This window comes from Gopherus flavomarginatus, chromosome 2, assembly GCF_025201925.1.
Source record: "Gopherus flavomarginatus isolate rGopFla2 chromosome 2, rGopFla2.mat.asm, whole genome shotgun sequence".
Lineage (NCBI taxonomy): Eukaryota > Metazoa > Chordata > Testudines > Testudinidae > Gopherus > Gopherus flavomarginatus.
Genome location: NC_066618.1, coordinates 16,363,128 through 16,507,306, shown reverse-complemented (window position 1 = coordinate 16,507,306; position 144,179 = coordinate 16,363,128). Strand labels below are relative to the sequence as shown.

General features: G+C 44.2%; 3 protein-coding genes across 5 annotated transcripts; 2 read left to right on the top strand and 1 right to left on the bottom strand.

Moving 5' to 3' along the window:
• Positions 1 to 13,500: 13,500 nt before the first annotated feature.
• Positions 13,501 to 30,003, top strand: CRYGN (crystallin gamma N). Its single transcript, XM_050942874.1, is given in 4 exon segments — positions 13,501 to 13,542; positions 14,002 to 14,250; positions 17,978 to 18,123; positions 29,436 to 30,003. Coding segments are annotated over 4 exon segments (552 nt in total). The 5' UTR covers positions 13,501 to 13,521; the 3' UTR covers positions 29,572 to 30,003.
• Positions 30,004 to 57,134: 27,131 nt separating this feature from the next.
• On the top strand, positions 57,135 to 98,653 carry WDR86 (WD repeat domain 86). 3 transcript variants are annotated; one of them, XM_050941551.1, is made up of 7 exons: positions 57,135 to 57,764; positions 59,526 to 59,763; positions 67,070 to 67,211; positions 69,958 to 70,381; positions 87,011 to 87,146; positions 97,176 to 97,279; positions 97,542 to 98,653. In XM_050941551.1, exons 2-7 carry the CDS (start codon positions 59,601 to 59,603, stop codon positions 97,758 to 97,760), a joined length of 1,188 nt encoding a protein of 395 aa, XP_050797508.1. In that variant the 5' UTR covers positions 57,135 to 57,764; positions 59,526 to 59,600; the 3' UTR covers positions 97,761 to 98,653. The 3 variants fall into 3 exon arrangements, with proteins under 3 accessions (XP_050797508.1, XP_050797507.1, XP_050797509.1); XM_050941550.1 differs by having other exon boundaries at positions 59,434 to 59,763; XM_050941552.1 differs by having other exon boundaries at positions 59,434 to 59,763; positions 97,567 to 97,687.
• Positions 98,654 to 105,823: 7,170 nt separating this feature from the next.
• On the bottom strand, positions 105,824 to 143,838 carry NUB1 (negative regulator of ubiquitin like proteins 1). Its single transcript, XM_050941528.1, has 15 exons — positions 143,615 to 143,838; positions 138,630 to 138,747; positions 138,350 to 138,517; positions 135,130 to 135,188; positions 130,037 to 130,107; positions 126,698 to 126,892; positions 123,315 to 123,403; positions 121,749 to 121,855; positions 120,541 to 120,727; positions 117,937 to 118,044; positions 117,576 to 117,728; positions 115,788 to 115,934; positions 113,231 to 113,323; positions 112,232 to 112,424; positions 105,824 to 106,558 (listed from the first exon to the last, which is right to left on the bottom strand). Exons 1-15 carry the CDS (start codon positions 143,620 to 143,622, stop codon positions 106,395 to 106,397), a joined length of 1,860 nt encoding a protein of 619 aa, XP_050797485.1. The 5' UTR covers positions 143,623 to 143,838; the 3' UTR covers positions 105,824 to 106,394.
• Between the last annotated feature and the right edge of the window lie 341 nt (positions 143,839 to 144,179).

The window sequence follows — 144,179 nt, the reverse complement described above, 5'->3', positions numbered from 1 at the left end:
GATCCCCATACTTGTCATATTTCACCACTAATTTCATTCAAAATTGCATGAATAAGGTCAATTGACAAGCTGCTAACATAAGTATTTTTCCATTGCCCTTGCTGTAATTTTGGTTTGATTTTCCCCCAGTTTGTGATGTGTACAATTTATCACTTTCATCATAAATACAAAAAAAACCCAAACCCTTTTTTCTTTCTTCATTATTATCAGTGTATCATCACCTTTTCCTTCTTCAATGTTTATCATATTCTTTACTGAATGAGGTTGTGTCTGCAGTTCCCCTTTTCCTGTGTTGACTGACTGTCTCTTCCTTCTCCACCTGATGCTTTGAAAGTCTCCTTACAGCTTCTGCATAAGGTATGTTTACAGTTTTTGCCTTTTGTATCTCTTTAGTTTGCCTTGCCACAATACACCCTCTATATGCTTGAATGTTATTACCACCGTGGTTACAACATTTGACCTCTGTCCCTTCTATACAATTTTCATAGGATTATTCTTCCTCATGTTTACCACATCTTGTTTTCCCTTTACAGACAGTTACTACATGCCCATACTGTTGACACTTATAACACCGTACGAAAGCGGAGATATATGACTTGGTTCAGAATATCTGAAACTTTCACCCACAAAAGCTTATGCTCCAATACGTTTGTTAGTCTATAAGGTGCACAGGACTTTTTGGTGCTTTTGAAACCCTACTGTTACTTTCTCAAGTAGCAATAACTCCTAAATGTAATCAGTGCAGCTGCTGATGGCTTACTTTCTTCGCCTTGTTTACTAATTAGTCACTTACTAACACTTTATCTTCTATGCTTTTGTTATCTCATAATTAAGGCTGCATGTTTGTCATGGAGGTCATGGAAGTCACGGATTCTGAGACTTTCCATGACTTGTGCTGTGGCCGGTGCTGGCTCAGGGTCTGCCCAAGCCAGGCAGCCCTTGAGCTAGTAGTAGCAGCAGCAGCAATTTGGGTGTGTGGGAGGGGGCTCAGGGCTGGGACAGGGGGTTGGGATGCAGGGCAGTGCTTACCTGGTGGGGAGGGAGCTCCCTGGCTCCCACCGGCAAGTCTCTGCAGCTCCTAGGCAGAGGGGCAAAGGGGCTCCACGAGATGCCCCCACCCACAAGTGCTGCCCCTGCAGCTACCATTGGCTTTGTTCCTGGCCAATGGGAGCTTCAGAGTTGGTACTTGTGGCAGGAGCAGCACATGGAACTCCCCAGCTGACCCTCCTAAGAGCTGCAGGGACATGCTGGTCAGAGCCAGATAGGGAGCCTGCCAGCCTGTCAAGGTTTTTTCCCCCACTCTGAACTTTAGCATCCAAAAAGTGTGGACCTGCATGATCACTTTTAAGCTTAATTACCAGCTTAAATTTGGTACGCTGCCACTAGCCAGAAGTCTGTGTCTGGCACACTTCTGTTCCGCCAAAACCTTCCCTGAGGAAGACAGATTCAAACCCCTTGGATCTTAAAACAAGGAGAAATTAACCATCCCTCCTCCTTTCCCCCCCAAGACTCTCCCCTCCCTGGGTTGCCCTGAGATGCTACACAGATCCAAACTCCTTGGATCTTAAAACAAAGAGGATTTAACCCTCCCCCTTCCTTTCCCCCCACCAATCCGTGGTGAGTTTAGACTCAAGAACTTGGATTCTAAAACAAGGAAAAAATCAATCAGATTCTTAAAAAGAAAGCTTTTAATTAAAGAAAGAAAAGGTAAAAATTATATCTGTAAAATCAGGATGGAAAATGCTTTACAGGGTACTCAGATTCATATAAACTAGAGGGACTTCCCCCCTCCCCCCAGCCTGAGATTCAAAGTTACAGCAAACAGAGGTAAAGATCCTTCCAGCAAAAGACACATTTACAAGTTAAGAAAACAAGCATAAGACTAATCTGCCTTGCCTGGCCATACTTACAATTTTGAAACATGAAAGACTGATTCAGAAAGATTGGGAACACCTGGGTGTATGTCTGGTCCTTCTTAGCCCCAAGAGTGAACAGCGAACAAAACAAAACGAAAAGACTTCCCTCCACCAAGATTTGAAAGTATCTTGTCCCCCCATGGTCCTCTGGTCAGGTGTCAGCCAGGTTCAGTGAGCTTCTTAACCCTCTACAGGTAAAAGAGACATTAACCCTTAACCATCTGTTTATGACACAGCCCTACCAACCCTCCCCTCCCAGCACCAGTGGGGGTCCCAGGCTACATGTTGCTGCCCGGCTTCCCCTTCCAGCACCAGCGCAGGTCCTTGGCCACTGCCCCCATCACCTGCAGCACCCTTGACTGCCCCCCTGTAGCATCTATGGCCTCCTGCCCAAGGTTTAGTTAGGGGTATATAGTACAAGTCATAGACAGGTGACAGGCCGTGAATTTTTGTTTACTGCTCATGACCTGTTCATGATTTTTACTAAAAATATCCGTAACTAAAATGTAGCTTTACTCATAATTGGTCTGCTCTCATGGCACCGCATATATTCTCCCCTTTATTTCAGTCAAATACTTTGGTAGGTAACAACTTTGTTTAACTTTCCCTGGCATTTCAGCATTTATCAGCTTGCTCTTTGTTTTTACATTCAACTAAAAGATCACCATCTCTCAGACTAGCTCTTACAGTATCCCCTACGCTTTTTTTAATCCAGTTAGCTACTTTCACAGGGTTAGCATCTCCTAATCTTATTTCTTTGGCTAGGGATCTTACAACTATCACATTTTGGTTTATTTCCTTCCTCGGCTTTGCTTTTTTGCTGATATCATCACCTGATTATGCTTCTACTCTTTCTTTGTTTTCCCACTTTGTATAGATGCTTCTTCAGTTTCCAGAGTGACTTCATGTGGGTTAGAGAATCCTCCATCACCCAGTCCAGCCTCCTTCCGCTCTCAGCTTCCTGGCTTTCTACTAACCAGCCTGCTCCTGCCCAGCTGGGCTTCGTGTTCTGTTAAGTCTGCCTCTCCCTTCAGGTGCAGCCAGATATCATAATTGGCCTCTCATGCCCAGGTGCACATCCCACCACAGACACCTTTGACAATGTTTCATTCCCTATTAGTGGCATAGCTGAGGCTGCGTGAGAGCTTCTGCTTTCATCACTCAAGACAACTAACTACTTGACCAATCTACTGCTGTGCCTAGTGCTACCCAGCTTCTCGTGTTTGTGCAGAATGTTTCTGTTGGTTCATTTGAAGACCTGTATTTGTAAAGCTGTGCTGGGCTGCACAGCAGGATAGCGTTCATCCTAGGCTTTCCCGAATGCAAACAGAGCCTCACCTTAGAATCAGACAAACGTAGGGCTGGAAGGGAAGGGAATGGGTCATCAAATCCGGCCCCCTGTGCTGAGGCAGAACCAAGTAACTATAGATCATCCCTGGCAGGTCTTTGTCTAACCAGTAATGGGGTTTCCACAGCCTCCACCTTCAGCGGGAATGGAGTGTTGCAGCCTGCACTGAGGTGCTAAGGCAATGAGTGTTGAGAACTGGCCATGCAGTCCAAAACATGGCACCCGAGGCCTTATGGCTTCAGTGTTTCATACGCCATCAAGCGCTTGCTGCTGTGGAAAGATTTGAAAATCTGCCCCAGCTCTTTCATGAAGCTGTTATAGTAAGCTTCACTAATGGCTTCTCAATGAATTCAGCTTTGGGCCTTGTTCTGTGTTGAGATGGGCTCCCTCCACCCATAGCTCCTCCAAGCCAGGTGGTCTCATTAGGTATAGTACTAACTCAACTCCTCAGAGATTCAGCTTTTCTGGAGTGATAAGCAATCTCCTCTCACCAAGGCCATCTGTGATTGATTGTGGGTGGTACACTTAGCCTTACCCTTGCAGATTTTTGAGCACCTGGACAAGATGAATTCTCTTCCTCCCCTGGGATGGGAGATGAAAGCTTTACCCTGGTGTGACAGAGTTGAAGCAATAATCAGGGAAACCTGTCAGTGGTTCTTCCCATGTCATTCTGCCTCTTATTCAGACTTTGAGTGAACAGAGAATCTGGTCTGGGACCACCAGTATCTCAGATCAACATCTGAGTGCACTTAATACCCAGGTGTGGGATTAGTCTTCAAGTAAATGACAGAGGGGAAAGATGTGGCTTGCTCTTCCCTTTATCCAGGATGCTGTTGGCTTGGCATCACTGAGTCTCATAGACTTTAAGGTTAGAAGGGACCATTATGAGTCTGGGTCCCTTCTGCAAAACAAATTATCAAGTCTCTCTTGTCACAGGACCATGTAACTAACTGACTCTCTAGCCAGGAACTCAGCAGTTTTTGGCTATCTCTGAAGGAGGAGTTCTCACCTTTAGGTATGAAAGCTGTGAGTTGGTTTTCTCTTTGGTGGTGGCCATGAGAACAAATTATTGTGATTAGCTGTCAATAGGAAATGGATTAAGATGCTATATTTCCCCAATAGATATTATGTGGATCATCTTCTATCAGCTAGACAGGTACATCCGCCAGACTGAACTGAGAGAAATGTTACATTCAATCTCCTCTATTGACTTCTTCTCTTATGTCTTTATTTTTTAAACACGTACTTATTTCTGTGTGACTATAGTTACAAAATTTCACCAGCTCATGGTTAGAGTTGGAGCTCTTGAGAGAGACAGGTCACAAAAAAACTTTAACGAGGTTTTGACAGCTGCAAAAGTTTGAGAAACCCTGGGACTGTATCTAAAAACATTTTTTCCATCTCCAACTTCTGTGATTCTGTCATTTGCTTCTAGTGAGTAATTGACTTCAATGTGTTAAAATGTGCGTGTTTTACTGCATTTGATTGACAGTTGTTAATAAGAACTGGGTTCAGCCTTATTTGGATGAGAGCCATGTTTGACATCAGACAATTGTGAGGGAAGCTATCTCACCTGCAAATTTCACCATTCCAAACTACAGTAACTGGGAGGAAATAGAATATCGAAGCTGAAGCATGGGAGAATAAACAGAGCCTTAGAGAGTCATATATATACTTGCCCCTGGAAATTTCCACTACATGCATCTGACGAAGTGGGTATTCACCCACGAAAGCTCATGCTCCAAAACGTCTGTTAGTCTATAAGGTGCCACAGGACTCTTCGCTGCTTTTACAGATCCAGACTAACACGGCTACCCCTCTGATACTTGACATCCCTGTCAGGAATCATGTGGACAGAACCTCTGTTGTGCAGAGAGTCTGTGCTTAAAAACTCACACAATGTATTCGTTATTTGTCATTTTTGTTTATGTTCTGGTATTTCAACACAGATGCAGCTATACACCAAGATATACATATATAATGTGGGATTAAAATGCTTCCCAGGGATTTTAAGTAAAGGCTCCCTAGGCATACAGCTTCACATTCTATAATCCACAAGTTTCTTAAAGGTGACCAGCAAAAAAACCCCAAACACATAGTAAGACCGTGTCTGCCCTAAAGCGTGTACAGTTTTAATAGAACATAACAAACAAAGAGTTGGAGGAGAAAGGGAGACAAACTGACTTGTTACTGGTCACACAGCAAGCCTGGGGCAGACTGGAATAGAACCCAAGTCCCCTGGCTCCCAGTCTGTGGCTCAAACCACTAGACAACTCTGCCTCACAATATAGACATTCTACCTATTTTTGCATCTTTCTTTATGATGTAAAGAGAGCCTGGAAAAAACTGAGTTTTTTAACTTTAGAAAAATAGAAGAAGCTGCCGTATGTAACTGTAACAAGACTGACAATTTCCTACAATATTCTGAGTGAACTTTATTGATTATAGGACTTGCGTACACTTAATATACTGCAGCAGCACCATTGCAACTGCACCGCTATGGCACTTCCGTTAAGATACTACCTACACCAATGGGAGGGAGTCTCCCATCAGCGTAGGTATCCCACCTTCCCAAGAGGCAGCTCTGTCTTTTTAACTGTGTTGCTAAAGGTTGTGGATTTTTCACACCTCTCAGCAAAGTAGTTATACCAACCTAATTTCCTAGTGTAGACTAGGCCTAAATTAAACCTTATTGAATTAGGTTGAATACCTTTGGAATCCTGTTGTATTAATTTAGATGGAATATATGGGCTAAAGGTCTTAACATAACCCAGTCACTGTCCAACATTAAACAGTGATACACGAGAACCAGGGCTTGGTCTACAGAGCAAATACACCATTAAAATCCTTTTAACTTTTTATTAAAGATACAGAAAAGGAAAAACAGTAAAGCATTTGAAATGTAAAATATTAAGGAAGGCTTCCTTTTAACAACTTCCCTTGTTCCTTTCCCTTTAGCTGTAGACAGTTTTTAGAAGGAATTCCCCCACCCCTACCCTGGTTGGCAGTCTTTTAGTTGGTATTAAAGATGCTAGTAACTGTCTTTTGGTGGGAAAAGAGAAGTTAGTTGAGATGGGCTGGGGGTGTCGTTGATGTTGTTATTAAAGGCCAGTGACAGATGGGAATGCACCCTTGTTTGATGGTATTGAAGATGGTAACTATCATTCCAGATGGTGTTTTGGATTCAGCTGGAGCCTATTGGGGTGGCAATGTCATCTGGGTCCTTTTCTTTCTGGTCTGTTCTGGTCAGGACATTTCTCCGGGTCAGGATGATAAAGACCCAGGGTCTCAGGAAACAGTGGGGTGGCAGCTGGGATGGTGAAGCTGGCTTCAGTAGCTTCTGTCCATTCTTTCCAGTTGTTTTTCTTTTAGTTCTTTCGTCCCTTCCTCACAAAAATCTCTTCCTTTTAAGGAATTAAAAAAAGGATGATGGGTGGAATAGCTCATCCCCTTATTATTTTGTCTACCAATTAGGCTAAAAGTCAATGAACCAATTTTGGCTCATTAACTTTGGCTTCACATCTCTTGTTTTTAACAAGCGTAATTGTCATAAACAGATAAAAAAAGTTAATAGCACAGAAGTACTTTATATCTCTTTGACTATAAAGGGTTAACAAGTTCAGTAAGTCTGGCTGTCACCTGACCAGAGGACCAATCAGGAGACAGGATACTTTCAAATCTTGAGGGAGGGAAGTTTGTGTGTGTGCTGTTAGTTTTGGTTGTTGTTCATTCTAGGGGCTCAGATGGATCAGACGTGCAACCAGGTTTCTCTCCAATACAGGCTCTTATAAGTTCAGGCTAGTGAGTACTAGGTAGATAAAGCGAGTTAGGCTTATGGTTGTTTTCTTTATTTGCAAATGTGTATTTGGTTGGAAGGAGTTCAAATGTGTATTTGGCTGAAAGGAGTTCAAATTGGTATTTTGCTGAAAATATTTTAATTTGTACTTGTATACTTAGGCTGGGAGGGTGTTCCCAGTGTCTATAGCTGAAAGACCCTGTAACATATTCCATTTTTTAAAAATTTACAAAGATAATTTTTACTGTTTTTTTTCTTTCTTTAATTAAAAGCTTTTCTTGTTTAAGAACCTAATTTTTTTTTATTCTGGTGAGATCCCAGGGGACGAGGTCTGGATTCACCAGGGAATTGATGGGGAGAAAGGAGGGAAGAGGGAGAGAGAGGCTAAATTCTCTCTGTGTTAGGATTACTGTCTCTCTCAGGGAGAATCTGGGAGGGGAAGAGAGGAGGGAGGAAGGTGCATTTTCCTCTCTGTTTCAAGATTCAAGGAGTTTGAATCACAGTGATCTTCCAGGCTAACCCAGGGAGGGGAAGCCTGGGAGAGGCAACAGTGAGGGAAAGGGTTTACTTTCCTTGTGTTAAGATCCAGAGGATCTGGGTCTTGGGGGTCCCCGGGCAAGGTTTTGTGGGGACCAGAGTGTACCAGGCACTGGAATTCCTGGTTGGGGGCAGCGCTACAGGTTCTAAGCTGGTAATTGAGCTTAGAGGAATTCATGCTGGTACCCCATCTTTTTGACGCTAAGGTTCAGAGTGGGGAATTGTACCATGACAGTAATATTAACACAGTCCTTGAATCATATCAGTTTGGCTTTTTTGTTTGGACTAAGTCAGTTACTTTGCCTACTTTTTCCCATCAATATTTGTTCTTATGGGCTATCATACCATTGTATGAACTTTTACATGCTTTTTATATCTGAGCTCACAATACAGGTACATTTGTAGTCTCAATATTTTGTATAGGTGAGCAGAGGTTTTTAAATAACTTCTCACTGTCCTGGACCTAGGTGCGGATTGGGAAACAGAGAACTGGAATGCAATAATGGAGGCTGTGTGATTTCTTATTTTGCTTCTTGGTAACCAGTGTGGGGGATCAGCAGCACAGTTTGTGACTGGTTCAGGAGTTTAACTTCAGTGTTATGCACCAGTCTGGGGAGTATCTGCTCTCCCTTTGGCAGCCTGCCATGACCCTGCATTTCCAGTGAGGCCTGCCCCCAGGCACCACGGGTTCCACTGGTGTAGTCATGGCAGGATCCACAGAACCAGATCATTTGAGTTTTGGATCAGAACCTCACGCTATTCCAAATTTAAAATTTAAAGCTGAGAGTGTTAAAGGTTGAAGTAAGAGTGAGTGATCCACGATCAAAACTGCAAGCCTTGAGAGATGGTCAGCATCTTCAGCATGAGAGAGAAATGGCAGAACTTCAGATGCAAGAGAAGCAAGCCTTGTCCCAGCTGGAAAAAGAAGTGGAGGAGAGAGACAGAGAATCTCACAGGGGGCGAATGAAGCTGCTGCAAGCTGAGACTGAGGTTGCCAGACTTAAACTCCAAATCAGAATAATGAAAGAACAGCAGGAACTGTGTTATCCTGGTAGTCCAGCTCCTCTCTACAACAGAACGTGTTCAGTATATAACAATGGTGGTAGGTTGTTTAATAATGATGTGGTAACTATGTTTAGTCAGGGGAGTGTCACAAACAATCCCAGAAAAACTATGAATGTGGATCCTCTGTATTATCTGTAACTGACAGGGAGATCTGTGAAGAGGGTGTTTGACTCGAGGCAGCTGTATGTTTTTAACCAGCTATGCTATAAGAAGGAGGAGAGTGTCTGTCTGTAGCCTTGGGATTATGGAAAATAGCTTTTTGTCCAGTCAGAAAAGAAGTTTCTATGATGAAGAAATTTCTGAATGTCTGTCTAATATCACAGAAGTGAATCTGGAATTAGATGAAGCGCAGAAAGAAGCTCAGGAGAACTTTTATTTGGAGCAAATTAATATTGATGGTCAGTTTGAAGCCCTAACTTGAGGAAAGTAAGGGTAGATTTCTCGTGATGATGGATTGCTGGCCAGTGAAGTTTGTGAAAGTGAGCCTGAACAAAGTAAAAATGATTTGCTTAAAGTATCTCTGTATGATGAGACACTGTTTGTTTGTGGAAAATTCGGCATGCAGATGTGATCGCTCCATTTCAGAAAAAAGATATATTGGAATTGTAAAAGGTTCAGAAAAGGGCAACAGAAATGATTAGGGGTATGGAACAGCTTCTGTATGAGGATAGTAATAAGACTGGGACTTTCCACCTTGGAAAAGAGACGATTAAGGGGAGATATGACAGAAGTATATAAAATCATGATTGGTGTGGAGAAAGTAAATAAGGAAGCGTTACTTACTCCTCCTCATAACACAAGAACTAGGGGTCACCAAATGAAATTAATAGGCAGCAGGTTTAAAACAAACAAAAGGAAGTATTTCTTCACACAACGCACAGTCAACCTGTGGAACTCTTTGCCAGAGGAAGTTGTGATTGCCAAGACTATAACAGGGTTCGAAAAAGAACTAGATAAATTCATGGAAGATAGGTCCATCAATAGCTATTACAAGATAATCTCACAAGATACTGCTCTGCCCTGAGCTCTGGTACCCTTCCTTTCCTGATACAAGCTGTAAATACAGTGGAATGAGTAGGATACATAGGCACTCTGCTTCAGCTTCACACTAGAAGTGGTGGGGAAAAAAGTAAACAAATATTTTTGAACATCAAAAGAGGCTTGGATTTGAAATGGATGTAAAAATGGCCCCAAGTGTACAGATGAGGGTTGTTGCCTATCAACCATCCCTAACTTACATGAGAGTTGGAATCCAACATTCAGCGTGGGCAAAATTTTCAACAGCTCCTATGTCACATGAGTGCCTAAATTCCACTGAAAAACCAGTGGACTAAGGTTTCTAAAGTCACTTAAGTGATTTTCAAAAAAAAAAAAAAGAGACTGCGGTTGCTTTTGAAATGTTTACCCTGTATCCTGTTCACTCCCTCTCTGATACCCTGGTTTGAACAGTCTATTCTTTTTTATATAGGTTCTTATACCACACTCATCAATGTAGTATCTAAGCACCCTCAGCTGTAGTCAAGTCTTATGGAATACGCTGCAGTACTGCGGGGCTAATCCCTCAGACTAGCCATAATGAGCAGATGTACAGTGAGGCTGGCTGCTCCCAGGTCATTTTTGCATTCACAACAACACTCAGCAGGGCACTTACACAGCATTTCAAAAATATAAACATTGACTGATTAATCCTCACAACTTTCCTGGGAAGTAGCCAAGTATCAATAGCCCCATTTCACAGATAGGGACATTGAGAAGCAGGGCAGTCAAGGTCACAAAATGAGTCAGAGGCAGAACTCAGGTGTGCCTGCCTGCCAGACCTATGCCCAAGCCACTATGTTGCTTCAGTTTGACCCCACTGCATGACATCAGCCTCTCATATAGAAAATAAACTGATTCTGTGTTTCCAACTGGATTTGTATTGCTCAGTTCTTGGCTGGCTCAGAGATGGAGGCATGGGGCAAATTCACAGTAGCTGTGCTCATACCATCGTGCTTCCTCAGTCTACTGTACATGTTCAAAGATCAATAGTTCTGCGGGTCTCTCTGGTTCTGCCTGCCCCATGCTGCTTATGCCACTCTGACCTGCCTCCCCTGTTATGAGTGATTTATTCATGCTTGAGCTGTTTTGCATATTAATATTTTCTTTTTCAGTCTCCATATCACCCTGGGATCTAGTCAGGCATGAAGGACACTGCTGTAGCCCTAGAGAGGTGGCAGCTATCCCTAGCCACGTTAGCAGCAATGAGGGAATGAAATGGCTGTTGTCTGCTTTTTCTCCCTCATCACTGTGCATTCCCACCCCACTCATTGAACACCAATGCATGTTGTTTTCATGATGAATGCTGGCATGTAATCCACTACAAGATCCCTGCAACCTGTGCTGTCATCCTTCACACCCCTCTTCAACAATCTGTTCACACGCCCTCTCCATTACCTTCTGTGCTGGCATCAAGTTTATTTGGAAGAGGACTCATGATTTCACCACTGCAGTCCTTCACACATGCTTGCTTGCTCTGTATCTCAAGTTAAATTGCCTTGATCTTTATTTCAAATCAGTGGCTTTATTCTTCACCTCCCAAATGTCATCTCAACAGTATGTTTTTGGTCAGGAAAATTACCTATCACCAACACTTTCTTTCTCAATAAAACTTGTGTTTGGGTGTGTCCTTGTTCCTGACACAGAAGGGATAGCATAGTGATTTGAGACCTACCTTTGAAATCTCTAGGGTAGTGGTTTCTCAAACTTTTTTTCATTTGCAGACCTGGGGTTGCCAATTTTTATTGGATATATTCCTGGAGATTTCATCACGTGACATATTCTTTAATTAAAGATTAATCTTTAATTCCTGGAGACTCCAGGCCAATCCTGGGGGGTTGAAAACCCTATTGCAGTCCCCTAAAAATGTTTGAATTGAGGTGCAGACTGCCTTGGAAATCTTAGACATAGTCTGAAGACCCCTGGTTGAAAACTACTGCTCTAGAGTACTGAACACCAGAGGTTCAACTCAGGCCACATCATGGCCAGCTGAACCCTTCTTAGAATTTGATGAGGAATATTCTTCAGAAAAGACCTAAAAAATAAGAATATAAAGCTCCTGTGGCACTTTTTATAGAAAGAGTTGGGGCTTGATGGAGTGTTCTTCAGCAAAATGCCTTTCAATCTATTGTGCTTTCTGATGGCATCCCCTCCTCCCCAGGAGGGGCTACACTTTAGAATCCTTATAGATGAAGGGTGCTATCAAAAGGATGTATGATTTTTACATGAGAGTGAGTTGGATTTTATTCTGTCTCCTGCATTGCCAACAAAATTGTCAGCTAAATTCCAACTACATCTCTTTATTAATAATACTCAGGATTCATACGGGTCTCCATTCAACAAAGCACTTAAAAACAGGCTTAACTTTAAGCACATGCTTAGTCCATCCCTATTCAGCAAAACACGAAGTTAAGCATGTGGTTAAGTCGTATTAACTTCAGGGGGATCTAAGTATGGGGTTAAGTACTTTGCTGAATCAGGGCCCAAGTGCTTTTCATCTTCAAAGGATGCAGTGAACATGAAATATCACATAGTGGTAGGCCCATGTGTAGGTATGAAAGGTGTTGAGGACACAATTAGCCTTGGACCTTTCCACACAGACAGAGTCAGCTCTGACTTTTTTGCTGGCCCAAGCAAAAAAAACCCAACAAAACTGCAGGGGGTGGAGCGGCGAAGCAAAAAAAAAACAAACCACCTGTGGGGCGGCCGGAGCAGAAAAGCACATACACAAACAAAGCAGGAAGAGCGGCAAAGCAGGAAGAAAAAAAGAAAAAAAACCCCACGGGGCGGCTGCCCCAAGCAGCAACAACAACAACAACAAAAACTGAAGGGTGACCACAGCCAGGGTTCAGGGGGACTCCCTGTGCTGCAGACGTACAGCAGAGTGCGCGCCCGGTCTAGCAGGGAGGAGGGGAAGGGAGCGAGGGGGAGAGAGAGAAGAGGGGCAGCCAAGGCTTCAGCGGGGTGCTTGCCATGCGGCCCTGACCGCCTGCTGGGAGAGCTCTGTGCCCCTCCGGTAGGCTGGGAGGGAAGGACGTGGGCTGACCTGCAGTTTGCTGCAGAGTGCTCCCCTCCTCCGCACTGCTGCCCCCTACAGGGCGGCTGGAGCAGCAAACCAAATAGAAAATAAAGGGCAGCTGGAATGCCGCCCCCTGGAATCTGCCCCCCCAAGCACGAGCTTGCTCAGCTGGTGCCTGGAGCCGGCCCTGCACACAGACGTTGGCTACAGTTGCAGCGCTTACTACTCATCATTGGCTCTTCTGCAGGCACTAGAGGGGACGAGGTGTTTGGCTTTCAGGAACGCTGTCTAAAAAGTTTTAAGGATGGATGAGAGGCAGTTCCTTTGATGGATGAAGTACAAATCGTTATTGTTAAGGAGTCTTCCAAGGATGCTCACGTTCGGGCTCTCCAGCCCCAGTAGGTAAGAGTGAGCTTAAAAAGAAGACGACGACAATGCCAATAAAAAAGCCCCTGCTTCCGAGCAGCCACCTTTTCATAATTTTCTTATTGCCCACTCTAAAAACAAAGTCCTCTAAAGGGAACTCTAAATGTGCAATACTAATCAGTCAAGTCCCTGCCAAACAAATCTTTTGTTAAATTATACGCACTAAATCAAAACTCTGGACTCAGCAGGGCCTGATAGTGGAAGTTCTGCCTACTAAGCATGATTTTTTAAAGCCTCCTATTCCTGATGTATTGTTAAGCAGGGTTCGCGATACCAGCCTCGTCTCTCCTCGCTGGTATATAGTGGAGTATCCAACATTTCTGTAGATCACACTTTTGGTTTGGCTTCTGCTTTGGCTTTGGTTTGCATCCAGCAGAAAATGTCTCAGTATTCGGGAAAAGTAAGTTAAAAAACAACTGCTTGGTCCTCAGCTCAGGCCAAAGAGACAGAGTTCTCTCTCGGCAGAGGTAGGAGGAATTTTCCTAGGTTAGGATAAGGCAGAGTGAGATCATGTGATGATCATGTTAGTAATGAATGTGGAGAAGTGGAAGCAAAGTTGTTAAGGAGGGGAAAGGAGCAGCTAGAATGGGGTGTACTTTGATAGCTGTGCTTGCTGTTCAAACGTTTATATTTACAAAAGAACAAGAGAGAGCTTATATAAAGCCACATGCAGTGTTGTAAACTTGAGCTGGGTTACAATTCTCATTGAAACAAATACTCCAGTGACAATTCAGTTCTCCGCTGGTTAGACCCAGAATTTAAGAACCACTATGTCTGCCAGAATAACAATGCATAGTACAGACAGACAGTCTGTGTTTGTATGTGCCACAATACAGCATCCTCTCCCTCCTCATTTCAGATCACTTTGTATGAGGGCAAATACTTCACAGGCAGGAAGCTGGAGGTCTGTGGGAACTGTGATAATTTCCAGGACAGAGGTTTCATGAACCGAGTGAACTCTATCTGTGTACAGAGTGGAGCTTGGATCTGTTTTGATCACCCAGACTTCTGAGGACAGCAATACGTTCTGGAGCATGGGGAATATCCTGACTTCTACCGTTGGAATGGCTATAATGATCACATGGGCTCCTGCAGGCCTGTCGGAATGGTTAGTGCCAACTTTCGGTTAGTTTCCAAGAGGTTTGTTTTTGCTGCTGAAATATCTGGTTGAGGGGTCCGCATTTGTGCCTTTAGCTTCCATGTTAGTTGAAGTCTAAATAAATATCAGAGAAAATGAGCTTTATAGAAATAATACACAGTTAGGAAGTAAACAGCATTCTGGGGAAAGTAGCCCCTCTATGAATAGTCTGCACAAGCCACAAAATAGCGTAACAATTTCCCATGTTTTCAGGGCAAGGGGAAAATCTGTATCCTGTCTTCCAAGTCAGCAGTTTTAATGGGTTACGATTTTGCTGTGGCTTTTATATGTGAGGGCAATGCCCCTTCAGCATCACATGTATTTACTTGTAATGTTATGAAATATTTACATGCAAATGAATAGCAAAGTTCTGTGCACAATTCAGGGCTCTACTCTGATAGTCTGCTCTCTCTGTGTGTGCAGAGCAACTGATGACGCCCACTAGCAAACTGTGTGTATCTAGGGAGGACAGGCCATGGAATCACAATCTGTTGTGCAAACCAGAGAAGAGAATGTTGCTGTGGGACAGCTCTCAGGCTCTTGGCAATGTCACTCACATTATTTCCTGTGTTTCAAACTCTGAGCACCCCGGAATGAATAGCAAATAGGGCCCAGATCACACAAAGAAAACAAACAAACAAAAACAGAGCAGGGAGCCTTTACCACTCTGTGGAGGAAATTTAACTGGGAGGATTTGCAGCTGGAGAAAAAAATTCAACCTGGTTTGAGCTTTCCATTTGATCCCAATGTCACCTGCTGCTGATGGGAGAATGATTAAAGAAAATAACTCACAGGTTATGGTCACTTACAGGTTGATACAGCCTCCAAGTCCCATTGGGTTGTAGCTTTCTTTGGTTTTGTGTAAAACTTAGCCTAAAAGAGTGTGTGTGTGTGTGTGTGTGTGTGTGTGTGTTGCACATGGACTAAAACTCCACAGGAGATGCACATAAGACCACACATACTACTCTACAGCATCCTCTCAAATGTAGGAATCTGCTCATTACTCCTAAACAAGCAGCTCATATTGGAAGTCCCAAAAGCTGGCTGACCAGTACCCAGCAAACTAAAATGAGGCTGTACATCAAAAGGCACCTCTTTAGACTAGGTCTACTGAGGGCCCTGTTCTCCATTAAATAAATCTGGTGTCTCACTAACCCCTAAGGATTTGTCAGCCAATGAGCCAAGCTGCTGAAGGGGACCTTGTCTTACATTTTAAACTGCCATGAGAAGGTATCAGTGGGATCTGTACAAGCCAACAGTGCTGTCTGTCCCATGCAGGTCTGGTTGGTGTATGTGGCTGGAGGATCCTGCACAGAGTTGCTCTTAGAACTCTGCCAAGGATGTGCTGACTGGGGCTGGGAGGCAATGGATACACCACATGAGAAGAATGAAGGGTGTACAGGGCTGGTGCAACCATTTAGGCAAATTAGGCAGCTGCCTAGGGCACCTAGTGGTTGGGGGTGCTTAAAAGTCCCCTCAGGCGAGGAGGTGGCGTGAAGGTGAGCTGAGTGGGGGGGGCGCACGGGAATGGCTGCCTGCAGTCACGGGGGAAGGGGTGCACAGGGGAACCGCTCCCCGCCCCAGCTCACCTCCACTCTGCCTCCTCTGCTGAGCACACAGCCCAGCTCTAAGTCTCCTCCAATCAGCGCCGCAAGCCTGGGTGGGGAGGAGAATTAGAGCAGAGCAGGCGTGCTCAGTGGAGGAGGCGGAGCCGAGGTGAGCTGGGGCGGGCTACCCAGACAGGGTTAGCTTCCGCGGGGGGAGGTCTCCCCAGGCAGGGTTAGCTTCCATGGTGGAGGGGGGACGTCTCCCCAGGCAGGGTTAGCTTCCATGGTGGAGGGGGGACGTCTCCCCAGGCAGGGTTAGCTTCCATGGTGGAGGGGGGACGTCTCCCCAGGCAGGGTTAGCTGCCGTGGTGTGGGGGGGTGGGGACGAATTCTCCCCAGGTAGGGTTAGCTGCTGTGGGGGGACAGGGGGAGTCTCCCTGGGTGGGGTTAGTTGCCGTGGGGGAACTGGGGGAGAAAGGTTAGCTGTCACAGTGGGGGGGGGTAGCTGCTGCGGGGGGGCTCCCCGGGTATGGGGCTGAGTTAGCTGCCATGGAGGGGGGGGGGCAGAGTTAGTTGGGTGGGGGGTGCAAGGTGGAAGTTTCGCCTAGGGCAGGAAACTTCCTTGCACCGGCCCTCAGGGTGTGTGGTGTCACCCCCATTCAAGCATGTGTGTTGTACAAGTCAAAAATTGGCTGTAGCCCTATGCTTGGCGCTCCACTGGTTGACCCCTGCCACCCCTCCTTAGTATTAATGGATTTTTTCTTCTTGGCTGGCACACCCTGGGGCCTGTTGCTGATATACTAACTTTGCTGGGTGAGTGACCTCACATCAGCCAGGATGAGATGCATCACTCCCTTAGCCTGGCGTGAGGGCAGGTAAAAGTAGATCTTTAGGGTAGTGGACTCTTTCTCTCTCTCTCTCTCTCTCTCTCTCTCTCTTTTGGCTGATGTTGGAACCAGGCCTTTTTATTTAGCAAGGGGAAAGGTTATCTTTATATTAGCATTTCAGCGAGACTCCCACAGCATGCCCAGTGCAGCTCCCCCCGATGGCAGAATTATAAGTCTATTGTGCAGGGGGTAGTTTCCAATGTTTAATACAGAATCCAGAGAGGGGAATATGAGCTTGTGTCAAGGGTACCACACAGAACCTTGTTTCCAGATCCATGGAGACCCATTGAACCTCTGTGGGCCAGTAGCCGTGAATGATTTCTTCCCCTCAGGCCTGTGCTCCATCGCTCTTATACAAGTGAGAGTTTTAAAATATTTCAACAATTCAGGCAACAGTTACACTGAAGAATGTTTGGTCAGGAATGGTATCTGAGATTCCACTGCTGGAGATTGCTATGGGATTTTTGGCACTACAATGTAGCTTTTTCATGCATAATGCAATTTATATGAAAAATTCTTTCGACTAACTCCATCACAAATGCCTATGGAGAAGACAGCAAAATTCCCCCAAAGATATTTACCTCAACTCACCCTGGAAGGCTTTCAGAGCTAGGACTCTGGGAAGACATTTTTCTTTTCTTTTAAAAGAAAGGCACAACATCTTGTGTAAATAACCACAGATATGATTGGAACTGAAGGAAAGTACAAACTGGGGAAATATTCTACCATCTCTGTGTATTTTGGATTTATTAAATTGTTTTGCACTATGTTCTTATACTTTTGTTCATGCAAATTTCCAATATTTTGTGTGTGTGTGTGATTTTTGGGTTTTTTTAAGTGTATATGTGGAGTGCGAAATGGTTATGTTTATAGTGTTGTTTGTGTGGTGTGATCAGTGTTTAAGTATTTGTTTGGTGGGGGAGGGGATTTAGAGGTGAAAGGTGTCGGGGTATGTGTGGTAAACATAACACGAGCAATAAGTTTGTGTGTGAACAGTGGTTATGCAGGTATGTGGATGTTTGCAGAGGTATATTTTGGAGAGGAGTTTCTGTGTGTGTTTTTGTGAGCGAGTTGTTTGTGAGAGACATTTGTATGTTTATGTGGGCATTTGGGTGGGTATTGTGAGGAGTGGGCAGTGTTGTTGTTGGGTTTTTGCAACATTTCCATGATAAGATATCCTTGCTTGCTGTTTTATCTTTTACAATCAGGGGAAACATTCTGATGCATTTTCTTTTGAGTTTACTGAAATCTCTTTGTCCCCAGCATGGTGAGCATTACAGAATGGAGATATTTGATGGGAGCCATATTAGTGGTCACTGCATGGAGTTCACTGAAGATTGCTCTTTCCTGCAAGGGCAGGGCTGGAACAAGAACTGTGTCAATGCCATCAAAGTGTATGGAGATGGAGCGTAAGTAAGAAAGGACATAAAAGGAATGCAACTGCTATGTCATTCTGTCTTGAAACACAATGAAGCTAGCTCTCCACACAAGCCCAATCCACTCTGTCACAGGCAGCGGCGGATCCTGGCACCAGCGCTCGAAGTATGTGCTTGGGGCGGCAAGCCGCAGGGGGGCGGCCTGCAGGTCCCTGCGAAGGCGGCAGTCAGGCAGCCTTCGGCGGCATGCCTGTGGGAGTCTGCCGGTCCCATGGATTCGGTGGCAATTCGGCAGCGGTTACGCCGAAGCCGCGGGAGTTCCCGCAGGCATACCGCCGAAGCCGCGCTGTCTCTGGTCACAGGGTAGCTGGTCTCTGTGGATAGACTGAGCCCAGCTCCCCGGACTGGAGCAGGTGAGCCTAATTCAGCTAATCAAAGAGGGCCGGGCTTCACCTGCGTTCATAAAAGAGGACTGTGGCAGGCTGAGCCCTGGGCAGCAAAGGCCACACTGGAGTGAAGCTAACTTCTGTGGTGAGTCCTGGAGCAAGAGGTGGGTTCAGGGAAGCAATCCTGCGGCTGCCGCTCCAAGGAGGGAGCGGAGCTGGTTGAGACTGGGAAGTTGCCAGGAGCTGGAATGTCAGAGACCCGTAGGCAGTGCTTAATCTGTGCCAGGGCTTGCCAGGGCTGAGCCCTGGTCCTCTAGGCTTGGCAGTTCGTAGCCCCAGTGCCTCTGGGCTTGCTGCATCAGTTATGACCAGGGCCAACTTTAGGCCTGTTCCACCAATTCCTCCAAATTGGGCTCCACGCCTAAGAGGGCTCTGCGCCAAGTGAGAATCCCTTCCCTGGCTAGAGGCAGCGTTTTAATTTTTACTCACCTGGCGGCGCTCCGAGTCTTCAGCGGCATTTGGGTGGCAGGTCCTTCGCTCGCTCCAGGTCTTTGGCGGCACTTTGGTGGCGGGTCCTTCAGTGCCGCTGAAGACCTGTCCGGTGAGTACAAGCCCCACATGGTTTTTTTACATTTTTTTTTAAATTATCCCTGCTGGGGCCCCTCCGAAACTGTTCGAATTGGGACCCGCACTTCCTAAAGCCGGCCCTGGTTATGACTATAAAAAAATTGCTTGAGCCCTGGCATCTCTTTCATTACAAATTAAGCCCTGCCCATAGCCAGGATGGCCCTGGAGCCTGGGGGCCAGATACTGACTTAAGACTTCACTCTGGTTATTTGTTTAACCTTTGTCACAAAAGAATAAACCTTCTTGACTGGAACTGGGGGTGGCAGTGCATGCTTGGGGCTGGAGTGCAGTGGTGGCCATCCCACTAAAATTGCTGCAAAGACTCCCATTGGCTACGAAAGGGCTTGCACTGGTGGAGCAAGTTTGGTTATCTTGAGCTATACATTTATTTGTGAGAGAGGGGGTTCAATGTAAGTTGAGTAATCTTGACATCTATTAGAGGTTGCTTATGCTTCAGATAAGAAGTGACGTTCTTCCTGGTAGAGTTTAGGCATCATCTGAGTGTTTACCTTGAAAATAATTTTTCTCTGACAGACAATGGTAACCACCAGTTAAAATGTAGTAGATTGGGTGCAGTAAATGGCTGTCTGGCTTGCTATTTCATTTGCTAGAGAGCTGACAGTATTGAATAAATGCACGGACTGGGAGGATTGGCTACTTTAGGGATTTGCTATTGGGACATGGAGCCTTTTGACCCCGAGTTTGCTGGTTTGACTCCAGCCCAGGTTAGCAGTGAGTGTCTACATGTGCTGGTTGTTTGGTGGAATATTTGAAATGAGCAGGTGGCCTCAGTCCATTACCTAGTTGTCAAGGTTTCTTTCCCCCGTTTGAACTTTGGAGTACAAAAAGTGGGGACCTGCATGAACACTTCCAAGCTTAATTACTAGCTTAGATCTAGTACACTGCCACCAGCCAGAATTTAGTGTCTGGCACACTTTCTGTTCCCCCAAAACCTTCCCTGGGGAAGACAGATTCAAACCCCTTGGATCTTAAAACAAGGAGAAATTGACCATCCCCCCTCCTTTCGCCCCAGACTTTCCCCTCCCTGGGTTGCCTTGAGAGGCTTCACACCGATCCAAACTCCTTTGATCTTAAAACAAGGAGGAATTAACCTTTCCCACTCCTTTCCCCCCACCAGTCCCTGGCGAGTTCAGACCCAATCCCCTTGGATCTTAAAACACGGAAAATCAATCAGATTCTTAAAAAGAAAGCTTTTAATTAAAGAAAGAAAAAAGTAAAAATTTATCTCTGTAAAATCAGGATGGAAAATGCTTTACAGGTACTCAGATTCATATAGACCAGAGGGACCCCCCCCCCCAGCCTTAGATTCAAAGTTACAGCAAACAGAGGTAAAAATCCTTCCAGCAAAAAGAAACATTTACAAGCTGAGAAAACAAAAATAAGACTAATCTGCCTTGCCTGGCTATTACTTACAATTTTGAAAAGTGAAAGACTGATTCAGAAAGATTTAGAGAGCCTGGGTGTATGTCTGGTCCCTCTTAGTCCCAAGAGCGAACAACGAACAAAACAAAAAGCACAAACAAAAACTTCCCTCCACCAAGATTTGAAAGTATCTTGTCCTCCTATTGGTCCTCTGGTCAGGTGTCAGCCAGGTTTACTGAGCTTCTTAACCCTTACAGGTAAAAGAGACATTAACCCTTAACCATTTGTTTATGACACTAGTAGTCAGGTGTCCGCATCACAAAGCCAACACCTTAGCTAGCACTAACTGGAGTCCTTTGGGCCAGCCTCAAGAGAAAGGCCAAGATGTGAGTTGGCAAGGAGACTGGACAATCCTCTTCCCCTTAGAGGTGGTCCTCCAAATCAGGGTAGAATCATGTCAGTGGGCTATTGTGGGGGAAGATTTGCTTTGCTCTGTACCTTTTTGTGGCTATGGAGAGGATGTCCATGTCCAGGGTGGGCTGGTCTGACACCTTTCAGAACACTACACTCATTACACAAGACCAAACTGAAATAAAACCAAAATATCATGGACTGGAATGAAACCAAATGAGTGAAGGAGGCAAAGGCCCTGCCTTCACCAAAGCTGTGTGGAAACAGCACTCACTGCCCAGAAAGGTGAGCACATTGCCAAGGGTCAGAGGAGCAAATAGAAACTTTCTTATCTTCTTCCCAAGAAGAGTCAGCCTAGGAACTGACTTTTTGCTCTGCTCCTGCTGCTAGAAGAATACAGGGTCCTGGAAGTGAATTGTTTCCCTCTCTCTGTGACTGGTGCCAAAAAGTGATGGGACCAATCAATGCACTGCAAAGCTTGAATGGGACATGTGGCTGTCTGTGCTTGTGGGTGAAGCCTACTGGACAGTGTGTCACTGTCTAATTACAGGTTGTCGGTGGAGGAGGTTCCTTATGAAGATGGTTCCTGCTTTCCCACTTTCCATTAGAAATCCTGTGGGATTCCCCAGCGTGGCTTCATGGTACTTAGAAATGGGCCAAGGCTACAGCATTAAATCTCAATTTAAATGTTGATGTCCCACACCTTGAAGGGGTGTGTGTCCATGTGTAATGCCAACAGACCCTGGTCGTTGCTGGGCAGGATTGAACCTGGGACCTCTGGAGCTTAGGGCATGAGCCTCTACTTCATGAGCTAAAAGCCAGCTGCCTGTTAGCAAACTCATTCAACTCTCTATATAAGTGGTATCAGTGCCACTAGATGGGACAGAACACCACACCCAGGAGGTGTGTGGGTTACTCATGTGCACACACAGATCCGGTGTGTCAGGTTGGGTCCATCTTGAGCTATGAGATACTAGAGTTTAGAAAAACATTTTCACTGGGGTGAAAATGGGGAGGTAAACTCAGTCTGATTCCAACCCCATAGCAGACAGACCAGAAAAGGGAGCAGCTCAAGGCTCTGTTTCCACACACCCCACCTGGGCAGTCTGGGGCCTTGTAAATCATAAAGAGCCACCCTGGCTCCAGTTCAAACCACCATTTAGACAAAAGCACACACTTGGAGCAGGCCTTTAAGACCAAGCAAAGCAGGCAGCCCCTAGGATCACTGTTTTTGGAGCTCTACAACCCATCTAAATTGATCATCTCATGGGCCTGCCCGTTTCCCTCTCTAGCACTGGGACTAGAAGGGGAGGAAGGAGCTCAATGCCAGAGTCCCACCCCTCTCTGGCAGCTAGACCAAAGGAGGAAGATGGGTCTGATCTTCCTTTCTGACATCTTAGGACCCTGCTTTTTGTTGAGGCTGCTGCCCATAGTGCCGTGTAGTTCCACTTACTCAACTTTGACTAGTCAAAGAGTCAAGACTCTCTTTTGGGGGAAAGTCAGTGCCTCCTGCACACCCCAACCATGTGTAGCTGGTATTGCTCCCCGGCTTAACCCCCCTTCTTCTGGATTTGTGACACAGGACTGAAATTATGAAACCTGGGTTCTGATCTTGGCTGCAGAGCCATTGTTTGATCTTGGACAAGTCACTCACGTGAACATTTTCAAACCCGAGTGCTGACAATTTGGTGCCTAACTAAGCCTGATTTTCAGAGGCACTGAACTGCCACAACTCCCATCGAATTCAACAGCACTCTGAAAAATCAGTACCCAGTTCATTGCCTAGTGAACGTAGATTTCTAACTTCTGTCACTCATATTTGACAATGTTCTCTCTGAACTTCATTCTCCTTGTGTTTAAAATTAGGATAATAATAATATTTCCCTGTATCACAGTACTCCTCTGAGGCTACATTCATTGTTGCCTTTTGATCCTTCACTGTAGCATGGGCCAACTATGATCAGCCCAGTTTCTGTCTCCCCTACATTTTCAGACATCCTTGAAACTTTTTGCAAAGTGAGGGTTGTGCAGAGTTTGCCTTTTGTCACAGTTTCAAGGGAATTAACATATTGGGGGGGAAATTGTCTCCTTTTTTCAGGGACACATTGTTTTTATGTCCTGTTATTGGTTATTTTTCTGTTTTCGTTGTACCACATTTCCTTTTACCAACAAACACATTTTATTGTAAGTGTGTGTGCTGGGGGCAGGGGAGTGTGGAGGGGAGGCAGAAAGCTGTAGAATTCTCTAAGAGGCGGGAAGTGTTTGGCTTGTGCAAGGCACAGCTGGGTCTGTGGTTACACATGATGCTTGCATGCCAAGAAAGCATCTTCACTGAGCGTGATCGGTGAAAAGAAGGGGAAGCTCTTACTAAAAGAAGTTGGACAAAGGAGCCCCATGACCATCATGTGATTTGGTGGCCCGTGTTGCAGGGGATTGGCTTGGGTTATTGCACAACCCACACCTACAAATGGTTTTGATGCTGGGCATCGGAGGCAGATTAAGATTTACTGGGGCCCTGGGCACAAAGAACATTTGGGCTCCCAACATGCCATCCCTGCCACAGGGCCCTTCCCCCTACTAATCCTCTTCCCCCCAAGACTCCGCCCCCTGACCTGGCCAGAAGCCAGGCTGTGGTAAGAGCTGCCTGGGGAGCCCTGGACCCTCCACATTTTGGGGGGGCAGGGACTGCTCTCAGGCACCCCAGCCCCTCATTCAAGGCAGGTGCAGGGTGCAAGGCCCCCCACAGCTGCCTGGGCTCCCTGGGTGGCTCTGACCACAGCCTAGGGCAGTGGTCCCCAAAGTGGGGGTGCAGTGGAGCCCAGCTTTGTACCCAGTCCCAGCTGTGGCTCTGCTCCCAGCTGTGGCCCCACTCCTGGCCCCTCAGGATGAAATGCAGAGACAAAATTTCTCGATACTTTAAATGACTGCTTCTTGGAAGAGCTGGTACAGGAACCCACAAGGGGAGAGGCAAGTCTCGATTTAGTCGTGAGTGGAGCGCAGGATCTGCTTCAAGGAGTAACTATAACAGGACTGCTTAGAAATAGTGACCATAATATAATTTAACATTCCTGTGGTGGGAAGAACATCTCAACAGCCCAACACTGTGGCATTTAATTTCAGAAAGGGGAAGTATACAAAAATGAGGAGGTTAGTTCAATAGAAATTAAAAGGTACAGTGATTAGAGTGAAATCCCTGAAAGCGGCATGGACACTTTTGAAAGACACAATAATAGAGGCCCAACTTAAATGTATTCCCCAAATTAAAAAACACAGTAAAAGAATTGAAAAAGAGCCACTGTGGCTTAACAACCATGTAAAAGAAGCAGTGAGAGGTTAAAAGGCCATCTTTTAAAAAGTGGAAGGCAAATCCTAGTGAGGTAAATAGAAAGGAGCATAAACACTGCCAAATTAAGTATAAAAATATAATAAGAAAAGCCAAAAAGGAGTTTGAAGAACAGCTTGTCAAAAACTCAATACAAAAGGAGCACTTAAAGACGATAAAGTAATTGCAGAGAAACTAAATGAATTCTTTGCTTCAGTCTTCACAGCTGAGGATGTTAGGGAGATTCCCAAACCTGGGCCGTCCTTTATAGGTGACAAATCTGAGGAATTGTTACAGATTGAAGTGTCACTAGAGGAGGTTTTGGAATTAATTGATAAATTTAACAGTGACAAGTCATTGGGATCAGATGGCATTCACCCAAGAGTTCTGAAAGAACTCAAATGTGAGATTGCGGAACTATTAACTATGGTTTGTAACCTGTCCTTTAAATTGGCTTCTGTACCCAATGATTGGAAGCTAGCTACTGTATCACCAATATTTAAAAAGGGCTCTAGAGGTGATCCCGGCAATTACAGACCGGTAAGTCTAATGTCAGTACCAGGTAAATTAGTTGAAACAGTAGTAAAGAATAAAATTGTCAGACACATAGAAGAACATAACTTGTTGGGCAAAAGTTAACACGGTTTCTGTAAAGCGAAATCCTGTCTTACTAATCTATTAGAGTTCTTTGAAGGGGTCAACAAACATGTGGACAAGGGGGATCCAGTGGACATTGTGTACTTAGATTTCCAGAAAGCCTTTGACAAGGCCCCTCACCAAAGGCTCTTATGTAAATTAAGTTGTCATGGAATAAGAGGGAAGATCCTTTCATGGATTGAGAACTGGTTAAAAGACAGGTAACAAAGGGTAGGAATAAATGGTAAATTTTCAGAATGGAGAGGGGTAACTAGTGGTGTTCCCCAAGGGTCAGTCCTAGGACCAATCCTATTCAACTTACTCATAAATGATCTGGAGAAAGGGGTAAACAGTGAGGTGGCAAAGTTTGCAGATGATACTAAACTGATCAAGATAGTTAAGACCAAAGCAGACTGTGAAGAACTTCAAAAAGATCTCACAAAACTAAATGATTGGGCAACAGAATGGCAAATGAAATTTAATGTGGATAAATGTAAAGTAATGCACATTGGAAAAAATAACCCCAACTATACACACAATATGATGGGGGCTAATTTAGCTATTAACTAATCAGGAAAGATATCTTGGAGTCATAGTGGATAGTTCTCTGAAGATGTCCACACAGTGTGCAGCGGCAGTCAAAAAAGCAAACAGGATGTTAGGAATCATTAAAAAAGGGATAGAGAATAAGATGGAGAATATCTTATTCCCCTTATATAAATCCGTGGCATTAGAAGATATACTAGCATTAGAAAAAAGTTCAGAAAAGGGCAACTAAAATGATTAGGGGTTTGGAATGGGTGCCATGTGAGGAGAGATTGAAGAGGCTAGGACTTTTCAGCTTGGAAAAGAGGAGACTAAGGGGGATATGACAGTGGTATATAAAATTATGAGTGGCGTGGAGAAAGTGAATAAGGAAAAGTTATTTACTTGTTCCTATAATATAAGAACTAGGGGCCACCAAATGAAATTAATGGGCAGCAGGTTTAAAACAAATAAAAGGCAGTTCTTCTTCACGCAGCGCACAGTCAGCCTGTGGAACTCCTTGCCTGAGGAGGTTGTGAAGGCTAGGACTATAACAGGGTTTAAAAGAGACCTAGATAAATTCATGGAGGTTAAGTCCGTTAATGGCTATTAGGCAGGATGGGTAAGGAATGGTGTCCCTAGCCTCAGTTTGTCAGAGGATGGAGATAGATGGCAGGAGAGAGATCACTTGATCATTACCTGTTAGGTTCACTCCTCTAGGGCACCTGGCATTGGCCACTGTCGGTAGACAGGCTACTGGGCTGGATGGACCTTTGGTCTGATGCAGTATGTCTGTTCTTATGTTCCCCAAATCTGCCCTGCTCCTGGCCCTATCTCCCGGAAGGTGCAGTCCTGTTTGGGGGAGGGGCATGACTGAAAAAGTTTTGGGACCTCTGGCCTAAGGTGACCATATGTCCTGGGCATTTGTCCTGCTTGCTCTTGCCAACTGATCAGTCACATGCATCACATCCATTCTTTGTCGCCCATCTAGCCAGTCAGGGGTTGATCACACACATAACTGGCAAGCTGCTGTTGTTGACTGAAGAGAACAACCTTCGGTCATGGTTCAGATTGCCAGTTACATGTGTGATCCAATACACAACTTCCACCCTCTTGCCCAGGATCTCAGAGATGAAATTGTTTCTAAACTGTCCCTTTCACCAGATAAGAAAGGGTTACAAATGCAGTATGGGCAAGGCTGCATTAGCCTGTGTCTCATCAATTTAGGTTGCCGCAGGCATACCACATGCCAACGCATGACTGACACAGTCTGGCAGGGCATGCTGCCGAATCACCCCTTTGGCCAGTGCTGCAGTGATCTGTTCTTCTGAGACTCCAAACCTGGTGAGAGAGCGCCTGCGAACGCTCACTGGGGGCAATACATGTGATCACTCGCTGGCTCGGGGAAAGAAAGCTTCAGGGTGCAGGTTTTCTATTAAAACCCTTTTTAAAAAGGGTTGCTTGGCCCCTAAAAAGCTCTCCTCTAGCTGTGCTGTAGTATTCAGGGTCAGAAAGCCGGAATAGGCTCTTAGAATATTGGAAATAAATTATTTAATTGGTTTTTAAATTCTATATTTTACCTTTCCATGTAGCTAAGAGTGGGATTCTTTTAGGATTGTCCCGTTCCAATCCTTATCTCAGCCTCAAAGCCCCCATGTCAAGACAAGTCACTCCCCCAGATAAGGCCGGTTCTAGACACAGTTCCTGTCCCTGTGTCAGGTCAATCTTTTCCTTTCAGCTGCAAAGGACTCTGGACACAGCTCTGGGCCACGATGCCAGGCAAGGAGGGATCTGTACCAACTCTCTCCAGATCTTGCCAGCAAAACTCCAGAATCATCCTGAGGGTGCAAGATACGGAGAACAACATCAGGTATGACACCCACCATCATGCATGAACATGCTTTTTCCAGAGCATTTCACAGCCCCTTCCAGCCAGGAGTTAAAATGAGAAACTTAAAGGATTTTACTGTGTGTGCAACAATAGATTACAGCAGACTCTTCCTCTCCACTACCCTTCTGCATACATCTGGCAGCTCCCAAACTCAATCCCATCCTGCACTACTCTGTGAACAGGTTGGGCTTTTGTAATAATACATCCTGTTTTATGTATAGCAATTTTTATCCCTAGATCTCAAAGCTCTTTACAGTGAAGGGTAAGTCACATTATCCCTATTTTACAGGTAGTGAAAATGAAGCACAAATTTGAAGTGGCCCCACAGCAGGTCAAAGGCAGAGCCAGGAAGAGAATGCAGGTCTCCTTGAACTCCTAGTTGAGTGCCCTATCCACTAGACCAAGCTGTCTCCCATAACAGGTTATCAGGAGGATGCAAGGTTCTTTGCTCCTCAGGGACCTTTTGATGATGTATCCTACTTATGGCTTTTGGAAGGTAATTATGTTCTTTTGCTGATTTCCAATGCACAATGTCAATTGGGTACAGACATCTTCACTTCCTGTCCTAAATTCTTATCTAGTGTTGCTGTGTACTGCAACAGCTGCCACATTCTGTCACAGAGGTGGCTGCACTTTAGTGGTTAGTGTCCAGAGTGATTTCTATCTTATGTGTAAATGAGTGCACTGCATGTAATTTGAATGAGAAGTCTGTCCATCTAAGGGTATAGCTGGATGTAAGTGAGCATAGCATCTACCTTATATAACATTGGTCCATTATTGGGGCTTCTAGGTACAACTTCAATGTAAATAATAATAATAATAGAATTGTAAGGCATTATTGAAAATGAAATCTGAAGACGAGATTTTGATTTCATAGCAATTTCTAAAATAATACTGTCCAGCAGAAAATGTGACAGTTTTTGAGTGAAATCTGGTATTTTGCTTTCAATAGACGTTTTCTGTTCCTCATACAGTATCATGCGCCATTTCTCTTGCAGTACCACAAATGACATAATCTGATATGACACATGTCTTGTTCCTTTGTAAGGTTCAGTGATTGCGAGAGATTGTTTGTTTGGCAAGAAGAGCATTCAAGAGCTGGAGGGTTTTTGTTTTTGTTTTTTTAAAAATTGGGGACAATGCATAAAAGTAATTTGTGAAAATTGAGATCACAGCCTTGCGATTAATAATTGATGATAATGTTGAAGATTTTGTTTAAATTCACATTTACGTCAGAGCCACTACTAAAATTCTAGCGATGACTATGTCGGAGTATTTGAATTGACCGAAGTATTGTGGTGGTACTTGCACTCAGACTAGAAAGCATTTAAAATTCAACAGCAAAGTCAAATAGTGGGGCCCAGTACATGTTTTGTCTCCAATGAGAGATCACTGTGTGCTGCGCTGATCAAACAGACTTGCATTTAAAATAAGTTCATTCAACCATTGCTCAAAACATGTGGTTCAGAAGCTGTGGGGCCCTGTTTGATTAAAATTCTCAGCCTGCAGCACTCCCTTAACTTAACCAGGAGGTTGGTTTGAGACCTTCCAACATATCAAAATCAAATTGGAAAAAAAACCAGTCAAGAAATGACCCTTGTGGAATTCCATAGAAGAAAGGCCTTTGAGGAGGTCAGTTATCACCAGTCAGAGAGAGAGTGTGGCAAGATCTGGGCACAGGGAACCAAGTTTACTTTTATAGATAAAGGGGTGGTTCAGGAAGATGGAGTGTATTTAGATTGTTTGGGGGCAGGGATGGTCTCGTACTGTGTTTGTACAGCACTCAGCAAGATGGGGCTCCGATCTCAGTTGGGACCTCTAGGTGCTGTTATAACACAAATAGTAAATAATATGATGGAGTGGTCCAGGATGGTTGTGGAATAGTCAAAAGGGAGCACAGAAGTCAAGGAGAAGGAGCCAGCAGCGCTAAGGAGGTTAACTCCACAGAGGACAGCAGTTTCCATTCTGTGTCCAGATTGAAACTGGACAAATATATTGACTGGGATTTGACCCAGAGGCGAAAGTCTTGAGCCCTTAGCAAAGCAGTGCTCCCTAACTTCCAGGGTGCAATCTGACAAAGGGATTCGGCAAGAGACCAAAGATGGTTTTTACTACTGTACTGTATAAATGCTTTCCTGAGTAATCCGCTCATTCTCTGTTTTAGATGGGTGCTGTATGAGGAACCCAACTATCGTGGCCGTATGTACGTTGTGGAGAGGGGAGAGTACAACAGCTTTAACATGTGGCAAGCTCACAGTGCAAATATCCAGTCCCTCAGAAGAGTTGTCAACTACTTTTAACTGAATTATTCTTGTACAAACAATGTCCCGGTGCAAACTAGAGTTTAATCTTCCCCTCTGCTCACTCCAAGTGTGGAATAAATTCTTAAGAGCTGCTGTTGGCTGCAGTTATTTTCCCCCCATTACATGAGACAAAGTATGCTTTGCTTGTTTAGATGGCCTGACTGTACTTTGATTCATGAGCAGAGCATATGGGCTTGTTTTGCTGCTTTCCAGATGAGGTACCAGTAATGGCAATGTTAAACCAGCACATTATTCACATGCAGTCTGGTGCACCTGCTCCAAAGCCCACTGAAGCAATTGGGCATTTTTTCCACTGACTTCAGCGGGCTTTGGATCAGGCCCATTATTATTCTTATTTTTTTAAAAGCCACCATCCCACAAGTATAAAATCTCCGAACATTGTTCTGTTTATTTCCAGAAGGGTAACTTGTAAACTCCTGTGGCCACAGTCCGCTGGGATTTTCTGTGTGTGCCTTCGAAAAGCAATATAAGAATACAGATGTTTTTCTCACATAGCCCACATAGCACCTTTCCTTTTCTTCTTCTTAAATGGATACATTTAGCCCTTGTATTTCTTGGGTATTTTCTCTGTTGCAGCGCATGGGTTGCCAGGGAGATATAGATGGGGTTCGGCTGAAAGACCAAAATCTCTGTCTTTTAAATTATTTACAAAATACATAATGAGATTGCTTTTGTGCGGTAAGCGACACATCACCCAGAAAGGTCAGGTGACTCTTTTCCCATAGGAGTATAAACTGCATTTGATATTAGCTACAGTGTTTCTGGCCAGTTTTTAAAGGGATAATTTTATTCTCCTTTTCACTCCCTCTGTGGTATATATTGGTTTATTATATTGGCTGTTCAGGCTCATTTGTCTGATGGTTTCTGACAGGAACTGGAAAAATTCCTATAATGCTGAACCATTGCTTCCTCACTACAAGTCTTAGCAGACTTTCCAGTGGACTAATGCAGACCTAAGCACTTTAGCTGTCTCTTCAAAGGGACACTGGAAAGGATGGCAGGCCCAGAGTGCATGTGGATGTGATGCAAGAGTGCACTTACAAAGGGATGCTACATTCAGCAGTGCATCTCTGTTCTGCCCTTGTGGAGTGGCCTGCAGTGGAGTGAAATATACAAGAATTCTGCAATGTTAAGAGTCCAGAGAAAAGCAGAAGTCTCTATTAATTGCACATTTATAATGGAGCACAAGGATATACTTTGGAAGAATGGCAATCTGCATTGCAACTGCACGCAGGCCTGAGTCAATATAGGGCCACAGACATGTTGCTGATTGGTGGTGTTTTTTCTTAAACAAATCTGGTTACATCTACTGGGTTTTGTTTTTGAAAAAGAATCAGCTGGACCTTGGAATGCCAAGAATGAGTTTCTAAGGTGGAATTTTACGAGCTGCTCACGGCATCAGTGTTCCCGTTAATTGCCTTTATTTTTGTGGCTTATTTTCCAAACATATATATTTTAAATGTACTTTGTAACTTTTTTGTTCACCTTTTGAGTCAAGAGTATTTGCTTAGTACACCTCTACCTTGATATAATGCTGTCCTTGGGAGCCAAAAAATCTTATCGCCTTACAGGTGAAACCGCGTTATATCGAACTTGCTTTGATCCACTGGAGTGTGCAGCCCCCCCTCCCCCCCCAGAGCGCTGCTTTACATGTTATATCGGGTTGCGTTATATCGAGGTAGAGGTGTATTGTCCTGTACAAGTAACAAAATCAGAGCATTTTATTGGAATGATACTGTAATAGACGGGCCTGTAGTTGTATGAATATGTATGAAGCCATCATTAGTGATGCCATAGTTAAGATTGCAGTGAGATTTACAGTTAAAGCAGGATTAAAATCCCTTTGTTCCACACCTTAGTGATGGCACTTTTAGTGTCCAGTTTTGGCATAGTAGGACATGGGATGGTTTGGTTTTCTGTGACATTTGTTTACAGAGGTATTTACTAACTTTTACAGAAGACACACTTATGTTCCCTTTTTGAAATGTTACCCTTTTCCCTCAAATTTCTTCAGGGTCTTCTGTCTGAATCACCACTGTCCTCTCACTCTGGAATATTCTTTCTCACACAATCACACAATAACACACACCTACAATGTGTCTCTGATATATGCCACTTTTTAAACTTTAAAACTAGATAAAAAGGGGCCAGATTCTCAACTGATATAAATCGGCACAGCTCCATTGAGTTTGATGGTAGTCTGCTGGTTTACACCAGTTGGGGATTTGGCCCATGAATAGTATAATTCAGAATAACACAATTAACGTATTAGTTTTCACCAAGACAAGCTAACACAACTGCTCATATCCATCAGCTACTTTCATTTTCAGATGTTGGGAGCTTGTCTCTCCAACTCCCCTGCAGCTATTGGTGATTGAATTGCTGTAGTGCTAAGAGGCTGCAAACAGGACTGTGAGCCAGCTTGATAAACCCTGTACAACCTCATAGTAAGAGATGGTCTTTGCCCTGAACAGCTTAAAATCTACACAGGACAGGAAGAGAAACAGCAGCACAGAGAGATGTGGTGGTTTGCGCAAAGTCACGCAGCAGGTCAGTGGCAGAGCTGGTAATCAAACCTCGGTTTCCTGATTCCCACTCCACTAGTGCATACTGCACATGGCCCTGCATCTGGTTGACTCTGGATCAAGCCTCTGGCGAGCTGGTAGGGCTGGTCATCAAGAATATGGAGGTGGGCTCTGGGAGAGAGCAACAAGCACTAAGGCAGCCTTAACACCATCCATAAATAGGATGCCCCAATGTGCACTCCTGCAGATTTCCTGTCTGTCATTTCAAACAACACCCACCTCATTTAGAACAACCATTAACACAAATCAACTGCTCACAGAAAGCTTCCTAAAAATTACAGGCTGTGTATCTCACACCTCACACACTTACTTTCTGGAAGCCACACTAACCCTGTGTGAATCACTGCAACATATACGGCTTTGTTTTCAGAGCTACAGATGACCTGCAGGTTCCATTGATTCCAGCTGGAGCTGTGGGTGCTTGCACTTCTGAAAACAAAGCCCCTGGGTAATAAACATGGTCAGTGTTAAAGCTCCCCCTTGGGGTGGAGATATGTGGGCTGTGGGTGTTGGAAGGCGGGTAGATAAGATTGAGGAGAAGAAATGAGTGGATTGTAGGTGGGGTGAAGAATGACAAGTGTTTGTTTCCCTGTTTTTTTAGGATTTGTGTTGATGGTATGTGCAGTCCAGCGACCTTAGCTCTAGGGAACAAAGGTTTTTCTGTATGGGAGTACATATAAAATATGCTCTGCTGGTTGGAATCAGAGTGTCTCAGCTATGCTGTAGGCCTTGTATTGCTATAGCTAATGTAGCCTTTGCTTTAGCTCCAGTGGGAGGGGCCTCTGCTTTTAACACTGGAAGATCTGAATTGAAGTCTCACTCTTGCCAAGAAGATCTTGGTGGCCTTGCTGTGTAGCATAATGACAACCATGAAGTCCCTGGTGATTGTGGATTCGTGTGTTTGCCAGCTCAACTGTACGTGCAGAACATAATTGAATAACAGGACCAACAAAATGTTCAGAAACTTGCTAAAATGTTTATTTTCTAAACTGTGACATAAAGAATATAGCTGCAGAGGTTGTAGAAAGCTTTGGTTAGCATTTGTTTGGAGTCTTATGCATAACTCATTCTTGGCTTAGCAGCTCCTGAATAATGTAGCCCTCCTAACCGCGTGCTGATTAAAGTCTGCATATTCCCCCATAACGTCAGGTATTGTACCTCGGCAAAATTCTGCAGCCCTTACTCAGGTAAAACTCCCTTTAAAGTCAGAGCCTGAGAGATGCTCAACACTCGCAATTCTCATTGAAATCACTGGGCTTCATCCTGTGCTCAAACTGGCTTCAATGATTCCTGACTTCAGTGGAAGCTGAGGCTACTTGACATTTTGCAGGATCAGGGCCAGTGGGAGTTGCCAATTCCAGCATCTGTCATGAGTGGGCTTAATGAGTTTTGCCTTAGTAAGGATTCAAAGGCTGATTCTGATCTCACTTACATGAAGTAAATCAGGATTAACTCCATTGAAGTCAGTGGAGTTACATCAGAGTAAAACTGATATGAGAGGACAATCTGGCTCTGAGTATATACTCTGTAAGGCTACATCTACACTACAGGATAAATTCGAATTACCTTAAACTGATTTTATAAAACAGATATTATAAAGTCGATTGTGCGCGTCCACACTAGGCACATTAATTCGGTGGTGTGCGTCCATGGTCCGAGGCTAGCATCGGTTTCTGGAGCGGTGCACTTTGGGTAGCTACTGTAAAATAATGAGGCCAATAACGTCAATTTGCGTCCACACTAACCCTAATCCGATGTAGTAATATCGATTTTAGCATTACTCCTCTCGTTTTGTAGGAGTACAGAAATCGATTTAAAGAGCCCTTTAAATCAATATAAAGAGCAGTGTAGTGTGGACGGGTGCAGTGTTAAATTGATTTAATGCTGTTAAAATCGGTTTAACAGCGTAGTGTAGACCAGGCCTCAGAGATGTGACCCTATGTGTACTCTCAGTGTCCTGGGCTAAATCCTTGAAATCAATGGAGCTATGTTGATTTATACCAGCTGGGAAACTTAGCCCATTATATATAGCTAGATAACGTGCGTGTCTGCCTATTACAGTGATATAGAGATAGATAACATATGCTGTGAACTTAATAATATTTGGATTGTGTTTGTCTCAAAGGCAAGCTGGGCCATCCTGTCTTGTCTTGGGCTCAGCTCCATATTCATATGTTCTGGAATGTCATCATCTAGTCAAGATATCAAATTATCTTTATAGTAATGCCAGAATAGCCCTCTATTGTAATGGGCATTTCCTGTGTTATTCAGGAGGTCACACAAGATACCGTAATTAAAATGGTCTGTTCTGGCCCTAAAATCTATGAATCTTTATGAACTACAAGGTTTTTTGTTTCAGAAAGGAAAACAGGGAAATGATTCATTTACTGAGTGGGATGCAGAAATGCACATTTCATGCCTCGGCTTCTGTGTATTTCATTTTCTTTTAATTAAATATGGCTTACAGAGTTTTAGGAGTCCTTTCAGGAGTGAGATTGCTGTTGTTTCATCGGGGCTCTAATCAGCTCCTGAACTCAATGCACTCTATTAAATGTTAATATTCAGTAATATGCATTGTGCTCTATTGCAACCACCTCTAATCTGTTAATAAGGCAAAATTTGGTCCTGCAGAAAGATAGACATGATTTCAATTGAGTTGTGACCTGTTTTTGAGGTAGGATTGTCAGGGCACAGTACAAGAGGGTAAAGAAGCAAAGACATTAAAATCAACCCAAACTGCACACTCGGGTGCTCTAGGGGTGGTGTGTAATACGTGGCATTTCACCAACCTGCATGCATGTATCACTGTTTCACCGGGGCTCACACTAAAACCATGTACTGAGCTGAACGACCAAGTCCTGAAGCAAAAAGAACAAGGAGTACTTGTGGCACCTTAAAGACTAACACATTTATTTGAGCATAAGCTTTCATGGGCGAAAACCCACTTCATCGGATGCATGCAGTGGAAAATACAGTAGGAAGATATATATAACAGAGAACATGAAAAAATGGGTGTTGCCATACCAACTATAATGAGACTAATCAATTAAGGTACTCCTCATTCTTTTTGCTGATGCAGACTAACACGGCTAACACTCTGAAACAAATCCTGAAGCACGCTCAAAAACTCTTAGGTAGACTAGCCACTAGAGGGAGACAGACCTACATTATCCTAGCATGTGTTGTACGGTATATGCTCACTCACCCCACCCTCACAGTATTATGTATTATTTTGTGGTAGCAACCAAGGACTAGGATCTTATTGAGCTAGACCAGGGGTGGGCAAACTTTTTGGCCTGAGGGCCCCATCGAGTTTCGTAAATTGTATGGAGGGCCGGTTAGGGGAGGACATCATGGCCTGGCCCCCACCTCCTATCTGCCCCCCCGGGACTTCTGCCCCATCCAACCCCCCCTGTTCCCTGATGGGCCCCCCCGGGACTCCTGCCCCATCCACACACACCCGCTCCCTATCCCCTGACCGCCCCTGGACTCCCGCCACCCCATCCAACCCCTCCTCTCATTCCTGACAGCCCCCTGGGCACTCCTGCCCCATCCAACCACCCCTTCTCCTTGTCCCCTGGCTGCCCCTGGGCCCCCACCCTGATTGCCTCCCACTGCCCCATGCAACCCCCCCTCCTTCCTGACAGCCCCCCTGGGACTCCAGCCCCATCCAACCATCCCTTCTCCCTGTTCCCTGACTGCCCTCGGACTCCCACCACCCCATCCAACCCCCCTCATTCCCTGATGGCCCCCCTGGGACCTCTGCCCTATCCACACCCCCCGGGCCCTATCCCCTGACCACTCCCGGACTCCCGCCACCCTGTCCAACCCCTTCTCTCATTCCTGACAGCCCCCCCCCCCGGCATTTTATTAACTACTAGCACAACATGTTTTCTATGGCTAGTTTGAATGTTTGTCCTCAGTTCTTGAAGCTGTATGATTGTCCCTTTTGGTATTCACTTTCCATGACCTAAACCAGGGTTGTGCAAACTTTTTGGCCTGCGGGCTGCATCGGGTTTCATAAATTGGATGGAGGGCCGATTAGGGGAGGTGGTTGTGGCCCCCCACCTCCTATCTGCTCCCCGAGACTCCTGCCCCATCCAACCACCCGTTATCCATGACCCCTGACTACCCCTGAAACCCCTGCCCTGACTGCCCCCCGGCACCCCATCCAACCGCCCTCCTTCCTGACTGCCACCCCAGAATCCCTGCCCCCATTCAACTCTCTGTTCCCCCCCCAACCACCCCGACCTCATCCACACCCCCGCTCCTTGACCACCACCCTGAATTCCCTTGGCCTTTATCCAGCCCCCCCCCCCACTGCTCCCTGCCCCCTTACTGCGTTACCTGGAGCACAGGTGGCCGACGGCCGTACAGTCGTGCTGCCCAGCTGGAGCTGGGCCACGCTGCCGCTGTCACCACCACACAGCACAGCTCACTAGGTCACACCCTGGCTCTGCAGCTGCGCTGCCCCAGGAGCTCACAGCCCCGCTGCCCAGAGCATTGCGCTGGTGGTGGGACGAGCTGAGGCTGCGAGGGAGGGGGAACATCAGAGGAGGAGCTGGGGGCTAGTCTCCCTGGTCAGGAGCTTGGGGGCCAGGCAGGACTTGCCCGCAGGCCGTAGTTTGCCCACCTCTGAGCTAGACACTGTTACACACACACAAAACAAAAAGACTGGTTAATCAGTTATAGAGTGTAATGGTTGTCTATGATCATCTATAACACACATTACACATGTCTGTAGCATGCTTATAACATTTATTCATCATTTAATAACACTTTAATGTACTATTTATGAATTGTGACCTTTAATATAAGGTGTGACCATGTACATGCACAGACACAGTTAAAAATATTCTCCTTACATTTTCCTCTGACACTAGTCGCTGTCAGAAGTAAATTCAGCCCCATACGTTCTTGACTTGACACTGTACTATGAAGTTTTTGGTTTTTTCCCCTGATCCCTAAATGGAAAACACACCTATGTCAGAATCCTTGGTCCTTTACATACTCTAACGTGTGAGGTTTTTTCTTTTGTGTGTGTGTGTGGGGGGGCATGATGACATTGCTCAAGCGATTAAATAATATTTGCTAAACAATGTGACTGATCAAAACATGATGTAAAACTAATATATGGCTTTGCAGTGCAGACGAGAGCTCTATTTCATTCAGCTGTAGGCCTGAATGAGTCTTGGTAAGGTGCACAGTGGACAAAGTAAAAAGGAAACTAGTCTATACAATTCTTAGAAATCACCAGAAATTCCAAAATGAATAAATGTGAAGTATTGTTAATTACAAGGAATAAGGCCTAATTAAATAAAAACTCCATCTGGAAGACCATGCACTAAGTAATATTGGGCTTGGCCAGACTGCTGGAATACAGACTGAATCTGTACAGAATCTGACTTCAGAGCAAGCTGCTGTTAGAATAACTCTGTATGTGGATGCACTCTATTAAGCAGATCTGGGTAATGGGTGTACATACTGCAATATTCACTTGGCAAGAACACATGGGAAGCACTATGCAACCTCACTGTTTTTCAATTATACATTCCCCAGTACATTTATTTATCTGGTTGGAGCTAAGATGAGTACTGAAGAACTATCACTTGGATATTCGAATGCTGAGGTTCTTGAAACATGGCTAATCATTGTAGTTTCAGGTTAATCTATGCTGTAGGCTCACTAAGGGTCTGGGGATGCAGTTGGAATTTAAAAGGGAACCACCCTGACAGTGACATTGTACCGTGCTGGAAGTCTGCACTGTGTTGCCCCTACCCCTTTCTGTCAAAGACCTCAGCCTAGGCCCAGTGAAAACCAGCTCAGTCCTAGGTGTGCCGCAAGGGCAGTAGGCAGCACTTTCAGTCAATGAGTAGAGGACAGAGTTTTTAGCGGTGACCTCTTTGGCCAACTGAGGGGCAGCAATGAAATGTTTCATAGGGTGTTCTAGTCTCCTTGACCGTATGGAATTTAGTGGGCACAATGTGAAGCATGAAGAATGGCTGGGTGTAAGCAGGATGGAGAAAGAGATCCTGGTATTAGACAGGGAAGATCAATCAGCATCCTAATTCCCGTCCTTAATTAGTTTATTCTATTTCCAGTCATGGTCTCATGAAATGAAACTTGATGAGTATCAAGAGTGATTGGCTGTGAGATTTAGCTCCTTTGTGACAGCAAAATGGGCTCAGACTCTTGTCCTAGAGTAACCCTGACACTGCTGAGATTTTCCAGCATCAAATGTTATCTTCTTGTTCATAGATTCATTTTTTAAGCCCAGAGGGACCATTAGATCAACTAGTCTGATCTCCTCTATATCACAGGCCATCCAATTTCTCCCAGTTACCCCTGTATTGAGCCAATAACTTCTGTCTGACTAAAGAATAACATCATAACTATGGACTTGTAGCTTGCTTTAATATTAAATAGAATGCCACTGGCCAATGAAATATCAGTTCTTCGGGGGTTTTTTAAATCCACCATTATCTTGGAGAGAAATTAAATAAACCACCACTAGTTACTGTTTATGTCAGATCTATCATGTTTTGTGCTCTACTGCTCCAGAACTAGCCATTTAATCAGCAGCAGCAGCACAAAGTGAATGACAAGTCATCTTCACAGAGCTGTATAGATATTCACCGGCAATACTAACCCCAAAGAAGTAAGCCAAACAGAGCCATGGTGGATAATATGGAAAAGGACAACATCTGAAGGGAAAGTGTGATTGGGGTGTATAAACTTCACACCGGACAGGAAGTGGTTAAAGAGCAGCCTTGGGCTCAGACAGCTCCACCTGGTCACTCCTGCAAGGCATGCCAGTCTTAGATGAGGAGCCTTGAAAAAGGAGAAGTTTGGTGCAGAAGGCCCCATCCTGGGGAGGCTGACAGACCTCTCATCCTCAACTGCCAGAAAGGAACACAGCAGAGAGCCAAGCCACAGAGCAGAAGGACAGATGGCTGAAGGAGCCTGGTAGGACAGAGAAGCTGGTGCCACTTTCCATTTCTGTTAGTTTTAGTTTCCTTTCCTTTGCTGCCTTGAGAACTGGCACTGCCTTGAGCCCAATGCAAATCCCTGTTGAGTGCATGAGCCCCCCCGAAGAGAGGATGGGTAGGAAGTAATCCAGGGAAGAAGCAATAAGTCTGACCAGACCACTTACTACAAGGGCCCCTGGCTTGAAACCGAGGGTAGAGAAAGGGAATGGGTTCTCCTATAGCCTCTTTAGAAAGACTAGTGAGAAGGTGCAAAACACAAGAGGCCAGAAGAATTCTTGGGCTTGGACCAGGGCCATTGGCCTGGTGCGGGGCCATATGACTCCGTTGGGTGAAAACTCTGGTTTACCTCCAAAAGGGTGAGACCAAAGGTGACCTGGCCAGAGGGCCAAGACACAAGGCAAAAGGGAACCACCAACCGACCTGGTCAGCAGGACTACACTGCACTGACTCACAAGGCAACACACCAGGTGGTGAGTCACTTTGCCACAGAGAGACCATTGATTATCTAGACTATCCCAGACAGGTGTTAGACAAACACCTGTCTGGGATGGTCTAGATAATATTTAGTCCTGCCATGAGTGCAGCAGCCTGGGCTAGATGACCTCTCGAGGTCCCTTCCAGTTCTATGATTTTCAAGGTTCTAAGAGGGCATCAGAAACACTGGATAGAAAAAAAGGAAGTGAGGGCTGCTCTACAGACAGTTTGTGCCATCCCCCTGTAGTGTGAACACCCTTCAATCGGTTTAGCGTAAGTGAGTTGTAGTTGGTATAAGCTGAACTGATTTAGGACAGTCCACACGAAGGGGGATTGCGCCAGTTTAACTCAATTGGTTTAGAGTTAAATTGCTGCACCCACTGTGTGTAGACCAGCCCTAAAACCCTATTGAAAATGATACTTGTGTGTCTTTTAAAAGGTCTGTGTTTGAGATACTAAGTATTCCAGTTTTGCCTTCCCCATCATAAATGTAACTCAATGAGCCTGATTCTTTGCAGTAAAACAGTTACTACACTAGAATAAAAGCATTTTGATCTACAGCAAATTGCAACACAAGGTGCAGGCTTGTGGAGAACCAAGCCCTGTAGTTTTACTGAAAGTAGAGAGTTTCGTTTAGAATAGACACTCATGGCTGTTTTTTAGTCATTGTAGAAGATAGGACCCACACTACCTCTGGAGACCTGATTCTCCTCTCATTTACCTTGGTTTAACAATAGGTTAGCTCCTCTGACTTCCCTGGAGTTACTCCTGATTGGACCCTGATCCAAAGGAATTGGGCTCAAAGTCTATGATGTGGTAACAGAGCAGTGGGACCCTTTCATTAAAACCCCCAAAGTTAGGCAAGACAAAGCCCCGAACTAAGGTTTATGAATATTTTGGGAGAACTTGAGCCAGCCTTTGCTCTAACCACCCTGTAAGCGACTGGGAGGGATTCCTGATGCTGACTGACAGATATGCAGCCTTCTGTGGTTTCAGCTAAATTTCCCTTTGCACTTTTTGCTTTGTTTGAGCCTGAAACACAAATGAAAATTTGGCAGACGCTAACTGAGCCCATCCTCTTCTTCTATGCCTAAAATAATATAGTTCCCTCACTGTGTGAAGTAAGGTCCAGCCTACGCTATGAAATCATGTCCCATGCTGAGCCCAGTTTCACCAGGGATGCTTGTGGCATGGTAAAGACACATTTCAGTCTTTCAGGGCAGACAGGAGTGAACCCCATTTGTGACTCCTGCTATAGCCTTGAGGAACACAGTGAAGACATGGTCTGGCCTGTCTTCACTGCAGAGCAGAACTGTTAAATTATGTAAACACAAAGGCTGTTCCATCATGTAGCTGGGAACCAAAATTGCTGAGACTTGCAGCGCTCTATGTGGTCAACAGCAGTTTTTTTTGCTGGTAATGCAAGAAGGAAGCAATAACACTTGAGTCATCTGAACCTGTAATAATAATAATAATAATAGGACTCCAAGTGTTTTGTTTTATGTGTATCCTGCTGTGACCATAGTATCAATTTCAGAAAGGGAATGCCAATCTCCCTCTTCATTGTGGGGGATAGTCATTATCCACTCACATACACACAAAGGGCAAACACAGCTTTGATTTTTGGAGCTCATAACCCCATTTTCCTTGTGAATATAGGAATTAATAACCTGTGCCTCAAAGTGTTCTGCCCTAAATGTATTAATGAGTGCGGCATTGGCTTTGTTGAAGGTTCTTTTCCAACAGGCAACTCCCCAGAAATCAGAGATCCCCATCATACTGCAGACACGAAACTCCTTGGTGCTGAAAAAGCTTTCGCACCGAGTGGCCCTTCTTTTTAGTTGTATTCAGACAATATGGGTTTGGAGACAAAAAATCCTAGTAGGAATCCAAAAAACACGCCCCCACTCCCCAGGCAAGGGATTAGTCTAATGTTGTTAAAGAGTTTTTTGACTGGAATGAGGTACCAGACAGAGCTCCCCTTTGTTCCAGTTCTTGTTTTATTTATTTTTTCAAATGTAATGTTGAGCCTTTAGCGCAGGCTCTCTGTCAAAATGAAGGGAGATTAGGGAAGGGGTTAGAAGAGTTAGGTTACAAGATAGTCCAAGGTTCTGCTTATTCCTTCCACAAGCTGATCACACTTTTTCTACCATTTCCAGATCTAATCAACAGATAACGAGTGGGGCCTTTATCTGCACAGACTAAAAAATATTACAGCAAATCAGCAATTTTCCCTTGGGTCAAAATCCTCCCTTTAAAAGAAGATGCACAAAGCTTTAGTCTAACAGGGGACTGATGAATCGTGTTTCTTTTGGATTCCTGTGTTGACCTTTTTAACTTAAATTATATGCCATCCAGTTATTGCTGAAATCAAGATTTCTATCCTGGCCTGGGAGTTTTCACTGGATAAAAATGGATATTGACCCTTGAGCATGGCTTTAATATTTTCAGCACCTTCTCTCTAGGTACTGATGTCTGTCACCATAGTTTATGAGCACCCTGAGAGTATTAATGGCTCTATCCTCACACACCCCTGCACGGAAAGGGAAGCATGACCCTCATTTTACAGATGGGGACCTGAGGCACAGAGAGATTAAATGACTTGCCCAGAGTCACCCAGGAAGTCTGTGGCAGAGTTTGGGACCGAATCCCAATCTCACAATGCCCAATCATTGGCTTTGACCCTAAGACTAGCCTTTCTCACTCTTGCCTTTTCTGTTCTAGCTAAAGGCTTCATCTGTGTTTTCATAATTTTAAAAAATGAATAATTATAGAGCAGAATGGAAAATGTCAGACTGTTTGGCATGGCTCCCAAAGGAGGGCTAAGGTTTGGTTCTTTCTAGAATCCAGTTCTGTTTCTGGACTTGCAAACTCAGCTTTTACCAGTGTGGGTAGCTTGCTACAAAGGCAGTGATTTGAGATCCTCTGCACTCTGCTCCTCCTACATTTGCCATCATCTGCTGTGCTCACTCAGATATCTAGGTGGCCATTGATACCTTGCAATTTAGACCAAATCCTTCTCTCTGTTCCAGAGGTGCAACCCTACTAGGGTGACCAGATGTCCCAATTTTATAGGGCAGTCCCAATTTTTGGGTCTTTTTTTTTTATATAGGCTCCTATATAAAAAAGGCTCCATGCCTGTCCCGATTTTTCACATTTGCTGTCTGGTCATCCTAAACTCCGCTGAAGTCAACAGGATTTCACTGGTGTAACTAGAGCTGACTTTTGCCCTAGCTTTGCACGGAAACAAGGAAATAGATGCCTGAAACTGTCTCATGAACGTTAGGGCTTAATTCTGTGCTGCTTTCAGTCTCCATTGGGTGCAGCAATCGTGGGGAAACTGGTTGCGAATGTCCAATGTTAAAAGCACAAAATGTGGAATTTGGCCCCCGGTTTAGTTTAGATTAGCTTCAGGGCTGTGCCCTGGCTTCGGTAATCCACAAGGGGCAACCACAGGCCAGGCTTAAGAAATTCTGATATAAAAACTGGTTCATAACCACATAGGAACAGCTCCTCAACCGGTGTAAGCCAGGCTAGCTCGACTGGCTTAAATAGGGCTACACTGCTTTCCATCAGCTGGGGATCTGGTCCATACACTGTGCACAATCCTGATCGTTCTCTGTATCTTCAACCCTCACTTATGGTCTCCAGTTGGTACCTATTTAATAAGTGCCCCAGCCTAATAACAATTATTGTTCTCATTATTTCAGTGGTTTAGTTGTGAAATTTATGTTGGAGAGAGAACCACAAAAAGGTCTCAAAGGTAAATAGCATCTCACAGGGCCTGAATCTCCTCACACTTACACCATTTTTACACCATAGCACATCCATTTTCATTCTCCACTGCTCTGCACCTTGCATAGTCATTTTCACCCATGCAAAGTGAGTACAAAATGCTGCCAATCTGATGGAAATGGCTGTACAAGCTGCATAACCCTGGTGACTCAGACCTAATTGCTTGAGTGGAGTTTCTTCTCTCACTCACAGGCATGTAAATTACGAGGCTCAGCCCCTTACCACTTAGCAAATGATAATATAAACCACAGACACATATACAGAGAAGAAGGAAAGTATATTCCCTAAGGTTCAGCTCCTCAGCTAGCCTAGACTGGCATAGCTCCAAATCCATGTGATACGGCATCAGGCCTGAAATGTTCTGCTTTTCCAGTGACTGGCAAAGCTAAACTGGGAGACAAGGGGTTAATAGTACAACTGCAAATCTCCTTTTTGTTTGTCTGTGTCACTGTCAGTAATGCATATTTTGAGCACTTGCATCCAAAATGAATAGATCTGTGAGATGAAATGGATCACTTACAGGGCAGAACAGGAAGAGCCTGCAGCTGTCTTCCAAGTGCGTGGAGTGGTTATTTTCCAGGTCCTAGTGCCTTCCACAGCATTTCTGAGATGCTGATGAGCTTGATCATGCTGATTACTAATCACATAGGCTCTCAGAGGGATTTTTTTACACTTTGTTTTTATTAAACTATCAGTCCCCAAAACCTCAAAAATACGACTTTGGCTGAGCCACATGCCAGGAGATAAATTCAGGCAAATGCATCTTGAAGTAAGCTGCTGCTTGCAGCTCACTTGGCAGTAGGTAGTATGATGCTAAACACTGGGCCTGACTTTCCTGCCATACTTGCTTTGTAGTGGTGAAAGTTTTGTGATGTCAGCTGAGACATTCCTGATTTACATCCATCTGAGTGAGGGGAAAATCAGGTCCATTGGGTGTAACCTGATTAGCAATCAGGTGTAAATGGATATAACTGCTAAAATTTGTTAGTCTCTAAGGTGCCACAAGTACTCCTGTTCTTTTTGCGGATACAGACTAACACGGCTGCTACTCTGAAACCTGGCAAAGCAGTGTAATTTTTCACTGATTGGGCATTGAGGGATTGTGCAAAACTTAGCTGACAAAGGGCCTGTAGAACATGTTGCCAATGCTTGAGATTTTATCATGCATCACACAATATTTGTTTGGCTTTTAAAATGCCCTAGCTCCTGGAGTCCTGTGATTATGTGGAAATCTCAGCTTTCATTTTTAAAAAGACCATATGTTTCTAGCCTTCGTTGTTGCAAAGAAAAGCTTGAAAATGTGATCTGAGTGCACACTTAAGGCTGAGAAACCAAAAGGCCAATAAAAAGAGCTCCAAATTTATTATTGTTTTTTTGTTTTTAATCTCATGATTTTAAAGTCCATCTCATAATTCTGGGGAGGCCTCACTGAATGCTTGGGCTTGGCAATACTGTGTAGCGGGGTAGTAGGGAAAGGAACTAACACAAAAGAAGTGTAAGATAAAATAGACCCCCAACCAGCTTTAACTTAGACCTTATTATGCTCTAGAACTCTTGGGAGTCAAACTCTGACCTTGGTATAAGCAGGCACAACAATTCCCATTGACTTCCATGGGAGCTGCAGTGACTTACAATGGGGGATGAATTTTGTCTACAGAAAATACCAAATTGGTGCGAGTTCCAATCCTTTTATGCATCTTCTCTTATGTGTCAAACTGGCATAAATCGCACAACTTTGCCATTTACACCAATTTTCTGGTCAGCTTACACATGGGGTAATTTTACACCACAATTCACATCATGGTTGAATTTAGGGTTAGGTGGTGTTCATTCTACCACTAGATCATCAGTTTTTAGCATAATGTTCCCTTGCAATCATTGGGGGAGTTCGGCTGAGATGCAGCAAAGGTATAAATCAAGAAGTTGTGCAATCACCCTTTTTTTTCTTTTTTACTATTTTTTTTCTTCCCCATAAAAAGATAAGGAAGATAAAAGGAGAGTGAATTTGATAAAAGTAAACAAACAAGAAAGGAACAACGCTGGCTATTAAGTCAGTGCAACTCCATTGACTTCAGTCAAGGTCCAGTACTTCTCATGATTTGTAGCAGTGAAAGTGCAATCAGATTAGGCTGCAGGAGGGTTATCTTGGTTTTCCCTCTGATGTTTGGACATTTGGGTGTGGGAATTGTGTCATTTGATCATTGGGGAGCAATATGTCGGATTCTGCCCTGTTGCTGCTGCTGCTCCATCCTTGGCCATCCTTTGCGGGCTGATGCAGTCAATGCATTGCTCTCTGACCATCATCATTCAGACCATGTCATCTTGGTATCTGCTCTGTGATCCTGTGATAACACTCCCTAAGGCTCACCCTGCATTGGACACAGTTCAAGTCCACCTAGAGTCTGTCAGTACATCATTTTAGTGGGCAGCTGGAAAACCTATGGATGAAGAAACAGATGCTTATGGATTGGCTGAATTACACGTTGTCCTCACATGAGAGGGAGGAGCTGGGTTGCTTTTTTAAAAAATAAGATGGTGAAAGCCTTTGAAAATTGGGGGAGGAAGCGAAAGGATTTATAGACGAAGGGGGATGTAATGTATATATAATAACTGAGAGGAGAATGTCTATCTGTCGTTCTGTTATCTGTGAACAGTGCCTTTAAATATAGAGGGATTTCCCTGCTAAAGCAAAGGGAGCTGTGAGGTATCTGCCATTTTGTGTTCCATTCAGATGCAGAATGTTAGTCCCTATGTTCTTTCTCCCACTTACATTAAGATATTGAATTCAATGAGGTTTTGCTTGAGAATGGTATGATGGAACCTCTAATGGGTATGTGGCATATTCTAGACACACTCAGCTCAGCAGAACATATGGCCAAGCCATTGAGACATGTTAGAAGGATTTGTGACTCTGGTGGTAAGAGACAGACGGAGATTTAGGATTGAGGGAGTCACATTCACCTAGGTTATGTGCCAGCTACTAGAGAACGGCTCTGGGTGGCAGAAGGTCTACTGGGGGAAAGTTACAGCTGTGTAAGGTGGCTGCAACCTCCCCTGCATGAGGATGAGGTGGAAAGCACAGCCAGCCAGCGCAGACCCAAATATGAGGTGCAACAGTTGGAAAAGATTAATGACAAGCTCAGTGACATCTCAGCCAGTGGGGCTCCTACAGCCCCCCCTGCCCCTCCAACACAAAGCTGTCCCTGGCAGAAACTGGGAAGCAGTGGATGTGGAAATGTTGCTTTCCCTCCATTGGAGGCCCTTCCATTTCGGGATACAGCAATCAGGCTAGTGCAAGGACGTACAATTTATACACCCTGTGCATCAGCAAAGAGTGATTTTTGCCACATAATCTACTGTAAAATTACACAAGCAGACAAACTACATAATGCTGAATACTCACATAACACTCATTTTAAAACATTCAGCCATACTGGTAGTTATGGCAACAAGAAGGACTTCACTGAAACGCTAGTCTGTGTTCCCATGGCTCCCAGACAGTGCCAGCCAGAGCAGGCCTGTTCCCTCTTTTGATTTCCTCCCCACCCCTAGCTAGTGAGGGCAGATGTACCCACCTCACAAATCAAAAAAGACCCATCTCCCAACTGACCACTCAGACCAGGTACAAAAGGAAAACCAATTGCCACACAAGCACCCATTTCACAGTCAGAGTGTGCAGGTCACACTGCTGCTGTTGTGACGAACACTCGTTAGTAGGGGAGCCACATCTGGTCAGGATGGGGTGGGAGACTGGGTAGTCCAAGTATTTTACTTTCCCCATGTTGCGTGAACCAGCTAAGGAAGGACGCTTTAGGGAGGGCTTTTGTTAAAATTTTCAGTAAAATGTTGGCTGCGCATCACTGAAAGATTCCCTAAGCAAATGGGCAATTTGAGTTTCCCTTAAACTAGGGGCAGTTGACCTTTGTGATGCTAAGGGTCAGGTTGCCCGTTTGGTAAGAGCCAGGGGGGAGTGTCTAATCAGCATATAAAATCATATGGACCTCTTGTAACAAAATAAATGACCCAGTTATTTCTATATGGACTCAACCTAGCCTACTGCATTGGAGCAGCTCTCATTTTGGTTCTAGTCTGACTGTTCAGGCTTATGCTCATCTCTTTTGTTATCTGTATCTCCTTGCCAAGGACCAGTCTGTGGCATTTACCCCTGAGTAGAAGGATGGTGGGGAATTATACTGACCAAGGTAGAAATCTGGTAGAAATACAGCCCTCCCTCTTGCTCCATGCCATGCAGAGCAGTGGACAATCTTTGGCATCTTTTGGGATTGTGCAGCCTGCTCCCACCTAGCACGCCCATCCCAACTCCTCTCTGCCCCTTCCAACTTCTTTGGGACATTTCATACTCTCTTTTGGAAAGCTGTGCTGGGGGCAGGAACAATCCAGCCTTAAGGATCTGATCCAAAGTTCACTGAAGTCAGTGGGAGTCTTTCCATTGTCATCAATGGGTTTTGGATCTACTCCTTGTCTGACTTTCCCAGCAATGAAAATTGATAGGTCAGTAATGATGAGTCACAAGGAGAAGGTAATGGTGGGTTACATTTTGGGCTCTGGGGGCTGCTCATTGTGCACCCCCTACCTATGAGGTAAGGTCTCTTGGCGGACACATTACTTACTAAGTAAGGGAAAAAAGTAATGTGGCAGCTTTCAGAGCTCACCACTTCCATGTTTTGAATGCATTAATTAAAATACTGTATAGACTGGCATTTGCAGTGAGAATAGCCAACTTGGGTTCTATTTATTTATTTTTAAAATGTGTTTTATGACCTGTTTCAAAGCCATAAGGCCCATTTCTTCTCTGACACAGATGTAAATTAGGAGTGGCTCAACCAAAATCAAAGGAGTTGCAGTGTTTCAAAACCACTGTGAGGTCAGAATGAGGCCTATAGCATTACCCTCATGTCACATTTTGAAACATTTCTTTTGGCCTTTATTTAGAGTTGGCCCTTAGGAATCCATCATAAGAGATATATGGTTTGGGCAAGAGGCCAGTTTACTGTCTGGAAGGAAAGCGAGGACTCCTATCAAAGTACAACAGGGTTGAATGAGGGTTTTTTTTTCCCAGGAAATTTTGTAAAGTTTTGTAATTTTGAGTTATTTTGTAACATTCCAGAAATACAACATTATTGCAGGGAAGTCTGCTGCCTGTCCTAGCAGAGAACAGGATGGAAGAAGCTGATTGCAATAACCCTTCCTGGAACAGCTGTGGTCACAACTGGCTATAGGTCAGGAAAATTAATCTTGAAAGTTTCTTGGAAATTATAGTTGGTTTGTTAGCAAAGAGAGAAGACTACTATGCAGAAGAAGTTCCTAAACTATTGAGGCAATTCTATCCATTCAATATACTACGGCTCTGAACCCATAGATCTTGATAGCAATATTCTCATTGGTTTCAGTGAGCTTTGTGCCAGATCCTAAAAGACCTCATTTGTAGCAGCCAGTAAACCCACTTTCTCTTGTTCAGGTCAGCTCTCATCTGCCTGGAATCTGTGTTTCTCCAGACTCTGCTCTTAGAGTTACTAGACTGGAGTTTGGAGCAGACCAAACAGCAAGAGTTAGTGCTCACATGGCTAAGTAGATTCACAGATTCCAAAGCCAGAAGAGAGCACTGTGATCATTTAATCTGCCCTCCTGTATAACAAGGGACATAGAACTTTCCAAAAAATAATTCCTAGAGCAGATTTTCTAGAAAAACATGCAACTTGATTTAAAAATGGTTAGTGATAGAGAATCCACCAATATCCTTGGTAAATTGTCCCAGTGATTAACTACCTTCACAGTTAAAAATGTACGACTTAAGTTATTTTCAGTCTGAATTTGTTCAGTTTCAACTTCCAGCTATTGGATCGTGTTATACCTTTCTCTGCTTGACTGAAGAGCCCCTCATTAAATATTTGTTCTCCATGTAGGTTCTTATAGACTGTAATCGAGACACTCCTTAACTTTCTTTTTGTTCAGCTAAATAGATAGACACAAGGAGCTCAGTATCTATAAGGCATGTTTTCTAATCATTCTAGTGGCACTTCTCTGAACCCCTTCCAATTTATCAACACCCTTTTTGAATCGTGGGCACCATAACTAGACACACTATTGCAGCAGTGGTCATAGTGCCAACTACAGAGGTAAAATACCTCCCTACCCCTACTTAAGGTCCCTCTGTTTATGCACCCCAGAATTGCATTAGTTCTTTTAGCCACATGTCTCACTGGCAGCTCATATTCAGCTGAGTATCCACCACAGACCCCACATCTCTTTCAGAGTCTGCTTCCAAGGATAGAATCCCCCATCATGTAAGTATGACCTACATTCTTTGTTCCTAGATACATACATTTACAGTTAGCCATATTAAAACACATATTGTTTGCTTGTGCCCAGTTTACCAAGTGATCCAGACTGTGCTGAATCAGTGACCTGTCCTCTTCGTTATTTACCACTCCCCCAATCTTTGTGTCATCTGCAAACTTTATCAGTGATATGACGGTTATGTTTTCTTTCAGGTCATTGATAAAAGTATTAACCCGTTTAGGGTCAGAAACTGATCCCTGCATGACTCCAATGGAAACAACCTGCTCAATGATAATTCCTGATTTACAGTTCCATTTTGAGACCTATCACTTAGCTAGCTTTAAATCCCTTTAGTGTGTGCCATGTGTAGGAGTGGAGTGCTCGAGTTTAGCAGATAGCTTAAATCATTAAAGTAGGGAGAGGAAACCTAGAATACCAGTGATAAAAACTACCACTAGTTGGGAACTACTGCTTTAGAGCTCATCAAATAAAGTGAAGGGCCTTTGTGAATATTGATAGGAAATCCAAGACTTTGAAATTGTCCCCAACAGGGTTTACCCTGCTAGACTGTGCATGGAATTTGCAAAACCATTCTACTCAAGCAAGGCTTGTCAGGAAGCTGGGGCATGCCTACCTGCAAACAATCTGGACAGAGTGACTGGACAGAAGCCTAAAATTGTCATACTTGATCAGACCTTTGGTCCACCTAGTCCAGTGTCCTGTCTCTCACCAGATGCTTCGGAGGTAAATACAGGAAACTCTGTAGCAGGCAAATATGGGATAGTCTGCCCAGCAGAGGGAGAATCTCCACCTAACCCCTCTAAGGGATTGTCTTCACGACCAGGGTAAGTTGACATAAGTTACGCTAGTCCAGCTACATGAATAATGTAACTGGAGTCAATGTAGCTTAGGTCGACTTACCCCAGTGTCTCCACTGAGTTGCGTCGATGGGAAACACTCTCTGGTCGACTTATCTTAGTTCTCGGGGAGCTGGAGTACCGGGGTTGACCAGAGGGCACTCTGCCATTGATTTAGTGGGTCTTCACTAGACCCACTAAATCAATCCCTGCTGCATCAATTGCAGCAGCATCCTTTTCACAGTAGTGAAGACAAGCCCTAATAGTTAGAGGCTGGTTTGCGCCCCAAAACATGTGGTTTTATATTCTTTCTAGTACTTTTTTTTGTATTTTGTAAAATAACTATAGATATTCCTATTATCCATAAACATATCTCCCTCTTTGACTCTTGCTAAGTTCTTGACCTCAACAACATCCTGTGGCAATGACTTCCACTGATTATGCATTGTCTACAAAGTATTCCCTTTTATCATTTTTAATTTGCTGATTTTCATTGAATGTCTCCTTATTTTTGTGGACAGGGAGATTAGAATTTCCTGATCTACAGTCCCTACACCATTGCAAAATAATGTGAACCTTTGCTCCACATATTAGTTGAGGTGAGTCCAGACTCCTGACCTACAGCTATTTTCTGAGCTCATGGGGGCTTGAAGGAAGAGCAGTTTCTGTCAGAGTTTTGATGTGGTTGGAGGGCCAACAGAGAGTGTTACCATTTCTTTCCTTAGCTTTTAGTGAATTTGATGCTGGCAAAAGGATCTGAATTGATGGTGCAGGAAATGAAGGAATTGGCATTTATAAAGCAGATACAGAGCTGGGTTTTTCTTATTGCCCAACCAATATGCCTCTTCTCTTATCTATAAGAACCATCTCTAAGGTCTGGTCCATGAGAAATTTCACCAGTTTCACCAATGCAAATTCCTAATGCACTTAAACCAATTTACTCCTTGCTAACATACTGCATTAAGCAAAACCAATTCAAGTAAGGTTTAAGCCAATTTTAGCAATATAGAAACTGGTTTAAGTGCATCTACATTAGGGGTTTGAACCAGTGTAGCTAGAGTTATTTTAAATTAAAGTCATTACGATGGTGCAACTTTTCTAGCCCAGATCAGGCCTAGCTGCCGAAGGGCTATGTCAGAGGAGACTCCACCTAACACACTTCAGAAGGTAACAATTTTCATTCACTAACATGATGTGGATGCTCTCAAGAGAGTGACCTAAGTGTGGGAAGTGTCATATGCCATTACCAATCTCCTGGGCCCCTGGCAGCTGTTCCATGAGAGATTTCATAGAATCCTAGACTATCAAGGTTGGAAGGGGCCTCAGGAGGTCATCTAGTCTAACCCCCTGCTTAAAGCAGGACCAATCCCCAGACCGATTTTCACCCCAGTTCCCTAAATGGCCCCCTCAAGGATTGCACTCACAACCCTGGGTTTAGCAGGCTAATGCTCAAAGCACTGAGATTTGCTTGGCTTGTGAAATCTTTTGGGTTGGGGAAGAAAGGAGGTAATATTCAATTGTTAGCAGTTTTGACATTGATTAGGCTTGATAGCTTGAATTAGGAAGCAGAGTGATAAACTGCAGTAGAAAGACGTTTTTAGCTGGTAGCCAGACAAGCCTCTCTGCTGGAATGTGCGGAGAGAGAGCTGGATTGCTGCGGTGGTTAATCTTCTAGGGAAGTTAATTTGTATTGCTGGACACTTCATTCTTTTGTTTTTAGTTGAGTGAGAGGAGCCTTGAGTGCTGACTACTTTAGAGCATTATTGGCTCTGCTTCTTTGGCCATGTCCAGAGTAGGTATTAAAATCGATTTTAGATACGCAACTTCAGCTACGGGAATAACGTAGCTGAAGTCGAATTTCTAAAATCGAGGTACTCACCCGTCTGGACGGGGCAGCATCGATGTCCGCGGCTCTCCGTGTCGATTCCGGAACTCCGTTCGGGTTGATGGAGTTCCGGAATCGATGTAAGCGCGCTCGGGGATCGATACATCGCGTCCAGACTAGACGCGATATATCGATCCCCGAGCAATCGATTTTAACCCACCGATGCCGCGGGTTAGTCTGGACGTGCGCTTTGATGCAACAAAAGAGCCTCTGTTGTCTGTGGTCATTCCATCTGCTTACACCAGGTTTGGATTTGGCACATATAAATAAGGGGAGGGGGGAATAATCTCCTCCTCCTTCTCCCGCTCAGAATAAAAGTGAATAATGTCAACAAAAAGTAGCAGTTTGTCCAACATTATTCAAATCCTGTACAGAGTACAGCCAGGGGCTGTTCTAGGTTTTTTGCCACTCCAAGCACGGCAGACAGGCTGCCTTCGGTGGCTTGCCTATGGGAGGTCCCCAGTCCCGCGGATTCGGTGGCTTGCCTGTGGGAGGTCCCTGGTCCCGCAGATTTGGCGGCTTGCCTGCAGGAAGTCCCCGGTCCTGCGGATTCGGCGGCTTGCCTGCAGGAGGTCTGCTGGTCCTGTGCCTTCGGTATACCTGCTGCCGAATTGCCGCCAAATCCACAGGACTGGTGGACCTCCCGCAGGCAAGCTGCCGAAGACTACCTGACTGACGCCCTTACAGGGACCAGCAGGGCGCCCCCCTTCGGCTTGCCACCCCAGGCACATGCTTGGAGCGCTGGTGCCTGGAGCTGCTGCTGAGTATAGCAAAGGAGGTAAAATGCTATTCTTCTGCGTCTCTCTCAGTGCTGCTCCAAATGAAGCTTACAGTCGGGGCTGGAAGCCTATCCTGTGTGTTAGAGGCAAGCTCAGGCAGGCAAGATCAGGCTTTCACACAAGTCAGAAGGAAATGCAACCAGAGGCCTCCCCACCCCTACAATCCTGTTGTGTCTGGGGGAGAGGAGGAGCCCAGCCAATTACAGTGTCCCCCTAGGTCTTGCTGTCTCTGGTTAGGAGTGGGGAAGTAAACCAGTCACAGACCCTTGAGAGAAATTTGGGGCCTGCCCCACCTCTTTCCATTTCACCTCCATTCCACCCCAGTTACAGATGTCCAGGGGGGCACCCTGAACTTGGGGCCCTGGTACAATTTTTCCCCCCTTTCCCCACTTTCTTGTCAGCTGTTGCTAGCTGTCGGGGGGAAAACATTTCATAAAATGAAAGTTTAGAAATTAAAACTCTTCTCAAGGATTTATATTTCCCAACCCATCACCCCAAGAGTGCTCTGCACCTCTCTATATGTAAATCGTTACTTAACGGATCAGGTGCCAGTAGATGCTGCTCAGGAATACATAGAATTGTCACTGGGTTTTGTAAGACCAAAAAAATTTCTTGTGGCCTGCAAATAGCTTCTTATAGCAGCGCTGGACAGCCACTCTTAGCATGCCTAAAAATATTCTACTGAAATAATAAATATTAATAAGAATTGTATTCATGTAATTAGATTTCCAGGAAAAAAACCCATTAAGAAACCCATGTCTAAAGGGTGTAGGCATATCTGATCTGCATGAAAAAAACTTACCAGCTTGGCCCCTGAGCGTGCAGTGAGTTCTTTGCTTGAAGATCCCTGTTGACTTCAATGGAGCTCTGAGCAAGAGGGAGGGAATCTGCCTACATAGAGCTCATTACAGGATCAGGGCCTTAAATGGCAAAACCAAACAGATATTTTTCCGGCTCCTTCCTTGCAGTGTGGTATACAAACAAAACATAATCAAATATAATAAATCCTAAAATTCAGACAGATAAAAGCAGTAGAAAAAGATGAAAGGGGCTGGGGGAAGGTAATAAAAATAGGGCAAAATGTTCGAAAGCTTGGACAATTTTGAACATTTTATCCATCACTAATAATGATCACAAGGGAAAACCACCTTTGAAATAGAGCTTTGAAATGTGTCTTCAAAATAGGAAGTGACAGAACAATTTCTACACTCAAGGGCTCACCAAAAGCCAAAACATGGCCTCCTGAGATATAACAGAGCGATCCCCTATGGCCCAGTCTAAGCAGGAGTTTTATACTTGTGTAATGAAAATGTGTGTATATGCCTGGCACTTGAATTTATCCTTGCATCCACCCTGCAGCAGTATAGTAAAGTAGTGTTTGTGCATCTTTCCCATAACCTGGGGTAACTTCTGCAACTATACCTAGCCCAAAAGATTATCAGGCCTAAATTTTCAAAAGTAACTAGTGATTTGGGGTGTCTCGAATTTTGGATTCTCAAACTGAGACATGTTAAAGAGGCCTGATTTTTCTGAGGGCAAGTGATCAACACTCAAGTTGGGCATCCAGAATCAATGGTCATTTAAAAAAAATCGGGTCCCAGTTGTGGTCCTGGCAAATGTTTTGAAATGTGTGTCATCAGAGAACGGCCTTTACAGGTAAGCCATTAGGCTTGATTCTGCTTTCACATCAGGCTTACATTGTTGTAACTTCTCCGTGGTGTAACTAAGCCCTCGTCCAGACTAACCCGCGGCATCGGCGGGTTAAAATCGATTGCTCGGGGATCGATATATCGCGTCTAGTCTGGACGCAGTGTATCGATCCCCGAGCGCGCTTACATCGATTCCGGAACTCCATCAATCCGAACGGAGTTCCGGAATCGACACGGAGAGCCGCGGACATCGATGCCGCGCCGTCCAGACTGGTGAGTACCTCGATTTAGAAATTCGACTTCAGCTACATTATTCCCGTAGCTGAAGTTGCGTATCTAAAATCGATTTTAATTCCTAGTCTGGACGTGGCCTGAGAGAAGAAGAAGCAGAAGTTAACCGTATGCTCTTCTTTGTGGGCGTGATATATTAGGTCTGTCTTATGTAAGCCATAATGTGCTGCACTGAATATGATTCCTTCTGAAGTATGTTTAATTTGTGTATTTCTTTACACTGGAATAATTTACATAGATAGCAATCCTTTGGGGCAGGGAACTTATCTTCTTATGTCTCTGTAAAATGGCTAGTGTATTTTTGTTACTAAATACAATGACAATAATAAGGTGGGTTGTCCCCTGACAGTATCTTGCAGATCTTGCCTAATGCAAAAAAGAATGGTTTTGTGGCTAAAAAAGACTGAGAACCAGGAGAAATGCATTCTGTTCCCACCTCTGCCACAGACTTCTTCAGTGAACTTGGGCAGTCATTTGTCCTCTGCATCTCAGTTGCCCATTTGTTACCTAAAAACCTGGGTTCTGTTCCTGATTAAGCCACAGACCTGCTGTATGATTTGTTGGATCAAATCACTTCACTTTTCTGTATCTCTATTTCTCCTCCTCTTCTTTGTATAATTAGGCCATGCTTACCCTTAAAAGCTTACAGTGGCACAGCTGTACCGATGTTGCTGTAAGGTGGCTTGTGTAGCCGTGTTATGCCGATGGGAGAGAGCTCGCCCACTGACATAATAAAACCAGCTCAACGAGCAGCAGTAGCTATGTTGGCAGGAGAGTGACTCCCGTTGATATAAGAACATAAGAACTGCCATACCGGGTCAGACCAAAGGTCCATTTAGCCCAATATCCTGTCTTCCGACAGTGCCCAATGCCAGGTGCTTCAGAAGGAATAAACAGAACAGGTCATCATCAAGTGATCCATCTGCTTTCACCACAGGTGCTGACTTATTTTTCCTGGTGGGTGCTCCCCCCGCACTCACCCCAAGGCCATGCCCTCAATCTGCCCTTTCCCCTGAGGCCCCACCCTCACTCCACCTCTTCCTGCCCCTGCTCCACTCCCTCCCTCGAGCCCCATATCCACCGATCACTGCTCTCTGCCCTCCCCCTAGCGCCTTCCACCAGCAGCGAAACAACTGATGGGCGGCCTGGCCAAACAATCATGGCTGGTGTGTGCTGAGCACACCCTATGCCTGTCACCCAGTCCCAGCTTCTGGCACACAGAGACTAGGGACACTGTCCCATGACATAGTGCTGTGCACAAGCATGCTTATGCCAGCAAAATATATGTCACTCAGGGGTGTGTTTTGCACACCCCCGAGCAACAAAAGTTTTTCCGGCATAAGCGCTTGTGTAGACATGGCCTAAGACTAGCTCTTTGGTGCTGCAACGGGCTCTTTCTACATATTTATACAGTACCCTACACAATGGGCCATGATCTTAGTTGGGGCCTTTGGGCAGGGTGAAAAAAGAATGCTTCCTTATGTCACAGGGGTGTTGTGAGACAACTAGTGCATGTAAAAACCCTTCCGATTCCTAGGATGGAAAGTGTTAGGACACGTCCAGACTACCCGCCGTATCGACTGGTTAAAATCAATTGCTCGGGGATCTAGACGCGATATATCGATCCCCGAGAGCGCTTATATCGATTCCGGAACTCCATCAACCCCAACGGAGTTCCGGAATCGACAGGGAGAGCCGCGAACATCGATCCCACGCGGTGTGGATGGGTGAGTAATCCGATCTTAGATATTCGACTTCAGCTACGTTATTCACGTAGCTGAAGTTGCGTATCTAAGATCGATTTCCCCCCCGTAGTGTGGACCAGTCCTTAAGAGAAGTAAAAAAAAAAAAAAAAAAAAAAAAAAAGTCCTGTGATGAAGTCAACTTCCTCTAGGACCTGGCGGACGCCGGAGGAGTGGCGGTTTGGTCCCCTGCGCAGCTGATTGACGGACAAGCTGAGCTGTGACCCAGCACGTTAATGAGAAGCAGGGAGAAGGCGCTGGCAGGGGATGCAGAGGGAATGGGCTGGGGATGCCCGTAGGGACCTCGGCCAGTTCAGATGAAGCTCTTCAGACAGGCGCAGCTGAAGGGGGGCCAGGACCCGGACAAAAGGCAGCGTGGGCTGAACACGAAACCTCTTTAATCCGACCTCTCTGCAGCTCTGTTCCCTGCACTGCAGCAGCGCCCACAATGCCCGGGGCTACGATCATCCCCACGAGCATCTTCCCAGCAGGACCCACGCTTGGGAGAGTTTAGGCTTTAAGGGCTCGCTAGGCTGCCCCCCCGCCCCCCCCAGGCAGGGCAATGGATGAATTTTAGTCGGTGATTTGGTTGTTTTCTGGGTGCCCCCCGGACTTTCCCTGCCCCGCTCCCTTTGTGCGGGGAGAAAGTTCCTTGTTTCAAAGGACAAAACTTGCTGCTGCTGCTGCAGGGACGTGTCTCTGCCCCCTGCAGACGAGCCCGGGGACGCTTTGTTTTCTGGTCTTCTCCAGCAAGTGGGTGCCTCTGCCCCACAGACTCTGGGAAACAGGATCTTCCTCGCCCACCCTGGCGGGTTACAATGGGGTAAGAAACAGGGATTGGGGGTGAGCATGGGGGGCTTCCCCTGGGGATGGTGGCGAGGCAACACAGAGGTGGGGGGAGGTGTCCGGTATGGGGCTGGGGTAGAAGCACAGAGAAGGGAAGACTGGATGGCCTGGTAAGACATGGGGGCAGTACAGCAATGGGGGGGGGTGTCTCCTTTCCTGGGGAGTGTCAAAGGAAACAACATGAGGGGTCGTATGTGGGGGAGTCGGGCTGCACAATTTGAGGAGGGGTGTGTGCTTGGGGGCATTAGGAGCAAAACAGCCCTGGGCGGGGGGGGGGCAGCAGCTGGGGGTTAGCCCGTGGGCGGAGCACCTATGTGAGGGAGCAGCAGAGACAAAGGGGGAGTGCGAGTGTTAAGGAAGCAGCACAGACGTGGGGGGAGGGCACAGGGAAGGAGCACAGACGTGGGGGAGGGGGACGCTGCTGTCCTGGGGGGTGTCTGCTCAGGAAGGGAGGGGAGGCTGGCAGTGGTGGGGAACAGTCAGGTTGTGGCTCCTCTCTTGAGAGTGGGGAAGGGCAGGAGGGGATCAGCAGCCATGGGGGGGGCTGAGAGGGGGCTTCTCCTGGGAGGTGGGGGAGGGCAGAAGGAGAGCAGCACAGCCATAGGGGTGGGAGGATGAGCGCAGAGATGGGGGGTGGGGGTTTTCTCTCTCCTGGGGGCAGAAGGCGGCCTGGGGGGGTCTGAGCACAGAGATGGGCATGGGGGGGGGTCTCCTCTCTGATGGGAGGAGCCATTCGGGGTTTATCACCCTGTTTTGATTTTACACAGAGGTTGAGATATTTTGGGGGGTGGGGAAGGTAAGGCAATAACCCAGGGAAAGAGGGGAGAGCCCTTGCCTGGTTTCCTGCCCCCCCTCGGTGGGAAGGGCAGGCAGAAACCTGTGTGCTTGTACCGCAGAGGAGGGTCACCAAATAACAATAGTAGAACTGTACCACAGGGAGAAACCCTGCCCTGGCCCCTGCTCCTGGGCCAGGAGAGGAGGTGGTGTGGGCATTCTCACCGCTCTCTTTGCATATGACCCCTTTTCTAATGTGTCTATTCAGGTCTTGGCACAAAGGTGTGAGTAAGTGCTAAAGGCAGAGTTAGGGGTGCGAGAGAGCGGTGCTTAGAAAGGACAGGTTTTGTGGGGCCAGGGTGAGGGTCACTGGGCTGACATCATGTCCAGTCAGTTCAGTTTGATAATACTGCATTGGCATGACAAGCTACGCATGTTTTGCAAACTGTAAAAAAGACTTGACCTCTGTCAGGACTGGGCTTTATGCTGCTTTAAGGTGTTAATCCCCTGTGTCTAGTCAGACCTGGTTTTAGCCCTTTCAAGGATACATTACCTCTGGGATAGTCAGGACACCAGATTATTGGCAGTATAGCCAGCCAGAGGGAGCAGTGGGAGCTGCCAGTGCTCTTCACTGCAGAAAATCAAGCCCTTTCTTAGAACCAGAATAAAGTGTGTGTGGCAAGGTGGCAACATAGATTCAGCCCCGTGCCCTATAGCAGTGAGAATTGCTGCATTTCCCGTATTTACTCATAAAAGGACAGGGATTGGTTAGTTTCATATGTCCTGGCCAGGGGAGGGGAAAAGGGTAACTATCCATGCTAAGGATCAGTTAGTGTTGTGTGGCCTGTTCTGTGACCTGTGCACTTTTGCAGGGGACTAGGCTAGCCTGATGGTTTCTCAGGGCCATAGTGATGGCTGAAGTTGGTCTCTGGGAGCCCGCTGCAGGCTCATACTCCCTTCCTAGAGTGATGTGGAGCCAGTGAGTCAACCCCTGTCTGGGTCCTCTGCCTTTGCTGGGGCCTGTGCTGAGGCCAGCAGGATGGGGAGCAGTGGCTCGGCACTGAAGGTCTGTACAGATCACCGAGGAGGCATCAACTGGCTCAGTCTGAGCCCAGACGGGCAGCACCTGCTGACGGGCAGTGAAGATGGCACTGCACGTCTCTGGAGCACTTCAGATAGCCAGTGCCATGGCCATTTCCAAGGTACAGTATGTGTCCCTTTTCTCCAGGCTCTGAGTCCAAGTACAGTTTATTCTAAGGTATGGTACAAACTTGACACAGCATGATCTATCCTCCAGTCTCTGGAGCAGGTTGAGTGGCCAAATATCATGCTTAAGAATCAATAAGAGTAATATTAACTAGAAGCTCCTTCATCCCAAAGCAAGTTTCAAACATTCGCGCACAGAGGAATCCCTTTGCCTCTCAAGTAGAACACAGCAATTTAACTTCTGCTTCCTTACTGCAGTCCTCCGCATCTAACCCAAGTGTAATTGTCGTTTTTTTAGTTTTTCACTTTTATTCAGAACTTCTTGACCTTACAGTTGAGAAACAGGCCTCAGTGAACAATGGGATTTTTTTCAGTAGAACAAAACATCCCCATGTGTCTAATGAAAACTTCTAGGCTTTTTTCTTCTGAAATTGTTTTTACCTGTTTAATGAGATTTACATCTTCCTACACAATCCCTAGACTTACCTCAAAATGATTGAAGAATGCAGAAACCCTGCAGGACGGGATTGTGAATTGAAATCTTGAATTTCCAGTGTTAAAGCTGCCCTTTAGATAACTTCCTGCATACCACTTTAGGATTATAATTTTTTAATTCACTCAGTAACTGTTGGGTATATTCACAACCAGGTCTACTTACTGCTAGGGTTTGTGGCTCTACTCACACATAATCTCCCTTAAGTATGTTGGCTAGTTTCCATTCTACGTGAAACAGTTTATCATATTTAATGAAAAAAATCATATGGATTTAGTGTTGTGAAAGTCACCATATTGACAGCCCTCTGCCAACAGAACAAACACCACTGCAAGCTTCCCCCACGATATAACCAAGATGCCTCAACCTCACCCATCAGTGAAGCCTCATCTGCAATGAGGTTTTTGTGAATTATTTACTGTTACTCTAGTACATGATGGTCAAAGCACTATTTACTCCTGAGGGAATTCTGCACCAAAACATTAAAAATTCTGTGAAAAATATTTCAAAATTCTGCATATCTTCTTAGTCAAAATAACACTATATAATAACTCCAGTTTCAATTATTTTGTTAATTTATTTCAAAATACCTGTCAGCAAGTATATCTGTAACAATATAGACAACAAAAAAGATTCAGGAAATGTTTTTGACAGATTCCTTAATAGGCATATTAATACAGAACTTTGAGTAATAATTCATTTAAACTACAATAAAGAAACATATTTCTGGAGCCCTGCTTGGATACAAAAATGTGTATCTGCATCTGATCTGTAATCTGCAAATGTTGTCTGAGGATACCTGCTGATATCAGCCGATTTGCATGGCTCTACTTGCTGTGGTCGGGATGAGGCTCTGAGGCACCCCGCCTCCGGAGCCAGGTCATGGAGAGCCACGTGGGCAGCTGTGGGGAGCCGTCATGGACCCTCCACCTGCCCTTGGCCAGGCAGGGAGCTGGGGGATGGGGACTGGCTGGGGGCTGCTCTCAGTCTCTCCTCTGCACTACAGGCAGGTGGAGATTCTGCTGTGGCTCCCTACGGCTCCCCGGCTGGGTTGAGGAGAGCTGCTTTGGCAGCTGTGGGGTGTCTGGGTCCCTCCACTTGCCCTGGCCAGAGGATCTGGGGGCCAGGGAAACAGGCCAGGGGCTGCTTGGGTCCCCCACCCATGGCAGGTGGAGGGTCCGCCGCGACTCCCCACAGCTGCCAGCGTGGCTCTCCCTGACCCGGGTCCGGCCAGTAGCGGGTAGCTCTCGGAGCCACAGCTTGGCCATGATAAGAGCCAGCTGTTGGGAATCACGGTGGACCCTCCATCTGCCCTGGGCGAGGGGCCTGAGCAGCCCCCAGTCCGTGTCCCTGCACCCCAGGCGCCCCGCCCAGGGCAGGTGGAGAGTCCGTACCACGGTTCCTCACAGCTGCCTGCCTGGCTCTTCCCATCAGAGTCCTGCTCGGATACAAAATTTGTATCTGCATCCGAGCGGCTATCTGCAAAATGGTCCACGGATATAAAGCGGATACCAGTGGATTTGCAGGGATCTATTTATTTTCTGCACCTCTCAGAAACAGTGCAAAAGCTTTTGGGAGTCGAGATAACAGAGGAGCTGAGGGAGAGGGAAGTAATTGTTGGGAAGCAGCCCGGGAGTAAACCTGGAGGGTTGTTGGGTGTGGGTGGGAGAAGTGTGGAACAGTTGTTTTTTGGGAGAGGTTGTTAGGGAGTTGGGGAGCCTCCCCCATGCAGTCCCTGGCTAACCCCTAGCCTCTCCCATTCAGTCAGGCACATCTGCCTCTGTCCCCATGTGTTCCTGCACCTCCACTCAGCCACCTGTTCTCTGCCATCCCCATGTGGCCCTGCACTCCCACTCCCATTCAGCCTGTGACTCAATGCTATCACCCACTAGCTCCTGTGCTCCCACCCCAGTCTGTCCCCCCCACTAGCCCTTGTGAACCCTAGTGTATGTGACCCCCCCCCCACAGAAGCCACATGTGCCCTGCTCTGTCCATCCTTCACATGTCCTGTGTCTCCTCATGTGTCCCCACAGGCAGGGCGCTGTGAGGAAAGCAGCCTCTTCTGCCCATGAGTCAGCTGTCCTCTTCTGGTACCACAGTAGCCCCTGATGGGTGAAAAGTGTAATTGCAGCGCCTCCCCTGCAGAATCTATTTTCTGCAAGGTGAGGTGGGGGGGAATCTGCAGGGGACATGAATTTTGCATGTGTACAGTGGTGCAGAATTCCTCCAGGAGTAACTATTGTAGATAGCGATGAAGTGATTCAGTCACCGGCTTGTCTAGATCAGTGGTTTTCAAACTTTTTTTCTGGTGACCCAGTTGAAGAAAATTGTTGATGTCTATGACCCAATGGAGTTTGGGGATGTGGGGTTTGGGGTGTGGGAGAGGGCTCAGGGCTGGGGCAGAGGGCTGGGGTGTGGGGCCAGGAATGAGGGGTTCAGGGTGTGGGAGGGGGCTCTGGGTTGGGGCAGGGGGTTAGGGTGCAGGGGTCAGGGCTCTGCGTGCAGTCTCTGGGGTTGGGCTGGGATGAGGGGTTTGGGGTGAAGGAGGGGGCTTTGGGTTTGGGGGGGCTCAGAGATATGGGGTAGGGGTGTGGGGTTGGGGTGTAGGCTTACCTCTGGTGGCTCCTGGTCAGCGGCACAGCTGGGGTACAGAGGCAGGCTTCCTATGTGTCCTGGCACTGCTGACTGTGCTGTGCCCCGGAAGCAGCCAGCAGCAGGTCTGCCTCCTAGGCGGAGGTGCGCAAATGGCTCCGCGTGGCTGTCGCCCGCAGGCACTGCCTCCACCTCCCTTCCTCCCAGCTCCCCATAGGCCAGGAACCACTAGTTTTTACTGGCCGGGTACCAGAGTCCCTGGGTGCTGAGGAAGGCGACCCAGTGCCTCGCATTCCACGAGCCAGTATTGGGTCTTGACCTGAAGTTTGAAAACCACTGGTCTAGATCTGCTCAGAGCAGAATTATATAGATTGGTGATAAAGATGCTGGTGGATGTCTACACTAACACTCCCAAATTTGCTAGCAATGGTGGAAGGTTTTCACAAAACCTAAGCATAGGTACAAGGGTTCATAGTATAGATCAGATGGCCTGATTCTTGACCAGTGTGTTGAGTCTGCTTATAAGGGGGACAAATTTTGCTGGTTTTTTTTTTTTTGGTTGCACATTACAGTCCCTGGGTAATTGGACTGAGGCCTTCAAGCTCGCTTTTCATTGGCTGTTGATAACAACTTTTGGTCACATGACCTAGGTTGGAATTGAACCAGCAGCTGGAAGAGTGCTGTATCATATTACTAATCTCCAGAGCCATCTTTTATTTACTCAAAATGCATCTTAGTTTACCTTTGCTAGTGATACCATCTGGAAGGCCTCTTACTTTCTGGAAGTCAGCCACGTATTCATTTTTTTGCAAAGAATATGCTGTAGTTGACAAGATGTGTAATATGCTGTCAGATTAACAATAAACAAATTCTTGTGCACGGCATGGTCTACAGTTAGTCTGACAGTATATTGCGTGTGTCCCTCTTCTAGATAAGTATTTGACTAAGAGCCTAGATTAGCTACAGCATTTGTTGGATTCCAGAAAGTAGGATGTCCAGGTGCTACTGCTGTTAATGTGAATCAGTTTTGCTATATTTTTGAAAGGCTTGAGAGGATTGCAGTAAGACTGGGCAAAAATGGATTAAAATTAAAGAATGACAAATGTAACAGCACAAGTCAGAGTGGAACCCTTCATTAGTCAAAGAATTCTATATCAGACTGGCACCTCAGGACTCTGGACTGCAGTGACATCTAATTGACCATCTTTAGTCACTTGTTTTAAGTCACATGTTTTTGATGCTGACAGTTAACTATGTCTACTTGCCTCATTTTACCATCTGCTCTCCTCCTGATCCTTACCTCTACCCTTTCCCATTTCCCTCTTCTGCATAACTCTCCCTACTCTACTGCTCCTTCCTCTATATCTTTGTTCCTTCCTCTTTCCCTCTAACTTCTTCTACTTGTCATGTTCTACCTCTTCTCCCTCAAGGCCGGCTTTAGGCTGATTTGCCCGATTCCCAGGAATCAGGCCCTGTGCCTAAGAGGGCCCCGCGCCATAGGCACCTTTTTAATTTTTATTTTTTTTTTACTTACCCCGGGTCCCTGGCTGCGGTCTGCTCTGGGGTCTTCCGTGGTCCTGCTCCCTTGACCAAAGCGCAGGTGGGAGCGCGGCAAGCCCCGGGGCCCTGCTCTCCCAGCTGGAGCTCCGGCCAGAGCTCGGCAAGCCCCGCGGCCCCGGCTGGAGCTCTGGCTGGAGCATGGCAAGCCTCGCGGCCCTGGCTGGAGCTCCGCTCTCCTGGCTGGAGCTCTGGGCCCTTTAAATAGCCTCCAGAGCCCTGGGATAGTGAGGGGCTCCGGGGGCTATTTAACGGGCCAGGGCTCCAGCTGCCTCTGCCACCTCGGTCCTTTAAATAGCCGCCGGAGCCCCGCTATCCCCATGCGTTCCTCAGGGCTCCTGTGGCTATTTAAAAGGTCCAGGGCGGGGTAGAAGCTGGGGAGCCCTGGGCCCTTTAAATTGTCCCCAAAGCCCTGGGATAGCAGGGGACTTGGGGGCTATTTAAAGCGCTGGGGCTCCAGCTGCCTCTGCTGCACCCTCTGCCCTGCCCACACCAGCCCTGCCCCCCCCTGCCTGCAGCCAGCTCTGCACCCCGTGTCCACAGCCAGCCCCTGCCAAACCCCCTGCCCTGTCTCCAGTCAACCCCTGACACACACCCCTGCTGCCTTGCCCAAAGCCAGCCAGCCCCACACATACTGCTGCCCGCACCAGCCCTGCACACCCTGCCCTGTCTCCAGCCAACCCCTGCTGCACCCCCCTGCCTGAAGCCAGCCAGCCAGTGTCACACTCCTCTGTCTCCAACCCTGCCAGCCCCTGCTGCACCCCCCTGCAACCCTGCCTGAAGCCAGCCCGCCCCACACACCCCCTATCTCCAACCAGCCCCGCACCCCTTGCCCTGCCTGCAGCCAGACCCTACCTCCAGTCAGCCCCTGCCCTGCCTCCAACCAGCCCCATGTCCACTGCTGCCCTGCAGTTCCAGGGCAGTAACCCTGCACACCTGCTTCAAAGACGGGGGCAGGGAGCAGCTGGGACCCACACGTGCACACCCCCAGGGAGTGGTGGGGACCCACACATGTGAAACAGCAGTCATTAATAACCAATCAACAGCATATATGATGCAATGTACATAATATATAATTTTATTATTTATATAGTTATGAAAAGTAAATAATACACGAAAGAAACGAAAGGCTTTTTTTTCCACTTTTTTTTTTTAAGTTATCCCTGCCAGGGCCCCACTGAAAATGTTCGAATTGGGCCCCGCACTTCCTAAAGCCAGCCCTGTTCTCCACCCCGCCCCCCCCAGGGGGGGGCAAAAAACCTCAAACAAACCCCAGAGCTACCTGGAATAATAATATTCATCAGTTGTATTATAACAGCTCCTAGAAGCCCCTGCTGAGATTGGAGTTCCATTGTGCTAGGCACTGTACAGCCGCATAGTAAGAGATGTTACCCCAAGAGTAAGCAATATAAACAGATGAAACGAAGCGGGAGTGGGAGGTGGGATAAAGTGTTATCCCCCTATTTTACAGATGGGGAACCAAGGCCCAGAGAGGAGATGTGACAAGGCCAAATTGGAAGGCTTATGGCAGAGCTGGTGGGAACTGAACCTTGAACTCATGAGTTACAGTAAAATACACTTAATGGTACAATCAAGTAACAACTCAACCTAAGTGTTGTAACCCTTGTCCTCCTTGCCTCTATTCCCACACTTCTGTCTGAGTGTAAACTCTTTAGGGCAGGGACCATGTCTATTTTTAATCTGACTGTAAAGCCTAGTACTCTCTGATCACTTTATAAATAGTAATGACAATGCCTTTATTCTTTCTCTCTACTTTATTTGCTTAAAGAGGTACTCCTGCCATTAAAAGCATATTTAGTATTTCTCCTTGTTATTAGATATAATAGGGGGCATACAGCTGATTTACTTTACATCACTCATGTTCTTTTAGTTGCTTGCATTTCACTCATATTGGACTATTTAAATTAGATTGGTAACTAAACTTTCCAATTAGTCTTTTGTATTTCAGGATTTCCTGCACTAGCCCAGTGCTGCTGTTTGTCTAAAAACACAGAGGGTAGTGTTGAAATACACTTTTTTCACCAAATTAAAATAGAGCAGAGAAAAGACACGTATTTATATAGTGAACCAAATTCCTTACTCCTTTGAACTCAATTGATTTCAGTTGAGTTACACCAAGGATGAATTTGGCTCATTGCTTCCATAATACCCTTTAAAACAACAAGAAGCTCAGTCATGGGCCTTAATCTGGTTGACAGTAATCCCTTGAAATGGCCCACCATACCTCTGTTCAGTGGTCCTGGAACAATTTTTGTAGTGGGGAAATGCGGAAACCATTTATTTGGGTTGTTACTACTTCAAGCCTGGGGGTGTGGCAGCACTCTCAGCACCTCTAGTTCCCGCACCTTTGCCTCTGTTTAATTTATTCCTCATATCAGTGAAGCAGTAAAACAAAGATGCAGTTCATGCTTTCAAAATTAAAAGTGCCGTGTTTTCCATGAGCTCCTGCTTGTGATGAACTCGGTTGTGGATTTTAAAACTACAGCCTCAAAAGTATTACGGTCTGGGGTTTTGGATCAGGCCAATTTCAAACTAGGTTTGTTTTTTTTAATTAAACTAAAGAGAGCATGTCACAGCTTTCCAGATCTGTTATGTTTGCAACATGCTGAATATTTTTTATCTCCATCATTTGTTCCTAGGACATGAAAGCTACATCACCTTTTGCCACTTAGAAAATGAGGTTGCATTCACATGTAGTGCAGATCACACAATTAGAAAGTGGGACGTGATGACAGGCCAGTGTCTGGCCATTTACCGAGGGCACACATCAATTGTCAACAGGTTGGTAATACAGATTCTTCATTTAAGAGGATCATTCCATTGTGCTTCTGTAACTTGACCACAGATAAATGGTCTGCAGTGCTGTTGTAGCCCTGTGGGTCCCAGGATGTTGGAGAGACAAAACGGGTGAGGTAATATCTTTCGTGGGACCTGAGGACGAGCTATGTGTAGCTCGAAAGCTTCTCTCTCTCTCTCTGTCTCTCTCTCTCTCCAACTGATGTTGGTCCAACAAAAGATATTACCTGACCCACCTTGTCTCTCTACAAATAAATTGTCTTTTTACCAGTAATCTCCATTATGCAACTAAATGGGTTGTGTAAATCTTTGACTCTCTGCTACTCATGTTCTTTGCTGTAATGATGAGTTATCCTAGCAACAGCGCTGACACAGCTATAGACTGGAGATGGGAGAACAGCAAAAGGCTCACAGCATGGTGAATCTGCCACTGGAAATGGAATTCTAGAAGAAATTGTTCAGCTGAAGGCAGATGCCTGTGATAAATAGATTTTAAAAGCAGCACGTCAGCCATTCTTGTTAGCAAAAAGGACATAGTCCTATTTGAATGATTTATTCCTTATTGTTAAAACTAAGTTTAAAGCTACCCTGTGACTTCTTACTGATCTTGCATAAAGAAAACCAAATACACACATGTAACAGAATCTGTAAACAGATAGGAGGAGAGAGCTCAAATACTGAGTCAGCCAGTTTTCATGACATCTTCAATTAAAGGAACACCAAAACATTGCCCATTTTAGATGGCTGTCTTCACAGCCTGAAAGGTGCCAAAGGGCCATGTCTGGGTTGTGAGTTCAATCCTTGAGGGGACCATTTAGGGATTTGAGGACTGGTCCTGCTTTGAGCAGGGGGTTGGACTAGATGATCTCCTGAGGTCCCTTCCAACCCTAATATTCTATGATTCTATGATCCTCCCCACCCTGCCCTGTCTCTAATTTGGATGTTTGGCTTCTGGATCTAAGTGGACCAGCTGCTCTTTCTCATTAAGGTGAAGGTGCTATTAAGTGCTGTGTAGAACTTTATGGGCTGCATGCTGCTCTTTGATCAGATCTTCTGTAGTCCAGTGGATGGAGTGCTGGACTGGGTGTCTGATCTTACGTCTGTCACCGACTCCCTTTGAGAGTTTAAGGAAGTCACTTAACCTCTCTCTGCTTCAGTTTCTCTGGCTATGTCTACACTACAGCTTTTGTCAGCATAATTTATGTTGCTCAGGGGTGTGAATAAACCACCCTCCCCAGTGACATAAATTAGACCAACATAAGCGCTGGTGTGGACAGCACTGCGTCGATGGCAGAGCTTCTCCTGCCAGTATAGGTAGCAGCCACTCGCTGGGGCTGAAGTAGTTAAGCCGTTGAGAGAACTCTCTCCTGTCTGCTTAGAGCAGCTACATTAGAGAGCTTACAGCAGCGCAGCTGTAGTGCACGACTCTCTAGTGTTGCCGTAGCCTCTGTCTGTAAAATTGGGATAATGATGATTATCCTCTCTTTGTGAGATCCTTGGCTAGGTATTTATTTAAATGTCATTTTTAACCTGCGTGTTTGTCAGACCGTTGTGTGATAATTGGTTTTAGGAACCATCATTTGTGGTTCAACTTCTTGGAAACTAAATGTCTGATTAGTTTAATTGCTGTTATTGTTGGCTATTGTCTTAGGCCAGCATTTGGACAACTAAATAGCCATAATGAAAAATGAGCTGCTAAATAACAAGTTTAAAAAAGCAACTCATAACTAATGAATAACACAGGGTAGCGCTGCTGGTCAAGGTTATTTTTTAGAGGGTGCCCAAAATTAGTCAATTTTAGGTGCCTAAATAAGTTACATGACTTCAAAATGCTGAAGCAGGCTTTGTTTTGGCTTGGGTTTTAGGGGGGGGATGGAGGAGAGGGAAAGGAAGGATAGCATGTGATTATGTATAATGCATATGCATCAGGGCCAAATTATTTTGCACAAGCAACCTTAATTCTGGCATTTCCTGACTTCTGAGTGTTTATGTTTGCAACTTTAACATTCTTTTTATGTAGTTTTTTTACACGTAATTCATATAGTTAATGAAAACATCAGCAATTAAATGAGGATAAAAATTGTTAAAGGATTAAACTCTCATTCTTCAGGGTATAAATATTCCCTAACTAGCTGGGATTAGGAAGAAACTTCTTTTATGGGCAAGTTATTCCATATGTAATTGTCCACTATGGGATTTTTTGTATCTTCCTCTGAAACATCTGGTGTTAGCCACTTTTGAAGACAGGATAGCAGATTAGATGGACCTCTGATCTGGTTTGGCAAGTCTTATGATCCTGGGACACTGATAATGGAAGATTATCAGAAATCTAGATACTTCCTGCAGGTTCAGTGGGGAATTGGAGTTGCTTGCTAGCAACATGGTGTGCTAAACTGGAAGGGAAATATTAAGAAGAAGAGAATCAAATGCCAAAGGCCAAAACCTCGATGAACCCTGAATGGAGTAGTCTTCTGCCTTGCAATGTGCCTGTTTTCATTTGTAACTGGGTAAGGCTCTGAAGGACTGTGTCATGTCCTTGCGTGTGGCAATGAGGTGCTCACACTGATATATTAAATATATCTGATGGTTGAACAATTATTTGAGGGACAGTTGCTTCTAGTACTTCATTGCACTCTTGGTACAGTACCCTTTATGCAGTCACTGGTGGCGAGGGGGGCGGAAGTTAAAGCACAAAGCAACAATGTGTATACTAGTTGTTTATTTTTAACAGGATCCTGGTTGCCAAAGACTATCTATTTAGCGGCTCCTATGACAGGACAGCTCGGTGCTGGAGTGTGGAGAAGGAGAAACAAATCCAGGAATTCCGGGGCCATCGGAACTGTGTTCTGACTTTGGCTCACTACTCCTCCCGGGATGTTCTTGATGAGTCAGAGGAGGAGCAGCAGAAACTGAACAGAGACTTCCTGGTGACAGGAAGCACAGACTGCACTGTTAAGGTCTGGTGGGTGTCGAGTGGGCGTTGCTACCAGACTCTGCTAGGGCACACGGGGGCTGTTTTATGCCTTATACTTGATGCTCCAAACAGGGAGTTATTTTCTGGCAGCACAGATTATACCATCCGAACATGGAATATTGTGACCGGCGAGCAGTTAAAAGTGTTCAAAGAGCATCAAGGATCGGTTATCTGTCTAGAGGTAAGAACCAGTATGTTTCATACTGCCACCTGGAGGTGGGTATCCACATCATACCATTTTTGGCCAAGAACTGAATAGGCCACGGGGACTGAGCCACCTTTTTCTACTCAGAAGAGGTTTCTCTGAGACAGTGTACAGAAATGACATGCAGGAAACCTGCCCAATTGTTGCCTCATCCATAGCTAAAAAGCTTCAGTACTGACAAGCTATAAAACAAGATGTTTCAGTGAGCACGACTAAGAAGCACAAGCTTTAGTCTCAGACCACAAAGTAGCCAGAAACTGGTGTTTGGGATAAAAAGCCAGGTAGAAGCAAGGCAGGCATTCCAGCTGGAACAGCTGCAGAGAAGGGCTAGTTGGACGATCAAGGGAATGGGTAACCTATCTTATGAGAGGAGACTAAAAGAGCTTGGCTTGTTTAGCTCTACAAAATGAAGGCTCAGAGGGGATATGATTGCTTTCTGGATACCTCAGAGGGATAAATACAAGGGAGGATGAAGAGCTATTTAAGCTAAAGGACAAAGTTAGCACAAGAACAAATGGGTATAAACTGGCCATGAATAAATTTAGGCTAGAAATTAGAAGAAGGTTTGTAAACATCAGAGGAGTGAGGTTCTGGAACAGCCTTCAATACGAGTAATAGTGGCAATCAGCCTAACTGGCTGATAAATTTATGAATGGGATTATATGACAGGGTTGGCTCCAGTAGCAGGCAGCTGGATTTGATGACCCAGGAAGTCCCCTCCAATCTTAGGTTTCTATGAAAGAGAACAGGGAGCTTTTTATCAGATCCATTTTTAACTCTTAGTGTAATATTTTTGTTTAGCAAATGGGGTGAGAGCAAATTTTAACTTGGGGGAGATGGGTCTGTCTCTGGCCAGGCTTTAAAATATAAATAGTAATGGAAACAATGGCATTCTGTAACCTTGAAACAACTCCTCTTCCACAAAAGCTGTTCTGTCTTTCCTATGGCTTTCCAGTAGCTTCTGTATGGCTAAGGGCGAAGCAGGTCTAATTTTCCTGGATCTGTTAGCTAGATCCTCTCTGAGCCCGGAATTCATGTGAGTTAGAATCATAGAATGTCAGGGTTGGAAGAGACCTCAGGAGGTCATCTAGTCCAACTCCCTGCTCAAAGAAGGACCAACAACAGTTAAATCATCCCAGCCAGGGCTTTGTCAAGCCGGGCCTTAAAAACCTCTAAGGATGAAGATCCCACTACCTCCCTAGGTAACCCATTCCAGTGCTTCACCACCCTCCTACTGAAATAGTTTTTCGTAATATTTAACCTAGACCTCCCTCACTGCAACTTGAGACCATTGCTTCTTGTTCTGTCATCTGCCACCACTGAGAACAGCCTAGCTCCTTCCTCTTTGAAACCCCCCTTCAGGTAGCTGAAGGCTGCTATCAAATCCACCCTCACTCTTCTCTTTTGCAGACTAAATAATCCCAGTTCCCTCAGCTTCTCCTCGTAGGTCATGTGCTCAAGCCCCCTGATCATTTTTGTTGGTCTCTGCTGGACTCCCTCCAATTTGTCCACATCCTTTCTGTAGTCATAGGCAGTGAGTTATGTCGGCCTATGGTGCCCGTGCTCCACCCACGTTTGGGCTTATATTTTCAGAGCTGTCCCGTTCATAGGAAGGACTGGGGCAACTGCCCCAGGCCCATGCTTTGGGGAGGCCCGTGCTTCAGGGGGGCGCAGGGTCCAGGGTGGCCTGCGGGGTTAGTGGAGGGCCTGGCGCTGGTAGCAGCATGCGACCTGGCCCCAGCCCCACCTCTTCCTGCCACTGCTCCGCCCCGCCCCCATTCCACCGAGCCCCTACCCCAGCCTCTTCCAGGCTTCCGTCCCCTCCCCGAGCAACTCTGGACCCTACCCTCCAGCGTATCTACCTTCCCCCCAGCTTAATGTCATCCACAAACTTGCTGAGGGTGCAATCTATCCCCTCATCCAGATCATTAATGAAGATATTGAACAAAACCGGCCCCAGGATTGACCCCTGGGGCACTCCGCTTGATACCAGCTGCCAACTAGACATCGAGCCATTGATCACTACCTGTTGAGCCCGATGATCTAGCCAGCTTTCTGTCAACCTTATAGTCCATTCATCCAATCCATACTACTTTAACTTGCTGGCAAGAATACTGTGGGAGACCGTATCAAAAGCTTTGCTAAAGCCAAAGTATGTCATGTCCACCGCTTTCCCCATAATCCACAGAGCCTGTTATCTCAACATAGAAGGCAGTGAGGTTGGTCAGGCATGACTTGCCCTTGCTGAATCCATGCTGACTGTTCCTGATCACCTTCCTCTCCTCCAAGTGCTTCAAAGTGGATTCCTTGAGGACCTGCTCCATGATCTTTCCAGAGACTGAGGTGAGGCTGACCAGTCTGTAGTTCCCTGGATTTTCCTTTCCTTTTTTAAAGATGGGCACTATATTTGCATTTTTTTCTAATCGCCCAGGACCTCCTCTGATCACCATGAGGTTTCAATGATAATGGCCAATGGCTCTGCAATCACATCAGCCAACTCCTTCTGCACCCTTGGATGCTTTAGATCCGGACCCATGGACTTGTGCATGTCCAGCTTTTCTAAATAGTCCTTAACCTGTTCTTTCACCTCTGAGGGCTGCTCACCTCCACCACCTACTATGCTGCCCAGTGCAGCAGTCTGGGAGCTGACCTTGTCTGTGAAGACCGAGGTAAAAAAAGCATTGAGTACTTCAGCTTTTTCCACGTCATTTGTCACTAGGTTTCCTCCCCCATTCATTAAGGGTCCCAAACTTTCCATGACCACCTTCTTGTTGTTAACATACCTGTAGAAACCCATGTTACCCTTCACATCCCTTGCTAGCTGCAACTCCAATTGTGTGCTTTGGTCTTCCTGATTACACTCCTGCACACTAGAGCAATATCTTTATACTCCTCCTTAGTCATCTGTCAAAGTTTCCACTTCTTGTAAGCTTCCTTTTTGTGTTTTAAGCTCACCGAAGATTTCTCTGTTAAGCCAGCCTGGTCGCTTGCCATATTTGCTATTCTTTCTGCATGTCGGAATGGTTTGCCCTCAATAAGGCTTCTTTAAAATACAGCCAACTCTCTTGGTCTCCTTTCCCCCTCATATTATGATCGCCATATTTGGGGTCGGGAAGGAATTTTCCTCCAGGGCGGATTGGCAGGGGCCCTGGAGGTTTTTCGCCTTCCCCTGCAGCGTGGGGCACAGGTCGCTTGCTGGTGGATTCTCTGCAGCTTGAGGTCTTCAAACCAATTTTGAAGATTTCAATAACTCGGTCCTGGGTTAGGGGTTGTTATAAAATTGGATGGGTGGGGTTCTGTGGCCTGCCTTGTGCAGGAGGTCAGACTAGATGATCATATTGGTCCCTTCTGACCTATGAGTCTATGAGTCTATTAGCCTCCCAGGGGATCCTGCCCATCAGTTTCCTGAGGGAGTCAAAGTCTGCTTTTCTCAAGTCCAGGGTCCATATTCTGCTGCTCTCCTTTCTTCCTTTTGTCAGGATCTTGAACTTGACCATCTCATGGTCACTGCTGCCCAGGTTGCCATCCACTTCTACTTCTGCTACCAATTCTTCCCTGTTTGTGAGCATCAGGTCAATAGGAGCATGGCCCCTAGTTGGTTCCTCCAGCACTTGCACCCGGAATTTGTCCCCAGCACGCTCCAAAAACTTCTGGCTTGTCTGTGAACTGCTGTATTGCTCTCCCAGCAGATGTCAGGGTGATTGAAGTCCCCATGAGAACTAGGGCCTGTGATCTGGAAACTTCTGTTAGTTATCTGAAGACAGCCTTGTCTACCTCCACCTCTTGGTCTGGTGGTCTATAGCAGACACCCACCACAATATCACCCTTGTTGCTCTCGCTTCTAAACTTAACCCAAAGATAACAGGCTTTTCTCTAGTTTCATCCTGGAGCTCTGAGCAATAACACTGCCCTCTTACATACACTGCAACTCCTCCACCTTTTCTCCCGTACCTGTCCTTCCTGAACAGTTTATACCCATCCATGACAGTACTCCAGTCATGTGAGTTACCCCACCAAGTCTCTGTTATTCCAATCACATCATAGCTCCTTGACTGCCAGGACTTCCAATTCTTCCTGCTTGTTTCCCAGGCTTCTTGCGTTCGTGTACAGGTCCCTAAAATAACTAGCCAATTGCCCTACTTTCTCAGTATGAATCAGGAGGGCTCCCCTGGTCCACCCTTCTTCTTGTTTCCTTCCGGTATCCCACTTCCCCACTTAGCTCAAGGTTTAGGTTACCACACTCTATCAAACCTAGTTTAAAGCCATCCTCACTAGGTTAGCAAGCCTGCCTGCGAAGATGCTCTTCCCTCTCTTCGTTAGGTGGATCCCATCTCTTCCTAGCAATCCTTCGACCATGGAATGTTGTTCCAGGAAGAAGAATCCAAAGCCCTCTCTCTGACACCACCTGCTTAGCTATGCATTTACCTCCACAATTCGATGGTCCCTACCTGGGCCTTATCCTTCAACAGGGAGGATGGATGAGAACATGACTTATGCCTCAAACTCCTTTATCCTTCTTTCCAGAGCTACGTAGTCTGCAATGACCTGCTCAAGGTCATTCTTGGCAGTATCATTGGTGTGCATGTGGAGATGTAGGAAGGGATAGCGGTCCGAGGCCATGATCACACTGATAGATGAAAACCAGGAAATGGTAAAGGAGAAAAGACATGGTGTAGCTTTTAGCAAAATCCTATTTCATTTATACCTCTTGCTGTCTATATTTCACTGTTTCTATGGCAAATTCCACTCCCCCACCCCCACCCCGGCTGCGAAATGGCAGAGCTGGGGGACATCTGGCATGAGGAGACTTGGATAAAATTGCTCCTCTCTTCCGAGTGTGTAGTTGAGATAACAGGTAATTTTAAAGAGGATATTTTTAGAAATTCCATGCTCTGGTGGCCGTAACTTCAGGGATTTCAAGCCCAAAAGGTTTTAAATAGATGTATTATGTTAGCTTCCAGGGGAAAACACATGCAGTCAACGCTCTTCTTGTTTACTGGTGTGTAAAATGACTGCTGCTCCTTTGCAGGGGAAAAATATATTAGTAGCAGTTTAATAAGTGTTGCCATTGTTTTGTAAAGAAAATAGTTGCTGCTAGTTTCTACAGGCCAAAAAGCCTACTGTAATATGGGAATTTTAGTGTCCCTCTGTCTTAGAGGGAAAATTTAAAGCTGAATTATGGAACCACCAAATAACCTCTGTTTTGTTTGGATACATTTTTTGGGTTGTTTCTCTGCTCCCTCTGTGCTGCTATTACAGTAGCATGTTTTGAGGATGCTCTAGTAGCCAGTTACTGCTCTTAAAGGTATCATCAGAAGGCAAAAATAAGCAGAGAAAATAAAATGATTCTAAAATGTAACATATGCTTAATTCCTGCTTCAGACCCCATAAGAAGTAGGGTAAATTTCTGGCCCTGTTTCTGTCAATGGGATTTAGGCCATTGACTTCAGTGGAGCCAGGTTTTCACCCTACCGCTCTTTAAGAAACCTACTTTTCCTGAGTCTTGTTCTCAAAAGTAACTAAACTGCTTTTGCTGAAACTTTGCAAAAATCTGTGGCCTGAGGCAGAAACCAAGCCTGGAAAATATCAGTCCAAATGGTTAAAGTTCGGCAAGGTTGTAAGCAAATGAAAATGGACTGTAATGAAAAATGTTAGGTAGTTTTAACTATAGGCAGCGCTACATGCATAGGCCCTGCCTTAGAATACCGTAAATCAGTGGAGTCAGATCTCTTCAATCTGAGGGCCAGACATATTGTTTCAGAAAGAGCAGAGGGGTCACAGTGAGTAGTTCGGGGCTGATTTTTCTGTCTTGTTTCCTTTGCATTTTTCTGGTGGTGAAAAGGGAGCAGAAACCACCTGCAAGTTTCTCCTGGTGTATGGGGGACAGTGTCTGGTGGGAATACAGCTGGGATACCCTGTCTTTATACTTCATTTCCTGTGGCTCCAGGTTCAAAAGACATATTGGGAGGAGTGGGGACAGTGAAGTGGCAGGACTGGGCTGTGTTCTGGATTTCCTCAGTTGGCATGTGGTCTCTTGAGTATCCCTGCCAGCTGGCACAAGCTAAAGTAGCCTCCAGGCTGTTCTGGGGGTAGAATCAGGGAGCCGTGAGTGGTGGTTGGTTCTTAGGTTTTCTCCCTGCCCCCCGCTTCCCCCCTTTCTTGGGCTATCCTTTGCTAGGTGCTCCCATTGAATTAGGCAGAGCCAGTCAAGATTCCAACCTGCTCCCTCTGAGACTTCCATTGCCTGTTACCTAACCAGGTTGTGGAGCAGCTAGAGCTACTCACTCTTTCCTCTCCCTGCAATGCAACAAACAACCAGTGTGGCGGCTGCATCAGGGAAGGTACAGCAGCTGCTTGGAGACCGCTGGGGAGGATGTAGCGATGCAGTTGATTCAGACCTATGCATTTAAAAATGTCAGGGCATGGCTAAGGGAAAATTTTCCATTCATAACCAAATACATGCTTTCCTTACCACAACCGTTTGGACAACCTTCCCTAAATATACACAGTACCTCTTAACCTGAGAATTTCCAAGGTGTTCTACCAACTGTCCCCAGAGATTGCTTCATCTGCTACTGATGTACAGCCTCTGGGGGTATTTGTCAAAATGACTCTGCAAGAGGAGGTTGCTCTGGTGGGGGAGTGGCATTAATGTGAAAGAAAGCATAAAGTCAAATAAAGTAAAAATTAGAGGTGTCCAGTGTTTAAAAAAATTGCACGGTTAAACAATAATAGAATACCATTTATTTAAATATTTTTGGGTGTTTTCTACATTTTCAAATATATTGATTTTAATTAACACAGAATACAAAGTGTGCAGTGCTCACTTTATATTTATATTTGATTTCAAGTTTCTGCATCAGAATGTTGCTCTTTTAAGACTTCAAAAAGCATGCTCCACACCTCATCCCTCCCAGATTTGAAAGGCACTTCAGGTTCTTAAACCTTGGATCTAGTGCTGTAGCTATCTTTAGAAATCTTACATAGGTACCTTATTTGTGTTTTGTCAAATCTGTAGTGAAAGTGTTCTTAAAATGAACAACATGTGCTGGGTCATCATCCGAGACTGCGATAACATGAAATATATGGCAGAATGCAAGTAAAATAGAACAGGAGACATGCAGTTCTCCCCCAAGATGTCCAGTCACAAACTTACTTAATGCGTTATTTTTTTTAACAAGCATCATCAGCATGAAAGCATGTCCTCTGGAATGGTGGCCGAAGCATGAAGGGGCATATGAATATTTAGCATATCTGGCACGTAAATATCTTGTAGTGTTGGCTACAAAAGTACCATGCAAATGCCTGTTCTCACTTTCTGGTGACATTGTAAATAAGAAGAAGGCAGTACTATCTCCTGTAAATGTAAACAAACTTGTTTTTCTGAGCAATTGGCTAAACAAGAAATAGGACTGTGTGGACTTGTAGGCTCTAAAGTTTTACGCTGTTTTTTATTTTTGAGTGCAGTTATGTAACAAAAAAAATCTACCTTTGTAAGTTGCACTTTCATGACAAAGGGATTGCACTACAATACTTGTATGAGATGAATTAAAAATACTGTTTCTTTTGTTTATCATTTTTACAGTGCAAATATTTGTAATTAAAATAATATACACTTTGATTTCAATTACAACACAGAATACAGTGTATATGGAAAATGTAGGAAAAAATCCAAAATATTTCATAAATTTCAATTGTATTCTATTGTTTAACCATGTGATTAAAACTGTAGTTAATTTGTGATTTATTTTTTTAAGTTAATCACGTGAGTTAATTGTGATTAATTGACAGCCCAGATAAAAATCTTAAATGAAACAAACTGTGCCATAGGATATCTATGGATAGAAAAATTCCATACTTGACTAGAAACAGTATAGCAGTAGGAATATACTACTGAGTGCCTGACCAGGATGGTATCCGTGACTGTGAAATGCCAAGGGAGGTTAGAGAGGCTACAAAAGCAGAAATTACAATAATAATGGGTGACTTCAACTATCCTCGCCTCAGGACATGATGCAGATAAAATTTCTAGACACAATAAATGAGTGTTTCTTGGTGCAGCTAGTTCTGGAACCCACAAAGGGAGAGGCAATTCTTGATTTACACCTAAATGGAGCACAGGATCTGATCCGTATAGCTGAACTGCTCGGTAATAGTGACCGTAATGTAATTAAATTTAATATCTTTGGAGAGGTGATAATACAAAAAAAACCTGTCATGGTAACATTTAATTTTAAAAAGGGAAACTACACAAAAACGAATATGCTTGTTATATGGAAATTAAAAGGTGTTGCCACAAGGTTTAAATGCCTGCAGGCAGCGTGCTGGACTACTTAAAAAACCCTAATAGAGGCTCAGATTAAATGTATACCACAAATCAGAAAAGACAGTAAGAGGACCAAAAGAATGCCACCTGGCTTTTATAAAGGGAAATCATGCCTCACCAATCTCCTAGAATTCTTTGAGGGGGTCAACAAGCATGTGAACAAGGGTGATCCAGTTGATATACTGTACTTGGATTTTCAGAAAGTGTGTGACAAAGTTCTTCACCAAAGTCTCATAAGGAAACTAAGTTGTTGCGGGCCAACAGGGAAGGTCTTTTCATGGATCAGTAACTGTCTGAAAGATGATAAACTAAGGGTAGGAATAAATGGTCAATTTTCACAATGCAGAGGAGTAAACAGTGGGGTTTCCCAAGGATCTGTACTGGGACTTGTGCTGGTCAGTATATTCTCTAATGATCGGGAAAAGGGGGTGAACAGTGAGGTGGCAAAGTTTGCAGATGATACAGAACCAGTCAAGATAGTTAAGTCCAAAGCAGACTGTGAAGAGTTACAGGTGGATCTCAAAACTGGGTGACTGGGCAAGAAAATGGCAGATAAAATTCAATGTTGATAAGGACAAAGTAATGCACAATGGAGAAAAAATAATTCCAACTACAGTAATATATAACATAAAAATGATGGGTTAGCTTTTACCATGCGAGGAAGATCTTGGAGTCACTGTGGATAGTTCTTTGAAACCTTCAGCTCAATGTGCAGCGGGGGCCAAAAGGGCTAACAGTAGGGCAGGAACTATTAGGAAAGAGATAGATAACAAGATGGAAAATATCAAAATACTGCTATAAAAATCCATGGTGAGCCCACACCTGCAATGCTGTGTCCAATTCTGATTGCCTCATCTCAAAAAGGATATAGTAGAACTGGAAAAGGTTGAGAGAAGGGCCACAAAAACGATCAAGGATATGGAATGGCTTTTGTCTGAGGAGAGACTAAAAAGATTAGGTTTGTTCAGCTTAGAAAATAGATAACCGGGGCAGGGGCTGGGGAGGAGGAGGAGTCTATAAAATCATGAATGGTGTGGAGAAAGTGAACAGAGAAGTATTATTTACCCTTTCTCATAATATGCAAACCAAGGGTCACCCAATGAAATTAATAGGCAGCAGGTTTAATACAAACAAGAGGAAATATTTTTTCACACAGTTAGCTGGTGGAACTCATGTCCATGGATGTTGTGATGGCCAAAAGTATAGCTGGGTTAGAAAAAGAACTAGACAAGTTCATTGCTGATAGGTCTATTAATGGCTATTAGCCAAGATGGTCAGGGATTCAACCCCATGCTTGAGGTGACCCTAAACTTCCGGCTGACAGAAACCAGAACTGGAAGATGGGTGGATCAGTTCAAAATTGCCCTGTTGTGTACACTCTCCCTGAAGCTTTGATGCTGGCTACTGTTGGAGATGGGATACTGGGCTAGATAGACCATTGGGTCTGACCAGTATGGCATCTCCTATGTTCTTATGAGGAACATAGGTTAGTAGAATGAAGTTATCCAGTTTGGGATTTAGTTTGGAAGCCAAAGGAAACATTCCTACTGTGGTGTAAAGTGCAACATGACCTAAAACAGGCAGGGGCTTAGCTCTGGGTCTCCCAAAATACGGCACCTTTAGTAGGACAAGTCACCTTAAAGATGTATTGAATTTTAGTACTCAGGGGATGGAGCAGTGCCACCTACTAAATTGTCACTTGCACTCCATTTCCTGATGCAGTGTGATCACAAGAGGAGGAACAACTTGTCCTGTTGTTCCAGTTGTTAACTGGATTTGAAATGTTCTTAAATCTCGTAATTTGCCTCAGTATTTATTTTATAACTAGTCAGGTGATGCACATATAAATCTGTGTAGTGTACTTTTGTACAGTACCTGAGGGGTACTAGAGAAGCGTAGTTTCAGCACCCATCCAACAGATCAAGCTGCAGTGGAGGCGTTGGTCTGTTTGTTTGTTTTCTGAGAATCCAGCCAGCATAACAACTATGGTCTTATTGTCAGAAAACAACCTCTTGTCTGCAGATTTTTTTTTGCTCATTAAAATGAATGTGGTTGGAATAGGATCTTGAACGGCCAGCTCAGCTGAAAGCTCGTATAGTTGGTCCTCAGGAACTGGTCCCATTAGTGATTCTGTACTTAGCAAGCTCAATTTAAATGAGTCTCCTGCTGAAAAGTTGTGGGAATGCAGCCCAGTGATGTGGTGAGTAAGCAGATAATTGGGAATCTGGTATGCGAAGAGACACAGGAGTGGCTGGGAATGTGCATGGATGCACTGACACCAATAATGTTTGTCCAGATCTGATTGAAGGGCTGAGAAGTGAACTTGTTCTCCTTGGCTGAAAAGAAACTGCTGAGCGTCAGTTCATTTGCAAATTTGACACCATCCACTCAGGATTAAACCAAGGCCTTGGCTACACTGGTGCTTTACAGCGCTGCAACTTTCTCACTCAGGAGTGTGAAAAAAACACCCCCCTGAGCACTGCAAGATACCGTGCTGTAAAGTGCTAGTGTAAACAGTGCCACAGCGCTGGGAGCGCGGCTCCCAGCGCTGCAAGCTAAACCCCATCAGGATGTGGAGTACGTGCAGCGCTGGGAGAGCTCTCCCCCAGCGCTGGCGCTGCGACCACACTCGCACTTCAAAGCGTAGCCATACCCATAGACTCTGAATGGCTTGCCAACTACAAAACCAGTTTCTCCTTCCTTGGTGTTCACACCTTAACTGCTAGAAGAGGGTCTCATCCTCCCTGATTGAACTAACCTCATTATCTCCAGACTGATTCTGGCCTGCATATTTATACCTGCCTCTGGAAATTTCCATTACAACCGTCTGACAAAGTGGGTATTCACTCACGAAAGCTCATGCTCCAATACGTCTGTTGGTCTGTAAGGTGCCACGGGACTCTGTTGCTTTTTACAGATCCAGACGAACACGGCTACCCCTCTGATATCTGGCAGAGATGTACCCGTGAGAGGAAAGTGCATGTCTATGAGCCTTGGCATAAGTACCAGCCAGGCAGTTGTATTGCAGATATTTTTGGCCGTCATACAAAGAGAAGGGAAATTTTGAGCTGCTGTGCATGTTCAGATCCACCAGACTGCTGAGCATTAAGCCATTACTGGCCACTTCAGTCTTGAGAGCTGCCTGGATGGGAACATTGCTATTCATGTAGTGTTTGTATTAAAGTAGTGTTTTAGAGGCCCAACCAAGAGCAGAGCCACTCAGAAGATGACCTCACCATAGCTAAAGCGGTAACAATTTTACCATTATGATCTGTTTTGCTCCTGCCCTAATTTTGCTAGTGCTAAACTGGTCTGCCTGAAATTTCTCATGCAATAGCATATCTCAAATGGTGTGGCCTGAATGATCAGATTTGTTCTATTCTTCTGTAGTAGGTGAGAGCTAATGTTTCAGCTGGCACAGAGTGCAGAGGAGAAGCCTCTCAGCAATGGGGCTAGTGAACAGGTCGGCGTTCTGGGCAGCTATACAGTGATAGCCACTCCATATAATTCATTTCTAAATAAGGCTTTAAAACCAGGCAGCTGGTTGCCATCTCCTTTTTTTAGCTAATTAGCTTTCAGATGTTTAGCCCCTTTGAATTAGGCACTTCAGGGTCTACTTTTCTCATTGATATTGGATCTGCAAATCTCAGCTGGTGCTCTCTATCTATTAGAAGTTTCCGTGGTTTGCCATGCTTTTCCCCGACAGGAGCTCTCTTGGGAAATCGGCCAAAGTGATCAAAGCTTCTCCAAAGTCAGCCAAGGAAAGTACTGCTCTGAGGATATCACTGCTTCTCCAGGCCAGTGGCAGATTAGAATTTGTAATTGTATCTTCTGATCACTTATAAATCAGGAGTTGACAGACCTGGGTATATTTAAAAAAGCTGTTGGGTAAAGTTTTTGGTTTTTTCCCCTCCCTCACCTAAATCACGGAAAATTAATTTGCACTCTTGTCAGCATAAGGCATCTGTATCTTTGTAATGAAACAAATAAAATTAAAAATGATAATATTTGACATTTTGTAGTGAGGACCTAATTTAGGATTTTGCGTACTTGATAGTCTATATCATACAATGCATATCTCAAGCCTGAGATTGCAGTCATTTTTCTATTTCATTAGCCAAATTAATTTTTTAGGGGATTGCCTAAAGTATTTTATTTCATATTTTATACTCTGTGAACTAATAAAACAAATGGGTGAGGCCTTACTAAACTAGAAAGTTCATTAGCGTGACCGGACAGCAAGTGTGAAAAGTCGGGATGGGGGTGGGAGGTAATAGGTGCCTATATAAGAAAAAGCCCCAAATATCAAGACTGTCCCTATAAACTAGGGACATCTGGTCACCCTAATGTTCACTCTCTTTGGTCTGTATAGTTTGTTTTTGTATGTAAATAGATTTTGCTTTAATAAAGGAACAGGATTGGATAAGTCAAGAGTTGGTAATGATATATGGAATCTTTCACATCTAGGAAGAATTGTCTAGTGGTTAGGGCACTAGCCTGAGACTTGAGACCCACGTTCAATTCCCTGCTTCACTATAAACTTCCTGTATGATCTTGGGCATATCTCATTTTTCTTCCCTAATTCCCCATCTGTAAAATGGGTGTATTATTAATTCCTTGCCTCGCAGGACTGTTGAGAGACACTCAGATAGTAAAGGGATGGGCGCCACACAAGTACAAGAGGTGGATCTAGGTTATAATGGGATGTATCCCCAGGGTGAAGCCTGGAAGTTGTTGGAACCGCTGTGCTCCCCTAACTATTCAACTGGGTTGGCCTCTCCCCCTGCTCTGCTGGCGAGACACAGCCAGTCCTTCTGGGCCCTGTTATCACTCAAAATGACAGCAGGTGGCAACACACACCCCACTAAGTCACCTGAGTACTTTAACTTAGCCACTTATGGACCAACAATGGAGGCACCAGCCAATTTCACAGATCTCCATCACTGCACTCCTGTTGGAGCATAAACACAGAATTAGACCATCTTGCACTGTACAGGTATCTGTACAGTGCAAACTCATTAATTAGTCTGTTCCCCTCTCGCTGTGGGGAAGATATGCCCCAGCCTTTGTTAACAGAGCTAAGATTTCCAAATGCTTCACTCAAAAATACTCCAGTTAAGATAAAACATAGAACAGGTTTATTAACTATAGAAAGATAGATTTTAAATGCTTATAAGTGATAGCAAACAGATCAAAGCAGGTTACCTAGGAAATCAAACAATCACACTCTAAGTCTCATGCAAACTGGATAGGATTTGAATCAGCAATATCTCACCCTGGATTGCAGAGTCTTGATGTGCAGGCTGCATCTGCTTTTCAGCCTGAGTTCCCCTCCCCCTTTCATAGTCCTTTGTCTTCCATAGGTTCTTTCAGGTGTTGAGTTGTGGGGCAGTGAAGAGAAATCAAGATGTCGCTCCCTGTCTTTTATAGTTTCTTCCAGTTTGCTGGAAAGTCTATAAATGTGGAAGGGAGGAGTCCACCTCCATTGGCCAAACATTCTCCATTGTCTCAGTGCTCCCTGGGGGAGGCTTCCTTATCATAGGGTCGGAAGGGACCTCAGGAGATCCTCTAGTCCAAACCCCTGCTCAAAGCAGGACCAATCTCCAGATAGATTTTTTGCCCCAGTTCCCCAAATGGTCTCCTCAAGGATTGAACTCACAACCCTGGGTTTGAGCAGGCTAATGCTCAAACCATTGAGCTATCCCTCCCCCCTTATGCAGAGCTCCTGTGTCAGTGGGTTCTTCCCTTGATGGATGTCTGGCTACTCCATTGTTGTACCTGAAAGGCTGGTTTGGGGTGCTTCACATCATACTTTAGTAACTCACACATAGCAAGATTTCATAACTTTACATACAATGATAGCACATACAATCCGACAAGATGTTAATGTTTAGCTTTCGCAGATCAAGACTTTTAGAATGATACCTCACAAGGAATACTTTGTACAAAACATCTTGTTATTACATCACCATGGTAAATATGAGGTGCTTCGGGGTGCAGAGTGCCATATAGGTTACAGCTTCAAATCCAGTGGGAGTTTGTGAAAGCTGTCACCAACTGATGGCTGACAGGTGCCCTAGGTGCAATGAGATGGTGGCTTCAGTTCAGTTCCTATTGCAAAAACAGCAGTAAAAGGAGTGGAAGGATTATGTTATGGTTAAGGACTGGGACTTGAGAGATTTGTTCCTGATTCGGCTACAGACTTCCTGAGTGACCCTTGGCAAATATTTAACATGTTGATACTTCAGTTTCCCAGTCTGTAAAATGAGGCTGGTAATACTTTTCTATATCATATGGGTATTGCGGGTCTCTAGCATCATTAGATTGGTGTGATGCCCAGTCAGCCTCTATGCAGGACTCCCCTTGACATCAGAGAGCATTTGATCAAGCAAGGGGTTATCTCCTGGACAGGGCTTATATTCACAGAGTATTTCCCAGAGCCCCCACCCCCATTCCTCATGGGAGGTGCCTGGGGGCTTGGGGGCTCCCTGAAACCAGCTCGCAGCCCCCCCAGAGGGCCCTGGACCCCTAGTTGGGAACTGTAACACCATCAGACAGGAGTCAAGTTTTTAAAATATTTACTGGTGCTCTGCTCCAGTCAGCTCCAGCTGAATTTAAGCCCTGCTTCTGGATGTGGCCTTTAACCTGTGTGCTCATAGGGGAAAATAAGCCATTATTCCTTGTGCAAGTTCTCTTCCGATTGCCACCTGTTTCTCCCTCTTCTTTACGTGTTTAAATCAGTCCCAAGGGGGTTCCTACCAGCCCTTAAAAACCTGATATGTAAAACTGTGATTACCCTGGCACCTGAATTGGAACTTTTGGTATGTGAAATTTCTTTTTTTTGTTAATGTAGCACCAGCTGCATGCTAGACGCTTTACAGACAAGCGCCCAACCAGAGTCCTTGCTCTGAAGAGGTTACAATCTTAGTATTTTAATGATGCCTGTTTTGTCTTGGTTTATTTTCCTTATCGATGTGTTTGAAGAACTCAGTGAGATCTTTCCCATATTAGGGAAGGCTGATGAGAGGAAGGATGGCCTTGTGGCTAAGGCACTGGACTATGACTCAGGAAGACTGGGTTTAATTCACAGCTGTGCCACAGACTTGCTACAACATGATCTTGCACAAGCCACTTAATCTCCCTTTGCTTCTGTTTCCCATCTGTCTGGTGGAGGTAATCCTGCCCTTCCTGTCTTGTCGGTTTAGACTGTAAGGGATTGTCTCCTACTATGCCCACGTCCAGACTAACCCGCGGCATCGGCGGGTTAAAATCGATTGCTCGGGGATCGATATATCGCGTCTAGTCTGGACGCGATGTATCGATCCCCGAGCGCGCTTACATCGATTCCGGAACTCCATCAACCCGAACGGAGTTCCGGAATCGACACGGAGAGCCGCGGACATCGATGCCGCGCCGTCCAGACGGGTGAGTACCTCGATTTTAGAAAATCGACTTCAGCTACGTTATTCACGTAGCTGAAGTTGCGTATCTAAAATCGATTTTAATACCCTAGTCTGGACGTGGCCTATGTGTATTTACAGTGACTAGCACAATGAAGTCCTGATCTCAGCTGAAGCCTCTAGTCTAGGAAGTTTTGCTGTAATACAAATAATATTGGAAACCATTTTAATTGCTACATTGCTAAGATCATTTATGAAACACTTCTAGGATCCTGTCTGAAAACAGCATTTTAAAAAATGTTATTGCATCATTGAACAATACTGGAAACGCACATCCAAAACAGTTACAAAGAAAACACAGTATTTCAAAACACTGACCTTGTCTGTTGTTATCCCATTAGCCTCTGACTTGGTTTATTTATTTTGCCTTTTTGTCACTTAGGATTTGTTCTTTGAGGGTTTATTTTTATTTGAAATTTGTGATCTCACAACGTATTTACCAATTGTTGTTAGTCTAATACTTTTATAAACTGACAAACTAGTCCAAACTCTCTACTAGTGCAGCTCCATAAACTTCAAGAGAGATGTGTCCACTTTCACCAAAAGAGAATCTGGCTCTTAATCTCTCCCTTGTTTGAAATTTGGAAACCATTTTTAGGGCCCAGAAGTCCCATGAGGGACGTGGTTGTGCAAAGAATACAGGATCAGGCAATTATGTTTCAGCTCAGAGAGAACTGTTTAGCTGAAACCCCCCTCTAAAAGCTAATTGCTTTTTTTTTTTTCAGTTGGAAGATGTGACTGAGGATGAATCACTTGAGTGCAATTCCCTGAATTTTCCCTGGAGGCTATTGCCAATGTTCTTTTCTCTTTCCCCCTCAGCTGGTGAATCGATACTTGTATTCAGGAAGTGCAGACAAGACGGTGAAGTGCTGGTTAGCAGACACTGGGGAGCAAGTCCAAACATACAAGACTCACAAACACAGCGTTAGCACTTTGAAATACCATGCAGGAATCTGTAAGTTGCCTTTCCACAAATGTTGTCTCATTTTCCCTGCTATTTATGGATGTTTTTCCTTTGATTAAAAGTGAATAATAATAGTAACATTATAGTTGTGAGGAGTGAGATCTTGTGAAATCTTCACTGACTCTTCCTCCTGCCCTAGTGCTACTAGATTGAGCACCAAAGTATGCCTTCACTTGTCCCAAGCAGAACATTAGTGCAGGTACATGCAGCTGCTTCTACTCCCTAGCTGCAGTGGGATCCTTCTATTTCTGCACATCTCAAAGTATCTCTGGATGGGTTGAAGATGTGGCTAGGCTCTATCCTCATGTTCACCAGCTAGCACTAGAGCATGCAGGTATAGCAAGGTATTGGGTTTGTGAAATGCACAATTTATTGTTCTCAAACTAAAATACATATCTGTGAAACTTGGCTCCTTCTCCTTCCAAAACATTCTGTCTACTTTGTCCTGAAAGCTGAAACTCCTCTTCAGACCCCCATAATCTCCCACCCTGATTCCTGCAAATAACTAACGTCTTTTGCCTACAAACCCCATCAAGGCCTCATTGTACTAGGCACTACTAACAATGAAGATAGTTCCTGCCTCAGAGAGTTTACAGTTTAGACTTCTGGCCATATCCTCTCCCCTCTCCGAATTCCTTTGTTGGCTCCCTCTTCTAGCATGTCTCATTTATGCTTCTTGTTCTTGGCTTCAGGATCATGTATAATGCTGATCCTAGATAGTCATCATCCTGAGCCTTTTTATGTATCATCTTCTGGCCTGATCTGCGAATGATATAGCCGTGGTGTGCTATTTTCCCAATAAATGTCTCCATGCCTTCTTGCATACAGGCAACATGGAAGAAATGCCCTTCCTCAGCCAATCCACAAGACCACTGCTCTCTCCTCTTCAGCTCCCTCTTCCACATCTGCCTCAACTAGGGCACCTGCAAATAACTCTAACTGCATTGTTGTAGGGTAATTTGGAAGTAACTGTCCATCCCTATAGGTGAAAGGGCAGTACAATGGTAGGTGAAATTCACTGTTGACAAATACAAAGTAATGCACATTGGAAAGAATAATATGAACTACTCAGACATACAGATCATGGGTAAAAAATGATTAGCTGACATGATACTGAATATGGTTTTCCTTGGTCCACACTGACTGCTTGGTCATGATCAGGATCAAGTAAGTTAACTTGATTTCATTGTTGTACTTGGGCATTTAAGAAGTGTTCATGTAGACAAGCCCAGAGGCATGATACTGAACTATATACACTGCTGGTCTGATCCACTGCTGTAACTCCTACTTCCTATTAGGGAGGAGGACAGGAGAGGTGAAGGGGTAGGAGGTCTTTCTTTGTTTAATGAGAGTATGAGAAAGACAAAAGTCTCAAAACAATTCTCGCTCTGTAGCTAAGCTGGGAAATCGATGGACATTGGCTCACTTGAAAGATTACACACTAAGTTCAAATCAAACTTTCCAAGCTGCTACTCCAGTATTGCCAGATTTTGCACCCTCTGCCATCTTTCCTTTCATCCCCTTCTCTTTCCGTAGCACTCCATGCTGTGGGACTGAGCAGTCAGCATTGATATATTTAGCCAGACCTGGGAAAAACATGGTGTTAGTGCGACAGAGGTGTTCACAAGGGTATTAGCCTTTAATATAACGATAAAAGCTAAAAGGTGTTGGAGAGAGACAGCTGACTTGTCCCATTTGGGAAATAGAACATCAAGTGGGCAATGAAGAACATTAGGGACCTGTTTGGGAAGAATAAACACACCAGTTTAACCTCGTAAAAGAGAAACTTCCCCCTTACAACCAGTCATTTGTTTACAATATGATTTTATTACAATAGCACCTAGAGGCCCCAGTGGAGATAAGAGCCTCACTGCGCTCAGCACTGTACACATACTTAGTCAGAATTAGCCCAAGGTCACACAGGAAGTCCACAGCAGAACTGAGAATTAAACCCACGTCTCCTGAAGGCCAGACTAGCATCCTAACCACACAACCAGGCATCTTCTCTTTGCTCTGTAACTAATAATACCACAGATTTATTAAAATGAGATTCTTTTCAGTGCAACTTACCTTTCACTGATTGTGCTTGTTTCTCTCTTACATTTCTGGACTTGGACAATGAAAGTGAATTTAGTCAATTCAGATGTCTGTGCTGCAGTTTTTGTGTTGCAAAGAGTGCCAGGGAATCTTGTTTAAGAACTGCTCCTTCCATTGAATTTTAACCCCTTCTTCTCCACCCCTCCAAAAAAAGGGTTTTCTATTGGGTTTGCAGGTAGGTTTGGATACAAATTTATTTATATACAGTCTAAATGTTGGCCTGAACTTGATTTGACATTGCCCCTTTGAAGCTCTGATGTACAAGTAACTTCTTTAAATGCAAATGGACAGTTCACAGGGAAATAAAGGATATCTGTCAAAAAGCAAATCCTGAAAGAAAGGGAGAACTAAAATGTACACTAAGAGCAATCCAGTTGCTGATCCAGCCTTCCCTTGCTTAATTTGAGATCTGCAAAGCTTGTGCCACTAGATGTATAGTGACAGGTTGCTTGGTATCCCAGTAAATAATACTGAACTACCACGTTTGTCATTTCCTCTCTTTCAGTAGTGAATCAATGCCTTGTCATCTGTTTTGAGGGGTGAGGCGCTGGAGACAATGTGAATCCTTGGATGCCCTTCTGTTTCACACAACTTTACACACTGGCAGTTTATGATGAGGCATGAAATACGAGGATCATTGATTTCACCTATTTTTTATCTTAGTTCTGAAATACTAGCAGTCCAGCAGCACAGGAGCCAGGAGCACAGGAGCCAGCAAACAGAGCTGTAAACAGGAGAGTTTCAGTGGGAGTTCTGTTGGAGGAGCAGGTTTTTGTAGTTTGTAGTTTGTGGATTGTAGTGTGTGTGTGTGTGTGTGTGTGTGTGTGTGGAGGCTGCTAGGGACAGTGTGCTGGGAGAGCAGCGGAGCCCTGATTAGGGGGCGGGGCTTACCTGATTAGGGGTCCTATATAAGTAGCCAGCCAGTCAGGCAGTAGCACAGACAGCTGCAGCAGCACAGGAGCCAGCAAACAGAGCTGTAAACAGGGGAGTTTCAGTGGGAGTTCTGTTGGAGTAGGTTGCAGGGGAGACTAAGACAGAGGAACCGACAAGCAAGTCAAGGGATAGGGTGGTGGTCTGGTGCCTGCTGGGGGCTTGTGTTGTGTTGACTACTGGTGTCAGGTGGGAAGGCCATGACTGATACAGAGGCAGCAGTGAAAGACACAATGAGGATGACCGAATGTGGAAACTGCGGCATGTACATGATCCTGGAGAGGGCGCCTGAAAAGAGCTTTGTCTGCATGAAGTGCCGCCTGATAGAGCTGATGGAAGAGAAGATCCGAGGACTGGAGATGCAGGTGCAAACTCTGATTGAGTTCAGAAGGGGGTTTGAGCAGACGATGGAGCACAGACACGAGGGGGCTGAAGGGATAAGCTCAGATGTGCAGATGGAAGCAGGACCAAAGAATTCAGAGGAGAGACTGCTGGGTGAGGAAAGTGGACGGTGGAAGCATGTGACTAAGAGAGCCAGGCAGAGGAAAAGACGGGCCAGTGAAGGAGAAATAGAACTCAGGAACAGGTTTGCAGAGTTGGAAAATGAAGAAAGGGCACAGCAGGTGGTCGCTGAAGGAGAGAGGGCAAGCAAAAAGAGAAGAGCTGATAGTTCTGCAAGAGGAGGGGAGGAGTCAATGGAGGGAACACCAAATATAAGCCCCAGGAGGATTGCAAGGGGGAATAGGAATCGAGAGGACTTGCAGCCGGTGGGTGCAGGAGATAGACCGGAGAAGCGCACTGTCACCAGGAAAAGGCAGGTCTACGTGACTGGAGACTCCTTACTGAGAAGAATAGACAGGCCTGTGACTAGAGCTGATTGGGAGAACAGAAGGGTGTGCTGTATGCCAGGTGCTAAGATACAGGATGTGGACCTGCGGCTGAAAAGGATACTAGCGGGAGCAGGGAAGAATCCGTTGATTGTCCTTCATGTGGGAACGAATGATACGGCTAGATACTCTCTGGAATGTATCAAGGGAGACTATGCCAGACTGGGGAAGACGCTTAAGGAAATCGAGGCTCAGGTGATCTTCAGTGGGATTCTGCCAGTTCCTAGAGAAGAGGACAAAGGTGTGACAAGATTATGGCGATCAACAGATGGCTCAGGCAGTGGTGCTATAAGGAGGGCTTTGGGATGTACGGCCACTGGGAAGCATTTACGGACAGAAGACTGTTCTCTCGAGATGGACTTCACCTGAGCAAGGAGGGAAATAGACTTCTAGGATGGAGGCTCGCCGACCTGATTAAGAGAGCTTTAAACTAGAAATTTGGGGGAGATGGTTGGGAGATGTTCGGGAGATCTCCACACCGGAATTTAACCTTGAGAGGGAAGTAAACAAAGTAGGAGGGGATACAGCCATGGACAGAAGAATTGGCATAAGGAGGAAGGGTAGTGTAGATAACAGACTAACAGATGATGTTGGTGGTAGAATGTCCGTGCCTAACACGGTACAGAATGTGAGTGAAGCCAAACTGCAAAAATTAAGATGTCTGTACACTAATACGAGGAGCCTAGGTAACAAAATGGAGGAACTAGAGCTACTGGTGCAGGAAGTGAAACCAGATATTATAGGGATAACAGAAACGTGGTGGAATAGTAGTCATGACTGGAGTACAGGTATTGAAGGCTATGTGCTGTTTAGGAAAGATAGAAATAAAGGCAAAGGTGGTGGAGTAGCATTGTACGTCAATGAGGAGGTTAACTGTAAAGAAATAAGAAGTGATGGAATGGACAAGACAGAGTCTGTCTGGGCAAAAATCACACTGGGAAAGAAAGCTACTAGAGCCTCCCCTGAGATAGTGCTTGGGGTGTGCTGCAGACCACCGGGATCTGATTTGGATATGGATAGAGACCTCTTTAATGTTTTTAAGGAAGTAAACACTAATGGGAAATGTGTGATCATGGGAGACTTTAACTTCGCAGATATAGACTGGAGTACAAGTGCTGGCAAGAATAGTAGGGATCAGATTTTTCTGGATGTGATAGCTGATGGATTCCTTCACCAAGTAGTTGAAGAACCGACAAGAGGGGATGCCATTTTAGATTTGGCTTTGGTGAGCAGTGAGGACCTCATAGAAGAAATGGTTGTAGGGGACAACCTTGGTTCGAGTGATCATGAGCTAATTCAGTTCAAACTAGATGGAAGGATAAAGAAAAATAGATCTGGGACTAGGGTTTTTTATTTCAAAAGGGCTAACTTTAAAGAATTAAGGAAATTAGTTAGGGAAGTGGATTGGACTGAAGAACTTGTGGATCTAAATGCGGAAGAGGCCTGGAATTACTTTAAGTGGCAGCTGCAGAAACTATCGGAAGCCTGCATCCCAAGAAAGGGGAAAAAAACCATAGGCACGAGTTGTAGACCAAGCTGGATGAGCAAGCATCTCAGAGAGGTGATTAAGAAAAAGCAGAAAGCCTACAAGGAGTGGAAGAAGGGTGGGATTAGCAAGGAAAGCTATCTTAGTGAGGTCAGAACATGTAGGGATAAAGTGAGAGAGGCTAAAAGCCAAGTAGAGTTGAACCTTGCAAAGGGAATTATAACCAATAGTAAAAGGTTCTATAGCCATATAAATAAGAAGAAAACAAAGAAAGAAGAAGTGGGACCGCTACACACTGAGGATGGAAAGGAGGTTAAGGATAACCTAGGCATGGCCCAATATCTAAATAAGTACTTTGCCTCAGTCTTTAATAAGGCTAATGGGGAGCTTAGAGGTAATGGAAGGATGACAAACGGGAATGAGAATATGGAGGTGGATATTACCACATCTGAGGTAGAAGCCAAATTTCAACAGCTTAATGGGACAAAATCGGAGGGCCCGGACAATCTTCATCTGAGAATATTAAAGGAACTGGAGCATGAAATTGCAAGCCCGTTAGCAAGAATTTTTAATGAATCAGTAAACTCAGGGGTTGTACCGTACGACTGGAGAATTGCTAAGTAGTTCCTATCTTTAAGAAAGGGAGAAAGAGTGATCCGAGTAACTATAGGCCTGTTAGTTTGACATCTGTAGTATGTAAGGTCTTGGAAAAAATTTTGAAGGAGAAAGTAGTTAAGGACATTGAGGTCAGTGGTAATTGGGACAAAGTACAACATGGTTTTACTAAAGGTAGATCGTGCCAAACCAACCTGATCTCCTTCTTTGAGAAGGTGACAGACTATTTAGACAAAGGAAATGCGGTTGACCTAATTTACCTCGATTTCAGTAAGGCATTTGACATGGTTCCACATGCGGAATTATTAGTCAAATTGGAAAAGATGGGGATCAATATGAGAATTGAAAGGTGGATAAGGAACTGGTTAAAGGGGAGACTACAACAGGTCGTACTGAAGGGTGAACTGTCAGGCTGGAAGGAGGTTACTAGTGGAGTTCCTCAAGGATCGGTTCTGGGACCAATCTTATTTAACCTTTTTATTACCGGCCTTGGCACAAAAAGCGGGAATGTGCTAATAAAGTTCACGGATGACACAAAGCTGGGGGGTATTGCTAACACGGAGAAGGACCGGGATATCATACAGGAAGATCTGGACGACCTTGTAAACTGGAGTAATAGTAATAGGATGAAATTTAATAATGAAAAGTGCAAGGTCATGCACTTAGGGATTAATAATAAGAACTTTAGGTATAGATTGGGGATGCATCAGTTGGAAGCAACAGAGGAGGAGAAGGACCTTGGGGTATTTATTGGTAGATCACAGGATGACTATGAGCCGCCAATGTGATATGGCCGTGAAAAAAGCTAATGCGGTTTTAGGATGCATCAGGCGAGGTATTTCCAGCAAAGATAAGGAGGTGTTTGTACCGTTATATAAGGCGCTGGTGAGACCCCACCTGGAATACTGTGTGCAGTTCTGGTCTCCCATGTTTAAGAAGGATGAATTCAAACTGGAACAGGTTCAGAGACAGACTACTAGGATGATCCGAGGAATGGAAAACCTGTCATATGAAAGGAGACTCAAAGAGCTTGGCTTGTTTAGTCTAGCCAAAAGAAGGTTGAGGGGGGATATGCTTGCTCTTTATAAATATATCAGAGGGATTAATATTAGGGAGGGAGAGGAATTATTTAAGCTTAGTACCAATGTAGATACAAGAACGAATGGGTATAAACTGGACACTAGGAAGCTTAGACTTGAAATTAGATGAAGGTTTCTAACCATTAGAGGAGTGAAGTTCTGGAACAGCCTTCCAAGGGGAGTAGTGGGGGCAAAAGACATATCTGGCTTTAAGATTAAGCTTGATAAGTTTATGGAAGGGATGGTATGATGGGAGAGCCTAATTTTGGCAATTGATCTTTGATTATCGCCAGATAAGTATGCCCAGTGGTTGGTGATGGGATGTTGGATGGGATGGGATCTGAGTTACTGCAGAGAATTCTTTTCTGAGTGCTGGCTGGTGAGTCTTGCCCACATGCTCAGGGTTTAGCTGATCGCCATATTTGGGGTCGGGAGGGAATTTTCCTCCAGGGCAGATTGGCAGAGGCCCTGGAGGTTTTTTCGCCTTCCCCTGCAGCGTGGGGCATGGGTCACTTGCTGGTGGATTCTCTGCAGCTTGAGGTCTTCAAACCACAATTTGAAGACTTCAATAACTCAGGCATAGGTTAGGGGTTTGTTATAGAAGTGGATGGGTAGGGTTCTGTGGCCTGCTTTGTGCATGGGGTTGGACTAGTGGATCACATTGGTCCCTTCTGACCCTAGAATCTATGAATCTATAGGAAAAGTCAATGAGCTGGGAATAGTTAAGAAAAGTGCCATTAGAAGAGAATGTTCTCCAACCATTAAAGCCGGTTGGTATGGTCCTTACTCTGTGTATTAATAGCTAGTCATTCATAGTCTGAAATGTTCAAAAATGTCTTGTGATTTTTGTGTGCCCAACCTGAAACTCCTTAAAGGTGCTGAGCATATACCCTCTGAAAATCAGGCCCCTGTAAAGTATCTCAAGTTGGGCACCCAAAATCACTAGTCATGCTTGAATTTAAAATAACCTCCCATAGTTCATATAGTATGTGGTATACAATATAGACATGACAGGACATGTTCAATCATTATAAACTCCTATACTGTAATGGAATTCCAACTCTAACCTGTGCCTTAAATCACTCAAAGGATTTATTGCTTGCAAGGATCCTAAGCTACAGGTGTTAATTGAAAAAATCTGCTCTTATGAAAGGAAATTTGTAGAGTTGCTTGAAGATGCATTTTCACTGCTGAAGAAAAAGGATTGTGTGATATCTCTGCACAGAGAAATCCTACCTGCTAATAGTAAGCTTTTTTGGTTGAAAAGCCCAGGCTTTATTCTAACAGTGGTAAAGCCGTGTTTCATATATTACGAGAGAAAGTGTTAGACTCGTACTTAATTACTGGGGTTTGCGGTTTATCTTTCAAAATCGGAAGGGTACTTACCTTCGCTGCTTGATGCAACAGAAGAAACTAGGGACGATACTACAGCAATGAATGGGCCCCTGGGACTATATGGTGTTCAAAGATATTGAAAGCTTCGGGAAAATCTTTGAAACCAAGGATATCTTGTCTGCTCTAGAGACTGTCAAAGCATATGTATAGACAGGGAAACCTACAGAGAGGAGGAAGGGAAACCTAAATGTGTGCAATGAATGTGGTCAGGAAGACTTAACATGAGAAGGAACCGTAGACGTGAGGAGGAGTTCAGTACTTTGAAAAATGAGTGTTGTGGTGAGGGGAAACAAAGTCTAGAAGGAATTTAGGCTGAGTGTAAGGAGTGTGTAGCATGGAACAGCAAATATAGCCACAGAAGCAGCAACTGATTGCTTTACAAATAGAACAAATGTTTTTGAGTGGGGTATGTATGTTTCAGGGGTAAAGCCAGTAGCTGGTTGGATGAACCTGAGTGGGCTGCCTGGCAGCCTCTCTTGGAGGAAGATACTCATGTTAATAAAACAGGATCCTTTGTTTCATGTTGTGTACAGTAACTTCTTCCTCCCAGTGGATTATGTACATTGGAATTCTGGACCAGATCCTCAGCTACAGTGAATCAAGGTAGCACCATTGAAGTCCAATGGAGCTCTGCTGACTCTCATCAGCTGAGAGTCTGGCCCCACATCATCTAACCCTGCTCAGAGCAAGCCTATATTTCATGGCGATTAAAACATCAGTGGCTACTGCTGCATTGTCTACACTACTCTGCTTTTGGAGCTCCGGAGTTCTTAGCAATGGTGGGAAAGACCACAGAATCATAGAAATGTAGGACTGGAAGGGACCATGCATAGAAGCTGGACAAGGTATTATCTAAGCCATCCCTGACAAGTGTTTATCTAAACTGTTCTTAAAAACCGCCAGTAATGGAGATTCTAGGTAATTTGTTCCAGTGCTTAACTACCCTTAAAGTTAGGAAGCTTTTCCTAATTTCTGACCTAAATCTCTCTTGTTGCAATTTAAACCCATGACTTCTTGTCCTGTCCTCAATGGTTAAGGAGCACAATTTACCATCCTTCTCTTTATAACAATCTTTTACATACTTGAAGACTGTTATGTCCCCCCTCAGTCTTCTGTGCTCCAGACTAGAAAAAAATGGGTTTGTTTAATCTTTCCTCACAGGTCATGTTTTCTAGCCCTTTAATAATTTTTGTTGCTCTTCTCTGAACTTTCTCCAATTTGGCCACATCTTTCATGAAGAGTGGTGCCCAGAACTGGAAACAATACTCCAGTTGAGGCCTTATCAGCACTGAGTAGAGTGGAAGAATTACTTCTTGTGTCTTGCTTATAACCCTCCTGCTAATACATCCTAGAATGACCGTTCTCTCATTTACACAGGACTAAATTGGGAGCAATCTTACTGGTGTCTATGAAGCTAAACTGGTATGAGCAAGTGGAGAATCAGGCCCAGAAAGTGTTTTCCTTGAATAACTGATTCTTTATGATTGGTCACAGGGCTATCCTCAAAAGGCCTCATTGCTCTTTGTGTTAGTGTTTACAGGAAGTGGTGATGCCTGCGCTCGAGCTTTCAATTCAAAGACAGGCGTCCTGCAGAGGATCTTCCGAGGACACAAGTTCATCATCAACTGCATTCAGGTGAGGAGGGGATTTAACTTTGAAAAACTCAACATCCAGCTGAGCACATTTTAGTATAGATTTCTCCATATGTTCGGTAGAAACTGACATGGCCAGTTACCTGGGCATTAGAACACTTGGATTGCCAGGTGCTCTGACATGCAATGGGGAATTGGGCCTTAAATGTATAGGACTAAGCCTCCTGTTTACTTCTGAGCTGCATTTTGATTGTGGTGACTCTGAAATGTGCAGTATGGGATTAAGTCTAACCCTATTGTTCCAGATTCACAATGAATTATTGTACACAGCTTCCCACGATGGCACACTAAGGATCTGGGACGTACAAGGAATCTGCAAGCGAAACAAGCATCGCCTGAAGAAGGAGCGATCTGTCCCGGGCAAGAGCTCTCAGAAGGGAAGTCTGTCTCGTCTTTTCAATAACAGAGTTGGCTGCACAGTGCAAGAGGAGAATGGGGAACTTGAGGCTGTTGAACTAATGTGATTGCCTGGGACAAACTGTCTGTCAAAGAGGAAAAACTGAGCCATCTTCTGTGCCCTTGGGTGCAGATAAGCCAAACCTTGGGAAGAGGTGGGAAATTACATTGCTCAAAATTCCCAGTCATGTGACTCATGAAACTGCCTCTCTTCAGAATATTACTGATGTCTCACAGCATCTCATAGTACATTGTAATGCAAAGGAAACTTGTGTGGATGACTTACAGACCAGGGCAATATGGGGTCAGGCGCCATTGTGGAGAGCAGTCCATGAAATATGCCTTCCCCTATATTTTTGTTTGTAATTGTCATTTGTATTTAAGATTCCTCTTCCTAGTTCCTTCCTGTACAGTGGTATTTGACCCCACTGCTGCCTCACGCCGGTCCCTGACAGGAGGAGAGGCAGGAATAAGTAATGAACCAATAGGCTCCCTCCCCTTCTTATTGCCTCTTACAACACACTGCGATGGAGCAGAATGTGCAAGCGAAAGCTGCCTTGCAGGATGACTCTGAATTGAATTTTCTCAGCTCCCTTTGGGGTTGTAATGTCCTTGCCTCTCACTGATCTGAATGACTTTAATGTAGGAGAGTTTGGCTGAGGCACACAGATGCCTGAAGACTCTCTGGTGCTTGAGCTTAGAGCACCAGAACAGAGATTTAAATGGGCTTTGAAAAAACCCCAACAAATGACCAACCTGAACTTCAGGCCTGTTCCTCCCCATACAGCGTGAGTGGGAGAGCAGGATGGCAGAGAGTTCCCCTGGGGAGGTCGGGAGGTGGGGGCGGGGGCTTTGTTTCTTTGTTGTGGGACAACAGGCTTCATGTAAGGATGCTGGTTCTGAAGGATGTGATCGAGGGGAGTTGAGTGAATGCAGCCACCCAATATCTCTCTGGCTTCACTGCCAAGGCTGCCCTGAGGATTCAGGGGTCCTGGGGCAAAGTGGGGGAGCTGCAGCGCTTGTACTCACCTGGCGGTAGTCTGGGTCTTTGGTGGCAGGGGGCCTTTCAGTCGCTCTGCATCTTCGTAAGCACTAAAGGGCCCCCCACCGCCGAAATGCTGCCAAAGACCCGGACCGCTGCTGGGCCAGGACTCACTGGGCCCCTGCTGGGCCTGGGGCAAATTGTCCCACTTGCCCCATCCCCTCCCACCCCCAGAAGCCCTGTTCACTGCTGGGTCTGAGCTCCTTTCACATCTCATGAACCTGTCAGCGGAGCTGCAAATTCCATGACAGGTGACATAGGAGCCAGACAAATCTAGAGAGTGCCTGGAGACCATATGGGCTTTGAAATGAAGAGCATGTTACCATGGAAGAAGTTGGAGACCTGTTGGAAGGAAGGTGGTGGTGTGTAAAGATCTAGAGTGAAATTGTTAAAGATCACCTAGATGTGCCTGAAGGAAAGGGATGCAGTAGGTTTGGATAAGCATCTGAATCAATAGTTCTCAATCTGTTTCTGTGGCCCACAGTGTGTTACATGGGCTGCAAGTTGAGAACCACAGTGCACCCGCCAACCGCCCACAGTCCCCTATGCCAGGGAGGGGCCAGGAGCCGATCACTGGGTGTGTGCTGGTCAGCAGCTGGACCTAGACCCCGCCATGTGGGGCTGGATAGCAGCTGGGACCCGAGCGCTGCTGCATGGGGCCAGGCAGCTGGGAGCCCTGCCTCTGGGCCAGGAGCTGAGCGCCTGGTGCAGGCTGGCAGCCAGGACCCAAGAAGGGGAACCAAGAGTGGAGGCCCCCCCCTCCCCGACACCTGGAGGTGCTGCAGCACTCTGGCAAATCCCTAGTTCCCTTGCCCCCCCATCCCCTCACTGCCCAGAGCCCGCTCCAGAAACCTACTCACAGACCCACTCTTCCACCCCTTGTCTCCCTGAGGCACTCACCTGCCCCCTGCTGGCAGGAGCGCTCCAGCAGTCTGCATGATGCAGTCTGCCTCTCAGTCAGCCCTGCCCCTGCCAGACCAGAATGACAAAGTTTGAATTTTTTTTAGCACGTAGTTGGGCTGCAGCTGTGTGCTAATTGGGCCGCAGGTTGAGAACTGCTGATCTAAATTTGGGAGTGTCGCACTCATCTCTACCAGGTTCACTGTGCCTTGATAATCACTGAGCCATAAATATTCAAGTGTCCTTATTTTTTTTGTAGATAGAGCACACTTTGTAGAATCAATGAAACAGATACTTAACCATGTGTTTTTATTTTTGTGGCTTTATTTATTCTGTATTGTGGCAGATAAATGCTGTAATACTCTTTGTGAATGGGCAATAAACACATGGCATCTATAGATGAAACTGAATCCTTTATTTGTAATTGCTTGCTGCATACATAGGATTGGCTGCAGACAAATGGCAGTCAGAAAGGGAGGGGAAGGGGAAAAGCAGAGGGAAAAAAATCATGTGAACTTTACAAACATGCCCTCACTTTCCCCTCTTAGATGGGCTGGAGTCAAGTCTGTTATTGGTGAAGCAGGACAGTCCCTAAATTTTTATGTCCTGCCTGCTGCAGTTGTATGACTGCCAACATCTCAACTCTTTAAACGGCTGAGTTTGACTGACAAAGCCACAAAATACACTGCAGCCTTGGGACAAGCGTGCTGTGCTGGGAGCCGGGACACCCTGTTTTCACCTCTTGGCTCGCACTAGCTGTTGCTCTTCATGACCCTTATTAGTGAGCGAGGGAATGGTACGTCCTCCATTTTACAAATCAACAGAACCTAGCTCTTTGGTAGCGCAGTACCTGCCACCTCTCAGTCACACTGTCTGTAAGAGCTTGGCTCAGCCTAACAGTTACCACGCTCTCCTCCCAATGCACCGTATGCAACCAAGGCAGCCTGACTCCTACAGTTCTAATCCTTTCTAGCAGCTAGGTGTGTAAACTGGGGCAAAGCCTGTGCCATACTGAACCCCTCACATAGTGCTTAGGCCACAAGGATAACACCCCACATTGCCATCGGTTGTTCCTGTAGTGCAAGCAGTGAGATGGCTACTGGGGATCAGATGGCCTTGGGTCAAAGCCTGCTGCCGCACCCTGTGGTGAAAAGTAGCAGGTGCGCATATGGTAAGGGTTGTCCTAGAAGTGTTTAAACAAGCAGCCACAGGCCTATCTTTTTTTCTCTCTCATAAATGAAGTGGTGAAATTCTATCCTTGCCCAATGACAGGCTCAGCACAGCTATACTCAGATTTCAAGGGACTGCCAGAGCACTTAGTCTGACCCTGTGTATATCACAGGCCCACACCACCATCCAGGACCAGCCCCCTAAACCTAACACCCCACATTAGAGTGAAGTATTACAACCCACAGGAGACTGTTTTGTGCTGCAGGCAGAGAATAGGAGGTACTGAGGTGTACCAGTGCCCGAGGTGCTGCAGTGGCAGAGAAATGATTGAGATAGACCCAGATAATTCTGGGTAGCCACCTACTACAGTGGAAAGCAAACACCCTCACGGTCACTGCCAACCTGACCTGGAGGAAAAGTCCCTTTCCACCACCATATATAGTGATCAGTTAGACCCTGAACAAGAACCAGCCAAGCACCTACTACTTCTGAGGGACTTCTGTGCCAAAAACATTAAACATTCTACACCAAAAAAATAAAAATTCTGTGTGTAACATTTTAAAATGCTGCATATTTTATTTGTCAATAAATAAATGTAGAGGCTGCAGCATGGTGGGGGATGGTGGGGAACAGGGACACAGGGCCCTGGCTGCACAAAGGTAGGAGATCACCCTGTACCCCCTCCAGATTTGGCAGTGGGGCTGCACCTAACCCTCACAAGGGCCATGCCAGCCGTGCACTCCAGGGCCCCTGCCCCTCCATGCAAAGTGCCAAGACAGTAAGTGAGAAGAACAGCGTCTCACTTGCATGCCCAGCCCTGGCCACTGATCCAGGTGTGGGGCAAGTAGCTCTGCCTTGCAGGATCCAAGTGTAGAGGGGCTTAATGTGGGGGATCCAGGTCTGGGGTGAGGGTTCTGTGTGGGGCAAGCTGGAGACAGGCAGTTCAGCAGTGGAAGATCTGGATGCACAGGGGTTTCTTGCGGTGGCAGGGGTTCTGGGTGCAGGGGGGATGGGACTCTGCAGGGGGTGGGGTGTCCAGGTGAAGGTGGTTGGGACTCAGCCAAGGGCAGGGTCTGGAGCTTTGGGGGCTCAATGTGGGTAGGATGGGGGTTCAGCAGGGGGGGGAATCCAGGTGCTGAGGGAGTGAGGCTTAGTGAAGGTGGAGGTCTGGGTGCAGCAAGTTGGGGGCTCAGTGGGGTGGGAGGGTCAGTGCAGGGCGCTTGTTGACATGATCCAGGTGCAGGAGGGGTGGGGGGGTTCAAGTGTGTGTGTGTGTGTGTGGGGGGGGGCACTTGGTGGGAGGAGTGAGGCTCAGCTGGGGTGTATGTCTGGGCATGGGGTGTGAGGGCGCAGTGCCCTGTACAGTGACCCTCCCCCACCTTCCCCAAGGCTGAGGAGCGACAGGTGCAGGAAGTGAGTGGGAGGGAGGGTCATCCCAGATGCATTGGAGGAAGATATAATATAAAAAACAAACAAACAAATAAACAACCCAAAAAACCTCTCCCTGACTACTTTGAGGGTGGGGGAAAAATCCCTTCCTGAGCCCCCTCCAGCTGGCTGGCTGAAACCCTGAAGCATGTGCTTCCATGAGTGTAACATGGACGTGAGCCCTCCCCCATCCCCCATCCCCCATCACAAGTAACCCCTTCATACAATTACACCCATAACTTTGTCCAGCTTGTTCTTGAAATAAACTAAGTTACTAACCGATCCTTCTACTGCTTAGAGACTTTCTAATGGCCAGCCTGAATTTATTCACGGCCAGTTGACCCCCATTTGCCCTTGAACCAACATTGTCTATTAAAGAGGTAGGCAACCTATGGCACAGGTGCCGAAGGCAGCACATGAGCTGATTTTCAGTGGCACTCACGCCGCCTGGGTCCTGGCCACCGGTCCGGGGGGGGCTCTGCATTTTAATTTAATTTTAAATTAAGCTTCTTAAACATTTTAAAAACCTTATTTACTTTACATACAACAGTAGTTTAATTATATATTATAGACTTATAGAGACCATGTAAAAATGTATTACTGGCACGTGAAACTTTAAATTGGAGTGAATAAATGGAGACTCGGCACATCACTTCTGAAAGGTTGCCAACCCCTGGTCTATTAGCTTAACTAGCTTGTAACCTACCGTGCTATTAGCACCACCCAATCCATGTAGTGTATTTATAGAGCACAATCATTGCCCCTCTCCGCCTTCCTTTTGCTTGACTAAACAAGCACCATCCTGCTTTTCTATGCAGATGGTTTTTTTAAACCAGTTGTTGCCTATGTCCAGCAGGTGCCACCACCACTTTGTTAGCTGGGACAGAAGTTTGTGTGTTTAACTCATACTAGGTGTATGTCTGCACTTCAAGCTAGAGGAGTACCTTCTAGCTCCAGGTGAATGACCTGAGGTTGCTTGTCCAGAGCTAGCCTGGGGCTGTCTCCACCAGTTTGAAATTATACTTCCAGCTTAACGTGTGAACACATCTAGAACTGCTGGGTTAGGTACCTACCTGCAAGCAGGACTGACCCTGTATTCTACCACTGTCAGCCACTACTCCATCTTGCTATGCAGCTCTGTACTAATCATTGGTTGCTGAGGGTGGGGGGGGGGCACATTTATAAGATGGGTTTCAGAGTAGCAGCCGTAATAGTCTGTATCTGCAAAAAGGACAGGAGTACTTGTGGCACCTTAGAGACTAACAAATTTATCTGAGCATAAGCTTTCGCGGGCTACAGCCTCACTTCATCGGTTCCCTCCTCAACAGCCAGGAGGCTCACTTTATTCATGGGCTGTCTGTGAGCTCCCCGATGTGTTAGCAGTTCAGATGAATAAATAGGAGTTCTGGCTGGAGGACCGGTAAAGGCTTATTTTTTTCTCTGATGGGTAAAGTGCACCTACACCCTTATAGAAATTTGCAACAAAACAATACTGTACATGTTTATATGAACTTAACAGGCTGCCCCGCAGCAGCACATGGTGCTGGGAAATAACGATAAATGGTGATGATGATGATCCCTTGGATCAGAGTTGGGTGAATGAGTCACTTGAGTTTTTCCTCTTGCTTGTAAGCACATCACAGTATCAAACATATGTTTGAAATTACTTAGAGTTCAACTCATAATTCTTACTCAGCAGGTCACTTGCCAGTGGCAGATAGTTACTATTTGCACATGGGCCATTTGGATTAGTTACATGACTGGTGGAACTGTTTCTGTTGGAATGACCTTACACGTTCAATAGTACATTTTAAATTTCCCTATGGCAAGCATTTCATTGTAAAGTGTACTGTCCTGCGTAAGCAAAGCTTCAATACTTAAGGAAAGCACAAAGCAGGAGACGTGCACAGTTCCATCCAAACTGAATGCACACTCCTGCTATTCACTCTGCACTCTATCAAGCTATAGAGTCCATCTACCCCCACCTACATCATTTGGTGGGAAGCGCTGTCTGGTAACATAGTATCCATTTAATAAGGGCTCAAATCCTGCCAGGCACTGAGCCTCCTCAACTCCCACTGGTTTCAATAAGAGCTGAGGATTCTCAGCCCATCACAGGCTCAAGTCCAAATCCCTCAGGGCTAAACGACTTCCTTATCCTTCCTTTGTACAGCTGTCCTGGAGGATATCATATTTCTTCCATTTGTTTCTAGGGTAGTCCCGGGGCTGATCTTTTTCACGTTTGTTTAATTCCAGCCACGGTTTATTGGGTGTTGGTATGCTACCAGCATTCTCATAAATGCATAACTATGCATAACAACTTTTGTACTGTCCATTGTATTGGTGTACAAAAGCTGTAAATAAGATCAAATATTAAAGCCATACAAATAATACTCCTGTCTACCATTGCTGTGAGCTGTAATAGCTGATCCATATTTGCCATAACAAAAAGAAATCTTTGTACTAAATCAAATAAATATGCTTCATACTGGAATTTGAAGATTGTTATACTGGTGGACCGAACTATAGCTCCATGTTTCCTCCTCCTTCTAACAGGACCACAGGGTGCCACCGTCCTTGTGTTTTCCAGAGAAGGCTAATTCATTAGAATTCCAGCACATATCAATTAACAGACCCCTGAATAACTTGTGTGTACAGCTTGGGCAGTAAACTAACCTTTGAAAGGGCTTCATCTGGGTTTAGATACAGACGACTATGACCACCACATGTTGCTGTCATATTCCCTCCTTTCCCAATCATTGTTTTCCTCAGTGAAGTAGGGCCATTTAAATGGACTGACGCAATGGATGGGACTCTACTGATTGAATGAAGTTAATGAAAATATGACACCACATTCTCTGTTCCAAAAGAGCCTCTCAAAAATGGAGAACAAGGTGGGGGAGGTAATATCTTTTACTGGCCCAACAAGCTTTTGGGTTTACACAGAGCTCTTCTTCAGTTTCCCAGACTTTAAGAAGGGGTCTGTTTAAGCCTGAAAGCTTGTCTCTCTCACCAACAGAAACTGGGCCAGGAAAAGATATTGCCTCCTGCATGTGGTCTCTCTAGTCTCATGGGACCAGCAAGGCTACAGCACCACCACAGATCTCAAAAACGGAACATCTCCATTCAGCAGTTGCATTTGGAGGGGCACCAGAAAGAAGAGGGCTAAGTGTCAGAATCAAAAGCAAGATAAAGAGCATTAGGAAGGAACATTGGGCTAAATTTCTGAAGGCAACAAAGTGACAGGTGAAATGAGCCTGGCCCAATTTCTGTCTTTATTAGCTGGCCTGTGTTTTGTTTCCTCCTCATGTTTAAATTATCTAAAAATTGAGATAGAGACAGGAGTGTCAAATCTATGGTCCACGGGTCACGTTTGGCTCTCAAGGGTGATTTTGTTGAGAATTTGTGTGATTATAAATTGTAAAATGCATCTCTACATCAAGCCCACCAATTTTTACAGAAAAGTGTTTAAATCAGCCCCATCACCCTGAGGCAAAGATGGGGGCATGATCTCCCCAGCTGCTTCCAACTGCCCTTTTTTAAAAAAGAATATTTTTATGTATAAAGTATGGAAAAAAATCTCAATAAAAGCAAGATGCGCCATATGTTTTATTTGTATTAGTTGCTGTTGCAACATCTGACATGAACAGAGAAGAGACATCATCAGTTCATACACAACTGATCGGTAAGTGATTTTTGGAAAACAGTACTTCAAAGAGAAGGAAATTGGTTTTATAAACCGACAGCTCTATAAATGTATTAACTAGGTTTCTGATTTACAAACGTAGATTTTGTTTTAAAACAGATGATGCAAAATGCTGTAAAATGCTTTTATTTGCTATATTAATTAAATGGGCTAATTTCACACCCATATAAATATATATTCAACTCTCTACTAAACAATGGTTTTCAGAAAAATATTTGTTTCTGCTTCATCATTAATCTGATTATGACAAATTATAATAAACCAAAAAAAAAGCAGATTTTGAGCATTGTTGTAATTAACTGATAATTAAATAATTCATCTATAATTGAACTGAATGTAAGGCATTTGACAAAAGATAAGCTTGAGGATATAGGTATCTAAATTCAAACTCAAGAGTCCAAAATGTGATACGTAGCCAAAGTAATTTCGTGTAACTGAGTGGTGAGTAATGAGATTTCAGGGTTGTTCCTCATGCATATAGGTTAAGTATTCTTTAATAACCTGTTCTTCCTCTTCCAGAGTTAAATCCAGATAATCTTCTTCGTGTTCTGGAATATCCTCTAAGATTTCATTGACTACATCTGTTTCCATGTCTTCATCCGTTGATGAACTAGAAGTACCTACAAAAAAAAAAAAAAAAAGAAAAAAACAAATCATCTCTTCTCTGAAAATCAGCTTCCCACGAAACTCTCTTTTGCCAACCGCGCTAATTTTATAAACCTTTCACTGGAGAATTAGTTTAAAATTATTGCATCAAAGGATGTCCGGGGTGAGATGCACCAATTTTTTTAAGCAGTAAGAAAAGCCTTAATTGTACATTAGGTGGCATTGTAATTTGAGGACTTCAGTAACTCAGACATAGGTTAGCGGTTTGTTATTGAAGTGGATGGGTGACAGTCTGTGGCCTGCATTGTGCAGGAGGTCAGACTAGATGATCATAATGGTCCCTTCTGACCTTAAAGTCTATGAGTCTATGAGTAATAAGTTGGGGTTAAACTGTGACTACCGTAGAGAGATAGTGGAGGGAAGGAAAAGAAGAGATGATATATAAGTGTAAGGGGACTGTTATCCCCTTACTAACATTCAGTGGGGGTGTTTTGGTTGCTAGCTCCCAGCACTAAAAGGGGAGGGATCGATGACAAATCAGGACCCTGAGACTGACAGTCCCCAGGAACAATGGCAAGAGGCCAATGCTCCAGGTCAGCCTGATTGACAGGGCGGGCAGCAGGGCCGTCCTTAGCCATAGGCAGAATAGGCAGCCACCTAGGGCATCACTAGGTTTGGGGGCACTGCTCTGCTGGGAGCCTGGACAGACGGGAAGCAGTGGAGCATGTAAGAGCAGGGCTGCTGGGTCCTAGAGAGAGCCGAATGCAGCACAGTCTGAGGGAGGGGATTGGCTGCTGTGGTCTCTGGGAAGGGGTGGGGAAAGGAACTCACCTGCAGGGAGACCAGATGTCCCGATTTTATAGGGACAGTCCCGATTTTTGAGTTTTTTTTTTCTTATATAGGCTCCTATTCCCCCCACCCCCATCCCGATTTTTCACACTTGCTGTCTGGTCACCCTAGGTGGGGGTAAATGGTACCTATATGAGACAAAGCCCCAAATATCAGGACTGGCCCTATAAAATCAGGACATCTGGATCTAGTCACCCTAGCTAGGGAGCGCGTCTCTCCCCTGGGCTGGCAGCGATCCATCTCATCCGGGGGGGAGCTGCACAGGGCAGGATGAGCTGCTGTGGCTCCATGGGTGCCCCGTCCCTGAGATCAGATGCTGTGCTAACTTCACCATGGTCTGTTGGGCTGGCGGTGGTGCCCATTGGCGTGTGATCGGACCTGAGGGTTTGCTGCTGCTGTTGCCACTCTGCACCCAAAGAGGTGGATTTTGGGGTCCTGCAGTTTTCCACCTATCGCCTCCTCTACTGCAGCTGTTGGACCTGCAGGCTGGGGGGTGAGCCAAGCATGAAAGCAGTACTGCGTTGCCATTTAACAAATTTGTTTGCCAAAAATGCTTGCTAACAATCCTGAATTCAATTTCAATATTTTTTGTTAAAAAAAAATCAATATCTTAGCCAAAATCAGAAAATTAAGTTGTTGACAATTATTTGTGACAAGCTTGGTATGGGGAAGGGAGTGGGCCAGTTTTCATCAGAGAAACAAAAAATGTTGACTTTCCTATAGCCCTGTTACTGCTAAATAGAGCCCTCCAACAACTGTAATATGCTCATCTCCTTACTAATGTACAGAGCAGGGGTCAGCAATCTACAGCATATGTGCCAAAGGTAGCATGCGAGCTGATTTTTGGTGGTATGCAGCGGTGGGCTGAGCAGCTCAGCCCGCCACTGCTCTGGGGTTCCGGCTGCTGCCCCATTGCCACCCGGGGTCCCAGCCACCGGCCCCATTCAGCAGCCACTGCTGGCCTGGGGACTCCCAAGGAACCCCAGGCTGGCAGTGGGCTGAGCAGGCCGGCACCTAATACCCTGGCTGAGCCACTCAACCCGCTATTGGCTTGGGGTTCCATTCACTCAGCTAGTAGGTGGGCTGAGCAGAACTAAATTCAATGAAATAGGAAAACAAGAGCAACTAATGACAAAGTGCAAGAACCTAGAGCAGTGGTCCCCAACTTTTTCCGTCTGGCGGGCGCCAGATGAAGGACTGTGGGAGTGGACGAGCATCTGCCGAAATGCCATCAAAATTCAGTGGCATTTCAGCAGCGACGCCTCTGGATGACGCTGCTTGTTGGTGCAAGCGGAGTCATCCAGAGGCGTTGCTGCCGAAATGCCGAATTTCGGTGGCATTTCGGCGGATGCTCGTCCGCCGGCCAGTATGTGGGTGCACTGAGAGGCCCCAGCGGGCGCCACGGCACCCTTGGGCACCGCGTTGGGGACCCCTGACCTAGAGAGCCTCCTGAAGCATGGCGATCGTTTTGATTTAAATGGACTTGAACTGTATGAAGAATTGAGTAAACTGTCATCAATGGTGCCACATGCAAAATCAATGATGGACATTTTACAGTTTACTCATACCAGCAAACTTGTTGACATATATCCTAATGTTTACATTGCCACTCGTATTCTACTGACAATTCCTGTAACAGTAGCATCAGGAGAACGGAGTTTCTCAAAACTAAAGGTCATTAAAAACTGTCTCCGCTCTACAAGGAGCCAGGAACACTTGATTGGTCTTGCTATTCTTGCAATCAAACAAGACATCACTTTGTCTTTGTCATACAATGACATTACTACTGATTTTGCAGCCAAACAAGCCAGAAAGATTGCTTTTAATTAAAAACAAATCCTTGTTTCAATACCTCTTCATATAAATTTTCAATAAAATGTTGACAATTTAAAAAAATTATATTATTTGCATCATTCTGTCAAATCAGAATATTTTCTATAGTGCTACCTCTTTAGTGCTAGTCCATCAGCATTACAGTGTGCTTAATTAAGTTAAACTGGTTTTAATAACATGCATGTGGCAAATTTTCCAATAGTGTAAGCTTATGTTTGTGTTGCTAAGAGCAAGACAGGCACAGGGGCACCAGCTTAATAATCCCACCTAGGGCACCATAAATCTTAAGGACGGCCCTGGCGGGCAGGCTAATCAAAGAGACAGAAGGCCAGGGTGGGTCCCGTCCTCCGTGTGAGCTGGAATTGCCTGGGTCAGACAGAGTGGGGTCGAGCTAAGGTGAGAGTAGGGGCCCAAGCTAAGCTGCTGGGATCAGAGCTGCAACCCAAAAAGCCAGAGCACAGCCCAGAGAGAGAGACCTGCCCTGGGAAGAGAGCTGCAGTAACCAGAGCCAGAAGGGCCAGACAAGCAGCCCAGGAAGTAGGTGAGAGCTGAGAGAGAGACACAGAAGCAGCCTGCAAAGCAGACCTGCCCTGGGAGCAGAGCTGTAGCAACTGGAGCCAGGGAGGCCAGAGAAGCAGCCCAGAGAGCTGAAGGCAGAGCAGCAGCAGCAGCCGTGCTGAGGCAGTGTAGAGCTGAGGCTGGAGCAGTCCGGAGCTGGGTGCGGTGAGCAGCTGGGGAGGGCGAGGGGGACCCTGGGCAGTAGGCCCAGCACAGGGAGATGCCTCAGCCAAGAGGCTCTGCAGGCCAGACTTGGAGGGGGATCATAACCCTGATAGAGCGGGAGTGACACTGGGGAGAAGGGTCCTGCCACCCAGAGCCTGAGAGTGTGTGGCCACCATCAGAGCAACTGTCTGATCCGCAGCGTCCCTGCAGCACAGCCAGGGCCTGAGAAGGAGGCCTGGGACCTACAAGGAACAGACTGTGAAGTGCCCTGATGTCCAAAGACACTGTTTGGGATGGTCCCTGCCACAGAGGGGGGTGATGTGTTTTCCTTTAACCTTTCCCATTTTTCCTTATTCTTTTTTAAAATTAATTATTAAATAACTTGTATTTGCTTTAAATTGTATGATGTGATCAGTGGGTCAGGGAGGTGCGCAGTGCAAAGAGAGTACACCGGAGTGGGGACACCCTAGCCCCTGTCCTGGGTGACCACAGCAGGGTTGGAGGTTGAGCCCCCCAGGAATCCTGGGCCCAGCCTTGTTGGGGTTACAAGGACTCTGCCAGACAGGAGAGTGGAAAGGGAGTCCTCAAGGGCAGGGAGGCCTCTGGGTAAAGGAAGTGGGAGCGAGGACTCAGATCCTTTTGCTAGCCCACTTCACCGGGGTAGTGCAGAAGCCAGGAAAGTTCCCCACAATAGCGGGACCATTCCCCTGCTTACATAAGCTCTCACCCCTCCTTTGCACAGGGCGTAGTAACATTTCTAGTCCTTGTACTCCCTGAGATAGGCCTCAGCAAGGAGCAGCTCTTAGGGCTGTTCTACACTGAAAACTTACATCTGCAGAGCTACATCTCTGAGGGGTGTGGATTTTTAACATCCCTAGACATGTAGCTAGGCTGACCTAACCCCCACTGTAGACAGTGCATGGAAGAATTCTTCCATTGACCTAACTATCGCTCTTTGGGGAGATGGATTACCTACAGCAACCGAAGAACCTTTCCCGTCACTGTAGCAAGTGTCTACGTTGACGTGTTACAGTGGTGCAGCTGCAGCACTGCAACTGTGCCGCTATAGTATTTTCAGCATAGACATACACCTCGACCCCGATATAACGCGATCCGATATAACACAAATTTGGATAGAATGCAGTAAAGCAGCGCTACAGGGGCGGGGAGGGGGAAAGGGGCTGCACGCTCCGGTGGATCAAAGCAAGTTCGATATAACGCGGTTTCACTTATAATGTGGTAAGATTTTTTGGCTCCTGAGGACAGCGTTATATTAGGGTAGAGGTGTACTCTTAATCAGGATGTGCCATTTTCATCACTGTTCTGTCCCTAACTCAAATTAAGTACATAGCGTTCTATTGCTTCCATGATGGTAGTACCCAAATGCCACATTCAGGATTGGGGCTCCCCTAGTGCTAGGCGCTGTACAAACACATAAGATGACATGGTTTCTGCCCTGAAGAGCTTACGATCTAATTTAGGACAAGTCACATCAGGTGAGTGTAACAAACACTCCAATGGAAGGGGGAAGGAGGACAAAGCCTACAGTTGTACCAGAGGTTTAAAATGGCCAGCTGTAGGCTCAGACTGATTGTTCTGAGACTTTTTACAAAAAATAAAAGCTTGGTAACTAGACGTCAGCAAGTCCCATGGGCCATCCATGTAGCCATTAACAAAAGGTCTCACGGAAGGATTTGAGGGAGGAAAGGATCATTGTACAAATGGATGGTGGAAGCTGGTGTTATTGGTGGAGTGTAGGGGGCAAGAGATTCTTCAGCATTGAGATTCAAACACACAAGCATTTCTGTGGCTTGTTTTCAGATGTTTTGCATCTAACAAGCTAACACAAAAACACTCTGTGCTCAAGTCATGGAAGGCACAACACCAAACTGCATCTTCCCAGTCCTTACTAACTCCCCTCCAGGGCAGGGTGACCCTTTTACAGGAAAAATTTTCCCAGCCCACCTTTCTGAATGCTGCCCCTTAAATATGTCAGAGCTAAAGAGCTGCAGTTTTAAAGCAGTCGTTTCATTCCTAGCAGCTATGGACTGCATTTCTGTCTCTCACTCAGCTGGTTAGTAAGTGTTCTGTTTTTCCTTATTGTTGCTGGGCAGACAGCACACTATCACAGCCCAAAGCCTGCTCCTAATAACAGCTATCTACTAGACACTATGCTATGAAAAGCTTCAGTGATTCTTGAGATATTCAAGGTAATCATCCAATATATTCAATATTCAGCAATCATTTTCCCCTCCATATTTGTTACATGCTGCAAGTCTTACCTGCAGACTCTGTAGGAGAATCTTTTGATGAAATGGATTCTTCTGATGGAGTGCTCTGTTCGGGTGACAGCTGCAACTCAGCAGGGAGAACTCCTCCATAATGAGCAAGTGTTTGTGCAGCTAACTGGATGTTGCCCTGAAAGACTTTCAGAGCTTCCTCCACTGACTCACGATTAAAACCCATGTACATCAACTAGACAAAAAAAACAACAAAACACCCTTAGTCTGAGAGACTGACTTGTTTGTACAGTCTAGAGTATTCTACACCAGCCATCTGAATGTGCCTGTTTATTTCATCTATCATGGATTCTTTGAAGTGCTGTCATCCTCTTTGGCATGTACTGAAAAAGAGGGGGAGGGATAGCTCAGTGGTTTGAGCATTGGCCTGCTAAATCCAGGGATGTGAGTTCAATCCTTGAGGGGGCCATTTAGGGACCTGGGGCAAAAATCTGTCTGGGGATTGGTCCTTCCAACTCTGATATTCTAAGTCATCCAGCTTTACTTAGATACCCCAGCATGTGCTCAGTTGGTGACATCACACTGACTACTGAACAGCACTAGAGCAGGGCAGCTGCCTTCAAAGTGTCTTCTCCCTGACCCCTCCAAATATTGCAAGATGTTTAGGGTTTGTTTTTTTTAAGTCTCATTTCTAATCTCTGAGCCAGAACATTAAAAGAGAATTTTACTTCCGCTATATCAGAGGAGAAGAACTCAAGGCCTCTAGGATCTGCATTCACAACCAGGATTACTCAGTAGAATGCGTGACTTTGCACCAAGTGGTAGGTGAAGATCAGTGGGGATTTGATGAGTGCAGGAGGTGGCGGGCGGGGGGGAGGGGGGTAGAACATGATTGTGGCTTTGCAAAGGAAGATCTAACATGGTATGTTTAAACAGCTAATGGGATGAAATGAACCTTCAGAATTAAACTGGTTTAATTTTTCAAAAAACGCCCCAAAACCTACCCTACACTCCATCTTTAAGAAAAAAAACGTAACTTACTTGGTCAACACTTTCTTTAGGAACTTGAAACTGGTGTGGGGTCATAGGATCATCATCATTTAGCAAGAGTAACTGAGGTTCATCAAGAAGAATCTAGAGCAGAAAGAGACAGCGATCAGTGTAAGTTAGAAGGTTGTAGTATTCCTCAAAAGAGATGTACACACAATTACAGAACCTGGAAAAGACTCATTAGCTCATGTAGTCAATATCTCACCATACTGTTCCCTAGAGTAAATTTATCTTACATAACTTGTGATACCTCATGTTGTATCTCGGGTCTTTCACTCCTTGCCTTGTAAGACTGTTTCAGTGTTTACATCATCAGCCTGAATTCCTAGTACCTGCCCACTTGTACTACTCGCAATGAGAGAGGAATCTAGTTTATACCCTTCACATACTAAAAGACAATTGAAGACTAGTGAAGATACGATAAATCGACTGCCGAGTGCTCTCCCATTGACTCTGATACTCCATTGGAGAGGTGTAGATGGAATTGACGGGAGTGGCAGCAGTCGACCTACTGCAGTGAAGGTAAGTGGTGGTAAGTAGCTCTAAGTACATCAACTTCAGCTACGCTATTTTTGTAGCTGAAGTTGAGTAACTTAGACCAACTTAGCTCGCCCCTGCCCCGTCCCCCTCCTCCCCAGTGTAGGTAAGGCCTAAGTTTCAATATTTTGTGTTCTTTCCACATAAATCAATCTGACCTGCCCCCAAATCTTTTTTTTTAATTGATTTTGTCTGACCTCTGTCCAAGTTTGTCTACTCTTTCTGATATGAAAACGTCCATAAACTGAAAGTTAGTATCCTATAGTAAAGTACATGTAGAAAACAGGATACCTACATGTATTAGCCTTTGTCTAAATAAAATGCTACTAGTCAGCCTTTCTTTAGAGAGAGAACATGACACTAGTGTGATTAGATTAGATGATCAAATTGGCCTCTTCTGGTCCTAAGCTCTATGAATCTGCATTGGCTGCCTATTAGTTTTTATGTTGTTTAAGATGTTGGCTGTGACTTACCTAGCTGGGACTTCCTCTCCTAGTACACTACCACAGTAACACTCAAACTGGAACCCATCTGACTTTGACTTTGTTTTTCATTTTCCCCTTGGTCCAGACTAGCCATACTTTGTTGGCTTTCAGGGCTTTCTTGGAAGGGGAACTGGATGAGGGCTGGTATGTTGAGGGCAGGAGTGCATTTTAGTCTTTTAGCAAGTTAATCTTTGATATATGAATGAGACTAGCCTGCTGAATTTATTTTTTGTATCCCTTGTGTTCTAGAAGTTTTGTAAAAGTGTCTAGAAGTTGGGACAGGTGTTTATCTTGGTAAATACATAAAGAAACATTTGTGTTTAAAAAAAGGATTAGCCTACGTGATGCTGGCAGACCATGTGCCAGCTCATGCCAAGAGCCCAAGCCCGGGCCCCAAGCCCCACTGAACACTGACCAATGTGGGTTACTACAGTTAAACAGATATATTTGTTATAGGATATGTTTAGACTTCATGGATTGCTGCATGTATTAATCCTACTTATACTATCTGTATTCCACGCTATAAAGTGCTACTTCAGTGTTTCCTCTGTAACGGTAAAATATCTGTTCTGAAACTACGTAACTCACCAAACAGGAAAAAAAACTTCAACTAATGCAAAACGCTGGATTCCTACACGTGTTATCTACTGCCCACCAGACAGGACTACTGAATCCAAATGGGCCACTGTAGAACAAAGATTTTGTCGATTGCTCCCCCAACCCACTCATGAAGAGGTTACACGCAGAAGCGTTTGTCTCATCAGCTTGGATGCTAGGGAGGTGAGGATAAAAATTCGTGAGCATAAGGAATTAGGTCTTTTTATGCACTCTGAGGGGTAAAGATTTCTAAACATAAACAAGAGATCCTCAAGCTGCTTGGCTTCAGTTACCCCCAATGGAATTAAAGCTTCTTTATTATAGAAGCTTCTATCACTTTTTGAACTTAAGATTGTATCTTATTTGTGTGTGTATGCTTACCTGCTTTAACCTTGTTAATAACTCTTATTTCTTTTCCCCAGTTAATACACCTTTAGTTAGTTTGTTACAGGGCTGACTACAAGCGTGCTCTTTGGTGCGAGATCTAAGGTGCAAATTGATTTGGGGTAAGTGACTGGTCCTTTGGGACTAGGAGTAACCTGAATATTTTGTGATCTTTTGCGTAAAGTGACCATCTATCACAAAGTCAAGCTTGCCTGGGGGGCAAAATAAATCAGCATGGCCAAGGGGACTGTCTGTGACTCCATGTTAAGGCTGTACAGTGCCTGAGGAGTCTATACTTGTTACTTGTTGGTGAAATCTAAATATAGAACTCAAAACCAGTTTGGGGTTTGTGCCTTGCTTCTTATCACACTGCTCAAAGGGTGGCATTCTTGCTCATGGGTCACTCCACACAGCATGACAGCTTGATTCACCAGTTTAGAGAGTGAGTCAATAAGAGAAAAAGAAAATGTCTAGAAAACGCATTTTTGGCAGCTGTATTTCTATGGCTTCCAGTGGAAAAGGTCTACTGTATGAGAGTGATTTACCTTAAAGGCTTGGTCCAAGTTTCCTTCTGCCCGGTGAAGTGCTTTTTTAGCAGCTCGCTCTGAATAGCCCATAGTTTTCAAGGTAGTTATATCGTCCAATCTCCTCCTCCTCTTGGCTCTCTCCTCTCTCCTTATTTGTGCCTTTTCCTATAAAAGCAGGGTCATTAAAGTGCCAAGTTTGTATATGAATACTGTCAGCTTTTGACTAGAAGATGGCTCCACTACTTCTTTGATAGATGTATACAAGGTTTCTTCTGTACATTTTTTTCCTTTTTACAAATCTTCCAGGGAGAAAGGAAACTTTTTTTAAACAAATTTGTGCTGCTCAATGATCTTTAGAGACATTCCCTCCTCCAGTATAAGGTTGTATATACACTAGCAAACCCTGTAATCCTAATTCACCATTTTGTAGCCATACTGTGCCCATAGAATCAAAGAATGGTAGGACTGGAAGGGATCTCAAGGTGTTATCTAGTCCAGTCCTCTGGCAGGACTAAGTATTATCTAGACCATTCCTGATTAGTGTTTGTCTAAACTGCTTTTAAAAATCTCCAATAACAGAGATTCCAGAACCGACCTAGGCATTTTATTCCAGTGCTTAACAACCCTGATAGTTAGTAAGTTTTTCCTAATGGCCAGCCTAAACTGCCCTTGCTTCAGTTTAAGTCCTTTGCTTTTTATCCTATTCTCAGAGGTTAAAGAGGACAATTTATCTCCATCCTCCTTGTAACAACCTTTTATGTACTTTAAAACTGTTATGTCACCTCTCAGTCGTCTCTTATCCAGACTAAACAAACCCAGTTTTTTCAATCGTCCCTCATAGGTCGTGTGTTCTTGACCTTTAATCATTTTTGTTGCTCTTCTCTGGACTTTCTCCAATTTGTCCACATCTTTAAGGAAATATGGTGCCCAGAACTGGAAATAATACTCCAGTTGAGGTCTAATTAGCGCTGAGTAGAGTGGAAGAATTACTTCTTGTGTTTTGCTAACAACATTCCTGCCAATACATCCCAGAATGTTTGCTTTTTTTATGCTTTGGATTCTCTCAGGATCAGGCCTGAGTTTATGAAGTATATTAAAATCCCTGTGAGGTAGATATTTTATTAGTTTTACAGATGGGTACATAGGTAGGTCAAGTGACTTGCCCACGGTTGGACAATCAGTATCAGAGCCAGAAAATTAACCAAGGAGTTCAGCTCAGTCCCTTTCCACTCAACTACTCCTGTACCAATGTTTAAATAACTATCTAAAATTAGAAAGATATTGCGCCACATTCCCATCCTCCCCCTTCCCTTACAAAGCAAATATTCCTCTCCCTCACATTCCCAATCCAAAGCCAAAATGTGCAGCAGTGTGAGTAGCTACTCTGTGGCCACAACTGCAGCCTCTGAGGTGCCATACCAGCTAACCCTGAAATGGGAGTTTTGGCTGGTAAATCTATGTAATTTGGATTCCCCAGCTGTGCTCCCAAAGAGCACACTTAAGTGGTAAAAACTGATGCAAAGTATCCTCGTGTACTTCTTCAATATCATGGCAGTCCTACTTCTTCAGGCCTTGCACACTTGTGCCAGGTAGCAGAGAATTTTCCCCTTAGAATTTTCAATTTCTATTTTGTACTTGCAACAACATATGGCAAACTGTTCATTTTCCCCACCAGAATACCAATGCAGAATTGATGAAAGCCCTTGGCTTTGTCTCATGTCTCAATATATACGTAAGATATACATTCTGGAACATAAGTACTCAGACCTGTTCAAGGGCCTGTTTAATACTTTCCCAGTACCGTACCTCTCTTCTGCTGGTAATAAGACTGGCAGCCTCCTCCAGGTTCCCATAAGAAGCTCGTAGACCAAGACGAGCTTCCTGAGCAGAGAATCCCAGGAGTAACAAATTATTGATTTTTTCAGGATCTATGGAGAGCTCTTGATACAAACCATTTGCCTATATGTAGAAAGAACAGAACAATCAAATAGACTCCACCACTGGCATATATATTAAAGGTCTCTTCCCAAATTCCCTGTGGGTGGGGGAGGGGGTGGGAAGGAGAGGGGATAGAGAAGAGGAGGACTGCAAGATCAGGCAAAACATGTGAGCTCTGTTTCCAAATGAGTTCCTATAATGTGATGTGTTGCACAGTGCAATGCCTTACCTTCTGAAGAAGTTCAAGAGCCTCTTTTCCTTTGCCATTATGATAGTTTCCTATCCCCTGAAGGAGGTAAAGCCTTAGAAATAAAACTTTCTCACTTCCAGAACTTCCCTAAAGAAATTTTCAATAAAGAAAAAAGTTAGCATATAACAGACCATCAGTCCATTCGATGCTAATTGTCATGGCACTCAACAAGCAGGTGAAAAACTTTACATTCTAAAAGGATTACAGATTTGTGCATGTGAAAGTTACAGACACTAGGCCTGCTCTTGCAGTCAAATCCATGTGGGCAGAGCCCCACTGAAGTCAGTGGGACTCCACACAGGTGCAGGGATCCAACAACAGGATCGAGGTCTGAAAAGCTATTTAAATCCTGTTACATAGTGCACTATGCTATGGAAAACAGACTGAGAAGCAAAGAAAACCATTTTACATAAAATTAAAATAAAAACTGAAGAAACTTTTTAAAAAGTTTCAAATTTGATTCTCTTTTGGATCCATTTCATACGCACATACACACAAAGACACACACATGATACTCTTGGTTTTTTAAATATATTTATTTATAAAGATGAGTATCTTCTCCCATCGCAATATTATGTGAAAGGTTCTCCTGATCTATCCTCCTGCTGGAAGAGTTCACTTTAACAGAGCCAAAGATCCAAAAGAACACTTTTGTTCACTTTAAACAGATCCAAAAGAAATCTGACGAGGTTCAGCAAGGACAAGTGCAGAGTCCTGCACTTAGGATGGAAGAATCCCATGCACTGCTACAGACTGGGGACTGACTGGCTAAGCAGCAGTTCTGCAAGAAAGGACCTCGGGATTACAGTGGATGAGAAGTTGGATATGAGTCAGCAGTGTGCCCTCATTGCCAAGGCCAACGGAATATTTGGTGTATTAGAAGGAGCATTGTCAGCAGATTGAGGGAAGTGATTATTCCCCTCTATTTGGCACTGGTGAGGCCACCAATACCTGGAGTATTGTGTCCAGTTTTGATCCCCCCACTACAGAAGGTATGTGGACAAATTGGAGAGAGTCCAGCGGAGGGTAACGAAAATAATTAGGGGGCTGGGGCACATGACTTATGAGGAGAAGCTGAGGGAACTAGGGTTATTTAGTCTGCAGAAGAGAAGAGTGACAGGAGATTTGATAGCAGCCTTCAACTGCCTGAAGGGGGGTTCCAAAGAGGATGGAGATAAGCTGTTCTCAATGGTAGCAGATGACAGAACAAGAAGCAATGGTCTCAAATTGCAGTGGGGGAGGTCTAGGTTGGATATTAGGAAAAACTATTTCACTAGGCGGGTGGTGAAGCACTGGAATGGGTTACCTAGAGAGGTGGTGGAATCTCCATCCTTAGAGGTTTTTAAGACCTGGCTTGACAAAGCCCTGGCTGGGATGATTTAGTTGGGAATTGGTCCTGCTTTGAGCAGGCGGTTGAACTAGATGACCTCCTAAGGTCTCTTCCAACCCTAATCTTCTATGATTCTATGATCTTTAATGTCTGTTGGTTCATCTGGTCATCCCTGCCTCATGCCTACATAAACCCCTTTGAAGCCTGCAGAATCAGTCTCCTGTTGCTAAATGCTTGTGTATTGGGGTTAGTGTTTTTGAGAGAAAATTCAGCCTTGTTTCCTTTGTTAATGAAAACTGTGTGACTAACCGTGGTGCTGCAGTGAAAGTACTCCTTTATTCTTAAACTCATGATGCAAGGCCTCAAATAATTCAAGACTGGAGTAGAAGAAGAAAGCTACAAAATGTGAGACCAATTTTAGGGTAACAATTACATTTTTAAAATATTTTCCTTTGTTTAATATTACTTCAAGCAGTACTTTCAGAAGCCTCTAACCAATTTATATGAACACTATCTTCAAATTCTGATCAAGAACTAGGGCAACACGTTACTACCACCACCACCACCACCTTTCTTTTATGTGAATAGATATCAAGGCTCATTACAAAAGAGGGAAGTATAATTTCCCCCATTTTCCAGACAGGGAAGCTTCGGTACAAAGAGATGAAATGACTGGTCCAAAGTCACTCAGCAGGAAAGTGGCAGAACCAGAAACAGAACCTAGTTCTCCTGAGTCCCAGTCCAATGACTTATCCACTAGACAGCTGTCAGTGTGCATATTCAAAATGTAACTCAGTGAAAATATATATAGCAACTGTGAAAAATCGGGACGGGGTGGGTGGGGGATAGTTGTCTATATAAGACAAAGCCCCTAACAGCAGGATGATCTTGATAATATTGGGACGTCTGGTCACCCTAAATATGTAATACCTATGAAAGAATTCCAACATAGGTGATATATATACTGAATTAGCCAGGTAACATTATTTCCCCATCAGACAGAAATGTGATGCAGTTTGAAGAAAATGTCATTAACAATATAGTGAGGTGGGGAAAGCAGCTATGTTGAATTCTCACAATGCATGTCTAATGCTTTTACAGTGTTGACAATTACACATCTGGAAAGAGTGAAAAGTAAAGGTTAAAGGGGACATATGAGTACTTTACATTCCTAAAAAAGTTATGAAATACTGGAATAATAAATGAATATTTGCTAAAACAAAACCGTCTTCAGTAAAATCATGCCAGCATACTTTTATTGTGAGAAGTCTTTCGTGATTTTCCCCATAACACCTCTTGAAGCATTTGTGGGCTGTGGCGAGCTTTTTCTCTGCATCATCAAGGCATTCCAGCTGTCCCAGGCGGAAGTAGCACCATACTATATCCAACTGCAACACTGCATAATTATCAACTGTATTCAGAAGTTCATTGCCACAATCACTGCAAAACAGCAATAAAATATTAACTAAGTTGCTTCTTCATTCCCTACAGTGTTGAAGAACTGGGACAGGACAATGTGAAAAGGAAAACGTGTGTGAGTGTGTACGCACATATCATGTGCATTCCGAACATTTTTACAGTCTGACCATCACACTGATATAAATGTAACATACAAAATTACTTTTTAATTTATCAAAATAATATGCTCTGCTCTCATGTCATGAGAGTCCCTGGTATATCAAATTATGGTATATTACATTTGACTTAAATCTACACTATCTTTACTTTCAGAGGGTAGCCGTGTTAGTCTGGATCTGTAAAAGCAGCAAAGAATCCTGTGGCACCTTATAGACTAACAGACATTTTGGAGCATGAGCTTTCGTGGGTGAATACCCACTTCCTCAGATGCATGCATCTGAGGAAGTGGGTATTCACCCACGAAAGCTCACGCTCCAAAACGTCTGTTAGTCTATAAGGTGCCACAGGATTCTTTGCTGCTTTTATCTTTACTTTATCTTGTTTCTACATATGATACTGCAGTTTTAAAAGTATAGTGGAGTTACAACACCCTAACCTTTTGGGAGGGTATAGAAACCAACCATCCTCATTCGAGGCATGTAAAGATCCAAATTGTGCTCCTTGGAAATTCCCTCAGAACGTGCTGGCATATCAGAAACATATCGGGAGACCACCACTCTTTTGGACACCAAAGGAGGCTGCATTAGACTAGAGTAAAGCAATTTTATCAACCATTGCCCACTAGTGGCATGCTTGTGGAAGAATACCATGTAAAATAGTGGCTGTCGTTACTATAAAACAGTGGTTTTCAACATGGCCTCTGCAGACTATCTGAGATTTCCAAACAGGACGCACCTTCATTTGATATTTTTTAGGGGTCCGCAAATGACAGAAGGTTGAAAACCACTGATGTAAAATGTACGCTGTGCGGTATGACTTATGCTGTTCCCATAACTGGTTGGTACTCTTAAAAAGCCACATGACAATTCAGAAAGGTTCTTACCAGAAGCGTTTATCAGCGTCCAGCAAGAATGGCAGTGCTACAGCATATTCTTTTTTCTTCATGAATGCTCTGCCTTTTTCATGATAACCCATAGCTAATAGAAGGGACTATGAAAATGGATTAAGAAGATATTAAACCCTTATTATATTCACAATTAAAAAGAAATATAACTTATATTATTTGTTGTCTATGGAAAAAACATTCCATCAAGTCATTTTATCTCCCATCATTTAATGCTTCTTCCCACCTATCTACCCATCTGTTGTCCAATTTATTGAAAACAATGATTGCTACTGATACATGACATACTTCACCTGCCTTACTGTGCATTCACTTTTAAAGTGCAACCCTAAATATGTTTTCAAGAATTTACTCATAAACAGGATAAGTCTCTTACTGAGCATAACAGTACAGAACAGCATTGGGCCAGTGTTCACAAATAACCAACTAACCCTACTATTTCCAAATAGGTGATAAAATCCCATGAGTCACTTGCCAAAAATCTAAACTTAATTTTTCAATTCTCCTAAACTAAATGACAGTGAATGTTGCTGAGAACTTTCTGGTTCTTGCACTATGACAATGAACGGCATCATAAATAGCAACATTACTTTACCTAAACATTCTACAAGATTTCTTCTTGTACCTTTAACGTCTTGTGTTCAGCACTGAATAAAATCCTTAAGGTGATTTTTCATTTCTTGCAATGTTGCATCAGAACATGAAGTATATATGCTATTTGGGGTTACCTTTGTAAAGTATACTGAAATATCAGCTGCGGCAGAGTAACATTATGCACCATGTGAGGAAATCAGGTCACAATTAACACATTGCACTGGTGGTGCATGCTAGCTACTTCTTTGCTTCTGGGTGTTTGTTATGATTTTTAAATCTCTGAATGATCTAGTTATCTAAGAGATTGTCTCTTCCTCTGTTTTTCTGCCATAGTGGTCAAGATCTAATGAGTTGCTCTTGCTGTTGGTTCCTGGAGTTTCACTGTCCAGGACCAGTAGCAAGGCATTCTCAGTTGAAGGCTCCCAGATGTGAAATTCTCTCATTCTAATGGTCTACCAGAACCTAGGCTTGGTGACTTTCCAGGCACAAAACGAGACGTATTTGTTTAATTAGATTTGAGTTCACTATTAGCACATTTCCTGTAGCTTGTGACTTAAACTGACTGAGATCTAATGAAGAAATTATTTTATATTGTTCTAAGACACCCAGAAGCTACAACAATAGGTGCTGTGTAAAATACATAAATTAATGTACAGCTCCAGGCATGAAGACAAAATGCAAACACATTTTACAAGAGACTCTACAAGAAATCACAGACATTAGATAACTGGCTGTCCTGAGACCATCAAAGTATTCTCAAATGTACTGGAACACAGTTCTGCTTCACCTTTATCAGAAGACCACTTCTATTAAGCAATCAGTGTTTGCTGGCACCTACAGAGGTTGTTTAAGAAACAGTTTTGACCATTTCAATATACTACTTAAAAGTACCACATGTGAAGATTATTTAAAAGGTCACTAAATAATATCTTCCTTGAATGTTATACTTACTTTTTTGGCTTGCTGAGGAATCTTGATAGATCTTCCAGTTTGGTTAGCTATATCCAGATATGGAGTGGTATCTGGATCTAAATAATCCTCTGCAACAAAAAAAAGAGTGTCCATTGATTCATTATCAATGCCTTCAACAGTAACAACAAAGTATGATTGTGGTGTTAAAACCATATCAGTATGTATGTTGTTAAAAAAAACTGTAAATAAAATGAAGTAGAATAATGTATGTGGCTTCCAGAGAGAGTTCTCTATTATGGCACCTATTGTGCAATGAGAAATCTGATCCATGAATAGCCTTCATGGAATTGTTTGCAGGATCTGGGCTTCTCCTTAGTTCAAGCCTGAGTTTTTGAATGAAATTCTAAATTGTGTGTGCTGTAAAGAACTTATTCAGGAGAGGAAAACATCTGCATTTCCAATGGTGCATAATGCATTTCACTTAATAGACTGATTACAGCGAAATACAAAATAACTAGCTTTATTCTCTATGGTTTATTCAACTAAAACTAAATATATTTGCTTTCCTCTGTTTCCCTTTGGTGCTTGCAGCCCAATGATCTGTTTCTTATTTGCTCTGGTTTGACTTAACATGAAAAGATGTTTTGCCAATTTACCAATGCCATCCAGGGAAAGCTCTGTGATCTCCGGATATGCAAAGCTTCTGTCCTGTAACTTTCTTCAACCCAGGCAACTGGGTTCTCAACTCCCTCCTATTCTCTCATGTTCATTGACTTGCCCCAATCCAGCAATGAGCTGTGTGGCTTTATCCTTGAGTCCTGCCAATGGAGCCAGTGAAGTCTTCCCATAGATCCTCGATATTCTAGTGCTGCACTGTATACTCCTGGGGGCATTCTGCACCAAAAAATTAATTCTGTGCACAATATTTTAAAATTCTGTGAATTTTATCTGTCAAAATAACACTACATAATCATGCAAATTTGAATTATTTTGGTAATTTATTTGAAAATACTTGTCAGCAAGTATGTCTGTAACAATACAGACACATACAAAAATTCCCCCAGGAGTAGAGAGTTAAAGAAACCCCTATGACAACCCAGTTCCTATTTCTCTGTCCCCATCCCTCCACCTCAGCCCAGCTAGGGGGCCAGACACCCACAACCACTCCCCCCATTGCCCACTTGCGGGCCCCCACAGCCAATACACCTGAACCCCCTCCTTCCCAGAGCCCAACAGCGGACCCCACATCCCAGATACTCACACTCTGTCCCCCGCCAGAGCCCAGCCGCTGGGCTGCCCAAGCCCAGATACCTGTCCCCCTTCCCTCCCACGCCCAGATACCTGTCCCCCTTCCCTCCCACAACCCAGCTGCATGGCCCCCCTTGCTCAGACACCTGTCTCCCTCCCCCCGCAGAGACCAGGGATCTAGAGGGAGAAACAGCCTGATGCTTGGTCCCAGGCTTGCAGTTTACTGCATGCCAGGGGTTCTCAACCTTTTTCTTTCTGAGACTCCCCCAACATCCTATAAAAACTCCACAGCCCACCTGTGCCACAACAACTGTTTTCTGCATATAAAAGCCAGGGCCGATGTTAGAGGGTAGCAAGGAGCACAACTGCTTGGGGCAGCATGCCACTGGGAGCACCACAAAGCTAAGTTGCTCAGGCTTCAGCTTTAGCCCCTGGTGGTGGAACTTGGTGGTTCCGGCTGCAGTCCCATGTGGCGGGGATTTGGCTTTCTGCCCTGGCCCCTAGAAAGTCTGATGCCAGCCATGCTTGGCAGACCCCCTGAAACCTGCTTGCGGCCCTCCATGGAGCCTCACACCCTGGTTGAGAACCACTACTGTATGCCACCCTCTCCTTCCCTCAGGGCATGTTGGGAACTGCAGCTGACAGGAATCCTTGAGCTTTCTCTCCCTCCCCCCAGCAGTGTCTTCTATGTGCAAACTGGGCTCTGCCGAGTCCAGTGGCCCCTAGCAGCAGTGCAGTCCATTTGGGAGGCGGAGGGGGGAAATTCAGGCACAGAATTTCCCCAGGAGTAACTGTACAATGACTGTGTGTTATCGTTCTATAATACTTGCTCAGTATTTCTGGAACTAAGCTTATGGGGGTCTATGCAGGTGCAGAGATCTACCTGCAAAGAGCTTACTGAAGAACTGAAATCTAAGTTGCCTAACAGGCCCAATACAGAGCGGCATTTCCAACTACTTACATTTTTTGTTACAACCTAATATTACTGCAAGCAACCCATTGTAAGAGAAGATTAGAGGAAACTCGTTTGCATACTTTTACATTTGACAGGACTTTAGTGAATAGTCCTGTTAAGTTTTCTATTTGTGGATCTGTCAAGCAGAAACTAGGGAAAAAAAACATTTTTAAAACTTTAAACTAACAAAGGGCATCCTGGGCAGGTGTAGTGCCTGAAACTACTCTTAACTCACATTTTGAAAATGACTACTTTCAAACTGACTGTTTCTTTAACTTGGTCCACAGTTGCCAGCAGTCTCCATCAAAACTCATGGAGAAGAGAATGGCCTCAACTGTGGACTAGAATGACAAGTGAACTACCTTGCATAGTGAAATCATGGCCACCTATGATCATAACAGAGGTAACTAACAGAGAAGGGTATAACAACTCACAATTTATCATTCTGGCCTAGCTATTTCTGCAATAAATACAAAACACGTTTCCAGAGTTGTCAGTATCTTAACTCTCAAGTCCCTCATTTAACAATAGATTCATACAGTACCTTCCTCAAAACTCAAAATGTTCTATAGAATCACTTCATCTTGAATGGTCCCCTTGAAATATGTGTTAACAACCTAGGCTAAACAATCTGTTCCACCTTATATTCAGCCATGACTCACTGAGTACATTTCCCAGACTGAAGAAAATTTTGGTGTAAGCAAAGAAGCTCTCTCTCACCAACAGAAGTTAATCCAATAAAAGATATCACCTCACCCACCTTGTCTCTCTTATGGAAACACGAGTATTATACAAATAAGGTCTTTTAAGACAGGAAATGAAGAAGAATACTATAACCAGCTGGAGAAACCAATTTTCAAGTGGGCAGAAAGTAATAGCACAAACTGGAATCTGGCCAATTTATTGGCTTTAATACCCTTAGATTCATAAGATCAACTAAAAGTAGCATGGTGCCTCCTAGGATCATGACAATGGCTTTGTTCAGCATCAATTTAGGAATGAATGAATCACCTAGTCCACTTCCTGCAGCACTTGGGTTTTGCTTGGAGGTTTCCCATCCAAGTACTGACAAGGCCTGACCTTGTGTAGATGCGATTAGATCACAATCCAAAGTTATACTAATCTTTCCACTTTGCCTTGTTTTCTTCAAAATAGAAGTGTTGTTTTTTTTAACTCATACTGCTGTCTTCTACTGCATGTAAGGATAAAAACCCCGTACCTCTCGTTGCCAGTATATCTAAAGCCTTTTCAGTTCTTTTCATCCTTTCCTTTCTCTCATTTTCCCTCATGGTCTCTTCTTCATGCTGCATTTCTTCTTCCTGAACTTTTTTTTTGGTATCCTCCTCACTTTGTCTTAGCTCGAGCACCATGACCTTTACATTGTGTGTTACACCTTGCTCTTCAAGTGTTTTTCCTGAAAAACAGAGCATGATTAATAGGCAAATTACAGTTACAAAGACAGTACATTTCATGTTGTACTACCAGATAACATTATAAAACAGCTATTCCTGCTAGGAAGATTTCAACAGGAGCAACCACCTAAGGGCTAGTCTACACTAGCAAAGCTACAGCACTGTCAAGGCAGCGCTTTAATGTGCCTTGTGTGGTCGCCTCCACAAGAGGTGTAGCTCCCAGCACTGTGCTCAGGGAGGTGTTTTTTCCACACCCCTGAGCGAGAAAGTTACAGCACTGTTAATTGCCAGTGTAGACAAGCCCTAAGACAATGCATTTTCCTCAACTCCCTCTACCCTCCATTACTGTAGAACTATTTGCCAATGTACGAGCACTTCAAAATGGTTTTCTTCTCCTCACAAGCATACAGGGGTAACTCATCCTCTAAATACAGCTCCTCCATATTAATACTTGCATGATCTGGTACTTTTTCCTAAGCCAACATTTAGTGGTTGGCTTACGTCCTCTAATGTGATGGGTGATACCCCTTATACATTTATTCTAGCTAGCCTAAGTGTGGATATGTTTATTATTCACAGAAGTGTCTTATATTTCATGCTGCACTGTTCAAATATTAAACTGAAAGTCTCAAGTACTGACTAATGTAATGTGCAACTAAGTACCCTCAATTACCAAAATCTTCAGTGCGAATTAAAGGCATTTAGAATCTTTCAGGATCAGGTCTGTATCCTCCAAAGCTTCCATATTTTAAAATGCCCTAGTCCTTTTACTCAAAACATGCAGGGCTAATTCCTTCTCTCAATGAAGTTAATAATTTCAACCAGAGGAAAAACTGGTACCAAAGTGATGAGACAGTTCTGTGTTTGTCGATCTGTCTATGTATCTAAGATACTCAAACGGCTCCCATTACCGTAGCATCTGAACATCTTGTCACACTACACCCCCATATTCTTCATAGAGATATTGTTATAGATATGATATGAATATGGCATAACTTTGATATTTTATACCAGATAGGTCATGTGAGGTATCATTGAAAAAGTTATGATTTACTGAATATGATTATCCTATTTTATGCATGTATTATTTTTGTATCTGAAGCTAGGAATATTATCTATGCATCTATTACAAATGTGTTTACACCTGAGGAATGCCCACTGGACAGAATGCAATCAGTTTGGATGACCCACTGGGAAGGGCCATTAGGGAAAACAATAGGTCTTTGAAGATGATAATCACCCACTGAAAAGTCTTCCTGGGGATGCTACAAAACAGCCTCTGAGTTATGGCTGCAGGGTCATGTGACCAGGTCACTTGGTACTGGACCCCATAATACTAGTATTTTTCCACTAACCAGGAGTGGGAATCTGCAATCTGCCTAGAACAATATTTAGAGTGAGAACTTGCTCTTTACAACCAGTTTCTATAGTATATGAAGCTTAGATTGTGTGTTGGTGTTATTTGCTAGGTAATCTGTTTGCTATACCTTATAATTACTCAAAAATCTATCTTTTGTAGTTAATAAACTTGTTTTTGTTTTGTCTAAAACCCAGTGTGTGGAATTCATAACTAGGGGGCAAAAAAGCTGTTGCATCTCTCTCTCTCCACCTTGAGGGAGGGAGCAAATTTCATGCGCTTATGCTGTACAGTTCTCTGTGCAGCGCAAGACAGAATAATGTTGGGTTTTCACTCCAGAGGAGGCACTTGAGTATTGGGCAGTTCTTTAGCTGAGCCTTCCCATGCAGAGCTGATCTCAGCATCTGTGTGTAAAGCTGCAGCTGGGTGTGTCCCCACCTGTACGTATGCTGGTTAAGTGCAGTTTGAAGCCTATGGGGGGCGGGGGCGGGTTCGCTGTCTTGCCTCATCAGTACTGTGTAAAGGGAGCCCAGGCTGATGGGTCAAGCATACTTAATGGCACCCCAGTTCCAAGTGGCACCCCAGGGGAAAAGCCGTCAGACATCTGACAATCTTTTTTAAAATAACACAGGGGTAGCCATGTTAGTGTGTAACTGTAAAAAGCGACAGAGTCCTCTGGCACCTTATAGACTAACAGATGTATTGAAGCATAAGCTTTCATAGGTGAATACCCACTTCGTCAGACATGAAGACATAAATGTATTTACCCTCACAACACCCCTGTGAGGTACGAAAGTGCTTTTATCCCTGTTTCACAGATGGGGAACTGAGGCACAGAGAGACTAAGGCCCAGGGTCACATAGGAAGTCTGTGATAGAAAGAGGAAGGAAACTGAACCCAGGTTCCTGATGGCCCAAGCTAGCGCCCTAACCATTGGTTCATCCTTTCTCTCCATTTACATCATGATTTCTTCCAAGGTAGCTAAATGTGTCTTAGACACTGAATTTAGGACATCAATGAATGAATTAATAAAGAACAGAAGAAACTTAATTTGTAAAGACAAACCTTCTGTTCATCCAAATGTCTCACAAATCAAAAAGATGGTAAAGATAAAGAAAAGTTTAGAACATGTCACTTTACAACATGAGGTTTTGGTAAATTATGTGATTTAAATCTGAGAATGTGGTACACTGAGCTTTTAAAATACATAAAGTTATCCTCTTCCATAATTCTCTCCTTTGATTTTGACCATTACAATAACTCAGACTTCCTTTAGAGTAGAGTCTAACAAATCTGACTGCTGTTACTGTCTAGCTCAGGGTTCTCAAACTTCATTGTGCTGCAACCCCCTTCTGACAATAAAAATTACTACATGACCATAGGAGGTGGGGACCAAAGCCTGAGCCTGCCCAAGCCTCGCTGCCACGGGCGGGGGTGAATCAAAGTCTGAGCCTCACTGACCTGGCGTGGGGGATGCCAAAGTCGAAGCCCTGTAACCTGGCCCCGCACCTAGGGTTGAGGCCGAAGCCTGAGTCTCGCTCAGTCCCGGGTGATGGGGCTCAGGTTTCGGCCATGGGGCCCAACAAGTCTACACCAGCCCTGGTTACCCCATTAAAATGGGGTCCCGACCCACTTTGGGGTCCCGACCCACAGTTTGAGAACCGATCTAGCTCTTATTTCCCTGCTATTAATATTGTTTCTGTGACTGACAAAATTACAAGAAAGATGATTTCTAAGAAAGACATAATTACAAAATAAATATAACATATATTCAATTGGCAATACATACCAAGGTCAAGCTGCTTCTTATTTATAATTATTTTGATATATTTTTCTTGAAATCCATACATCTGTGCAATCCTGTGAAATAAAGTAGTTAATTCCAAAGTATAAATACCTTCTTGTTGCACTTTGATATGAAATATTTTGGCAACATATTGCAATAAAAATTAAAATGTTATATATTTGTAACTGGCTTCAAACTTTTATATAAGTCTGCTTGAAAATAAAATAACATTATTAGTAACTGGATACAAATTCACCATATCAGGTGAGGAGAGGATAGAACATTGATATGGTTTCTGATTTTAATCAATAAATAGCAATAAAACACCCCCAGTAAAAAGAAAAAAAAAGTATTTATCCAATAAACTATGGAAAAACACTAGAAATCAGTCCTTGTATCTAAGGGCTTATCTACATGAAACAGTAATGCAGACTACAGGGCACTAATATATTGCTCATTAATTGGTCCACATAGACCCTGCTGGTGAGCACTAAAGGTTCCGTAGTGTGCTTTAAACAGTACCGTGTTAAACTGCAATAGGGAACATTGCAAAGAGTATTTACTACTCATTACATAATATATACTGTAATGTATACAATATACATTACCCATTACAGTATATATGAGAGATTCCCCCAAAAAAACGGTTTTGGGGCTTCTACTTGAAACTCAAAAAATTGCTAAAAATAAACCCTAAAAAATGAAATCAATAAACCCAGAAAAACAGAAGCCTAAGGTATTGAGAAGGAGAAAGCAGAGCAGCCAGGAAATTGGCCAGGATAGACCAAGTAGTTGGAAGGCATCCATAAATGGTATATGTTGTAAAGGAAAACACTTTGTACTCTCAGAAGCTCTAGCTGGTTATTGATTTAGAGTGGCAATTCTCATACTGTGTCCATGGGCCATTAATGGCCTGTTAAACACATGATGGCGGTTCATGGAGAACTAGCTTAAAAGTCATGTGGTGCTAACCCTACACCTTGATTCTACAAGTTAAAACACATGACTTTTCCATGTAAGCAATTGCCAGAGTAACTACAGAGATGTTGTGTAGTCATAAACAAGATGTGTCCATAAGACACACTCTATCAAGATGTCAAGTATCAGAGGGGTAGCCATGTTAGTGTGGATCTGTAAAAAGCAACAAAGAGTCCTGTGGCACCTTATAGACTAACAAATGTATTGGAGCATAAGCTTTTGTAGGTGAATACCCACTTTGTCAGATGCATGTAATGGAAATTTCCAGAGGAAGGTACAAACATGCAGGCCAGAATCAGTCTAGAGATAATGAGGTTAATTCAATCAGAGAGGATGAGGCCCTCTTCTAGCAGAAGAGGTGTGAACACATCAGGTTTTTGTACATTGCCATTCCTAATATCTGACTTGTGTCCATTTATCCTTTTACGTAGGGACTGTGAAGTTTGGCCAATGTACATAGCAGAGAGGAATTGCTGGCACATGATAGTGTATAAAACACTGGTGGATGTGCAGGTGAATGAACTGGTGATGTTGCAGCTGCTGGTGTAGATGTGTGGGCAGAGTTGGCATCAAGGTTTGTTGCATGGATTGGTTCCTGAGTTAGAGTTACTATTGTGTGGTGTGTGGTTGCTGGTGAGAATATGCTTAAGGTTGGCGGGTTTTCTGTGGGCAAGGACTGGCCTGCCTCCTAAGGTCTGTGAAAGCGAGGGATCATTGTCCAGGTTGAGTTATAGATCACTGATGATGTGTTGGAGAGGTTTAAGCTGAGGACTGTAGGTGAGGGCCAGTGGAGTTCTGCTGGTTTCTTTCTTGGGCTTATCTTGCAGTAGGAGGCTTCTGGGTACATGTCTGGCTCTGTTGATTTGTTTCCTTATTTCCTTGTGCGGGTATCGTAGTTTTGAGAATGCTTGGTGAAGATTTTGTAGGTGTTGGTCTCTGTCTGAGGGGCTGGAGCAAATGCGATTGTACCTCAGCACTTGGCTGTAGATGATGGATCGTGTGGTGTGTCTGGGATCTAAGATGGAGGCATGAAGGTAGGCATAGCAGTCGGTGGGTTTTCGGTATAGGGTGGTGTTAATGTGACCATCACTTATTTTTACCATGGTGTCCAGGAAGTGGACCTCCCGTGTAGATTGGTCCAGGTTGAGGATGATAGTGGGATAGAAGCTATTGAAATTGTGGTGAAATTTTTCCAGAGTCTCCTTCCCATGGGTCCAGATGATGAAGATGTCATCAATGTAGTGTAAGCAGAGAAGGGGTGTGAGTGGATGAGAGCTGAGAAAGCGTTCCAGGTCAGCCATAAAAATGTTGGCTTATTGTGGGGCCACAGAGCTCAGCAACCAGTTGTGCTATGTCATCAGAAGGTTGAAAAAGCTACCGGGGGGGAAGCTGTTCTAGACTTGATTTTAACAAATAGGGAGGAACTCGTTGAGAATTTGAAAGTAGAAGGAAGCTTGAGTGAAAGTGATCATGAAATCATAGAGTTTGCAATTCTAAGGAAGGGTAGAAGGGAGTACAGCAAAATAGAGACAATGGATTTCAGGAAGGCGGATTTTGGTAAGCTCAGAGAGCTGATAGGTAAGGTCGCATGGGAATCAAGACTGAGGGGAAAAACAACTGAGGAGAGTTGGCAGTTTTTCAAAGGGACACTATTAAGGGCCCAAAAGCAAGCTATTCCGATGGGTAGGAAAGATAGAAAATGTGGCAAAAGACCACCTTGGCTTAACCACGAGATCTTGCATGACCTACAAAATAAAAAGGAGTCATATAAAAAATGGAAACTAGGTCAGATTACAAAGGGTGAATATAGGCAAATAACACAGGAATGCAGGGGCAAGATTAGACAGGCAAAGGCACAAAATGAGCTCAAACTAGTTTTGGGAATAAAGGGAAACAAGATGACTTTTTATCAATACATTAGAAGCAAGAGGAAGACCAAGGACAGGGTAGGTCCACTGCTCAGTGAGGAGGGAGAATCAGTAACAGGAAACTTGGAAATGGTAGAGATGCTCAATGACTTCTTTGTTTCAGTCTTCACTGAGAAGTCTGAAGGAATGTCTAACATAGTGAATGCTTATGGGAAGGGGGTAGGTTTAGAAGATAAAATAAAAAAGAGCAAGTTAAAAATCACTTAGAAAAGTTAGATGCCTGCAAGTCACTAGGGCCTGATGAAATGCATCCTAGAATACTCAAGGAGTTAATAGAGGAGGTATCTGAGCCTCTAGCTATTATCTTTGGAAAGTCTTGGGAGATGGGAGAGATTCCTGAAGACTGGAAAAGGGCAAATATAGTGCCCATCTATAAAAAGGGAAATAAAAACAACCCAGGAAACTACAGACCAGTTAGTTTAACTTCTGTGCCAGGGAAGATAATGGAGCAAGTAATTAAAGAAATCATCTGCAAACACTTGGAAGGTGGTAAGCTGATGGGAATAGCCGGCATGGATTTGTAAAGAACAAATCGTGTCAAACCAATCTGATAGCTTTCTTTGAAAGGATAACGAGCCTTGTGGATAAGGGAGAAGCGGTGGATGTGGTATACCTAGACTTTAGTAAGGCATTTGATACGGTCTTGCATAATATCCTTATCGATAAACTAGGCAAATACAATTTAGATGGGGCTACTATAAGGTAGGTGCATAACTGGCTGGATAACCGTACTCAGAGAGTAGTTAGTAATGGCTCCCAATCCTGCTGGAAAGGTCTAACAAGTGGGGTTCCGCAGGGGTCTGTTTTGGGACTGGCTCTGTTCAATATCCTCATCAACGACTTAGATGTTGGCATAGAAAGTACGCTTATTAAGTTTGCAGATGATACCAAACTGGGAGGGATTGCAACTGCTTTGGAGGACAGGGTCAAAATTCAAAATGATCTGGACAAATTGGAGAAATGGTCCGAGGTAAACCGGATGAAGTTCAATAAAGACAAATGCAAAGTGCTCCACTTAGGAAGGAACAATCAGTTTCACACATACAGAATGGGAAGAGACTGTCTAGGAAGGAGTATGGCAGAAAGAGATCTAGGGGTCATAGTGGACCACAAGCTAAATATGAGTCAACAGTGTGACACTGTTGCAAAAAAAAGCGAACGTGATTCTGGGACACATTAACAGGTGTGTTGTAAACAAGACACGAGAAGTCATTCTTCCGTTCTACTCTGTGCTGGTTAGGCCTCAACTGGAGTATTGTGTCCAGTTCTGGGCACCACATTTCAAGAAAGATATGGAGGAACTGGAGAGGGTCCAGAGAAGAGCAACAAGAATGATTAAAGGTCTTGAGAACATGACCTATGAAGGAAAGCTGAAAGAATTGGGTTTATTTAGTTTGGAAAAGAGAAGACTGAGAGGGGACATGATAGCACTTTTCAGGTATCTAAAAGGGTGTCGTCAGGAGGAGGGAGAAAACTTGTTCACCTTAGCCTCTAATGATAGAACAAGAAGCAATGGGCTTAAACTGCAGCAAGGGAGATTTAGGTTGGACATTAGGAAAAAGTTCCTAACTGTCTGGGTAGTTAAACACTGGAATAAATTGCTTGGGGAAGTTGTGGAATCTCCATCTCTGGAGATATTTAAGAGTAGGTTAGATAAATGTCTATCAGGGATGGTCTAGACAGTATTTGGTCCTGCCATGAGGGCAGGGGACTGGACTCGATGATCTCTCGAGGTCCCTTCCAGTCCTAGAGTCTATGAATCTATGAATCATCAGGGATGCTGTTTCTGACAGCTTGTATTCCAGCTGTGTGTGGGATATTTGTTTAGAGACCCTCCACATCCATGGTGGCTAGGATGGTGCTTTCTGGAAGATCACCAATGCATTGTACTTTTCTCAGGAAATCTGATTTTTGCCTGAATATTTATACTTGCCTCTGGAAATTTCCATTACATGCATCTGACGAAGTGAGTATTCACCCACGAAAGCTTATGCTCCAATACATCTGTTAGTCTATAAAGTGCCACAGGACTCTTTGTTACTCTATCAAGATGTGCTCCACCCTATGAAAGTTTGAGATACCCTGATCTAGAACATACTGTAATAAAGCACTATGTAAAAGCGTGACACGAAACCAAAAGAGGACACTAACCATTTAAAGGGGAAATAAAACAAAGATTATTATACTTACTGGGATCTTAGTTCCTCGCCAGTGATGATCAATTTAGTCTCCAGCAAGCTTTTTCTGGTCTAGTGTAAATATTTTTAAAAGTTATGGTATCCAGGTACTTTGGGCATTTTCGTAATTAAACTACTTTTGAGCAGCCACAATTTCTCTCTTTATCTTAAGACAAAAACTATGTTAAAATAGCATTAAGGTTTAGAATACACATAGTAATGATTTACAGGGATGCTGTAATAATTATCCCAAAATAATCATTATAAAGCCAGAAAATTCAGAGTTATGGTTAACTCAAATCCAAACAAGTTATAGAAATGCACAATTAAGGCACTCAACCTTAACTCTGCTTTTTTTGTCTTGCCACAGAATAGTTAGATTATAAATTAAAGCCTATTAATGCTTCTGATCCCAGATCAGATAGAGACATATTAGGTTGTTTTTCCTCATAGCGATGCTACAGAGCTGAGTTAAGGTTGTTTAGGGTGCATACCCTGAACCCATAACGCATTCCCCATTGAGTAGAGCTATTCCAATGCACAGTTTTTTTCAAATAAAGTTTTACCATTAAGGTTTTTTTCCCCCAATATTTTTCATAAAACTTTATCTTTCAGCAGAGGCTGGCACATAAAATCTCCTTCAGAAACACTAAGTATTGCATCTTTCAAAATGAACACCACTGTTGTCAATACGAATAAGAGCACAGATTGCCCTCAGCAGTGATGGAAACTACCTTCTATTGTTATTAGTAGGAGTGAAGTGATCTTGACCTACTCCACGACACAGTCAGGAAACAGAAAGTTGCTGAATGGAGGTGGTGGTCATCTCTGCTAAGGGTCTGTCCATCAGGGAAATTTATATCACTATGTATTCCAGAATAAAAGTGTTTAGGGACTAATGAAAGGAATTATGCCAATATAATGACAGTGGTATAATTTTATAGCAGCATAATTATACCAGTTAATTTCCCCATGCAGGCAAGCCTCCCTAAGAGCAACCCGGGGCCTCAATCACATTAAAAATAGGAAACTGCAGCCACTTTCAAACAGTTTATTGTTAATTTCTGTGGAGATTATTGTCCAGCCTCTGCTGAACGATAAACTTTCAGTCATGAAGACTAATTCTCACTTCTTTAATAAAAACAAACAAAAAAAATCTACCCATTATACTAGATCTATTCAAGAAACAATTTTTTTGTAGATAATACCTGAGTTGAGATCATTTGGAACAACAACAACAACTAACTAACTAACTAAATAAATAAATAAATAAAGAGTCTGACAGAAGGGTGCTAAATTTTTTTTTTAAGACTCCTTTTTAGTAAGTATCAACAGATTTACTTGCAAAAGTAACTTCATTCAGAAAACTGAATAAATGTTCTCTCTTTTAAACAGAGGGTGCAATTGTTCTTTGTACATAAAACAAGAGGTTGAATCCCTGCTTTAAAGTGCAGAAGTCAGCCTTAAAAATGGAGCTTCAACTGGTGTGTCTATAAAATGAGATAATATATTTTTTTAAACGTTGAGGAAAATTTAGTCATTTTTGTCAGAAACCGTGAAAACCAGGGACTAACGGTGCTGACTTGAGGCAGGTACATGAGCATAGTGTCCACAGATTAACTCATCTATCCAGCTATATAGTCATATACAGTATTAGAGTTCTGACCTGATATTTCTTGAAGAAAAGTTCTCAAATATGCTGAGTCCTCTATCTGGTGGTTTTGTAACATGGCCAAGTGTACAAGACACACTAGACAAACTATTTTTCCACTCTGTATCAAGTTCAAGCAATGGACTTAGTCATTTCAAGCTAATTTGCCTCAGATGGCTAGTTTGGGAAAGTAGTTACCTGACCCATAGATTAACCAATGCACGCATATCTGCAGGTTGCATCATGAAAAGTCAGACATCTACCATTTAAAGTAGCTAAGTTTACAATTTACAGTATTACCCAAGTATATAGGTATATCATAGTTAAAGTAAATATTAGGACTGGCAAACAATTTTAAAAAATCTCAATTAATTGCGAGATTAAAAACCAATAGTTGTGATTAATCACACTGTTAAACAATAAGAGAATACCAATTTAAATTTAGCATGGAAGCATGACCTCCGGAATGGCAGTCGAAGCACAAAGGGACATATGAACGTTCAGCATATCTGGCATGTAAATACCTTACAACGCTAGCTACAACAGTGCCATGAGAACACCTGTTCTCCCTTTCAAATAACGATGTAAACATTTGTAAGGTTCACTTTCATGATAAAGAGACTGCACTACAGTACTTGTATGAGGAACTGAAAAATACTATTTCTTTTGTTTATCTTTTTACAGTGCAAATATTTGTAAACAAAAATAAAACCCCCGCATTGTACACCTTGTATTCTGTATTGTAATTGAAATAAATATATTTGGAAAATGTAGAAAACATCCAAAATATTTATAATACATTTAAATTGGTATTTTATTATTGTTTAAAAGTGTGATTAATCATGAATTTTTTTTAAATTTAGTTGATTTGTTTTGCGTTAATCGTTTGAGTTAACTGCCATTAATTGACAGCCCCAGTGAATACAGTTGTCACATAAGTATCCTTTACATGACAAAATATAGTATTGTTTTGGGCTTACTTATTGTGCCTAAACAAGTGTTTTGTTTATAATTAAAACTGTGATTAAACAAAGAACATATAAAAAGAACAATATCCATATACTGACAACTTAAGATGTTTTATAGAAGTAGTGAAACTGAATGAGCACTATACATAAACTTTTAACTTGGCTGGTGAGATCAGAAAAGATCAAGTTAAATTTGGTTCATTTTTCATAGATTATTAGGGTTGGAAGGGACCTCAGGAGGTCATCTAGTCCAACCTCCTGCTCAAAGCAGGACCAATTCCCAGACAGATTTTTACCCCAGCTTCCTAAATGGCCCCTTGAAGGATTAAACTCACAACCCTAGGTTTAGCAGGCCAATGCTCAAACCACTGAGCTATCCGTCTCCACTCAGAATTTGTTTCTGAATGACCCTAAAGAGGGAAAAGCTGCAATGTGTTTTATTTTTTCCTAGATAGTTTTATGACTGAACTGAATTCCCTCCTCCTCCAATCAATTTAGCTTTTCTGCACAAATGAAATGTTTTGCATCAGATACAGAATTTATGGAAGTTGTATGGCCTTTACTATAGATTTTAGTTATGCTTCTTTTCATAACTTTAGCGTATACAGACTTACCTTTCTCATCTTAAGAGGTAAAACCACTTCAAGTTTTGCAACCCCTGTTGTCTTATAAGCTTCATTTCCTGTTCCACGCTCAATTGCTTCACACCTTATTTCTTCAAGAATGCACTCCGTTTCATTTTCACTGAGCTTCACCTTGGCTGAATATTTCTGTGCAAGCTCCTAACACAAAAATAAAAGAACATACATTAGTAAAACATAAAATAGTAAAATGTGTCGTGTATGAAATAAAAGTGAAAAAAATGACTGCAGAAGAATGAGGCAAAATACGTACCTTCAACTCTAGACCAGCTTCTTTATTTTCATTTGTGTATGGAGGTTTCCAAAGCTGAATTTTGTCTTCTCTCAAACAATTTTTAAGTTTTGCTGCAAGGTATTTCTTTTGTGCCATTCTTTAATACAAAACAAACAGGAAAAATGAAAAAACTAACTAATCTTTTTGTATGGTTGTTTCTCTGATGAATCAAAAGACCTTGCTTAACTCAGGCCCAGATCCTCAAAGGTATTTAGACCTCTACCTCCCACGGTGTTTACTTAGATCACCTAATATCTTTGAGGATCTGGGCCTCAGGGAACATGAACTGTACTGTTCAGAGTTCTGTAGGCAGACTGCATTTAATATAGGATTTTAAAAATACACTAAAAGCAAATTTACAAAGATTCTAATTCAATTTTTATTGTGATCTGATAATTATGTAATAATTGGGAAAACTCTTCTATTTAAACATTAACATTTTTTCATTTTATTACACCAGTTGCACAGGAGGATGGAAATGTGTTGGCCAGTGTTGATTTCAGCAAGATAATGGCTGCCAGCAAAACATCAGTAATGCAGTTTTTAAATATAAATAACCAAACAAGTGAAGTACAATGTGAAACCAATAAATGAACTCTTCAGATTTCATTTAAACTTGGAGATGGAAATTTGCTGACAATTCTACAGTATTTTCTTTAGTTTGCTTTTATATACTTCTCTTTATTGTAATTTCACTGTGTATAAGGAAAATTCATAGGTTAAAAATAATATATTAAAAAAAAACAAAGACCCTGCTCCTGCAGCTGGCTCCATGCAGGTTAACCACTGGGTCTGCACAGAGCTAGCCGGAGAATCCGGGCTCAATGTTTTTTAGGGTACCAGTGACATCTTGGATTATAAAAACTAAAAGAATTTTTAAATCACTTTTTAAACCATATATGCTCTATTTTTTCTACATTTTCTTAACTGCCAGCAGTCCTGGTTTTGGCCACGACTGCTCTGTCTTTAGTAACCTACCTAGCTACCATTCTGGGAACGTTGGCAGCTTGTGGCAACAGCGGGAAGCCAAGGAATAGTTTCAGCTCCTGCTGTCTGCTGGAGTTTACTCTCACTGGTTGGATAAGCAGGAGGCTATTAGCTCAGCTAAACTGCTGGCCCCCATTGAATCAAATCAGAACACTCATTATATCAAAGTGTCAACTCTGCTATACTGAAGGTCGGGCATCATTTTCTGTTTGAAGATCAACTCTAAAATCGGCATGCTTACTCAGCTTGTCTTGAAAATTTCTGTGCCTCATGGGGGTGCTGGGTAGTGCTAGTGGTCCAAATTTGGGGTCATTTCAGCAAGGGGTTCCTGAGTTACAGCCCTTCCAAAAAGTCAGCATTTTACAAAATCAACAGGTTCTTTTAATTTCTTTTTTCCACATACCATGGCTCGGCTTGTCCCCTCACTGATCTCATTCACTTGACATTTTAGTCTGGGTGACTGCCCTCCCCAGAACCCTCAATCCCCCACCGCTCCTTGTCCCGACTACCCCCTCCTGGGACCCCACCCTCTATCTAAGTCCCCAGCTCCCTGCCTGCCCCAACCCCTCTCCACACCCCTGCCTCCTGACAGGACCCCAGAACTCCCGACTCATCTAACCTCCCCAGCAACTTGTCTCCTGACCACCCCCTCCAGAGACCCCTCTACCCTAACTGCTCCCCCAGGGCCCCCCTTGCTCTCTGTCCCCTGACTGCCCTGACCCCTATCCACCCCCCAAACAGACCCCAGGACTCCCATGCCCCATCCAATACCCCCCTGCTCCCTGACTGCCTCCTCCAGAGACCCCCGCCCCTAACCACCCCCCTGGGATCCCACCCCTCACATCCAACCCACCCTGTTCCCTGTCCCTTGACCTCCCCCACCCCTTACCATGAGGCTCCCTGCTCATCTGGACCCCTGCCGCCGCCGCACGCGCAGCTCAGCCCAGCCCTGCTCCTCAGAGCGATGTGCGTGCAACAGAAGGGCTCTGGATGAACGGGGAGCGTCTTTACCTCTCCACACAGCCAAATGCTGCCCCGCGGGAGCGCAAGCCCCAGCCCCCAGAGCGCGGCGGCAGGGCTCTGGGGGAAGGCGGGGGAGGGGCCGGAGGCTTGCAGCGCTCGGACGGACGCTCCGGCCCAGGACCGCGGACCCCGCGGCTTGCCGCTTGGCAGGATTTTTAATGGCACACGGAGTCCCAGCAGGCAGTCATGTGCCATTAAAAAACGGCTCGCGTGCCATCTTTGGCATGCATGCCATAGGTTGCTGACCCCTGGTCTATAAGGGTCCACAGGATTCTGTCGCTTTTTACAGATCCAGACTAACATGGCTACCCCTCTGAAAGTTAATACTGACAAAGTTAATATGGAAGATTTTAGCTGTCTAGAACAGTATGTGCTAAAACTCCCAAGCCAGAGATTGAAAGGCGCATGTGCAGCAAGCCTATGCATGAGGGTGTGTTGGCAATCCATTCTCACAGTAATTTAGTGGCTCCACAGGACATAGTGCAGATATCATTGAAGCTGAGCTGCACACATACACTATAAATTCAAACCCTACCCTTGGCAGAAGCCTGAGAATGACCTTTAGGCATGCAGCTACCGCCTCTGTTAAGGATTTTTCTACTTTTGGGAAATGTGTCCTGCTAATTTGTACAGATAATTTAGAAAGGGCTCTAAGTATTTTCTGAAAGATAATGAATTACACGTGCTCTATGCTGATACATGAGAATGATTGCTAGGCATGTCGCTACTCAAATGCCTAATCCATTTTACACACCCCCTTCACCCTTACACACAGGATTCCATGTACCAATACTATACTTTCATTTACCCACCATAACACTCACATACCACTCATGCATCCTACTTCACTATTGACAATCCTCATAGGAAGACGACCTTGGGCTCAGCTACTGACACTCTACACAACTCTGTCCTGAAACGAGGCAAACTGCATCCCGCAGGGTACACACTCAAAACGAGGGGCAGGCAAAGGCAGTCAGAGGCTCTGCTCCCAAAGGCCAGGGCCCCGCAGATCACCTCATATCACAATCACAGCTCTTACAAATTTATCCAATGAATCCCTCCACTATTCAACACAGCCACACTTAAAAAGGCAAACACAGCTGAAGTGCATGCAGATAATTCCGCAGTGGCTACTGTCAACCTCAGGAGGGGCAGAGTTAAGGTTGCACTAGTGTGTACCTTAGCCTCTGAATACCAGCAAATAAAGTTAAGTTTTACTGAACCTGATGTTATGAAAAGGCATGAGATACTACCAGGCAACCTTTACTTTGTGTTAATAAATTGCTTTGTGACTCTAACACTCCATCTCTGCCTCTGCCAGAATAGGAAAAGTGAAAGCAGGGCTCAGAGTGAGGGGAGGTAAGACTCTTGAACAGCTAATATTGGCCTACCAAGTTAGAGGAGTCACATCCTGGTAAATTAGGAAACCAAGGTAGTGGGGAGAGGAAGGAGGTAGAGATGAAGGAGATACACGTGAAAAATGTGAATGCACAGGAAGGCTTCTCGTGGAGGACTTTTGGCCCCTAGACACCCAAGCTTATTTAGAAAGTATTCCTCAGCTTACATGGAAATGTTTTTTAAATGTTGGCATTTACACATTCATTCCTCTAAAACTGGGTGGTTAAAAAAGATTCATCAGTTTCTCTTTTGCTTGTAGATAGTTTCACTTTCTGATCTTGTATATTAGGACAGTGCTACAGACAGTTCATGGGAAATGGGAAAAAAAATTAGAAACGTTTCTATTAATGTTTGATTTTGAAAAGGTCCTCCCTTCCTAAAAACAAAAACCTAACTTGTAGGCAACGGCTACCCTTACCAGGAGACAGTCTCCCTGTAATCTGATCGACACTAGATCAATTTACACTTGGATGACATTTGGAAGCTTCTTTGCAACCACAAAGACAAGAAACTGTTTTGTTTTTAAAAAGAAAAGTAAATTGTGTAGAAATTGATGTAAGCTGCCCTGTCCATTTTGTTTCTATTATTTTGTAGTAGCCCTTCTCCAGGCTTAAGAGTAAAGGGCTAACACACACACACACTCTTGATTATTAGTCCCTGGAAGTTGCTGGTGCCACAGCACAGAGTGAGCAATGTAATCTTTTACTTGAAGGGACTTTTTTTAGGTAGTGGCAGAATATCATCTTCCAAAAGAAGTGGAAACAGAATAAACATATTCAACTCCAAAAAATAAGAATAAAGGGGGTATTACTAATGCAGTCTTCCCCCTATGTTTTCATCCACACACTATTACTTATTTTTTAGGCAACTTCTTATTCATTTACCCCATTATTATTTACTACTTTTATCTTTTTTTTTAATTCTGGAAATCATTTCATAACAGATATTTTACTTAACATATATTGCCTTAAATGTATGCCAAGTAACAGAGACTTTGACATTTGCTGAGATCAGATTTAAAAAATCTCAAATTGTTACACTGTATCTACATGCAAACCCCCTTTAGATGTTTTACTAAAACTCCAGATCTGTTCTTTTTGTAACAGCTTCCACTTCCCTAAGTCTTCAAAATATATTTGTCACATTGGAAAATATACTAACAGCAATGTGCAGAATTTTAAATTAAATCTGAATCTGAAAACTGATCATATATACAGTGGCTTTACTATCAACATTTTTTGGTATAGTTTTGTAAATCAAGCTTAGTTGTGATTGTTATTAAACTATTAAAGCAGAAAATAGGGACTGAAAAATCGTAAGTTAAATGTATTTTACTCCTGTTCTAACAAACTATCTTAAGAATATTTATACAAAAAACAAAGTAGTTTCACTTTTGTAAAGGCAAAGATGCAAGCCACCTTTTCACCTATAAAAATCATCTATGTTTATTAAACAAAGTTTAGAGCCATTTTCTGATCTACTATTAATAGTCATTTATGACAAGTAAACTGCAGTATTCAAAACAGAATTCTTAATAAAACATTTAGACATACCTCTCCATTGTCCGACATTAATGTTCCTCGAACGATTCAACTTTCACTTTCGTGATGCGTCACTAAAAGCTATGGGGTATTTCCCAAAGTTGTTTTCAATAAAAGATTAGGGGTATTTCCCAATGGATGTTTTGAATGTAACATCGGATGTTTATGAATAAAAAGCAGTCACAGAATCAGTTGCTCCCCTATTTTATATGACACACAAGAGAAAATGGGTAAAGAAATAAGCTTTGGTAGCCATATAGAAGGAGGGGGGCAGGGGCTATTTGGTGAAAGCTCGCTGAGCAAAATAATGTGGGCTTTGCTCGAAGTGAGGTGGCATGGCCAGCTCAAGGGGGAAGCTGATGTGGCATGGTCTCCTGGAAAGGGCCCTAAAGACCACAGTAGTGTCATGGTGATTAATGTTAGAAGTTCCATGGAAGGACTTAGACCCATACACTGCAGATTCTCTACCAGGCATGCAGACCTGGACTTTCCCAGAGATTAATCTGGCCTGTACAGCCACTACTCCTACAAAACCAGCATCCTCGCTTCAGTGAAAGAATGATGCAGCAATGATGGG

Excerpts from the sequence above, each read along its gene's own strand:
- WDR86 (XM_050941551.1), top strand. The coding sequence starts at position 59,601 with ATGGGGAGCAGTGGCTCGGCACTGAAGGTCTGTACAGATCACCGAGGA. Across the intron at positions 59,764-67,069 it reads GTGCCATGGCCATTTCCAAG|GACATGAAAGCTACATCACC; the intron begins GTACAGTATGTG and ends ATTTGTTCCTAG. Across the intron at positions 67,212-69,957 it reads CACACATCAATTGTCAACAG|GATCCTGGTTGCCAAAGACT; the intron begins GTTGGTAATACA and ends TATTTTTAACAG.
- NUB1 (XM_050941528.1), bottom strand. Across the intron at positions 123,404-126,697 it reads AGATATACTGGCAACGAGAG|AGGATTATTTAGATCCAGAT; the intron begins GTACGGGGTTTT and ends TTTTTGTTGCAG. Across the intron at positions 115,935-117,575 it reads TTATTACCAGCAGAAGAGAG|GAAAAGGCACAAATAAGGAG; the intron begins GTACGGTACTGG and ends CTGCTTTTATAG.